This window comes from Myiozetetes cayanensis, unplaced genomic scaffold (assembly GCF_022539395.1).
Source record: "Myiozetetes cayanensis isolate MyiCay16 unplaced genomic scaffold, myiCay2020 scf1, whole genome shotgun sequence".
Taxonomy (NCBI): domain Eukaryota; kingdom Metazoa; phylum Chordata; class Aves; order Passeriformes; family Tyrannidae; genus Myiozetetes; species Myiozetetes cayanensis.
Window position 1 is genome coordinate 54,764,651 of NW_026086604.1, and position 144,179 is coordinate 54,908,829.

At 36.6% G+C, this 144,179-nt stretch overlaps 2 protein-coding genes across 5 annotated transcripts; both read right to left on the reverse strand.

The window, feature by feature from the left end:
• Positions 1-39,615: 39,615 nt before the first annotated feature.
• On the reverse strand, positions 39,616-71,938 carry LOC126644231 (protein-glutamine gamma-glutamyltransferase 5-like). Of its 3 annotated transcripts, none has more exons than XM_050323302.1 (14): positions 71,703-71,938; positions 71,488-71,611; positions 52,200-55,138; positions 51,664-51,906; positions 50,612-50,730; positions 49,972-50,100; positions 49,559-49,736; positions 48,418-48,550; positions 47,487-47,590; positions 47,147-47,389; positions 45,313-45,639; positions 44,311-44,468; positions 43,865-43,998; positions 39,616-42,907 (listed from the first exon to the last, which is right to left on the reverse strand). In XM_050323302.1, exons 3-14 carry the CDS (start codon positions 52,417-52,419, stop codon positions 41,239-41,241), a joined length of 3,657 nt encoding a protein of 1,218 aa, XP_050179259.1. In that variant the 5' UTR covers positions 52,420-55,138; positions 71,488-71,611; positions 71,703-71,938; the 3' UTR covers positions 39,616-41,238. The 3 variants fall into 3 exon arrangements, with proteins under 3 accessions (XP_050179259.1, XP_050179270.1, XP_050179279.1); XM_050323313.1 differs by having other exon boundaries at positions 52,200-52,379; positions 54,668-55,138; positions 71,488-71,938; XM_050323322.1 differs by having other exon boundaries at positions 39,617-42,907; positions 52,200-52,379; positions 71,488-71,937.
• A 2,030-nt stretch (positions 71,939-73,968) lies between these two features.
• On the reverse strand, positions 73,969-103,785 carry TMX3 (thioredoxin related transmembrane protein 3). Of its 2 annotated transcripts, XM_050315101.1 has the most exons (16): positions 103,695-103,785; positions 103,400-103,454; positions 99,270-99,309; positions 97,934-98,057; positions 95,376-95,421; positions 93,770-93,850; positions 92,326-92,425; positions 92,004-92,081; positions 89,742-89,808; positions 89,008-89,106; positions 86,995-87,052; positions 86,261-86,314; positions 86,026-86,082; positions 80,356-80,485; positions 78,140-78,208; positions 73,969-76,994 (listed from the first exon to the last, which is right to left on the reverse strand). In XM_050315101.1, the coding sequence occupies exons 1-16, from the start codon at positions 103,744-103,746 to the stop codon at positions 76,728-76,730; spliced, it is 1,377 nt and encodes a 458-aa protein (XP_050171058.1). In that variant the 5' UTR covers positions 103,747-103,785; the 3' UTR covers positions 73,969-76,727. The 2 variants fall into 2 exon arrangements, with proteins under 2 accessions (XP_050171058.1, XP_050171066.1); XM_050315109.1 differs by lacking the exon at positions 73,969-76,994 and having other exon boundaries at positions 78,156-78,300.
• Between the last annotated feature and the right edge of the window lie 40,394 nt (positions 103,786-144,179).

Below are 144,179 nucleotides of genomic sequence, written 5' to 3' on the forward strand. Positions count from 1 at the left end.
ATTTTACAAAGTTCATAGTGAATTTGGGTTTTATTTTGTACACAGGAACATCAAAGAAATGTATCATTGGAGTCACTTTCTGGGTAGCTATGGCCTTGAGCATCTAATTTAGCTTTGAAGTTAGACAAGTTTGGACTAGATGATCTACTGTGTCTCTTTTCCCTTTTTGAACTATTTTTTTTCTTATGAATATAAGTAGCAGAGGATATAACCAGGGTTGGAAGACAACTTTCAAATTTACAACATCTGAAGCCATTCTAACATTAAAATGTCATTTGTATTGCATAGGTGACTTAATAGAGTAAGATAACTTTTTTACTTTTGTGGGGTTTTTTAAGCACAAAATGCTTAGCATTATTAGTTTACATATATATGGGGATAGGTTTAGGGGTGATTATGGCAGTGTCAGGTTGATGCTGGACTAAATGACCTTAAAGATCCCTTAAAACCTTGATGATTTTGTGATTCTTTGACATTTAAATGCAAATTAGAGTTTTTAAAATGGATAAAAGAATCCTAACTGCCATAGGCTCTAACGCTTTCAGTAATTTCAGTAATTTTTCTACAGGAAATAGTGTTTTTACTGTAAGGAATTTTTGTAAGCATGCAGAGAGAACATACCCAAAGACCCAAGTGAAATTATGTATGTAACTGAGATTTTCATTGTCCTTAAACTTCATATTGTAGCTAAAGAAAAGCCCAAAGTAAATTTATTAATATGAATATTTAATAGAAATGAGAGCTTAATGCAAAATTCTTAGTCTTCTGAAATTACAGTTATTCCAGAGTTTGGAGAGGGCAGAGGTGTTTGCTATTTTTTAAATACATAGGAATTATTTTCATCTATCTCAGGATTACACATATAAACAAACATATTTACAACTGTAGAAAACTCACTGTCAAGTATAGTTTATTCAATTGTATCTAGTTTATTCAATTGTATCACATACTCTCTATTGCTATTCCCAACATACAACATATTTTTCCCTCTTAACACAGGATGACAAGACCTGACTTCTCACAAGACATTAGTATTTCTGATGCTGAGCATATCAAAGTAGCCATGACTTTAAACAAAGCGATGACACCTTATTTATGTGCATGAAATATCAAATATGTTACTTCCTTTAGACTTTGTACATTTTAAAACTTTAGACTTCGCACATTTTAAACCACTTCTGGCTTTTCTTGATTAACATCAATCAGAAAGGAGCATTACCTCATGTGTGATTAGCCCCTTAATTCAGAAACATAAACTTGAGTTGGTCATGTTCATCCTCTGGAATGCCTTTCAAAGGTATTCACATCTGTTAAATATTTAGGATATTTCAGAATTATTTTGGATATAATTTCACTGGATCCTTGAAATTTATAATTACATTTGTTTACTTGAGCTATGTAGACTAGATTATAAATTACTGAAAGGTCTGAAAAGACCTCCTCTTGTTCCATTTGGCATACAGCTGTTGAAGAGAGATTAGCTCTCTAACCTTATTTCCTTAAAGTTTGGCAGTGGGTTTGTTCCTTCATTATGTTCAGAGTGTTTGTAATCATGATCCCAGATTAATGAGGAATAACTAGTACCACATTGCAGATCATCAGTAAGTAGGGCCAGAGTATGGAATCCTTCCTATTCTAAAAATGTAAGCTTTCAAATATCAGGGAAAAATTTCAGCTATACTTTCTGAGACAGACTTGCTGTATCAATGTCTGTAAACAAATACGGAGTTCCAAATAACTACAAGTAAACCTTAATTGAAGAAGTAAACTTCTTGAGATTCAAAACTGTGGTATTTAGTATGTTTTGCAAGCATTGTGTTCTGAACTATACATTCTCATACTATGTCCTTCAATTTTACTCAAAAGGAGTAAAAGCTTCCCTTCTAAATATGTATTTAAAACTGTGAATAAAAACTGAACAGGTGGCAAAATCCTTTGTGCAATATCAGCATAGATGAATAACACATCAGAATGCTTGGTTGTTAATGGTCACCAGATGTCCAGCCCAAAGAAAAAGAGACAAAAAATTATCAGCTCTATGGTACTGCGGTTCTGTAAAAATCTTACTGCTGTAGCTAATAATACTAGCATCAATCTTAAACAAAAACCAAAACAAATGAAGAATAAAAGTAGAAACTAATTTCTAACATGATCATAACAGTTGTTTAGTCTCACAGATTTCTGAATTATAAGTAAACAATTTTCCAAAGCTGTAAGAAATAAGTGAATTATATATTTATATATATATGTATATATACACAGATATATGTTACACTTGTAATCAGAAGCAAATAACTTGAAGTCAGTCTGTTGAGTGAGGAACCATTGAAAGGTATAGAATTCAATTTTATTTACTAGTCTTTCTAAACACCTGAGCCATACATGCAATATTAAACAAATATATAAGTAAAAATTATAAAAAATGTGAATTTTTAAAATATATCAGAGAAATATTCTAACACAGCTGTGGATATTTATATAGAGCAATCCTGATTTCATTATAATAGTCCAAGAAGTTGTGTGTATAGGATACACTGAAATGCTATGACACAGGACATCATTCAGATGAAAGCTTTTCCTTTTTATTTTCCCTCACAGATATAGAAAAAAATAAAATTAAAGTTCACATTTAATATATTCATTTATTTCTAAATGTCTATTTATCTAACTGTTAATAACCTAAATGGTCTGTGAAAACAGTTACCCTGAGAAATTCACTTCACCTACTGTTCTCTATTCCTCCTTTACTCAAGTAAAGTTTTGAAAACCTCTAGAGAAGTACCAAAACCCTGTGTCTTACTCTACTTGCTATAAAACAGTAGTACCTACACTTGCATACAAAGCAGATAGAGGCAGCACTTGAATAGCACTCACTGAGGAGCTCTTCTACTTCAAGCAATTATATGTGTTTGTAACCACTGATGTGAAGCTGAACAGGGTCAGCTGCATGGATTCTGTGTGTTTTCCCCGAAGGACAGAAAGGGAGAACAGTGTCACTCGGCTCTCTGTATCAGTCTGCTAGCTTTTTCTAAAATACAGTATGAAATAATGTCATTGGACACTTTCTCTGAACCCAAATTTAGTTAGAGCATCTTTATCAAAAGATACTTCCAAATTAATTCTTTTTTTTTTTTTTTTCCTTTTTATTTTTTTTAATTTTGGATTTGCTCAGGAATTCAGAATCAAAAAGGAATAAAAAGATTTAAGATTACATGGTTTCTACAATGAGTTCTCTTTCTTCACTCTTCTCTCTTTCTACAGGAAAACAGAAATTGTTTGGAACTTTCATTTTGCCTCAGTAGCTCCCCAAGTTTAACTACAGGAGTCCATGATCTTTACAGGGGGGGGAATAACTCAAAAAATCCATAATTTTAAATACAATTTATTCCATTAATAGATAAATGCTTTTATATTCTGAAACATTACCACAGTTGCAAGCTACAGGGGAGAAATCCACTTTTAAATTACTGTAATCACTTTGTCACAAGGAGCAGCAGAATACAGTTTCCTTCCAAACATTTCAGTTCTCAAGCATCTAGCAAAGTACTTTTATATAAGTCCTTCATACTGATGTAGTAAAGTTACAAGTCTCCTGTGAGTTCAGTAGCATTATTGCGCACTCATTTTCAGTATGTTCATACCACAATATTCATCTAATATACACTAGTAATGCAAAAGTGAATTGTATTTTTAGGTTTTCTAAAAAGCCTAAATTTCTCCTGAATTAGAACGACATGTATAGAAGTGATTTTTGAAAAAGGTATTGCTAGAAAATTGATCAGTTATAAGTTACAATTCTAACTGTAAAAGGCTTGTTTAATATAAATTCAAATAAATATAGAAAGAAAACTATGAGAACAGACATAAAATACAGACCTTGTTTTCATAGCAATGTCACTGAAGCTGTGGTAATAAAGATGTGTTAAACTCTTTGTTTAAAAGAGAATTTAAACAAAAGCTTAGAATTCTCTACAAGTTTATTTCTCTACAAGTATGCAAGTTTATCTGACTATTCAAACTCTACTCTTGAAAGTAAATGGTACATCTTTTGTAGTGGGGAAGTGCTGAAGTACCAAAATGTTACTGTGGCAAAAACTTGCTGTTCTTAAGAAAAACATAATTATATTAAATGTGAATAGAGTAGTTAAATAGCTAGATGAGCAATGAAGATAAATCAGGTTAAAACAGGCACAAAAAACTCTGCCTTCCCTGAGACACTTAGCAGAAACCCAGGAATTTAGCATCCCATGTTTTGGTCTATTCTTTACTGTCTCTGCTGCCTGATGTTAGTGAAAAGAAAGACCTTTCTTTGAAGAGATAATTTAAAAAATACCCAGTGGGAGTAAACAGACTGTCTAGAATGGAAAAATCGCAATGACCGCAACGATATCTCATCTTCAGAAGTAAGATAAAGTATCAACAACAGTGAGAAAGAAGAAAGAGGTGACACACAAAGGTAGCAGGATTTTTGTCTTCTCTGATCCGAGCCCAGTCATGCAAGTGTGGAGGGACAAACTGACAACAGAGAAAATAGGCTCTCTAGAATTAAAAAAAAAAAAAAAAAAAAAAATTCTATCACAGTCAAACTATATGCAACTTTATTGAAAAGAATATTAATTACACACAATAAAGCCATTTTTGCTCTTGCCTTTGGCGATTCACTCGAAGGACAACCTGGACACAGCTAAAGGTACATGACCAACTGCCTAAATTAAAACAAGTTTGAAAAAGAATTGACTTGTCACTCTTCTTTCTCTGTCCTTTCATATCTAATTAAAAATCTTTCACATAAGTAACTTTTCTTTGTGAACACAGTTTGACTTTGACATTACAAGGATTTAATTTTTTTTATTTCAAAGGACTTCACATGATGACTTGTAATGTAAATGCTAGTTTTATCCATAAACTATTAATATATCTCACTGTTTGCCTTCCACTGAACTTTCAGGATTTATACTTCATCTTTTGTTATACAAACAACTGTTTTTGAAATGAAATAGGAGCTGCTTTAGATTAATCTGTGACATTTTCATTAATTGTAAACTAGTTTTAAGGGACTTGAAGTGTCCAGTTCCTCAGCTGCTTAATGCCAGAGAGATTTCAATGGAAATATGTAAATTTAAAGATCTGTGGCTGTACCTATATGTATAATAAAATTTATTTTTAGCAACAGTCTGCTTCCAAAGTCGAGTTAGTTATTATACAAATGTTTTTAAAATAGGACAGAGTTAAAATGAATAAGATTTAAACTCCAAAGATACAATAAATTAGAAAATATTTATCTCAACATTTATGTAGGCTTTTATATTCCAAACTTGAATAGCATTAGTTTGTTCTTAAGTGTGTTTAAGGCTTATGTTAAATATTAGAACAAACTTCATGGTAAATTAAGTTTATGTGAAAATGCTATAAGCAGTAATATATACAGAAATATTTCTTCTAAGTAAAAAAAAAAAAAGTCAAAAAAGTACATTTTGTACTGCTTTATTCTCACTTTCCTTTTCAGAATTTTCAGTGTATATGCTTTCTCACCATTTTCAAAAATGCTGTAAAGGAGTGGGTAACTCAGTAATTAGCATAAATTACCGATTTCTACTTTACAATAAAGTTGCTATATTTTTTCATAAGATATCCTACTATTGAAAAACAAAGGGGTTTATATTCCCTGAAACTGTACAGAATAGTTTACAGAAAACTGTAACTATATTATTTAAGGGCCAAACAAATACAAAAAAAGCCATAAATATTACTTATCTTAAGGATATTGTTTTTCACTGTGAATTTAAGTCTTTTGAAAATTGAAATACATCTTAGATTAGGAGCAGTTCAAATATATTTAAGATTAAACATTTTTCCTGAGGACTGTTGTCATTTTTGCAAAAGATTAAAAAAATTGCAACCAAGGTTTAATTTAATATCAATTTCTATTTTACCTATATAATAAAACAGAAGTGTAAGAAAATACACAGAATAGGGTGAATTGCTTCTAGAAGGATTTAAAGGATAGGTTTACCAGGATTACAGAATACCCTGAGGTGGAAAGGATCCACAAGGATAAGCATGTCCAAATTCGAACTCCACAAATGGCAACCTAAAAGTTAAATTGTGTGTCTAAGAGCATTTCCCAATTGCTTCTTGAACCCTGCCAGGCTTGGGGCCATAAACACTCTCTGGGGAGTGTGTTCCATTGCCTGACCATAAAAGTAAAGGCCCTTTATCTAGTATCTGATCCAAACTTCCAACTGCAACTTTAAACCATTCCTTCATGTCCATAGATCAGATACCAGAGAGAAGAGATCAGCAACCCCACCTCTCTTCCCCATCATGAGGAAGTTGTTGACAACACGGTCACCCCTCAATCTCCTCTAAACTGAGGATATGCGGTATCCTCACATATCCATCCCAAGTCATGTCCTCCACCCCCTTCACCGTCTTTGTTGCCCACCTTGGGTCACCACACTGTATTTTTATATCCTGCTTATATTGTGGAGCCCAAAACTGTACATAGCACAGTTGAGGGCCCACCAGTGCTGAGGTGTAGCAGGACAACCACATCTTTTGACTGGTTATCTGTACTGTGCACTGTAAGGCACCCCAGGATGCAGTTGGTTCTTTTGGCTGCCAGGAAACACTGATGGTTCATGATGAACTTCCCATCAACCAGAACGCCCAGATCACTTTCTTCGGGGCTGCATGCCAGCCTCTTGTCCCCCAGTCTACACTTATATCTAGGCATCCAGAATTACAACGTCCCAGATGCAAAATCCAGCATTTGTCCTTGTTTCATGTGGTTAACTGTGAGGAAAAAGCTAATGTTGCAATTAAGGAAAAACCTGAGAGAAAAGTATTTTCGACTACAGGTCATTCAAAACTATTATTAGAAAGCAATTAAAAGCAAATTCTTTGAGTTATTTCAAGCACATATTAATGGGAACATATTTCTCCACTGAAATCAAAACCAAGGACTACATTATTTTGTCAGCCAGAGGACTTTCTCTCCCAGTGGAAAAATTAGCAGCAGACAAAAAGTAAGTAATAATACAGGATAGACGGCTGCTTAAAATGGGAAGCTTCCAGAGAAGTCCTGAGTCATTCCCCATTTAGTGCAATGAGCATTGTACTCTGCACTAAGCCCTCATTACTCCTGTGGATATGTTAGGAACTTGGGGCATGCTCTGGCTGCATTTAAACATTCTACTTCCTGGTAACAAGACAAAACAAAAAGCCCAAAACAAAACAAATAAAAAAAAATCCACCACCAACAACTAAACAAACATAAGGGGTTTAAAAATTCCTTGTGCTCTTGGCTAATGCTCTTACTTTTACAGTTCTTTTCAGCACCTATGCCTGTAAATGTGGTAAGGTCTCTGTTCAGTGGTATTTGTTTAGTATCTAAAGGCAATAGGGTCTCATTGCAAAAATAATAACAGAAGAAGGAATTAAGTTTTCATGGGTATTAAAAGGGTTTTAGGGTTAACACCTTGCTACAAAATCCAAGTCAGTGAAGTATCAAATGGTAATATTTTGTCTACTGCAAACTGCAATGGCCCTTGGTCCCACAGATGTGGCTTCTGTCACCACTGACATCCGAGAGGAGGTGGGTCAGATACAGGTGAAGATAGCAAGTTACTGCTCACATGTACTGTAGGAAAAGCTCTTTCTAACAATTTATTGTTTAATAAACTGAAATAGAAATGTAAAGCATAATGCAAGGATTTGGAATATATGTCAAATATGACAGACAGACCTCAACAGAACATTATTTTTATTCCTTGTTATTATTTCCTCCCTGTTAAAGACAAAAAAAGTCTCTATTTTACAACTGTAAGATGAAATTCACAATTGTTCATAATGCGTTTCTTATGCTGAGTGTAACTGTTAAGGCTACCTGTAATTTTAGGAAAAAATAAGAATGTCAGAGTAGATTTAACAGGCTTTAGAACTAGATTTTAAAAAAAAAAAAAAAAAGAAAATGAATTGTCTCCCATTTATTCCCTCTTTTTAGGAAGAATGTGAGAGGACTTCATGAACCCCTTTAAGATTCTTAAACAGTCGTTGTTGCCTAAAGTGCCTTTTAGCAGAAGAGATGGGATTATAACTTTATTTTTAAAGAGGTGTTATCATCCTCTGGTGACTGTTCTAGACACTTATTTACAGTTGATTTTGCACTACTCTTCTGTTCAAATTTTGCTGTACTGCAAAAGAAAAAAAGTAATTGTAGAAGAATAATTATTGAATCAGAGTAAAGGAATACAAGGGTTGTCAGTCTCCTGTTACTGTCCAGCCGCATATGCACAGGGTTAAGTAGATTCCAATAGAGCACACTCATATTAGCATGTGCTATTTTATCAGGGTTATGGCTGCTGTGAAGTGAAATCCTCCACTGTCTCCCTTAACATGTAGTTCACATCTTGGTGCCATCCTTGGCATGTGAACCGGGTTCCTTTTGCCTCAAAGATCTACTCCTGTTCTGCTGTGCTGTTTGCTAATGAAGACATAGCCAAATGCAACTCAAAAGCCAGATTAAATATTTATTTGGAGAACAGGTTTAATTCCAGCCTTTTAGGAAGGAAATCCCCTTGGAGATGGAAGCTGTGTGTTTGAACTTCTCAAGGTGAGGCAGTGCTTAATCTGAATTCCTTCACAGCCTTACGCACTCACAGTTTCCTTATGAAGGAAAGCAGCACTTCTTCAAAGGAAAGCAGTGGGGAATATTGTGTTTCAGCAAAATTTAATTCTACTGGTTTGCCCTGGTACCAAACTCCTCCCTGCACAACAGACACAGCAGAACCAAAGCTCTGCCATCATGCTAGGCCACATCAAAGGTCCTCACAGCCCAATATCCTCTCCCCAGCAGAAACCCATAAGAAATGTCTTGGGAAGAGTATCATTATAGGACAGAATACTAGTTCTTTGCTCACTTGAAGTTATTTTGTTCCTTTGATCCTTATTTCTGCCCTTCCCTGACCATGTTGAAGGTGTAATATTTTTGAGGAGATATTAAAAACCAAGAATGGCAGAGCATATAGGCACTACAGATGTTAGTGCCTCATGATTTTAAATAAAGACATAAGGGTATTTTTATCTTGATTCTTTTCCTAATAATATTTAATATCTTATCTGCTTCCAACTCCTAATGGGAATGGAATTCATATAAGTTTTTGAAAAACTATTTGTTATAACTCCAAGATCTCATTCCTGATTCTCTGGTTAAGCAGTAGGTAAATTTAGATTTTGAAGTGGGAGTTGTCTTTACATCATTTCACTCATATCTACATTGACTTTCTTCTGCCAATTTCTCCCTAGCTGTTTTTCACTGTTTCTCACATGCTTTTTTCACTTTGAATACTTTACATTGGTAGGATACCTTTTCACCTTACTTACCATATTATTTCCCAAATAATAATTTAATATTCTGAAAAGCATAGTCTCAGAACAAATCCCTTTTGGAAAACATGAACGTTTCTTCTTATGCTTATTCTGCAGGGTTTTTATGCTATTACTTACCCATGTAACGACTTTTGCTTTTATTCCAAGAAGCTCAGGTTCTTGGCTGTTAGTGGCTCCCTGTGAGACAACATTTAATTGCTTTACCTTCTTTCTTAAGATTAATCCAGTCTTTAGGTTTTTGCACAGAAACAGAATTTTGGGCATTGAAAATACTTTCAGGGCTGCCTGTAGATAGCTGAAGTAGGGAACTATGTTTGTCACTAGAGTCTAACTCATTTTTACTGATGGCAAAGCCCTGGAGGTACAGCAGGTGGCTGCTGCCATTACAGACTGCTGAGGGAGTGAGATGCTGTATTGAGCTAGGAGCAACTGGAGTTGTCTCTCAGTGGCAGTGTCCTTCATGCCAGGGATACAAATGAAAGCCTGATGCTTCTCTGAGCTTCCTCCTGACTCATGGCTCAGAGGTCACACTACTAGCTGGACCAGATGATCATTGTAGCTTCCTTCCAACTGAAATTATTCTAGTCTAGTCTAGTCTAGTCTGGTCTAGTCTATTCTCCCTTACTCATTGCACCACACAATTTCTGTAAATGTAGCAAAGCAATCAGGCCTAATTCTTAGGTAGAGAAATTTAATTTTACTTGCCCTTCCTATGAATTTCAAGATACTTCTGAGTCCTTTTGCTAAAGACTAAAAGTGTCTCTCAGTTCATCTAGACAGCTCAATATTATCACAACAAACTTCATTTCCTACCTATGCTTCTGAAATTTCATTTCCCTTGAAAAGAAATCCTTTTCGGTAAGAGTATACCTCTGAAAATAAAAGACTCAAAAAACCACGCCAGAATCCTTGGAGAATTCAGTTTCGTTCAAATATCAAACAATAAAACATTATTTTAACCAAAATGATTTTTCAATCCTTCATGCAGATAGGGTTTGTTTTATTTCAGAGAAAAATACTGAGTTTCGACATTTAATCTTCTACAGCATCCAGGCTCATCAGTAGTACAGTCCATTAGTATCTAACTTGCCTGTCAGTCTGTATCATAATCATCAACAGCATCTGCTACCAAACTGCAGAGAGAGAGCTACAGATTTAATGAACAGGTGTTTATTCAATACTGAATTTATTTTAAAGATGTTTTGTTATCAATTGATATGCTTCCAGCAACACCAAGATGCTTCAGGAATAAAAATATCAGGCACTTAATGAGAATTCTCTCTATAACAGGTGAAAAGACTATGAAATAGGTCAAATTCACTCCTTGGCAACACTGGTTAAAAATTTTCCTAGCAAATACACAAAACCAAGTCATCAAAAGCTGTATCTGCTAATAGCAGTAACCCTTTGTTACACACTGTCTCAACATAATTGATGTGTAAGGAATGCCAAGGGAAAATCTGAAGTCTTTCAAGGGGTGTAGAAGAAGTACTGAAAGACAAAATTATTATTATTAGCCTTTGTGTAACACTCCTTATGACTGACAGTAGAGAATATGCAAGACAATTAACTCAGCTGTATAATTGGATGAAATTTGCAGGTTAAATGACTCAAAATAAATAGAGAAAACTTATAAATTGAATACAAGACATTTTGAGGCATGTAGTAGCTCCAGGCTTGTCAGAATCCCACATGCTTATAGCCTCATTTTTAAGCCAGAGTTCGCTTTATACCTCTCTTGACCTGGTCAAATAATAATCATAGAATCAACCAGGTTGGAAAAGACCTCCAAGATCATCAAGTCCAACCCTTAATCCAACACCACCGTGGTTACTATAGCATGGTACTAAGTACTGCATTCAGTCTCATCTTAAAAACCTCCAGGGATGGTGAACCCACCACATCCCTGGGCAGGTGGCCATTCAAATTTTTTCCTAATGTTCAATCTTAACCTCCCTGGCACAGCTTAAGATCATGCCCTCCTGTCCTACTGCTGGTTGCCTGGGAGAAGAGATCAAGCCCCACCTGGCTACAACCTCCTCTCAGGTAGTTGTAGAGAGTGATGAGGTCACCCCTGAGCCTTCTCTTCTCCAGACTAAACAACCCCAGCTCCCTCAGTCTCTCCTCACAGGACTTGTGCTCAAGTCCCTTCACCAGCCTGGCTGCTCTTCTCTGGACCTGCTCCAGCACCTCAATATCCTTCCTGAACTGAACTAAACACAATACTCAAGGAGTGGCCTCACCAGCACTGAGTCCAGGGGAAGAATCACTTCCCTGCTCCTGCTGGCCACACTTCCTGATCCAGGCCAGGATGCCATTGGCCTTCTTGGCCACCTGGGCACACTGCTGGCTCGTGTTCAGCCTGCGGTCAATCGAAACCCCCAGTTCCCTTTCTGCCTGGCTGCTCTCCAGCCACTCTGTGCCCAGCCTGTAGCGCTGCAGGGGGTTGTTGTGGCCAAAGTGCAGGACTGGGAACTTGACCTTGTTGAACCTCATCCCGTTGGAATCAGCCCAACTCTCCAGCCTATCCAGGTCCCTTTGCAGAGCCCTCCTGCCTTCCAGCAGATCAACCAGTTCCCCCCCAACTTGGTGTCATGAGCAAATTTGCTGATGATGGACTCAATCCCCTCATCCACATCATCGATAAAGATGTTAAACAGGACTGGGCCCAGCACTGATCCCTGGGGGACACCACTGGTGACCGGCCGCCAGCTGGATGCAGCCCCGTTCACCAGCACTCTTTGGGCCCGGCCCTCCAGCCAGTTCTTAACCCAGCACAGAGTGCCCCTGTCCAAGCCGTGGGCTGCCAGCTTTTCCAGGAGTATATTATGGGAGACAGTGTCAAAGGCTTTGCTGAAGTCCAGATAGACACATCCACAGCCTTCCCCTCATCCACCAGGCGGATCATCTGATCATAAAAGGAGATCAGGTTGGTCAGACAGGACCTGCCCTTCTTAAATCCGTGCTGGCTGGGTCTGATCCCTTGTCCATCCTGTAGCTGTTGTGTAATTGCACTTAGGATGATCTGCTCTTGCCAGGCACTGAGGTCATGCTTACAGACCTGTAGTTTCCCGGGTCCTCCTTGCAGCCTTTTTTCTGAATGGGCATGACATTTGCCAACTTCCAATCATCTGGGACCTCCCCAGTGAGCCAGGACTGTTGGTAAATGATGGAGAGCAGCTTGGAAATTTATGCAATACATCTCATGCAATAGAATTAGAATAAAATGTGTGTTTTCTGCCACGATGATAAGAAAACACTTTTTTTAGCACTGTAGTTCATGTACATATGAATGGCATACGAAAGGAGTGGAATATTATTCCTTCTTTCACATATACTGGAAAGCTCAAACCTGATCTGTAAGAGATCTTCACCTTATATGAATGTGTGCAGAAAGCTGCAATCATAGTGATACACAAAGAACATGAAATAAAGGCAAGAATAATAATTTTCATCTATTTAAATATTCTTTGATATGTAAAAGAATGGCCATTTTTTTCTGGCAAAAGTAAAGACTGATATCAATGTATGTTAATGTCTATGGTAAAGACAAGATCTGAGGTTACTATAGCTGATAGAATCTCATGGAATTATTGAGCATTTTTTTTTGTTAAAATATGTACAAAAAGGTTTGTAGTTAAATATAAGTGTAATGAATATCAATTCCAAAAATTCCTGTTGTGTTCTGAGATTGTATTTGTAACAGAGCAGAAGTTAGGAGGAGAACAAAGACAGAAATAATTTTAATGCATCAATTTTTTTTTGAATCTTCCTCTTTTTCTAACAGTATTTCATATTCAGCTTTTCTTTCCTTCACATTTATTTCCTTATATAAGTTGGATGCCAGTCCAAAAGATAAACAGTAACTAGCTTTCTTGTTACAAGAATATTGTTAATAATTTATAATTCATTGACATGGGAAGAAATGTGAATAAAGGAAGAGGAAGAGAAAAGAGATAGAGAAAGAACAGAAACACAGAAAAGTGAATGGTAGGCTGTAATAAACCAGTCATTCTTCTCAAGCTAAGGGAAAAAATAGATGACCATGAACTAATTATAGTTCTTGTAGCCCATTTATTGACATTTTGAAATAGGACATAGTGAGCATTAGCAGTCTAATTTAAAGTATTAATTGTAAATTGGGGCCTGAAGCAGAGGAGAGGGTGGAGGAGCAAGAGAGGCTCAGGAGTGACTGGTGGTAGTGACAGCTGATATGGGGACAGGGAACTACCCAAGCCACATCAGTGCAGCCAGCTCCGAAATGAAACTCCTGTCAGCTTCACTTCATCTCCACCACTGTCAGCACTGCACTCCCTCCGTTATTACAGTAGCCTCCTATCTCTCTCTTTTCTGATTGTTATCGGAGTTTATACCTCAGGGAATAATGCCACATTATTTTTCACTTTGTGGATAATCACCTGTCTCTTTAAATCAACATCAGGTGTCAGCTCAGGACCTTCACAACAAAAAAAACTCTTCCTGACTTGGTGGAAACTAAGGCTTATATCCCAGTGCCTAATCAGGTATTTTTTTAGCAGCTGCTTTATAAGACCAGTCTCACAGAAGACTCCCCTTTTGCATTGGGTTTTATTGCCCTGACACCATTGTTTTGTGTGTAGAAGTATGGTTCTTTGGCTTAATTTGCTAAAACATGGTGCAGTGGGGCTCCTACAGTTGTTGTTGGTTTGCAAAACAATTTTACTTACAATGACAGCAGGGCCATATTTCTGTGGGGTTTTCTTTCCCCCATTGATGTAAGGGCAATTCTAATAGTGATAATTCCAACATTGTTGAACATGTATAATTAGAAAAAAAAGCAGAGGAAAATCACAGTATTCCATTAAAAAAAAAAAAAAGGTACTTACATGTGTCTAATTCCTTCTAAGAATAAGGGAAGTTCAGGAAGTTGAAATCTGACCATTGAGGAAATAGAAAATTAAACTCTGCAGATGCAGCTAAGTAATTAGTGGAAAGACAGGAACTGGGTTATGCTGGTTGGAGAGTGTTATGGTTTAAGCCAAAACCAGCACAGAGAACATTAGGCTTTATGCACTGCCCCTGCCTGAGGCAACTTAGTGAGTCCCAGGAACTGGTCACAGCAGCAGAAGTTCATCCAAGAAGACACGTATTCAAGCTATGTAACTAATTAAGGTCAAAATGCTTATTTTCTCCTGGCAGACAGTGGAACCTCCTCTGAATCTGTATTGCATGTCCTTTTTCCATCAGATGTTAATGGTTGACAGGTATTTTACATATTAAGACCCTTCTAGTCAACCCCCAGATAAGTAAAAAAGGTGTAAGAATGTGATTTCTGCCTTTTTTTCTTTAGAAATCCCAGAGTAAAAGAAGGAGGAGGGAATAAGGAGAAAGACAAATTAATAAGAGCAGGTTCAGCAATCACTGTATCCCTTTTGAATGGCTTATGATGAGCTGTACCTCTCCTGTTTTCAGCTAAGAACTATTTGAGGTGTCTGAGAAGATGAAAGGACTGATAATGAAGGTAATTTAAAAAGAAAAAAAAGAGTGGTATCATTTCTGCAGATATGAAAATGAGGAATTGATGGTAGAGCTGCGAAGGGAGGGAACAGAAGGGTTATAGCTGGTACAGGTCAAGGGGTAGAAATCTGCAAATAGAGAAGAGGACTGTAGATAAAAAACATGGAAAGTAATAGGAAAATGAGAGGGTCATGGCACAACATTCCTTTGATGGAGAGGAAAACATCTGTTGAGTTAATCAGAGCAGTTGTTGGCCACAGACACCCTGTTCTGTCAAGTGCCAGGCTGGCTCCATAGGGCCTGCAGTGACAAAAAAGAGGCTTGTGAGAGTCAAAGTGCAACAGGTATAAAAAGCACACTAGATTCTGCTTCATGACTAAGGGACCGAATAAAATTAAGTAGACACTCAGCTTTTTGTATGGAGAAACTATTGGCAACTTTTGTGGTCCTCTTTTTTTGTGTCCTATCTTCTCTTTGTTGTCTTTGTTGGTTTGGGGGTTTTTTAGGAGATTAGTGTTGAGGCCAAAACAGTATCAACTCAGGGAATTTTACTTAAATTACTAAACTTATAGTTAGGATAAAGTTTTGATGAATGATTTGAGTATTAAGAAAAAAACAAAACAACCTAAGCAGTTAAACAAACACTTAAGGAAACAACCCTTGTCCACAGCCAGCTTCAGTCCAACATTTTTTCTCCTTTGTCCTTGTTCTTACCTCCCCTTGCTTTTGCTAATGGTACTCTCAGTCCCTCTCAATCCCTTTTGTGAGGCAAGACCCAGAATAGGAGATTAGGACTGGGTATGACATGGTTTGTTTCTGCCACTCTTTGCTTCATTTTTCTTCACTGCTTGGCTTCTTCCTTCTTTCCCTTTCCCCAGTCTTGGGTTGCCTGCAGCTGCAGTCCCTCAGGAGTGTCCCCTCCCTGGTTTGGGTCATCCATAGCTGTGATCCCTCAGCAGACTCTCCTCTGACAAGGAGTACATCCTTCCCAGAATGTGTTTCCAGCCGTGTCGCCAGCAACGTCCCATCCATTTCTGCTCTCCTGTTTCCTCATATGGCCCCTCACCACGAAGGCTGCATCTATTTCTTAAATAGGTCAGGACCGGGACATCAGGCGATCCCTGATGGGCTGCAGGCCTGTCTCAATTGGTGTCAGAACAAGCTGAGTACCTTTAGGAGTAGCACATGCAGATCATGGCCCCCCACGCAGGACACCTGCAGCCCCCTGACCAAACCCTGCCAGCTGTGTCCAGCGCAGGACTGGCTGTGCATAGAATAACAAGGATATTCAGTCACAGACAGACATTTTCTAGCATTAAGGCATGTTCACATATTACTCTACTGATCTCCAACAAAAGCCTATATTTATGAGGAGTTAAATGATTAACTGACCCTTCCCCAAACCAGTAGTCATTACCAAAAAACCCTACTTTTCATAGTCAAATTTGAAATCAAGAAGTCATTTATGTTCCTATACAATTAATTACAGGACTAAAATTGTTATCTATGAAAAGACTCATTCATTCCAATAATAAAGATTAAATTGCATATCTCGCTGTAAAGCACTAAACACATATTGTTGCAGTCCATAACATACCTCTGTTCTATGTTTAACCTGCCAGTTAACTGCAGTAATATGATTGATTTTGACACCCACCTTTCCTCTACAACTAAAATTAATCTTTCTATTATACATTCAGTAGTGAATAACCCAGTATGCTTGAAAATGTTTCCCTCTTTGCTTATTTGTGTCTGCCTTGACAGTAGAGAATTTCTTGTAACATTTTCTAAATGTAAAACCATACTTTTGATCTTACAGGTCAGTTTTGGAGGTGTTGCTTTGGGGGTCTAAGACACCATCATTAAACTCCCTTTGGCACAAACAGCCTCAAAATAGTTTAAACTTCTCACCTCAACATTTATTTTGTAGAGATCTTAGGACCAAAATAATAAGAAACCAGAGGTTTTTCAAAGATATACTGCAAAAACATATACCTGCAAAAGTGTATTCTCTGAGAAGACATAAGGAGATAGTTTTGAAAGCTTACAAAAGCATAAGAGCCTTTAAAGGAACAAAATATTGCTGAAGCAGGTGACACACTGCCTTTAAACCAGCCTCAATCACAGGACAGTAATGCAAGTAGAGGTTCAGCTGCTGTGCTCTCAAAATTTCATATAAAATTTTGCATTTCATTGAATTAGTTCAACTTCTCTCACTTTATTTTCTGAATTTATTTCCATAGGTATTCATGTGCAACAATAGAGGACAGGGGTGAGAGGGTAGAGCATGCACTGCAAAAGTAATTTCTGAGGAAACATTTTTAAATGCTGTGCAATGCAGTTCAGTGTCATATATGCTTGTTTGCTTGTCCAGGAAAATAAAAGACATCTCAATAATAATACAAAGGTAGAAAAACAAACAGAAAAACAAGTAACAAGCCTACTCTCTGCAATTATGAGGCCTTTCTAGGGCTTGCAAGAAACAGATTTCTTTGCAAAAAATGTTGATGAGCTTCCTTGGAAACAGACACCTCAGCCGAGAGGGAAGGGATTATGCATAAACCAGAGCAAAGGAGGTGAAGAAGAAGGATTAGCAGAACTGAGCATAGCTGAAGCAATTTACCCCTCACTGAATTTAGTTTGAGCTACTTAGGAGACAAACCCTATTGTACTAACTTTTAAACCTTAAAGGGACAAGATGTGCTTTTAAGTTAAAGTACAGTATAATAATAATAATGGCCAGTCTTCGCGAGCGAAGATCCGGGGAAGGTCTTTCCACCTTCCAGCCTGCGCATTGGATTTTTTAGGTGAGACACAGTGTGCGTGGAACTGAGCCCACCCTTTAATCCTAAGGTTCATCTGCCGGGGCCAAGCGAGCTTGGACGGTGGCAGCGAGGTCCTTAGGACGTAGGTGGGTTGCCTTTAAGGGCTAACGAGCTCCACCTGCCCGGGAGTGGCCCTGACCGGGAATCGAACCCGGGTCTCCGCGGTGATAGCGCCACGCCTTTGCCACTAGACCACCAGGGCCTGCCGTAAAGTACAGTATAGATGCACTTAAACACCTGTTTGGCAATCAATTGCTGTTTACCCAATTTTTTCACTACATTATACACTGAATGTAAAAGAACTGAATGAAGTACATATGCCATCAGGAGGGCAGCCAGGCATTCTCTGGATATAACCAACATAAAACATAACCTTGGCTATAGGAACATATTAGTATTGTCTTTTGGTACATAGCTTCTACTATTAGTAGTCTTTTCAGCACCTGAGTTATTATTCCTTGATGCTCTGTTTTGAAATGGCATATTTACCCACAGACAGAACATATAGTTAAAAAAAAATGCTTTAAAGGTTTATGATGTCCTGCTGACAAACAGTACAAGTCATCCTTATTTGCTAAATGACCAGGTTAGTTTCCTGAATGACCAAGTGGTGGAATTAGTTATAATTTTGTTTTAAAAGCTGACATGCTACCATTGCCCTTTAATTGTCTTAACACAAATAGCAAATATTATAATTATAAATTTCATAACAGCTGTCCTTCACCTTGGCTGCCCTACACTATAGATTCCTTCTACAAATGTATACTCCATCTCCTGAGAGATATGCCAGTTAACATCACCTTGCTTGAACATCTGCAGCCACTAAGTAGCGAAACTCCTCACAGCCTCCATTGATTCCTTTATTCTTATCATTTGCTCCAGTCCTCCAATTCTCTGTTCCCAGTCGCTTTGACTACCTTAAAATGAGTCCAAGTTCAACATATTCATATGTAACAACATATTTGTAGTGACATGACCCCTTCTGCATGAGTTAAAGCCTTTCATTTCTACTTAGAGCATGATTAACAAAGTTAAACATATACTTTTCAGTGTTGATAAGCAGGACAAAAAGGAGATAAATCAGAAGAGTTTCTTTTGAATATACATAGAGAATATTTTTTTTTTCTGATGGGTATATACATTCTGTGACACGTGTTTATTACCCAAAACCTAATGAACAAAATTGAAAGAAGGTAAAAACAATACACACAAATGTACACATACACATACATACATACATACACATACACAGACAGATTCACACCCAGTTTTAATAACAGCTGCCTCCTGTTCCCACCCATTGCCCCTGGGTTTCTTTTAATACACAACACTGACGGTCCATCTTAAGTCATTATGAAGACGACATAATAGAGCTTCTTTTTATTTGTCAAAGAAAGTCTTGCAAAATGAAAATGGAAAGAGCATTTGAAAGGCTTTCAGAATTTGAAGTGCTGTTTTCAGAGAGCTTTCAAAAGTGTTTTCAGCAACAATCTAGGCTCTGATTCTGCATCCTTTTGGCAGTAGGGAAATTCCTAACTCACTTCTCAGGCTACAAGAGCACCTGCAAGGTAGGCTTTCACAAAGAGTGATATATTTTTGAAATTTCAACCATTAAAAAAAAGGTGACACTACACAAAAGAATATTGTGTTCTATATCTTTTCACTGGGATACCTTTGGTCCACTATGCCCAATTCTGACAAATTTTAAAGTTACTGTATTATGTTCAAAGAGTACTGGAGAACTTTTTAAATATATCATTTTTCAGCCCAGTTTTTCAGCAGAAGCACATTTAATGGTAGGAAGAATGGATGCAATAACACTTGGGATAAACACTGAAATCTAGATTTTCGAGTAACTAATGCCTCTGATTTAAGATTACCAACTTGACAATGAGGGAATTAATTTTCACATTTCTCACTTAAAAATAGTTCCTTAAAGTTGTATAATGGTAGATAGCCAACTATTTGCTGTTCAGGGTATGCTTGCAAAAATAAGGCTCCAAAATTTTTTATGGTATGACACACCGTATTACACTTCAGCTCTACTTTTTCTGCTATAATATGTCTTTATATTTCAAAATGGTGAAATACTGACTGTAATTAGTAATTCTGTAATTTTGCTTAGCATACTGTTTGTTGATTAACTTTTAAAAATAGTCTAAGAGTGAAGCTATTTATGCATTTTATATGACTTGGCTTTTCTGAGGCTTTTCTTATTTAGCCCAGCCAGAATATTTTAATTGTTTCTTAAACTCTGTTTTTCTGTTTTGTTCTATGAATTACATAAAAAGTATAATGAATTTTCTTTACTTCTATTCTATACACATCTGCATGTATTTTATCTTAACAGAGTTCTTTAAGGAATTTTACATATATCTTTCATAGAAACTTATTATGAAAAGACAGAAATTACATAAATCTCCTTCTCGAATTACAAATAATGTATGTAAAATACTTTTATTTTCTATTGGTATTTTATTTTTCCAAAGGCTTGTACCTACCTTCTTTGCATGTGATGCCTTTTGATGAAGCTTGATTGCTGATAATATCATGAGAGTTAAATCAAGCACAAACACATTCATAAAACTCAGTAACTGTCAAAGTTTTGCCTCATTACAAAGGACCATCCAGATGCCAAAGCAACGGAACATAGTCTACTAGAGGCAGCATCTGGCACTTTGGCAAACTAGGCTGGCAGATGGTTTTACATTTGCTTTTCCTGCTAGTCCTTTTGCTGGCATACCCCCTTTTTTTTTTTTTTTTTTTTTTTTTCTTAATAGAACTTCATTCTAGAAAAATTGCCATTGTTTTGATAACTGTTTTGTTCTATACCAATTTTTCATTCCTTTTAAATAAAAACTAAAAATAAAAGAAGAATTGAATAAAAAAAAGGTTTCTGCATCTGTATTGTAATTACAGTGAACTCACCCGTTTAGTATGCATTTGCTTTTGTGTAGACATTGAATCCTGAATTCAGACATCATGTTGATATTTTAAACAGAAGAGATATGTGTGTCTTGTTACGATTCACATTCTACCTCACAATGAGTATATTACTGAGAAGCATGAGGCAAATTCTAGAGTGGGGAAATTTTATAAACCTGTTATAAATAAAAAGATCTACTTTCATCTTGATTTTTAAGAATGAGCTCATTTATAGATATGATGAAAAACTGCACACCAAAGAGCTTACTTTTGTCCATTATTTTAGAGTGAAAATATGACATACTTGGTACTTCTGTTATTGATGTTCTTGAGTAAAAAGCTCAGGCCTTTTGCTATTCACTACCAAAATCAAAAAATATTGAATCTAGATTTCAAATCCAAAGCTTCATAATGAAGTTCTACCTCTTCTAAGGAAGAAATGGCTAAGACAGACAGACTCCAGTGAGGGTGCAAGCATGTGTATAGTTTCCAGGTCTACCTAAATATCCAAAGTAAGTGGCTGAACACTGAGGTTTGCAAATATCTTTAATGTTAGTAATTAACAGTGGTTTGCAAACACAAAGTGATGTAGTATTTGCTGATCTACATTGGTTTATCAAAAGTAATTTCATAATGCCTAAATATGTAACTTTACTACTTAAATAGGAGTTATGTGCAATTCCATCTATGTCATTATATATATATGTGTCTCTACTGCCACCTACTTGTGCTAGCACTAGAAAAGTTTCCTCTTCACCCTCAAAAAGCTGTAAAGAAAATATCATGAATTAGAGGTGGTTTTCTAAATTTTCTATTTAAGTTTAATCTTTTAAAAAATCTTAACAAAACCTACAGAACCAATGAAGGCAGAAATAGAAAAATGCCAGAGGTCTTCTAAAACTGAAAAAAGGCAACGTTTTTCTACTTCCTGCCAGGCAGAAAGGACCTGCACCTGGTAATATGGTTGAATGAAGGTAAACTTTCCTTTATGGCTTACCATAATTTATGGCTTACCATAACTCTTCAGTCAAATATCCAGTCTTTCAACATACTTCTCAGTCTTTCAGCAAAATCATAGAAGTATACATAGAAAAGATAAGTTACTTTTACACAGAGTCACAGGACTGATGTACTTATGCAGATGAGTAAAAGGTGATCTCAAATAGCAATGTAAAACAAAACAAACAAAAAAAATTTAACTCTGCAATGAATGATGAATCCAGTGAAAGGAGTGGGCAATTCTTATTCTTTGTTGAAAACTTTAAAGCTTGAAAAGTTGTTAAAAGTCTCAAAGAACACAGTGAGCTATTATGGCAGGGGCAACACTGAGAATGAAGCAATGTGAGAAGATAAAGTAAAATTCAGGATACAATCTGGCACAAAATGGGGAAGACAAGTGAGGAAGCCCTCAAACCTGAGAGGAGGTATTGCCATGGTAATGGTATGACTTGGATGCCCTACAGGACTGATTCACTTTGACTCATAAAGTCATTGGCAAGAGACTAAGCACTGGAGAAGTGCAATCTGAATTATGTGGTAAGGTCTACAAATACAATGTGGTCATTTGCCAAGGCTGGTGCCAGTACATTATGTTTGCTCACTATATTTGCAGTATGGAATTTTGGTTGCCTTCAGAATTTTAACTTTTTTTGTAAACAGATGAGCTCTGGGTCCTGAAAAGTAGAATATGTGTGAGAGTTTTGCCATCACTGTCCAAACACAATGACTAGTATACTGAGGCTTCTGCTACTGCTTTTCTTGTAAATAGCTGCCAAAAAATGTGCCATTTCAAAACATAGCAAGAACACCAGATACAGTAAACATTTTTTTTCTGTACAATGCTTTTTTTTCAGTGTCTTTTCATTTCAGTGGTGAACTAATTCAATGACTGTACTAAGGAAGAAAGAAAACATGAGAGAGAAACCATAACAGGTCCCAGGAATTTACGACTGGCTGCAGACATTTCTATGTGTCTGTGAGGCCAGATGGTCTTTATGTCGTTGGATGGGAGTCACATTTGAAATAACATTTTTGTATTACTTAATGTATTAAAATAATAACGTAGTCTGTAATTTACTTCTCAATGCACTTGCAATGCAGGTATGAAAGGCTGGGCTCCTGGCAACTGCACATTTTTTTGTGTGTGTGAGCTAAATTTAGTGTGCAAATTTTGCCCGAGAAGATCCTGATGAGGAAGGGGAACCTCTTGGTCTCACATCTGGAATATGCTGGCAGTGAATGTCAGTGACATAGACAGAGCTGTGAGCTTTCATTGTCACAGATTAATGACTGGGGTACAAATGACCTCCACGAGCCAGGAGATTGCCACTGCTTGGCAAGAACCACCACCCTGGCATTGTAAGAGGGCTCCTCTGAGGGCACACCAGCCAACATGGACCTGAAACAGAACCCTTTTGCTCAAAGGTAAAAACCACTGTCAGACAGAGCGTGGCTAGTACCTCTATGGAGCCATGTCTGTCAGATGTTAGGCAGTCAGCAGCTGGGATGGCCTGGATGAAGAGAAATAAATGCCTTTTCAGGAGACATGTTCCCAGAGCAAGGCCAGAGCTGACACACCTCCACAGATGTAATGAGTTGCATGGCAGTGTTGGTAGTGGAGGTGGGGAGGGCTACAGCGAAGGTTTCTGTGGGGAGCTGACAGAAACTTCCCCCATGTTCAATGGAGCCAATGCCAGCCAGCTCTAAGGTGGACCTTCCACTGGTCAAAGCTAATCAGCATCAGAGGTAATATCTCTGAGATAACATGGTTAAGAAAGGGGAAAAAATGCTTTGCAACAGTAATTGGGGCCAGAGAAGAGAGGAGTCAAAATATGTGAAAGAAACAGCCTTACAGACTCCTGGGTGGGTGAAGAAGGAGGGAGAGTAGGAGGTCCAGGTGCTGGAGATGAGATTCACCTACAGCCTGTGGTGCAGACCGTGGTGAGACAGGCTGTGCCCCTGCAGCCCATGGAGGTCCACAGAAGCATGGAAATCTACCTGAAACCTGGGGAGGACCCCAGGCCTGAGCAGTGGATTCCAGGAGGAAGCTGTAATGCTGTGGGAAGCTCGCTGTTGGGAAGTCTCCTGGCAGGTAAAGAGAGGACTCCATGCCAGAGCAGGTTTGCTGCCAGGAATCATGACCCCGTGGGAGATCCACACTGTAGCAGTCTGTTCCTGAAAGACTGCACCTCATGTAAGGTAACCACACCAGAGCAGTTCATAAAGGTAATTCTCCCCTAGGAATGACCGCATGTTGGAGCAGGGGAAGAGTGTGAGGAGTCAGGACTCCCTTAGGAGGAAGGAGTGGCAGATACAACATGTGATGAACTGACCAAAATCCCCATTCCCTTTCCCCATGCACCATTCTGATGCTCCAGGGCTACAGCTGCAGCATCTCTGAGCACAGTTTGCACGCAGGCTGAAAACTCCCTGGGGAGTTGGGGAAGAGGTTGCAGAGGCAGGGATTGCAAAAGAAGAACACTAGAGACCAATTAAAGCCTACCTAATTGCAGGTTCTGGTTGCCTCCAGAACCCTGACACTTTGGATAGTACCTTCTATATTTACGAAAAAGTGTGGGGAGGGAGGTGGAAGTCACAAGGTGTATACAGCATAGTCAAGGTGGGATGAACTGATTTCTGTGAGAGCTTTGGTGACACAAGTAGGTCTCTGTACAGCCAGGTGCCAGATGACACCTATTCTAGTCTGGAAACTCTTAGGGTATTTAGGGTGTTGAATTTTGGACACAAAAGCATTTTCTGGAATGGGCTTCTACTGGCAAAACAATTTGGGAAACACACATGGTGTAACAGGCAAATCAGAACAGCTAATTACACAGAGGTGTAAGGTAAACTAGTTATCTTATTTTCTTCTTCCCGGGGGAAAAAAAAAAAAAAACACACAAAAACCAACCCCAAAGCATAAAAACCGTACACAACTTTGTCACCTTGTTCCTTAGGAGCTCTCATTTGGGTTATGTCCATTCTTCAGGTATATTACTGTAGTTTTTCTTTCTGCAGTCCTGGATGGTCAAATGTGGTCACCTGCAAAAGTCAGACACCGTATTTGTGGTTCTCATTTATAGGTTATACTGTATGGTAATCCCAGCCTTCACAAGCAGCATCCAACATTACCTGAGGAAGCCTCGTGGGGACACCCTGACTCCAGCAGGCCACAGATGTGGCCATCTGTTATAACTGAATGTTAGAATTAATTTCTAAGAGAAAAAGTCAAGTAACCCAACCAACAGTATCCCACAAGTCATATGCAGTGTGATGTGCATCTTTTTTCAGACATTCAGAAACTAAATATTATATGAAGAGAACGTAAGATTTTTAGACCATCTTAACAGGTCTCCATCTTTATTATGCCACTATTAAAGGAACATACTTTTGAATGTTGTATAACTCTAAAAAAAACATTTGAGCATTTTGCAAGGTTTGAAAATCCAGTTAGCTTTGACTTTCAGTTATTCTCCTAGCTTCCTCACCCCACTTAAGCTGTTGATTGAAGTACACAGAAAGACCAGATAGGAAAAGATTAAATATTAAAATTTCAATATTATATATCAAATACAACAGTAGCTTAAACAATAGTATTATTCAGTATAAAATAAAAGCTCTTGCTTAGTTTACTACATTGTATGGTCAACAGATACCAAAGTTCTATGTTGTAGGATCTATTAAGACTCCCACAAAACACAGTATCATAAAAACATATAGGTTAAATCAGTCATTTCAATTCCATTCATAGCTATATTCCATCAAAGCATCCCACTCACATCAAATGTGCAGAAATCTGGGAACAGTGGGGCTATCTTGCTTCGAAAAACTTAACTAAACATTGAATAAACAGCTGAGCAGACGTTCTTTTTTATTCCACAGTATTTTACTGGTCTAAAGCTGCACAGGGCTAGAAATCAGTTGATTAAGGCAGCTGTGAGTGCCTTCAGCAAGCAGGGGAATCTTAACAGATGCAGAATAACCCATCTGACCTCCTCATTACAAAGGATGCATGGGTAATACATGCAAGTGTATCAGGGAATGAAAGCACCAAATTCAGGCTTTCTCTAGCTGATGAAAAATCTTTTGCAGAAGCTGCCAGCTGGCATGAGCTATAGGAATCAGAATCTAAAATGTCCTAAACAACAGTGCAGATCTCCCATCAGAACTAGAGAACCACAGTGGACTCCCTAAAGACCTGCTCAGGGGATTTCTTTCAGTCCTAATTAAATGTTTTCAAAATACAAAACCAAAACTTTCAGCATTTCAGAATCCTTTTTATTTTCCCCATATGCAACAGTGTGTTTGTACATTTATCATGCATTTGGCCAATTGTGAAATTTTTGTGAATGGGATGGCAGCTCTGGCTACAAAGACAAAAAACCTGCACTATTAACCCTGTATGATAGAAAGTATGTGGACATTATAGAGGAAACGGTGATGTCTTATCACCTAACCCACATTAATATAAGCCAATATGCAGCAAAATGCTCCTGCCTAGTGTCAAGAGGAGTGTGTTCTCCCACCTTGTTGAACAGTTAGACATATGAAGATGTTACAGGTGGTAGGCAAGCATCTGTCCTGATGCCTTACCTACTGCTTGTCCCAGCTCAACCTTTCTTTTCCTTTCTGTGCACGTAGCAGCATTTGTCAGCATGCCAAGATAAAGTGCACAGAAGAAAAGGGCTGCAGAAGCAAGTTTGATCTGTTCATTCAACAGAGAAAAAGGAAATTTAAGGAGCAAAATTACAGGAGGGAAGTTTCCACAGTTAAAGCTTCCACAGTTAAAAGCTGTATGTTTTTATACACTGACATTTGGAGGGTTCTGTCGGTTACAGAACTCAGTAAGGCTTTTTGATCTTGACTAACACACCTGGCTTACATTAAAATCAGATCTGCAATTTCTTATTATTGGGTAAGCTGAAAGATTAAGTCCTGTATATTTACTAGGTGGAGTTGCTTTTCAGACTTAGCATATATTCTTAAAATGAAACCAATTTTTAGCACCACAAAAATGGACACGTACAGATTGCATGTGCAATTGTTCACTGTGTGGTGTGTAAGCCCCATTTCTCACGCACTGCAAGAGAGAAGCCAATTCCAGAGGTCCCAGCTGGGTCCCCACTCCCTCAGGTGACCTTGTTAGTAGCCTCCCTGCCGACATCCTACACTCCTCAGTCACTTTCTCTCTGATAAATATCAGGTATCCTAATGAAACACCGATTGCCCATCAGCAGGGAATGTGAAGTATTGCTTGTCTTCATTTTATGCTTTAAACACATCGTTTGTTTTGTTGCTTTCTTTCTGCTTCCCAGTCATTACCTGCTGTCATGTCATCCTGTCTCAGTTCTTCCCTGATGCTTTATGTTTCATTGCTTTTCTCTCACCCTCTCTCTGCGCTCTACTAAGCACCTTTGCTGCAACCAGCTAGAAGAGATACTGTCCCTCCTTTTCTAGCTTAACAACCATTATGCCAAACCCTTCTCAGTTTCCCTGGGTGCATTGGGATTAATAAAAATTTGTTGTCTCCCTGCCTTTTTTTACTCTATCACTGATTCAATGAAGAATTTTTTTTTTTTTACTGGAAGATAAAAACTACAGCAAATTACATGAATTTGGGGTATATCAAATCCACTTTATTCCATTAACTGCAAAATATATTTTCATATAATTTCATGTCTGTGCAAAATGTTTTGTAAACGTGCCTTAAAATCCACATTGTTCTTAGGCTGAAATATCTAGAAAATCAGGGATGAACATGATAAATATAGCAACTGTTTTGAGAGGATAGGAGACAGATGTTGCATATATACATGGAACAGGAGAAAATGAGGAAACAGCTTGTTTATCAATTTTTTTCTTTGCAGTATGCTTCCACCTTAACCTTCTCTCGGCATTACATTACACTCAAAGCAGGACATGCAGCAGGCTCAGTTTTGCTGCAGTTGTAGCTGATCTCCCGTTTGATGACTCAACTCAGTTGCCAGTCTCAGTGATATTTACATTCCAAAATAGAAGACTCTTAATGTATGTCATGTCCATAAAAAGGAAATATTTATGGTGATGCTACACCCTGTACTTCCTGATGCTTATAAACTTGTCTGGGAAAGCCATATTAACTCCACCTGTGCCTTTCTGGTGGAGCAAGAAAGGGACCTTTTTTGGCATGGATAGTTTATATGTTGGTAGGGAGTTCCCAGTGGCTTCGATATCCAATCCTGACCTTAATAGTTTCTTGACCTAATTTTATAGGTTTATGTGGTTAAAAGTATAAGCCATATGGTTTTTTTTTAGCTTTGCAACAAAATGCAGTTAAAGTCAGGAATTAATCCTGATGACAATCATACAGGTTTGTGTGACTCAGGAATTAGTGTGATTGATAGGCCCTTAACTGGAAATGATCTTTTCTTACTGGAGTATGAGTTCAGTGCACAGCATCTGTAGTGTTTCCAGCTGGTGAATAAATAAGTTTGTAGCATTTCTCAGTGACATGCTGACAGGATGCAGCATGACATAGTCTGCTATGTGAGGAATTGATAAGGAAAAATCATGCCTATTCAAGCAATCACAAACAATTGTTTCTGCAATCACAGTCACAGGAAGAACCTAGGAGGTAATAATGTCAAGATACATTTAATTCACCTCATATTTTACCATGACATGAAAGTGATAGTGAAACCAAGTACAGAAAAAACAGTCCCACTGACTACAGGCAGAGTCCTTAGGAAATGTACTGCATGGGAGTAAATACAATGCCCAGAAGTGCAAAATCTCTGTATAATACATAAACATATGTTTACAGTATTTGGGGTGCATTTGCAGTAGAATTATGGGACAGAGATGTGTTCTTAAAGCTAATCTCTCAACTCTCAATTATGAGGTTTGCTTTATATTTCAAAGTCATCTTGTAACACATGAACATTTCTTTGGTATGCACTGACCTCAAATCAGCTCCATCCATTTACACACACTCTTGAAGCACATATTCTTAGGATATTGGATTCTCTGCATCAACTTTTCTGCTTTACAAATTCACTTCTACTCACTTGCAATGCCATGTAGACATACTTTTTAGAGCCAAGTGGAGAGTTAGTGGCACAAACAATAATCTATATATACTGTACTCAGTGAAGCTCCTTCAGTACCAGGGAGGTTAGTGTACATCTTAGAAGGCAGCTCCTATTTCCTGATACTCCACTGCAGGTCTACCTGGAATAGGAAGAATGTAAAGCATCAGTTGCTTCATTTTTTTTTTTTTTTTTAATTCAGAATTGCATGTACATGTTTCAGTAAAAAGTCCATTTTGAGTAATTTTTAACTTACTGTTATATGTGCTCTTCATTTGTCTTAATTAAATAGCATTTTTCCTGTACTAGGTGACTGTAATTTTTACTATCAGAGAAAGGACACTGGAAATGTTCAAAGATGGACACACAGACATCTAGACCAAGTTCTTAATGGCATTGATATTCCCAAAAAATCCTTTCTTAAGAATACTGAGGATTCTAATTTTCTTGTACTGTTGGGTTTTTTTCCTGAATTTGTTTGAGGAAAATGTTTGCAAATGTTATTCGAGTGACTCAGACTCACTTATTCAAATAAACGTTCTCAAATACTTCCTGCTCTCACTTGCCCTATGCATTTTATTAGGGAAAGCATTCCGACTACTTGCCTGCAAACCAAAAATCTAAGTATTTCTGAGGTACATTCTTTGATGTTTTTGTATATTCTACATAGTAAAACAGGCATGTAAGTTTACACAGTTATATTTGCAATGAAATCTCTTGTTCATAATTCCTCAGGGGAGAGTAGGGCTTTGTAGTCTTATTTTTGTAAAAAAGTTTCCTATGCTACTTAGGCAAGAATAATTAGACTCAGAGGAATGTTCAAATAGATATTATGGTTGTAAACATGCTCATTAAACTTTCCAAAGCACCAAGCAGGCGTTACCAACAAAGTGGACTTCCTGAAGAGGGATAGTTACTAACTCCATAGGTACCCTGCTGGAAAAAATTAAAGCTCTAAGTTTGAATGGTAAGTTCTATCAAAGTCACAGAAATAAGAAGAGTACAGTTATTTGCCTGTTGAGTTTCTTTTTGTGGTAATTTCTCATGTACATGTGTCTATTTACCAAAATCCACTCAGAAATGAGTAATAGTAGGAACATTGTAGTAGCAAATATGTTTATCTAACTTTCTTTATCTTACTCTATCTAATCTTCCTCTGTTGTTCCTGGTTTTGCTCATTGTTATTGTATAAATTATAGAACCGACAGAATTCTATAAATTATAGAAACAGATCCTGACTATCATGTTTAAATGAAGTAGCTTTAAACTGCAGTTTCATAACCAATTTAATATGACATAAACCAGCTCAACCATCAGAGTCATCCCACCACCCCCTCATTCCTGGGTGATTATTCCTCCACCCATAACTGCAGGCATATGAAGTCATACAGCATTGCAATGAACTACCTTGGGGAAGTCATCTGACATAATTAACCTGGGAAAAAAACAGAAAACAAGAAAAAAAATAAAACCACATTTGAACCTTCCTCTACCAACTAGGTGTTTTTTCAAAGAAACTTCTTCAGCTGCTTGGTGGTGATTTTTTTCATTTTTATTTTTACAGCACAAGGGACAATGTTTGGGGCAAGAAAATACTGCCAAGATCTCAGGTAGTAGTGCCAACCATATGCAGACTTAAATTAACGTAAAATGATGACATCACCATTCAGTCGATTCTGTACACTCCAAAGAGCTATTAACTAAAATGACTACAATGCTACCCAAAGCGAAATGAAAATAACCTGTCTTAAATTAACCAATGAAATCTGAAGTAAAAAGAGTGTGTCACAAAGTCTGCTTGCCATATATAAATGGTATATATAAATGGTAAAATGCAATGTCAGCATATATATCTATAATTTAAAAAAGAAGTAGGAAAACTGTGAAAATTTCATATATATATAAAAAGGTGAATTAAGAGTGTGATTTTGCAATGCAGCTTCTGTTTCCTTCATAAGAAAGAAAACAGAGACAGGAATCTTCCATCATAGGAATTATCCTTTGCATTGGTTGTTTTTTCATGAAGTAAAGGTGAATTTCACAGTGGGTTAAAGCTCTTAAAGTGAAATATTGACAAATGCAGGCACTTACATGCAGAGTTCTGAGGACTTCAGCTGGGAGGCACTGTAATTCTGCATGTGCCCAGTTTATTTCTTCACATTTGCCAAACTTGGCAGTTTGCACATCCCACTCACGCTCTCTGAGCAGCACGAGCAGCTGGTTTGTACCAAAGCCAGGTCAAGACCTGCAAGCTAAACATTCTTTAGCACACTTGGCTCTGATAGGGTTGATCTTCCTATAAAGTGCAGCTACTGCTTTTCTTTATAGGGGAGGAGATGATGTTAGCTCTTTTTTTCTACTCTGTGTTAGCTCACAGGAAAGAGGGAAATATCCTGAATTAGCAGAATGATATACCACTTTAACACAGGCTATTTTGTGTGACATATTTTTCACTTCTCAGTTTGAAACTCTGCTGCTGAACTGAAAGTGCAAGTGCCATGAAATTTCAGACCTATAAAGCAGCAGTGAGCATGTCTGAGTAGCCAAGGGTTTAGGGTATTAACCTGGGAAGAGAGAAACTCTGTCCACACTCCAAAATTGTCTCCTGGTTTTGCTTTTCTTATATACTTTAGCAGTTACTGGGTAAAACAGGTATGTGGTGCAGAGGAGTAGACACTCCCTCCATCTTAACCTCTACATTCTAAAATCATACTGTATCTCAATCTGAGTCTCCTGTAGTTCTCATAAGTTTTCCTTCTGCTCCATAATTCCTGCTAGATAGTTCCAGAGTCATTTGGCATACTGAGTTTGATGGGATACTTTTCAGAAAAGTAATTTTAATTGTTCATTATTATTATTGGGTGTTTGGTTGCATTTGGGGAATCAGACCACTAAAAAGTCAGCACTGAGACAATCTATCTATCTGAAAAGGGTCTGTCCTTACTCTTGCCAATTTCTGTAAATTATTTGTGCTGTACAACTGGGAGCTCAAACAGCAGGACCATAATAATTAATAATAACATTTACTAAATTATTAATAACAATAATCACTATTATTAAAGACGTGATAATAATGGTAGCAATGGATTCAGGATTTAAAAGCCAAATCTTTATTATAGACTAAAATTATTGGGGAAGAGGAAAAAAGATTTATTTAAGAACTTCTGCCTTTTAAGCAGTTAATTTCTTCAACAGAAAATATTTGTTGATCACTTGACATATAAAATCAACTTTTTCTTTTTTCTCAAGTTTATTCTCACAAAAGTTCTCTTATAGAATTTTTCTCTTTGAGGCAAATTTGCTTTCTCAATAGTGTTATGAGTAATTCTGTGAAATTTATTCTTCACAGGCACACATTGAGGTTGAAAATTTATTGGAGGTAGAGATGCTAACATCTCATTGCCAAAGCTCTACGTTATCCCAATTTTCCAGGGATTTTGTCAGTAATTAGTATATTTCTGTGTCAATAAATCATTTTTATTTTCATTCTGAAACTTAATTTCAGCCCATAGAGAAACTGTAATAAATACTTATTATGCACATGATTTATTGCTAATGAAGAAGATGATAAATTGCTGATGAAAAAATATATTATGAAAACCTTGATGAAATATAAGTAATAAATATTACACTTAGAATACAATTTTCAGGTGCTCAAACATTGTTATTAGATTTCACATGCCCTTCATACACACAGAGTTCATCCCCTACAATTCCATAGGTTTCTTCCTCCTCCACCAAATCCAGTGGGACTTCGAACACTGATTTCTGTAGCAGACATGTCAAGCTGTGAATCAGTCAAGGAAAAAGGACATCCAACATGATTTTATGCATCAGCAGGTTGTCCCACATGATGCCAGGCCTGAAATAAAAAAAAGATTGTCCAAGGAATATTTGGCAAAATCAGTCCTAGGAGAAAATGGGAAGAATCAAAATTCTGAATGGAGGTCAGGGTGCTTGTCAGGGAGCTGTAAAGAGTCAAGATGAGAGCCCATCGTGACAACACTGCCAGCAGTGCAGGGGCCTCACCATCACAGGAGCTACTCCTGTAGCTCATGAGCAAAAACGGCAGGGCAGGGCCTGAGCCAGGATCACAGCAGCAGGATAGCTAGGCAGGGACATGGAGACAGGGATTAACTGAAGCTAGGCTGGGATATCAGCCCATGGGTGGTGGTCAGGGTCAGGAATGGGGAGGTAGGAGGCTCAGTGCCTTGAAATTCTGAATCAACACAAAGTATCTTTTCTAGTTAGAGCAAAATAAAAATACACAAGCGCTTATATTACCATTTTTTCTCTTTAGTTTTTTGCTATTAAAATATCTCAATGCAGGGCATTTTTGTAACATACTATATTGTTTTTAAACAAAGCCAAATAAGTATTTTCTTCCAATCCAATATCATGAATCACCAGTTTTCATTCTTTTAATATCTGACATGTATTGCTTAGCATTAAAATGCTCTTAATTTCACTCTCTGTTTTATCTTTCAGATATAGAATTCGGTTCATTAACTAGGGATTCATTAAGCCATGTGGTGAATAGTGGCTTCACATCATGTAGGACTCAGTCACATAATTAAACAGGTGCTCTATTTTAAATACACTTTTCAGTCCCAATGAGACAGGTGAAGATAATGCTTACTTAAACATTCTCTTACTTAAGTGCACATAACACAGACGCATAAGATGGGTATCCTGAATTGTAGTGGGAACTCAGATCCAAATAGTTATGTGCCCAGTGTCATTATCTTTTAATCAAACACAACATTGTGCCAAATAATAAAGCAGTGCTCAGATCTTCCATTAAGGAAGAGCTCCTTTTCTTTTTCAGAGTAATAATAGGGGTTTATCAGCTGCAATTTACACTTTAATAGTTTCTGACAAAACTGTTGTGCTTGCATAAAAGCCTAGCAAAATCATCTTAAAATTTGCAATCCAAATTAAGTTTGCCCCTTCAATTTTCCTATTAATGCAGAAAAGTCTAGCTGTGTTAAGTATGGGTTGTCAAATTCTGCCTTATTCCTACCTGAGTCCTAAGATAACAAACAATTTGCACTATATCCAATATGTAGTGCTGAAAATTCTCATGTTCTTAGCTCTGAAGTGCTTTAAGATGAAATGATAATAACAAAAAGTACACTTCCCTTTCCATTATCTGTTTTTATATTACAATAAAAAGATTTTATTTTTCTTATTTTTATTTTCAGATATTTGCTGATTCACCAAAAAAAAAAATAATAAAAAAAAACCAAATAGATAATTTAGCAATTTAAAATACTCTTTACAGTTTTAAGAAGAGTTTAACTCTTGGGGAAATAGTGAAGTGTGGCCATGTCAAGTAATTCCATTCCATTACAACAAAGCATATATTCTTTTCACTTTTAAAATTTATATGCAAGAGATTTTAGTTCTAATATACCAATATACATGTGTCTATACTTGTGAAAGGAAGATCAGTGCCTTTAGCCTTATTTTTAAAGTCAAGACCAAATTGAGTAGGCCAAACTTGTTTAACAAAAAAAAACCAGTGAATAAATTATAAGCTTTAAAATTAACAGAAATTTATCATCCACACAATCAGTTGCTGTTTTACCTTACTTTTATTAGTGTTATTAGTATTATTTACTACTACTCTTAGTACTTGTTCTACTGAAATAAAAACAGAAAGGAAATATAAGTTAAAGCTACTTAGCTGTTTTATATAACCAAAATAACATGAATGTAAACTATTTAATACTTCCATCAATTGACCTCGAATACAGTTTTTCAAATAACTTTGAATTTGCTGTTTCTCCAGATATGGATCCTCTCTGTCCAGAATACCTGTATAGGCTAATCCTTTAGCCATGGTAACAGCAGTCCCATGGAGCTGGAGGCATCTGTTAGCCTTCTGTATATGACTGACACTCTGCTGCTGCTGATGTGGGGAAATTTTAAACACAATTAACGTTTTTATACGGAATTTTCCATCTTATGCATATGGAAATATATACATTTTAATATATGTGGTTTTAAACCTAAAAATTATTTAATCCTCAAAGACGTTACCTTACAAAAGTTTTTCACATTTTCTTTTCTCAGCTTTCTAGAGCCCTATTGGCCAAGATACAGAAGCAAAAGATTGTATATAAAAGCAACTCAAATAATTTACATATTTATGAATTGAATCTTCTTGTAGACAGCCTCTTTCTGAAAAACAGCACACAGTCCAAGCTTTGAAAGAAAGAAACTAAGATAAATGTATTTAGGACAGAAGAACATTTACATTTATTTATATTTATTATTTGTATTTGCATGATCACTTCCATTTGCTTGAAAGTCCTTGCTCCTTTCATACTTCATTACCATAAATCCCTTTCAGACATCAAAGTGGTTGCTGTACTCACAGCAACAGAGGTGATAGCTTTGTCACATCAGGGCAGCCATGGTGTATAAGAAGGAAAGAGTTCGGTAGTTAAGCCAATCCACAAGGACAGATCTGGACAACCATTCTCTGTGAATGTCATTTAGTACTACAAAGCTTGGATCAGCAAAAGACTGTCCTCTTTCCTTTTTTGTCACCCCCAAAAAAACAAACAAACAAAAAAAACCCCAAAACACACAGCTTACTTTTTGTCCTTCAGAAGAAGAGTTTCTAGGGATTAAGGACTAAGGTTTCAATTCAATAAGGATGGGAAGAATTACAGAATCACAGGTCACTCTGAGTTGGAAGAAACCCACAGAGATCATGGAGTTGAACCAGAAGCTTCTACTGATCAGGCACTGCCTTTTCTACATAATCTCTGTAACAACTAATGTTCAGGAGCTTTCTCCCTCATGCATTCATTTCCCTCTAAAATAAATCAAGAATATGATTCTATGTAGATGGCAAGAGTGTTAGTGGCCCAGACAAGTAGCCAGGAAATGCTGGAAAGTGATTTGCCTTCAACTCTCTAGAGACATCCAGGAAGAAAACTTTAGCAAACAAGTAGGTGGAAAAAAACCTTTATACTATGGGGATTATGGACATCACTCAAAGCAATAGCTACATCCATCCCTATGGGAATCAGTAGAACAAAGCTAAACCTTTCTTTTCAAGTACAAGCAGCATCAAGTGCCTGGAACATTTATATCAAGAGGTAGTTTCCCACTTGATTCTTTGCTTACTGGAATTGGATATGTCCTTTGCCTCCAGAAATGCTCTCCCCAGACAGACAGAGAAAATTACTGTCTCCTTTGTAATGGGGAAGAGAAAGACAGCACCCTTCTGCTATGGATGGGAAAAAAAAAAATTCTATATCATGGGAGAAACAGAAGGAAACTAAGTCCTTCAGGATACTGATAAGACACTTAACTGTGTATGTATGTCCTGTAGTTTGAGTCTAGCTTAGAACTGCTGCTTAGAGCAGCTTAAATACAAAAGATGAGGGCTATTTATAAAATTAGTGGATATGCTATATGCATTCTGACCATACCAAGGATTACACTACTAAAGGAATTTGGGCTGGAAATACTTAGCTTCTGGACTTTGATTTGTCTTAAGAGTAATGAGAAGCACACCGTGTTCAATGCAGATCTCACTATCTCAAAAATCCGTATGTATTGGGACATAAATATGAACACGTCAAGATTTTAAAAAGGAGCAGTAAGGCTCCTGCAGGGTTTGGATGTCACCAGAATTAAGTATTAGCCATCATAAAATTTTCAGAATCATAATTTTTGGCATTTAGTGCCTAATTTTTGCCTTATGTATGAGATAACCCTTCTATATATTATTTCTGTTTGATCCATGATCTTTGAATAAACTTCATATAGAGTTTTACAGAAGCATATGGAGTTTCCCTGTGAAGTTGTTATAGAACAGATCTCAGTGAATCCTGTTTATCATTCCTTCTGCATTGATACTGTCCTTGGCAAATGGCCTTCAGTCAGCGATGCAGAAAAGCCCACTTTAGTATTCAGTTAATGTGCAGTTGGGACCCCTAATGACTCATGCTATTATAGAATTGACTGAGATCACCTCAAGGAAAGGAACAAGATCATTACAAAAACCTCAGTATTCTCTCAGTCTTATAATGCTTGTGCTCTGAAGACAGAATTCCCTATTAAATACTCTGAAATGTCTGACTTGCAATTTTGATGATAGTTGCAACTAAGAAGCCTCTAGCTATTCTAATTGTTTCACCTGCTTGGAAAAGGGACAAAGGCCAAAGAAAAAAGGTCAAAACGAAATTAAGCGATAAGCAAAAATTAGAGATGAGGATGCTACATTTAGCTCAGTCAGAATTACAGAGTATTTTTAGGTCAGGGTTAATAGCCAGTGTCTGAGCTCTACACCCAGAAATTGCTGCAGATGATGGATTAGGTTTACTGGCATATTTTAATAGATTGGGGCAGCAAGGATTCCTGGTAATATTTATCTCAAACATCAGCATTTCTCTATTTCTAATTAATCTAAAGCTAACTTGATATACTGTCAGAGATTCAGTGAAATTTGATGCCATCTACTGAGCACTACCAATGGCAACTTTACTCGGGACAGAAGAAGAAAAAAACTACAGTTAGTTGAAAAGTTCAGACAGGTGTGGCCAGTTAGAACATCTGAAAGGAAGAGATTTAAAATTGGAAGTAGTGTGGTATAAGATTTAATTATTTCTATAAATAAACAACAGAATAGTAATGAGGGCTCAGCTGGGCACAAACACTGTATTTAATCCTTGGGTTGGGAACAGTGTCTGTTTTCAGTCCTGCACTGGTATCCTGCACTAAACTTTTATTCCAGTGTTAGTCAGAAAGTTACTCAATACAAACGAGTGTACAAGTACATTACATAATATACCTTGCAGTTCAAAGACAAAGAAGAAGGAAGAACATACAAAGACATGGACGAAACTCCTCCCATTTAAGACATCAAAAGGAAGAAAGGTCTGGGATAGCTGTAAAATATTTGAATAGTATTTCCTCGTACAAATAAAGACCTTTCCTTATAAAAACACTTCTGCAAATGCAGTATGAAAAAAACGAATTCTGAATATTCAGATATAATGGAAGAATACAACATATGACATAAAATTGCTGCATAACAAAAAAAGAAATCCTTGACATCTTCTGAATTTTGAATATTTTCATGTTTTCCTGATTAGCATATTTAATTTATTCAATTTTATAAAATTCAACATACATATTCATAAATATTTTGTTTGGTTTTAACAGTAAATAAAATTAATAGTGTTTCCCTAATTTAATCTTCTTGTCTGACACAATATATCAAATTTAATTTATCTCTATAACTAATGCTTGGAAGGGAAGTTTTTCATTGAATTACACCTTTCAATACTTGTCTTGCAGGTAATGGAATATATAAAAATAAATCACATTTCACACAAGCATTTTATGGTATGTCATCACCAAATATCCAAAGCACAAACCTTAAGTATTAAAAGTGAAACAGTTAACTTGCAGATAAATCTTCAAATCTTCTCATCTAAAAAATTATTTTTAAAGGTCTAAAGAACTGTTAGGGATAATAACTGAAAATTACCATATATTAGATTCTTTCTTATCTTTAAGATAAATACAGATTTATTTTAGTTGAACATAAAGTCCTGTACTCTGATTTATTATTTTAAATCATAGAAAGGGTAACTATAATAATGCATGAGGAAGTGCCTTTTTTCACCTTCACTGCCTAGGGAAAATGTGAATATATTTCCTTCACTTAAATAAAATACATGGCTGAAGTGAGATTAAAATTAGAAATGTATTTCTGAACACATGAATATGACAGTACTGACTGTATTTAATAGCTGATGACTATAACTGTCGTGCTTGAGTTGGCCTTCCATTCTCTAAAATAGACTTCTTTATGTATCACACCACATTGCTGAATACTGTTAATCTTCAATATATTTAATATATTAAAAAAAAAATTCTTGTGGGTTTTACTTCAAGAAAGTATATTTGAGACAGTCACTTTGGTCAGACTTTTTCTGGCCAATTTTGGAAAAAAAACCCACAAACAATCCAACCCACCACAAAACAAACCAGAAATTTAGTGCAAATTTAAAATGTTTCCTGTCATGGGAACTACATTATAAGATATAGGCTAGAGCTTGTCATTCATAAACATTTAAGAAGGAGATAATTTAAATTCTCTTGTTTGATGGGCTTTTTGTTGTTACTGGTTTAGGGTCTCTTTTTGTTTACGTGTCCATGTGTTGACGCCCCCCCCCCATCCCCCAAATGAATATGAGACTGTATAATGGATTTTGTTAGGAGTCTTCAAGCTACCTTTCGTTATTCCTAGGCTGTATGTGACAACAATACACTCAATATAATTTCTTTTCTAGTAGAATAATTTTGAACTTACAGGATTTCTGTTAGACCCTATGGCTCTAATTAACTTACTACAATTTTCAAAAGTAATGTATATTCAGCACATACAGCAAGAAGAGTCAGGAATAAAGTTTGCACACATTGTCAACAACTCCTAGTGACCAAATCTTTGGAGTTTCTGAAATATGCAACTAAGCTTGTTCTCAGAAAATAGGAACATTGGAGAAGTCAAGCTACTACTGGAAAAAGAAATCTGAAACTATATTTGATAATTATGTAGCTGCCATGAACTATTAACACTTTCTCAAAAAAAAAATAAAAACAAACACCAACCATATTTTTCTGAAGTAGATACTGTTGGTACCTTTTCTATCCCTTCCTCTGTCACCCAAAGTTTTTTTCATTTTGGCATTTCTGTGGATTTAGAGCTTTACAGACCATGAAAGCAAAGGAAAAACTCATGCAACATCTACAAGTGGAAAGCTTTATTGTGAGCAAAGAAGATAGCTTCATTTTTCTCTGAATACCAAACTGAGTATTTCAGATATAGTAGGAAATCTATAGATTTATTTTGAAGACTTTAGGGAAAGAAGAGTAAATTTAACAGAAATGGAGTGGAGAGGAGACTTCACATACTAGTTCAGATGAAGAGATTTATTCCTTATTTTTCAAGAGGTATTACTGAAAAAAAAGAAATCAAAACAGCAGAGTGACAGGTGTTTTTTAAATTTCCATTTTTATTGTCAATAAGGCAAAGAAATTCTCAGCACATACCTAAAAGAGACTATTGAAACTGTGTAAAAAAACCCAAGTCATTGAATTATGACAACTCTACTACAATATTCAGGTAAATATTTCTTCTACCATACTCAGAATTACTATGCAGTTGATAGTGTTGGCATGTTCATAGCTACAATCTGACACCACACTTTTTCAATATCCTCAGAAGGTTACTCAGTCTCATCACATAGGGGCACGAACTACAGTGATACTACTGAAAAATTATTGCTACATAACTGAAGATTCTGCAGCACCAGCAAAATTATCTTACCACAAAACCCCACAAACACCTGCTAGTAGAAATAATGGAATACTAAAGGAAAATAAGGGAGTGATGGGAGATGTCAGTAAATCCAAAATTCTTGTGAGCAAATCCAAAATTAAGGAACAGTTTCATTATGAGAATATATAATTTCAACTACTAAAACACCTGGAGAAGGTTAGCACTAAAACAGTACCAGTCATCTGAAGAAGATACATTTCCATTCACCTACTTAACCTTTCGAGTTAGGAAGTCCAGGTGTTGGAAACAAAGGATAAAGTCATCTATCCTTCTCTAATTCAGGTCTAGTGACAGAAGTTTCCCAGCTGTACTGAATCAAAAAGGCACAGCTGTGGAATTAAAGCTTTTCCCATAAACCTAAATGCATACAATGTATATGAGAAATTTTTTGGAATATGAAACACATGAAAAACATTCAGTTGTGAAAGCCAATAAATTGGTAATTATTATTCAATAGGTTTTTTGATTCCTGATACTGGAACTGTAACACATCAAGAGTAGTAATACTAAACTTATTATTAAAAAAAAAAAAAAAAAAAAGGAAAAAGAAGCAATTAAACTCTTCAGTTGATTTGTAATGATTTAGTTACTCCACAACCTCCACAGTTTTCATTGCCTCACAAACAGGGAAATATGAGTGCACCCAGAACTGGTCTGAGCTACAACACTGGGGCTCAGGGACACAGTGTCTATTAGGCAGGACTTAAGGTACATCTGCTGCCACTTCTTTGCAACATCCCAAGGACAGTACATTTCATGCAGGGAGAGAGATTTGCTATAAGTGCTGTAGCTTAGGAGGATCTGAGAAATACACATTGCAAGAAATCAAGAGGAGAGAGAGTGGAAAGCACATCATCTATAAAACAGCTTGACTGAGCAAGGAAGTCTGATTACCTGCACTGTGCAGCTATTGTCATGACAGCTCCACGGGGAGCACGTTCATTTGTCACTTCCACCTACCATATCTCAAGACATGCAAGTATCACATGAATGCATCCCTCAGCAGTTGTCTTGCAGCCCATTTTCTGGTACATCTCAAATCCTTAAATAAATACTCAGGACTATGCATGCTGCTCTCCATCACCCTATTTCTAACCTCTTTCAAAGTGTCTGCACACCTGCTTTAACTCACCGGCTTTGCATTTTCCCAGGTTACTCTCCATTACAGGTATTTGCGTTTGAAATAGGTGAGAGTGCTCCTCCCGGGGCTCCAGGGTCTGCGGGACCCTGCTAGGGCCAGGGTGCTGCCAGAGGGGCATGACCCAGAGCGGGTCAGGGTGGCATAAGGAGAGGGAGAGGTGGAGCGAGGTAGGGTGCTGTAGGCAGAGCGGGACAAGGTGTTGTAGGAGGAGCGGGACAAGGAGCTGTACGGAGGGCGTGTGAGGGTGCCATAGGCGGTGCGGGACGAGGAATAGCCTGAGCGCCCCTCGGGGCTCCACAATGATCTGGAGGTGAGACCCCACATGGATTGGGAGCCCGAGCGAGTGGTGGTGTCACAGGAGGGGCCCCACTGAGAACCACACAGCGAGCGAGACCCCTGTGTGCCCACAAACCGGGAGATGGAACGAGAGGTAGGGGCATAGAGGGACTGGGCTGTGACAGCTGACAGGGGGCGTGGGGACGGGGGGCACGGGAGGCAGGCTGCTGACGATGACTCCAAGGGTTGAGCTGCAGGAGAGCTGGCAGGGCGGGACCCCCCAGCCCCCAGAGAGGCAGAATTGGGGGAGCACAGCGAATGGGCTGCAGGGGGCCCTACTGGGCGGGAGGCCGGAGAGCACAGTGAGTGGGCTGCTGGGGGTCCCACGGGACGGGGGGCTGGGGAGCTCCTCATCTGCAGCCCTGTTGGGGTGGTGCTACGGTCAGCAGTGCGGGACACTGGGGAAGCCACTGGGCAGGGGCTTGGGGAGCACACCCCGTGGGCTGCTGGGGCACTCAGGGGTTGAGAGGCCACGGTGGCCATTGGACCACATGGAGGCTGGGTGGTGGGAGAGGGTGCAGAGCCACAGACGACATGCGATATGGAGGCACCAGGCACTGAAAGGGGAGCTGCAGATGGCATGGGACTGCCAATTGTGTGGACTACAGGAGAGCACATAGAGTAGGATGGTGGAGCAGACATATGGGTAGGGACTGCCTGTGTTGCCACAGTGGGGCCAGCCATGAAGTGGGTCAGCAACGCACTCACCGCATTGTTCGCGGGGACAGAGACAGAATAGGACATCGGCCCCCCTCCAGCTCCAGGCAACTGTGTGGGAGCAGAACCTGTCTCAAACACCACATGAGGCATAGGGGTGCACACAGGGTTGGATGTTGGGGCAGGCATGGAGCTATACATGGATTGAGGCACCGGAGTACACGTAGCAGGAGGCACTGTCTCGCATATGACACGGAAGCCAGGATCGCATCCCATCTCAAAACCAGAACTGATGCTTGGATTGAATCCTTGGTTGCAGATGGAGTTGCATAAGGGATGGCCTGCAGGGAGGTACACGAAGTCGTACACAGGCTGGCCCCCTGCACTGCAGTTTGGGTTGCACACTGGGATACATATATATTCACACATGGAGTTGAACGCAGGGTCGGCCACAGGGACAGGCCCAGAGCCATTCACGGGGACAGAGCCATTCTCACACACTGGGAGTGACCCATTCTGGCTGACAGGCAGGACACCATTCTGGCCTGCAGAGCAGCACACTTCAGCCTTGGCACATCCCTTGCAGTAGGCAAACTTATGGCATCCAAAGTTGGCCAGGAGCCGGTGGCTGCCAAGCCTATAAGGTGTGAACTCCACAATGGTCCGTGCCTGTTGGTTGGATGCCAGTGTTCCCAAACTGCAGCAAGAGAAGGAAAAGAATTAGGACCCTAGGTAGCTCAGAGACCCGAAGCGCTACAAGATGAGCACAAAAAGTTGGGTTTGATTTGCTACAACATTCTTAGAAACAAAGTGTTTTGACAACTTTTTATTCTTTACTTCCTCCAAAAAAACCCACATTCTTTGTTTTGAAAAGCATGGTAAAAACTTCTGTCCCAAGAGAAAATTTAGAATAGTCTTGTAGTCAATTCTGTAATTGGAACTGGAAAATAATTTGTGATATTCTCCTGAATTCTTCAAAAATGTTAGTACCCTTCTGCCTCAAAGATGTATATACTGATTCCCATTTCCAGCAGTCTAAGTTTGATCGGGCAGCTTTGTGGAATTGAGTTCATTATTATTCAGTGAGAACAATTCCTAATTGCTTCCCCTCAAAACTAGTCATACTTTTGTCAGTTCTCCTTGTCATGAAGCACAGCAATGCATATTAATGAACAGCTACTTTTCCTAGGAAAACTAACTGGAAGTTTCCAGTTTTCTGTGATTAACATCTTATGACTTTAGAATGCATATTGCTGTTTCTCACTGTCATTCTCTAATTGTTCCTATATGTGGTGCCAGTTCATGAATATTTAGAGGAATTTTATTAAAAGTCGATAGGATTGTAAGGGACTCAATTAGCACTTCTTGTAAAGACAAGAGTGAATTCCCTTTCAGAAAGGAATTTGATACATCTACTTAAATTAAATCTTGAGAAAAATGAAGCAGCAGTGTATCTGCCAGCTTTAAATGATCCATCAGTTTCAAGAGGAGTGAGGTTTTTAATGGAGTCTCAGACTAATAAGAGGCAAAAAGTCCTGTTCAGGTGTTAGACACCAAAAAATCAGAACTAATATTTTCTTCAAAACTTGCTCTGATCTTGCACACCTTAGTCACCCCTCAATATTATCCACATTTAAATAACTGATGAACTTACTCAATGGTCATTGGCTCTTTGAATAAACCACAGCCTTCTAATGTCATGACACAGTTCTTCATATCTTCCTGGAGAGGATTGCAGAAGGAGATCTCTGCAGTACATGGTACCTTCATTCTGGGCTGGCTCAGTAGCTAGTCAGAAAATAAACACATTTTATGTTTTGTAACCCTTAAAAAATTAACAATGAAGTAAATAAATGTAAGGAACAAAATAAAAAAAAAAGTACTCTTCATACATGATTCTTTCTGATTTACTTCTGTGATCTCTATAATTTAAGTCAACTGTTATACTTTAAAAATCACACCAATCTTGCTAAAAGTAAAACTTATAGTAAAAAAAAAGTGAAGTATTTCAAGATCACTGGCCTTGTATCTAGGAGGTAGCCAATAAGAATCCTTAAGTCTGATCCTTAGATCATAAATCCCATAATTAAAGTTCTTTACCTTTACAATAACAGGTGGTCTGTTGATCACAATATCCCTGCTCACCATCAGAACTTCTCCACACTCTGGGTCTGAGACAGCAACTACTTTCATAATGTTGTGATCACACAGGTAAGGTCCATATTGATTATACGATATACACAGTGGAATTTTTTTCACTGTAAAACAAATTTTTTTTTTCCTGAATTATTATTGTTTCCGCTTTCCTTCCTCCTAAAGTTTAACTGAAAGTTATAATGGCTTAAATAAATATCAAGGTATATCACATCATCTTTTAAAACAGATAGGATTTTTCCTGACTTAGGGTGATACATTGCCATCTTCAACAATAAGTTTCACTATTTCCAATTAATATATCAGTGCATTTACAAGGAGATTAGTTGTTTATTATTATTATTATTATTATTACTACTCAGAATTTGGAAACTTTCATTCCAGTTCAATCTTCAAGGAATAATTCAAATGTAGGCAAATTAAAGTTTAGTATTTTAATATCAATATGAAATTTTGTCTTATAATGATGTGGTTTAAGTAAAAGTGTCTTTTTTCTTCCAGGAATAAATATATTAACCATGGAAACAGGTGTTTATGTTCTGCTACACCTTTGCACTTCCCAACATATGGTATGTCTAGGTGCTCTAAGCAAGTCTTTTCCACTGGCTAATATCTTCTGGCCAAAGAAAGCAATGCTTTTCTGATAGACAACTGCAACTTAATCTTTGTATTGAGTCGAGAGACCAGAATTTAAATTTTATGAGACACAATTTTTTAAAGAATCTATAAGTTTTGAGAAATTAAGGAAAGACTACAGTTTACCTGTCACTATACATGTAGTATTGACAATGCGTTGATTTTTGAGTGATTACTCTAAAGGGAATTCAGCTGTCAGTATTTAACACTGTATACATTTCACTTCCCACCTCTATTAGGAAGTCTCCACAAATCCTAAAAAACAGCAATCTCCTGAAAAGAACAGGGTTTTAGACAATTTCACCTTCTTACCTTCTCTTGGACCCAGTGTGACATTCACACTGTCTTTCCAAAACTGATCCATCGGGCAGCCACTGTAGGTTATAATTTGTGCGCACAAATTAAACTTCAGGGTTTTGTTTTCATTACGCAGATTTTCAAGCAGCCAGTGCAGTTGGACATCTTCACCATACATTGGGCAGTTAGCCATCTTTAACCTCATGTTGATACCAGAGTCACTCAAAAATGGGTTTTTCAGAGATGATAACTCTCTGTCAATATGGCAGTTGGAAGCATTGCAGTACCCTGGGTGAATTCTTCTGTATGCCCGGTAAAAGGCTTCTTTGTTTTTCACAGAACCTGTTGAAGAAGACACGATAATGCATCTGCTGGAAGTACAAGAAGCCTATTATTATTCTACTCAAATAATAAAGATAATTAAATTTATTGCTTCTTCTTCCTGGAACCTAAAGTACCCAGCCGGTCTAGCACAAATCCACCAGATAATGAAACACGAGATACAGCAGTCTGAATGCACAGAAGAAAAAAAACGTCTCATGAAAAATAAAATTTAAAAAAGTTCTTTTACTTTTAAGTAGTTAAATATAAAGATGGTCACGTAAATCTCAAAATGTATCGTTAGCAAAACTAAAAATATAACTCTTTATAAGGAAAAGGGTGAATATGGAATGCTACCAGGTCTCTCAAAAAGGCAAAATACACCATTAAAAAAAAACACAAACAACAAACTATCAATTGTTTTCCTTTTTGTTCCTATTAAAAAGAAAGCAAAGTAAAAACATGCAAACAAACAAAAAATACACACAACCCCGTCCAACCCCAACAACTAACCAAAAACAAAGAAAAAAAAGAACCACCCCACAGAGCTTGCAATTGTACAATCAGCTGTGATCCACCCTTCATTCTTCTAGGCAATTTTGCTGGTTGAAATCCTCCCTTCTACTGGAATATGAAAATCAGTAATCTATAGCCCAAAGTAAGAATAGCAGAATATTTTAATAATACGTGAATTTAGTAAGTAGGTATATTTTCTGACAGACCCTGTACAAGAAGTAACAAGTAAGACATTAATCATAGGTTTAGAAGAATTTGTGGTTTTTTTAGATTCTCTCAAGTCTGCTAATATTTTAAACTACTGTACAGATGAGATGAAAATATGTACATACTAATGACATTATTCAAAGGGCTGGAAGGCATGTCCTTAGAGCAGCTAAGGACTTTGGGTTTGTCTGGTTTGGAGAAAAGGAGGCTGAGGGGTGATCTCATTGTTCTCTGCAGCTTCCTGATAAGGAGAAGTGGAAAGGGAGGTGTTGAGCTCTTTATGCCAGTGTCCAGGGACAGGAAGTATGGGAACGGTTCAAAGCCATGCCAGGTAAGGTTTAGACTACACATTAGGAAGCATTTCTTTATTGAGAGGCTGGTCAAACACTAGAACAGGCTTCCTAGAGGTGTGGATTGTGTCCTTTGGTTGCCAGCACCTTACTGGCAAATGCTAAAAGGCATTTGGACAATGCCCTTACTAGTATGTTTTAACTTTTAGTCAGTCCTGAAGTGTGAGGCAGTTGGACGAGATGATCATCGTAGGTCCTTCCAACTGAAACATCCTATCCTATCCTAAATGCATCTAATTACTATGTGCTTTGTTTGAATCACCTAAATATATTTAGAAGTTTAAGAATCAAGGTCTTTGAACAGAAAAGAACCTTCCTCCTTCTCAAAAAAAAAAAAAAAAAAGGACAATTTCAGATTGTTCTACACATTTTAACACAGCAGAGATTACATTAATACTTTTATATGATTAGCATATAAAATTTCCTCTAGCCCATTTAATATGCCTTAGTCATACCTAGTTCATACTTGTAAGCTCCAGTGATATCTTCAAATTGCTCACTGCCAATACTCTTGGTGATTAGACGTTGTCCACATGGCCAAGTGTCACAGAAAAATTTTGTTCTTTTGCCATTGTTTTGGGAAAGCCAGCCAACATAGTTGGAATTTACTCGAGAAAACATATGATGGCCATCATAATCCAAGTCCAGTTCCCCTTCCCTGATGCTTCGAACCCACGTAGGACCACTGCAAGCTGAACCTAAGCCATGGAACAAAAATGTTATAACACATTGTAACCTGAGTAGAGGAAACAACATAACATGAGGAAAATTATTACAATTATAGTAAACAGTTACCTCTGCCAGTTTCCAAAGGTGTTGGATCTAGACACTGCCAATCACCACAGCACTGATTTATGTCTCTGCGAGCCATCCAAGATTCATTCCAGCAGTGGTATCGCCTATAGGATGAAGGAATAGGAATATGGAAGTAAAGATATCTCTTGGATTATAAAGTTTAATGCCTTGCAATGGAGAAGAACCATACCAGAGATAATATTTTAATCAGCAGAACTCTTTCTATGTCTTAACCCTCTTAACAACAGGGACAGGAGTGGTTTTGTTTGCTCAAACTAGAAATTTGCTCCAGAACACCACAAACCCGATTGTAAAATGTGCATATTTTAGTTGATAACATGCCAGCATAGTTCTTTTGTTTAAGTAGTTTCTTTTCCTAACATTTTCCTCCTGATTCTTTAGAGGAAAATCTATGGAGATAGAGATGATAGATATAGATATATATAAATCTATATACATAAAATATACTTAGTCATATTTTTAAGGCTTAAGAAAATATAAGCCCTTAAGTATTTTATGCTAAAATCAGATCCTCATTCCCCTAGTATTTCAGTTTCACCTCTTTTTGGCATATGATATGGCAGAAAATTCATTAAAAGGTCTCACAGATGAGATTTGGACACAAAAAAATTTTCCCATGATCTACTTTATACTTTTACAGCTACTAAGTCTGACAGTCTTATTTTTCACCTGAGGATAAACAGTCAGTATGGATTCTCACGAGAATCCATTGCTTTTTTCTTTTCTGAAAATATACATTAAGTAGACTGCATCTTTAGTAATTTCAAGTTTTTGAAATGCATTATTAGAGAACTGAACAGCCTTACCACACCAGAGAAAGAAATCAAAGAGATACATTGATCTGCTAGATTTATGCCAGTTTTTCTACCATTAAATTTTTTTAAAAGAGCTTTATGTTTTTCTTATTTACCATAGCTTGTCTTTGCCACACAGGTTTTTGCCAGTACAGTCAAAAATCTCACTGACACCAAGGGGATTCTCAATTGAGCATGGAAAACAGAAGTTTGTTACAACACGGCTTGGAATTCCCAAACACCTCATCACTGAAAGAAAAAAAATATGAATGAGTCATTATAAATCACATTTATCAGGCAAATCCTTCACTCATTTTATAAATAATTATTGTATGTCCTACTTTGCAATTATAGAAACAGAATGGATTTGAGGCAGTATTCGGGATGCAGTGATTTTGTCTTCAAAACTTGTTTTTAGTTTTTGCAAAGTAGTCTGAAACAGGCTTAGCAGAAAGAAATAGCTTGTTACTCTTCCAACTTAAAAAAAAAAACACAAAACCCAACCAAACAAAAAAAATACACACACAAAGAAAAAGTAATAAAAAAAAGCCCAAACAAAAACCAAAACCAGATCTGTTTTAAGTTCAGAAATCATTAATGTGGTTCTGCATTAATGAAACACTAATTCTTTCTTATAAACAATGTGGTACAAATCTATGGGATTTCAAATTATCTGTCTTCAATGTATAAGCTAGTTCAGTAAATAAATAGTATAATTTTAGAACCCTTTTTAGAACTTTTGTCTGTAGTGTTTGGTCCACTATTACTCCTTGCAGTAAAAGGAGCAAATAGCCTGATGCTTGTGTGTTTTGGAGGAGATAGTGCTAGAGAACTTCTTACTGTTTGTAACTTAGTGTTTTTCTCATCTTTCAAACCTCATCCAAAGCACAAATTTTGGCTCCATGGTGGTAGTTGGACTAGATGACCTTTAAAGGTCCCTTTCAACTCCAACTATTCTATGATTCAAGATGCTATATTTGCTCTGTGTTTTAATAAAAGTTGCAGTACTGATAACTGCATAGTATGAAGGTCACAGAAAAGACAGAACTGTTTTTCTTGCTCTTCAGCCTGTATAGGAAAGCAATAGGTTTATAATAAACATTATATTAGGAGTATGAGAAAAATATTCAATTTATTTTCCAGTAAAATGCTTAGGAGTAATATTCTTCAAATAGTTCTTAGTATCAGAGATTTTGATCCTCATTTTTTCTACTCTTTTTTGATTAAACTAGATAAGGGCAGACTGAAATATCGTACCTGTGCACATTACTGAAGCAAGAGACCCACAGTACCCATATCTGACCGGCCTGCATCTGCCATTGTACCACTGTTGAAGAATAGGGACACTTCCATTCCAGGAAAAAGGCTTTGTTCCTTTCAGGTAATCATTGTTTTCTGGAATCTTCATGATACTGTTAGTGGTATGGCTGCTTATCTAGAAAGATAAAAGAAAAACAACCTTTTCAAATAGCTGACCACATCTTCACATCCTAAGCATGCCTCAAAATCATCAGAGATTAGTGTTACAAATTTATTTTCCCTGTGAATCTGAGCAAAGTAAGGATTTTACCTTACCACAGTGTTTTAGATTACAGTGCAGTTTGTCCTTCCATAATATAAAGAAGCATGACCTGATCTATTCAGAGGCCTCACACCACTAGAGGTCTTACCATGTGATTTACCACCATGCTGACGTGCACAGGATCATTGCGCCAACAGTGGTCACGATCAGAGCCGTGATGGTAACTTGCACCCATATCTAAGATCTTCAAGCAGATATCCAGTATCCCATCTTCAAACTGAGGAAAGAGAGGTTAACATAGGCATTGTGGTATTCTGGTACTGATAAATTATCTTTCTTGTCAATTATCCAGTCTTTTTTACTTATATGAGCTGTTATCTCTTGCCTTCTGCCCTTTTCTTTCTTTTTTTTTTTTTTTTAAATCAAGCACATCTCCTAGTGGTCTGAATGGTTTTGTCTACCTGTCCAAAGGAAAACCAAAGGGAAAACCATATAATTTTACTTGTATTTGGCCACTTGAATAATTTTCCTACAGAAGAACAATATTTGTTTCACCTATTCCCAGAATATTCTGCAGTTTCCTTAATTTTACTATGGAAAACTTCCTTCCAGTTTTCCAGGGCTGCAATGAGATTCTCAGACATTTTCTTTTGTGTATGCATAGGCTGGACTGATCCCAAAAACCTTTTCACTACAAATAAAGCATACATTTCTGAAAAAATATAGATAATGCTTCACTTATCAGTATATGGATGACATCTATTTCTGAAAAAGTCTTCAAAAAGTACCTGTCCAAAGTGCCATGGTCGAGAAGTAATATGCTTGTGAACTCCTTCATACAGTATTCCATGCTCATTCAGAACATATTCTTCTCTATGGGCCTGATTGTCCATATATACAGGGTCATCTGGAAAAAATGCAGAGCTATAATTCAGACAAAAGATACCTTTCTAGCACTTCTGTATCTTCTGCTTCACTGGATCCCTCTTTCTATTCCTACCAATTTTTGATTTTTACTTTTAAGTATGTACAAGTTTGAGAGCTCTTTAAACGTTCACAGATAATTCATTCCTACTTACAGCTAGATACTACCCTTATGAAGTCTCTCCCTGTTGTAGCACACCTTAATGGAAGAGCTTGCAATTTATCTTCACACTAAGCTGTTCTACAACTTCAACACTGAACAGGTAGAGGTGTGTATCTCATTTTGATAAAATCAGCACAGATAATGGGAATATTTGTCATGTAATGATTTTGACAAGGTCCTACAGAGTCCAGAATTGCTTGCTACCAGAGGAAGACCTACAGAATTTAATTTGTATTTGTGTTATGTTATTTCACAGTGATAACAGAGAATTCACGGAATTACAAAATAGTTGAGGTTGGAAGGGACATCTGGAGGTCATCTGGTCCAACCTCTCACTAGTTTCCCAGGAAAACAGCTTTTAAATATCTCCAAGGATGGAGACTCCACCACCTCTCTGGCCAATCAGTCCTGCTGCTCAGTCACCCTCACAGTAAAAATGTGTTTTCTGATGAACAGAGAAAACGTCCTGTATTTCAGTTTGTCCCCAGTGCTTTCTATCCTGTCAAGATTGTAAAAATTGCAGGAAAACATTCCCCCTCACCCCTAACACCATTAAGAACACAAAACACTGGCCTGAGACAGTCTTGAACTTGGAGGAAAAAATAAAAAATAACAAAACAAAATCCCTCCTTGTTTCTCTTCATTTCTGTGGATCCATCCTTTACTTACCAGCTAAATAATAAATATGTTCAACATTTTTACTCATCACTAGCAATTTTCTTAAAACTATCTGATAATCACTAGAGTCCTTACCTGCACACCAAGGGTTAAAAAGGACATAAAAATCTCCAAGACATCGCTGATATGTGTGACCACAAGATGTGATTTGCATATTGAGAATATAACGGCCAATGCAGACATTGGAGGGAGGAAACACGCTGATACTGATGCATTTTGGCTGATGAATTTTGTAGGAAGCACTCCAGCAGGTTTGATCTAGACATCTGCCCATTGGGAAGGTACATTTTGTCTCATTTGATTCACAGGGTCTGAGGCCTTTTCAGGAAAATAAAAACAACTTCCATCAGACTAAACAAAGCACATGTAAAAGGCTAGTAATTTGCTTAGCCATCATTTGCAAGGCGAAGCTCCCAAGGGTGGATTTCTTTTTCACTTGTCACTTCTGTAGCAGAGTGAGAAAACTTTACATATTAGAAGAACTGCCTGGTTTAGGGGAAGGCAATCTCTTCACATGGAAAATGAATGAGTAGATAATAGTTGTCACTAAAGATTATGGGAAATATTACAAACCAGCAAAGAACTATGAAAGAGTGTTTGGTAATGACTACCTGTCTCCACGGTGAAAATAGCCTGGTCCACGGAGTCATCCCATTCCCGATTTTGGAAATGGGCATAAAAACTGAAGGCTTGCCCTCTCCTTATAATCTGTCTGTCAGTTCCGAAGAAATGAGTATTATGTATTTGACAGTTGGAAGGACAGTTCAAGTCGACATCTCCCAGCTCAATGACTGCAGGACAGAGAAAGGAACACAAAGGAAAAAAACCCATATAATTAAGTTCCCATCTTTGTCTGTAGTTAAGATTAGGTTGAAGAGGAAATAATGATTAAAGACAGAGATAATTCTTTCAGAAAATTCATTCAAGACTTCATTCAAAATTCAGCAACTCTGAAACTGAGACATAAAAGTACTCTTTCCTAGCTTGCAGATGGAAACTTGTCTCTTTGATTTTTAAAGCTGTGCTACAAGTTTCACTTCTTTTATATAGTGCCTGATTGTATTAAAATTCTTGATGCTGAGGGATGATCTTAGCATCTCTATTTGAAAAACTGATTTTATATAGTAATATTCTCTCCACATTACAACACACTGTCTACAGACAGTTACTTTTCAACAACAGTAAGACAGTAAAAGTATTGCACATGTTATCATTTGATCAGGTTTTTTATACAAGCAGTGAAATAATAATATAAATAGAATAATTTAAAGACTTGATATCAAATGTAGGTATTTGAAAGTGGCACTCTAAATGATTTATGACAAAAATAAATACATATAAATATCTACACAGAACTGTAAACAATGTTTAATATCCATGCAAATGTCTCAATCTGTACTCCCAAAGTCATAAAAACTTTGCAGATCTCTTTGAGGAACCTAATGCAGAACGAAACGTTCACAAATTGTGACATTTAAAAAATGCTGATAATCTACCCCAAGTGCTATGATTAGCTTGACAAAAATCTTGACTGATTCCCCCTTAGGCATTCTGCTTGCATATCAGTCATTTCATAGGAGTAATTATGACACTGGTGCCAGAAGGATGGGTGGCAACGTTCATCTTTGCTTATTTGCATACCTCTTTTTATTTTCAAAAGTGTTTCACTGTAATTGAAGACAATGGGAGCCACAGATTCTCAGCAGTTTTGGAAACTTGGCTTACTGAAGTACAAAGTCTTATATATTATTATAATTCTAAAGGGTTAAGTTTGGTCCTGCTATGCCTACAGAAAAATCTAACAATACAACTTCTCTAACTTCATGGTTCCAAGTTGAATACAGAGTTGGCATTTAAGGGAAACTAATTTTTCCCATCTAGAACCAAAGGTGTATCCACATAAAAGGAGATTCATAGTAAAGCCCATGGGACCAGGACACTTTAAACACAAACCCCTGGAGTTTCACAGGATCACAGTCTGAATTAAAAAATAATTAAAAGTAATAGAGAGGGGAGGGTGGGTAGGGAAGGGGAAAAAAAAAAAGAGCAGTTTTTTTTTCTCATTTGTTTCCTTGAATAAAAATATCTCATTTCTCATCTAACCATTTAAATGTGGTAATGAATTGGTCATTCAGCTCTTCAGTAGAGATCAGCAACAAATGCAGGCCTGGGCACTATCCATGTCAAAAACGCGCATATTAGCAACAACAACAAAAAATACAGTAGTGGATTGCATCACTATTGCTCATGAATACATCATATCTGCTGACAAGAAAGAGCAACAGAATTGAACTGAAAATCTCGTATCTTAATGAGAGTTGTCAACCATAACATAAAGTGGTCTGGCAGAACAGAAAGTGCTTATGGCACACACGATGAATTCCTGCAGATAAGAGCCCTGAAAGAACCTGATCCTTGCCTGGCCTCTGGAGGCATTTGTAAACCAAGACAACTACTCTTCATCCACTCATTAATCCAGTTGAACCAGAACATCAGGGAGTGGAGCTATTACATCTTTCCCAAGGAAGCTCTCTAAAGTCAGCCCACAGTTTACTAATCAGATTTAGGTATCACAACTGGATCACAAAGGAGCTAGTGATTGCTTTCTTAAGCAAAAGTAGCACAGAAAAATATATTAAAGGTAATTCAATTTCACATCTCTTACTGGTTTTCTGTTTCTGGAGAAACCCAACTGTCAATATCACTCATTGGGTTTTCTCTAACAATTCACATTTCGCCTTCATTCATTGTGAAATAATTGCTTCTAGCATAAGAATACTGAAAACTAGTACTTTATGTTGGAAATACAATGTATTCGTTTCATGCTATTTCTTATTCTCAAAATTGGCTGTTGTTTCAACAAGTCTACATAGCTCTCTTTTTCCTTTATAATTTTTTCCAAAAGTTTTTTTTTCCTTTCTCACTAACTCCACAAAGAACATTCAAACATACAAGCAGTTCCTAGACTTAATGCCATACACAAAAATATGTGTAAATTTTTGTGTCTGTACACTTGATCATTTAATTATTTCTGCTTTCAGTCCTGACTCAAAGAATAGTAAAGTTTCAAGACACTCACCTTCCATTTTTCTTCTACATGTACTAGTATCTGAGCACAGTACTGGTGGAGGTATCTGGTCCTCAGCAAGGTGCACTGCAAGGTCTGACAGATCTCCTCTGCAAACCAACCTAATTTCCTCTCAGTAACATTTATATTCAGAACTAAGAGGCCGTCACACATGTTGCATCAACAAAATACCAGTTTAAAAAGAAGCCCCACCCATGTGTCTAGTGATGCTCATAAATGATTCATTTTAACTTCCAGCATTATTAGGGAGAGTCCTGTGGCTTGCTGAAGGAAGGGAGAGATTTTGGTACCTCACCTATAGCATAGGACTCTCAGTGTCCTACAACATGCCCTGCCTCAAAAATATTTTAAGACCAGGATGAATCTAAACACGTTTTAGAGTAAGCCATTACTTTTAGCCATCTAAAGTTCCCATAAATCCCAGCACCTACTGCTCCCTTCTGGTTAGACATCTTCAGATACCTAGAGGGAAACAATAAAGAACACCAGAGTTAAGCTGAATTTCTACTCTCATAATATGGTGGATGTTTTTATTATATAATATAATATATATAATATATGTTTTTATTATATAATATAAGCAGAAAGCTCAGCTTTCAGAAAGTCTGCATAGCTCTTCCTCTGAGTGAAGGTTGGAGCAAAAGGACCAGTTACAAACTTTTCCAGCTGAATTTTAAAATATACAGAGGGCATGAATTAAAAGTTTTTGAAGTTGATGGTAAAATTTAAAATAAAAATTAATTAAATTAATTATACTTTCTAGCACACAGTTTTGCAGCTTCTTAGTTTAATCCCCCCCTCTTACCCTGAATTTATGAAAACTGTTTCAAATAATTTCTGTAAGTAAAAAACATTTAAATATTTTGGCACAAAAATTGCATCATTTTATTTAGGTTCCAGGTGTATTTAGTAAAATAAAACCACATAACCACAACACTGCGCTTTCTTTGAACAAGCAGTGAGGAGGACATTGGCCTGCAAATAGGTAACATGGATTGAAATTTCTTCTAGCAAAACCAGAATGAACATGTGCTACAGTTTGTTCCTATCCTTCTTATTCCTTTATACCAAGCTTTACTCCATAAGCTATCCTTTAAATTCCTCACAAGTTATTCTGCTTTGGATTAAAAAAAAAACAAAACCAAAACCCACAACCCAACCTTAAACAAAAAACCAACCAACCAACAAAAAAACTCAAAAAAACCCCACCCAAAAACCAGAGAAACCAAACAAACTTAAGAACAAAAAAATCGGAGAAAGACTCAGACACAATGACTGAAGTTCACAGATTTGCGTAACTGTCTGGATTCTAGACAGTGCTTTAAGAAATCATGAAATGAAACAGTGCAACTAACATTGAAATAACTTAGTAAGCACAACTTAACAACTGAAGTATTGTGAAATAACTTCACAGAAACTAAACCAAAGAAAAAAATCAGCACATCAACTATGAATTTGGAAGAAAGTGGTTAAAAGATTTGTAGGATGCATATGAAAGTGAACGTAATATTCAATGTGCTCATATTTTGAAAATTGAAAACATTTGGCTAGTCAATAGGCAGACATGAAAAAGTATGAATCCTAAGTATTTCATCTCTCATATATCTGAAAGCTTTCTTCTTCTTAGAATTTTTCATTTGACTGTTAAAATTCAACTAATTGAAAAATGAAAATTTAAATCAAATACTTTTTCATAAGAAATAATTTAGTTGCCATACACGCATAATCAGCTTTCAATCAACCTGCACAATGGGAATGGTTGTGGTCAAGTCAGCCGTCAGAGACTTGCCTACAAACAGGTGTGCATACTGGTATCCAGAAACCAGAACAGAAAAGTCCCAAAGTTGGTCCCAGTTTCCAAGAACACATTAAAATCCCCTGAAAGATGTCTAGTTCAATCTTCTGACTGAAATATCTTGGTAAATGAAAGCCTGTGACAAATACAAGAACTCAAATAAGCATCAGTAAGTGGCTGCACCTGTGGGTTCAAAGAGACTTAATTAAGAGTGTAAAATAATAAAGACCTGAATCAGGAGCAGAACACTTTCTGTATATATATGTGAGTCACTGGCTTTAGTAAGTATGCTTGCTTAGATCCTTGAAGCTGCTTTGGTGCCTATCTGTCTCTGGAGGATCATTATATAGATGCCCAGCCCCAAAGCAAAGCCTCCCAGATCCCCACGTTCCTGCCTATCAGTTTTTGCCAAGCAATCCAATTGCTGCTGCCAGCTCACAGCTATCCGACTGGTTGGTCCTCTCACTCAAGCCCAAGTCTCATGTACCTAAAGTAAGAATCTTTAACAAGGTAGAAAATCACAGCATACCAACCAGGTCCCTTGGTGCACTCAGTCTATTCTTACCCCTCTTGTCTACCAAGCCCTGCATCATATCAGTTGGATTCAGGGTGTCCATGCACCAGGGCCACCACTGAAAGAGGCACAGGAGACTGAGCACAAACAGGAAACAGAGATAATTGTTCAAAGGAAGGTTTTGCCTCTCAGCTTATGGCCTCTCTGAACAACTGATGCATCCTAATTGCTGAACTCCAAGGCAGGTTGCTGACCTCCATCCAAAGTGTCTCCTCCTGGATAAAAACAGCTGCCTTGACAGCGAGGTACACCAAACTGAGGTTAATAGTTAGAGCTGAGGCTCTTTTCCTCTCTGCCTCCATGTTTTTCCATAACACTTTACTTATCATTCACTCAAGCTCTTCTCCACGTTAACTACAGTATCTTACACATCCAACATTCCTTGAAATGTACAGAGTAGACAATATGTCTGATGCAGGCCTGAAAATTCTGCAGGATAGCACACTTATGAGGATCTAGGCACTTCCAGAAATTAAGCCATTTAGGATATTAAGATCCTTTAAAAACCTTGAATTTGGACTATATACTGCACACAATAGCACAGGTTACATTTATTTTTTACAGTATGTTTGGTTTTTTTTAAATATTACTTACATTGCAATGGTCTAATGTATGATGAGCATTTATAAAGTCAAGTGGTGTGCCTACTAAGGCTCTGAAATCTCCATAGATTTCAATTGCCCACTGAGCCACCAGGAAAGGGCGAGGATTGAGGAACAGGGCATTGCAATCACAGAAAGAACACCTATGAATGGCACTGATGCAGTTCTACTGCATCACTAATACATTTGGGAACAAAAAGAAGTTGCTGTAATCAAGCATCCAAGCAAGGAATCCTTTCAAGGAAAAGGAACTCAAAATGACAGTTCAACCAGGGGAAAAGGAAGGAATCAGAAAATATGTGAATTGAGATTAAAGTGTTTTGGTGAAAGTGTCATCTACTGGAAAGGTGAGGTAACTGCAGTTCCTAAAAAACATTTTTCAACTTAAACATGTGTCAGTAGGCAGCTCTGAAGTTCACTTTTGCACTTGGTCATATAATTGTATTCCTTTGATCACTGGAGCTGGAGTTGATCTTATAGCAATGAGTGATGGAATAAAAAGATACCTGTCAAGGTAGGATATTAGAAATCATTAAGTGACATCAATAGCCACTCCCAAGAGTTCAGGAATATTATGTCTAACAAGGAAAGGGGATAAAGAAGAAAAAAGTTGGATGCCACAGGTTACTCTAAAATAAACACATTTGTTAGGAATCCACATCTGACCTTTCAAAGCCTCATATTACGAGGGCTACAGGCTGACAAACATGAACTCTGTCACAGAACACACCCAGAGTTTCTTAAAATTCATAAATTAATTTGCAATGAAGGTGCCTTTCATTAAAGAGCCTGAAAGCACTGGCAGCTACTCTGTTAAGTGTAAGCAAGCATTGCAGCACCATATTTACAGGTGAATTAGGACGCAGAAATGCTTCAAATGAAATCGTAGACCAGAAGTCTGTGTGTTTTTAGAAGTACATGGTAGCTTTGTCTTTCTAGAAGCTGGAGGAAATTAGTAGCATTAAATAATGATAGGTGGTTTCTGACACAACGAAACCACCAGTCTTCATACAAAGAAACCAAAAACTCCTTCAAGGAAGCTCCTATCCAAGCTGGACCATAGGACTCTCTTTGAGTTCTGATGGAGCTACTTGCTCTCGTCTCAGTCTTTTTCTGGGTTTCCATTAATTGTGTAAGCCCTTTCTTTTGCTCCATTTAATAAGATGCTTTTTTCAATATCCACAGTACTGATGAGAAACACATACACCTATAATGTTGCAGTATATGCAGGATGCAGAAAGGTCAAACAATTATAGGATATGAACCTCATGACAGCAAGCAACATCATTTGTGCTTAAGGCATATTGGCACCATATAGAATAGAACCTAGACCCGAGTCATACTGTAGGCCTTACTTCTGTACTTCACCTTTGCACTATAGCACTACTTTAGCTTTTTTTTTTTTTAAATTGGTTGTTTTTCTCCTGTACTTTAATAACAGTAGCAACAGTGACCGGGTTAACTTAATAGAATAAAACCGTAAACATTACATAAATTTCAATCAGTGTGTTTCAATAAAAAGAAAAATTTGACTTGTTTACCAAAAAGCCCCAAACAAAACCAAAACCCCAACCCCTTTTCACAAACAGAAGCTAGAATTTATAGCTGAGTAATTTGCCAGGTAACCGACTCCAAGTTCACTTTCCAATGAGCTTGTTTCCAACTATATTTAAAAACGAAAGTGGAATAAGGTAGGGCTACTGTAAATTCAAACCTCAGCTCACTGAGTAGAAACTTTCCCACACAGAGAAACCTATAAATCACCCAGCCTGTGATTATAACCCACCAGTCTAACTGCTCTAGTAATAGAGTAGATACCATGGATCTTTTACCTGTACAGGCAATGCTAATTGGAAAACTCTTAGTCTGAGCAGTGGCAGTTGAAAGAATAAAACTAGGAGGGACATTTACTGCGTTGGATCACAGAAGGTTTGAGACACCCTGGAAGAAAGCAAGTTGGCTCCTATTCTGCTCTTTCATTTAAAGCTTCAATTTTTAATGAAGCTTGTTTGTTGTTTTTAAATATCCATTTTCTCCTCTAGTGCTTTATTGCATTTAGAATTTTGTTATATAGGGGTAGATCTCAACATCTTGAGGCACAGGTCTAAAATACAGATCTCCATCCCAGCAAAAAAGTGTCAGGTACTGTTATTTACAATATAAAGAGCTCTTGATTTCACCTGGAACTATCTAATGTTAAAAGTAAAGATGAGGAAATATTTATTCTCACAAAATAAGTTCAATACCTGAGTGACGTAATTTTTTCAAATTTTCTAAAATTTTGCATTCATTGCTTATTTTGAACTTAAAAATATGCAGTCATGATTTTTTTAATTTTAAACATTTGTGAGCCGATGATATGTAAGTTAAAATTAACAGGGACACATAAAATTCTTGGCCCTTTCATCAGATCTCTGACATATACACAACCTGGTATACAAAGAAGATAGAAATGTGTGAGAGTAAGGAAGGAGTCATGTATCAGAAATGTAAATCCCAGTATTCATTGTTTTTTTTAAACTTATACAGACGCAGTTTCTTCAATGAGAAACAGCCTAGTAACTCACTTGTAGGCTCCAGTACCACTTTTTTTTTCTTTTTTTTTTCTTTTTTTTTTTTTTAAGGAAAGAAACAAATACATTTCAACTCATTTGACTTTTTTTTTTATCATTTTTATTTTTTTTTAGGTTACCAGGCCTGATGGCTGGTGGTTTCTCTGCTCATTCAGGAATAATTAGACAGTAGGTTTGGGCAGACAAACTAACACATTTGCTGGAACACCAATCAATGGCATTGCTCTAATGGTATTTGCCTCAGCTTTCAAAGTCTTCCCAATAACAGGGGATTAGCAATTGATTTTAGTGAAACATGGAGCTCTGTTTTCAGTAGTATAAATACAGCACAAGACACAGAATGAAAAGTGCCAGAGGGGTAGGGAGCTGGAAGTGCTGGTTTAGATGGAGACAGGCAGTAGCAAAAGACAAAGCTGGTGTCCCCCCATGACAGAAGTATTTTTATGTACTTGTTTTAGATGTATTATAGGCTCCGCTCCACTCCACTTCTGATTGCTCATTCAATTCAAACTCTGCTACTGCAACAGATTTTTACTTCTAGTTCATTACTTTGTCATAAGGGACAGGCAGGTCAACTCAACCACTAATGGCAGTGTATGAAAGGAGGTCAAAACATAAGTCAGAACTGGCACAAAAACAGCTGATGTCTCTCAGTATAAAAGCAGTAAACACTTCTAGGTCTTGTACAAGCATGGCATACAAGCATAATCTTAGAATGATGCAGCAAATACTTCTAACTCTTTTACAAACCCAGCCATACAGACACAGGTATTAATGCCAACACATTTCTTTGAAGGCCCTTTTCTCCCTTTACTAGAAGTTCCTGAGTCAGTAGGCTTTCTTTCATTTCAATAAACATTCTTGGCTTGCTTTCAGATCTCTGCCTTTTGGCAAGAAGATCCTTGATGCGTCATTTAACATCTTAACATACAGAGGCCACAATCACATTTTTAACATAATCTTTTCTACAATAGTTTCTGATACACTTCCATTTATATTTTAATAAGTTTTACTAAGCAAAATACCCATTAACATGCTCTATAAAAGCTATATATGTTCTACCATCCTCAAAATGGAAAAAAAAAATCATAAGAAACTACCTTAGCTTAGTTTAGATTCAATATAGATTTTATTCAGTAAGCTGTAGCACACACCAAGCAAGCGTTTTGGTAAAACATTGTGTAGTTATTCTTGATTCAGTATGAGTTTATATCATCAAAAGACATTCGCAGAGGTCAAAAGAAGACTGCTGTTCTGGTTGTTTGTTTCTAGTAGGATGCAGTAGATAATGTTATTATGCCCACCGGACCGAATTTTAAGTTAATGTACTAAGTTACTAACACTTTACAGTTGTTGTAACATCTCACCATGCTTTGTGTTTGTCATGAAAAGTGGCATGGACAACTTGTTTTCGCAACTCTTAATGAAATTCCTTCACACGTGGAAAAATAATTAGCATGGGACTGAATATGCGTCCTTTTATACCAAGATGACCAGTAATTCAGAAATGATTGGCTACGTACTGTTCCCCATTATACATGGGCAACTTCTCCTGATGCATCTGAGTAAAATTTCATGATGATGAATTTTTCAGCTATTGAATTATTTTCAGAAGAAAATCCAGAGTAAGATTCTACTTTCAGTTTTTAGTTGTTTCAATACATTCTTATTGCACAAACTTTCCACATTTTGGCCGATACACAGAAATAAAATCCATGCCACACCTTTCTTCTTGGCACTTCACTATCAGAACTTCATTAATGCAGTAAAAAAAGTAGTGCAATGACAACTTAATTGCATCATGAAAATAAGCAGGGAGACATCTACACACCCAGATATCACATACTTCAAGCAGCACCTTCCAGTTTTTCTAGTCAGCTTTTAAATATGACTGTATTTTAAGGACGTATGAAAATGCTTTGGGCTAGTTTGCTACCTACAAACATGGATTCTCTCCATGGTGAAGTCACAGTAGCCATAACCTTGATTTGCTGCATTTTAAACTAATCCAGCTGCCTTCAGTAATATCTTGGTCTAATCCTATGCTCAATTATGTTTTAAAGCTTTTTTTTAACGTTATGTTTCTCAGTTTCTGCTCAAAGAAACTGAATATTCACAAGATGTTTTGCAAATAATTTTGCTACACTTAGAAATCAATAAGAATATCAAGTCTATTCTTTGCTGGTTTCAAACACCACACATTAGAGAGTGCCATACAATAATCTGAAATGAGTTCTTTTTCATAAGCACACATCCAGCTGAGCAATAATTACAGTGAAATATGCTGTCATCTTTCCAAAGAATAGTAATTAGGGACATGAGCCTGGATGCCTTGTATGCTTATGGAAACATTTTTTCTTTCCAGCTAACGATCATCCAAATAGTAAATCATTAAAAGGAAAATGGCAAAGAGTGTGGGTAGTGATTGTCATCAGCCTTGTACACAGCTCCAAACTCTGTCATCTTCCTTTGAAGAGAAAGGATGATGATGCCAAAGTTCAAATTCTTTGTGCTTCTTTGGTGAAGAAAATAAGTACAGGCAATTTATCTTGTAATTTTTTTATTAGTAACACTTCAAGACAAATCTCCCATGTTTTCCCTCCTTTATTGACCTGGAAAAACATCTTTATATTCGACAGACTATCCCTATTATGTGGGGCAAAGAGTCAAAACCATCTCATACAAAAAGTAGCAGTGTATCTGTGACTACCGTAATAATTTAAAGCAACACCTATAAGCACAGGCATATACCTCTCTGAAACTAGCTTAGAATAATCACCAGCTTCCTTTTTTCTAGTCAGACCAATTTTTACTACTCCCATACTAGTGCAAACGGATTGCCAGGTGGAATGAAAAAGCCCTCCCTCACTGCTCCATTTTGCTGAAACAGGAATCATTACTCTTATGTACTTAGGTAACAAGTATCTAGTGAACAAGAATCTTGAGCTGGTTTTGGTTTGATGTCTCAGCATTTAATAAATATTTAACAAAGTAATTATTACCAACACTTGGTATTGTTTTTATTATTTTTCAATTAACATTACAAAGGGTAACTGGTACCTTCTTTGCAGTTTTTCGAGGGATACACACCAGTCTGTCATATGACCAATGCACCAGTAAACCGTAACATTTTCTTGGGACTTAGGAGAACCAGCTTCCAGAGATACAGGAAAAGCTGCTTCAAACCTAACAGTGTAGGTGTGACTATAACTCTTATCTCCCAAATAATATGTGATCTAATTCTAAAGCCCTTACGGCAAAGTTTTCTCCTCTCCACCATTTAGATGAAAAATCACAGTGTTAACTAAATAAGCACCTCCTTTTCCTTTTCCTCTCTAATCTCAAGTGCAGTAAACTTCTGTGAATTTCCCCCTCAAAGAGTGAGCCCATTCCAATGAATACCATTTTTCTCATCTACTGCTACTTTTCAGGTTGTTGAGAAAAATAATTGTTAGAACATAGGACACAACGACACAGAAAGAAAACTTGATAAAAAAATTGTGAAGATGACAGTAAAGCAGGTCAGAGGGATTATTGTTTAATTAAAAATGCTTCCCTCTTTTACAAATACTCTGACCAATTTTTTTTTTTTTTTTTTTTTTTGCAACTAGTAAATGTCATCGAATCTATTCAAAATTATTCCCCTTCCAAGTATTTGTTTTTCTTCCTCCAAGTAGTAATACATCTCAGGTTTTGCATTTCTTAACCAATATACTGCATACAAACCACAGGCATGTTAAGACACAAAGCAACACTTTACATTTCATCAACCTCACCGTGATGAAGCAGGTTCGTACGTATTCCTGAAGCATGTTATTGCCCACATTGAAGAAATTCCCAAAGTGTGATGGCTGCTATTCATGCTCAGGATATTAAAAAAAAAATTAAAACTGATAACCCTCCACAGTAATATAATTTAAACAAAACCCTGGTAAAATATGATAAAAGATAGGACACAGGATTAGAACAATAATGTGTTTGGACATTATGTAAGATTTACAAACACCTCAGTTACAATCTGCATTAAGCACTACAAGCAAGCTAATAACACACGGCTCATGCTTTAATCCCAACACAATAACCAGAGATATATATTTTTTTCAGATGTTTGACACACAAAACTGTAATTATAGGGATATTACCATTTAGCTGTGCGTAAGTAATGGCAAACACATTATAAAGGCCTCATGTGCAGAAAGAACAGGCCTAGCAGCACCTCAAACAGCATGTCTATCTAACATTTGTCATTTACCACGGTCAACAAATCACACTTGCAGAACAGGTTACACATTTGTACTGAAATTCCACTGCTTTCATTACGACATCAAAGAGCTTCCAATCAAGGAAAACATCAGGGCTGATCTGGATCTCAGAGCTGGTTTGCCATTATGGCAGTATTTTCTGTAACCATTCTTTTAATGGACAAATATGTATCATAAATTGCATATTATATTAGGATATATACACACTTTACTAGTCTTCTCTAATACTGTATGTATGCCATTGCCATTTTTTTCCCTTTTGTGTTAAAAATTCCAACAGATTTTCCACACTGAAAAATAGAGGTTTATTAGATCTTTTAAATAAGTAAATCCAATACATGCTTTAAAGTCTGACTTGGCCCCTGACCAAAATATATTCTTCCCATGACTTTTCCCATAGACATTCAATTAGTATTTATGATTTGGGATAAACTATGACAAAGTTATGAACTGTACTCATTTGTTTATAAGCCATTTATTTTTATATTAAGTCATTTATAATGTTCTGAAAATTAGATCATTCTTTCCTGCACTTCAGTGCTTATTGATACAAATTTATCTTGCTTATATATCAATCCTTGTCTATACAATGAAAAAGAGATATTTAAATCTGTATCCTGCTATTGTACTGACCTTTCGAAAGTATCTGTTCTGACAATCCATCAGGATGATATAAAACTTACAAAAGTTTGGCTACATATATGTTAAACACAACCTTGTGAAACACTCAGCTGACACTCTTTATTTAAAAAAACATATGCAGAAATTTTTGGAGAAAAAAATAGGTAAAAATGACAGAACATAAAAGAAAAATGGCATTATTCCTTATTAGATGTATTATTAACCTGACTTTCCTTTAAGAAAAGAGAAATTTAAATAGATTCCCAGTTAACAAACAAAACAAACAAACAAACAAAAAGCAGGAAAAAAATAGTGTGTTCCTGAATGGCTTACAACAGTAAAAACAAATGCGTAGAGTTTCTAGTCAGATGTTTCAGAAAAAAACTTAGGGTTGATTTCTATTTTTATTAGGAAATAGCATTATCCTTGACATTTTGTAAGCCCACTTGGAACAGCACAGAAGAGTAATTTTCAAGCAAATTCACCATTTTAGGTACATTACCTTTCTACAGAAAGGTATTATTTTGGATTGCTCAAAAGATAACTCAAGAGGGTAATCAAAGCATTTAGGAAAACCTGTTCATAAAAACCACACAACAGTTTGCAGGTGATAATTTAGCTCTACAACTAATATTACAACTTTAACTTGAGCCTAACTTAAACACAGAATCCATGGATCTATTTTTTTAGAGCTGAATCAAACCTGTGATTCATTACAGCAATGCAGTCTCTCTTTTGAGAAACAGGGCTTTTTAACTGACAGTCATCTTTCTCTCAAATGTATATGTTAGAATTTTAAACTATGTTGACCAATTATTTTCAAACTTAAAGCATTAAAATCCTCTTCTGGGTTTTATTGGTCAGTTGTACCTAAGTCACAAAGCACATTCTAAGCTGTGGGGATCGTGAATGAAACATGTTAGAAGACTTGCAAAGAGAAAACATTAAAGGACAAGACTTGAAAACATTATTTTTTGATGTTTTTGTGCTATGCTTTTTTTTTTCCAATTTAATTATTTCTAAATATACAATCATATTTCAGCAGCCTTGCACTAGGAAGACTGGATTAGGCTTTTAATTACTAAGATCCGACATTAACACACAGATTCAGAGACTTGGTATTTACTAATATTACCATATTAACTGAGAGGAACTGCTGGAAGATTAAGACTTGAAATCCCAATTAAATTCCATGGTCTGTTCTCACAAGCAATTGTCCAGAACTGTCCTAATTTGCGTTGAAAAATGCAAAGTGTTAACTACAGAGATGGTCTTTTAATTTTCTGTGGAACAGACTACTCATGGCATTCTAAATCTATTTTTCAGGGAAAAAAAAGAAATCTATATTTTCTCTACCAGCTTTCACAGTAATTGAATCACATGCTGTTAAAAAATTGAATTATACAAATGACTGACAGTTATAATCTTTTTCTCTTTTTATTCATCAGTGTGAACCTTTTCTTCAATCTCAGAAGACTTAAAGAATGAATAATTAAACAATCCTTTAATATTGCCCTCTCGTGAATATATTAAACTAAAAAGACATACATACTAATTTAAATAAGTATACTAACATTTTTACCTGTGTGATCTAGTAACACCTAGGTACCATTTACCTGTGTGATCTAGGTATAAAATTTTTTATTAATGACAAATTTATTTTGAAGTTTTATATTTTGTCTCCTCTCATTAAGATTTTCTGTTTTAGAGAGAGTTCAATTGTTACTATGCTTACATTATCCACATAAAAAGACATCTCATAGCATCTGTGTAGATATATGGAGTCTAAAAAATTATTAATTTATTTACCATTATGCAGCGAGTTACTCTGAAACAGCATTAAGGTGCTGAAGAACCTGATGGTCAGTGGAATGCAAAAGCAATGAAAGCAAAGCAAATTAAAAATCTGTTTCTAACAGCTGTGTTTTAGAGAGTTGAAAGGGGGGGTTATTTGCTTTGAACAATCTGTAGATCGACTTCTGTTTAAGTTACATATTAATTTAGTCATTCATTTTCGGAGACCATGGCTCAAATATTTCAATGAACCACAGTTTAACAGACCTCAACTACAATGCTGCAGGACCAAGCTAATTATTCAATTTTTTCTGAGAGACCTGAGCTGTGGCATAGCCTAAACAGAACCATTTAAAAATGGAACATTTCAGCTCGTTGCAGCAGACACAGATACTAGAAATTACACTACTTAGAAGTCTTAATACTAAGCTTTAATGAATACAGGCAAATTAACTTTTAATTTGTGATGTTTGGGGGTTTTATACTACAAAAGAGAGTTTGCTGGATCATCGTTTTTCCTGTTCCATTTCTGCAGGTTGCATAGAAATTTAGAGCTTGCACAACTAGAAGTTTGTTAACATAATACCATTAGCAAACAAGCAATTCACAAAAAAATTATGTTGCAGAAAGGTAATAAACTGCAGTGGTAGAAAGGTTTGAAAAATCCATAGAGAACTCATAGTTCTACTCGAGTATAAACTATTTGGACTAATTGGGAATTATTCCTGTGAATGTTACAGAAGCACTGGTCATGTCTAAAACAACAAAAATGAGATATTTTCATCATGAGAACTACCCATGTGGCTCATCAGTTTCACGGGGAACCCAGCAGTTTGCTTTCATTTAGTTTGTTTATATTTACATTAACAAAGAAAGGGAAGGAGAAAGAGGTGTCCATCAATACACCTTGGCTAGATGAGAATCAAGAGTGCCATTGTGGCAGTCTGGAAAAACAAAGAACATCAGCTTTATTCAGTTAAAATAGTTTTGCCAAGAGAACAAACATATCAACTTCTCTTCAACAGTAACCACTGTGTTTTCCACAGACATTGTGCCATTGCATTAAAATTACTCACTTCTAGATCACATTACCTGCTTTCTCTAGATTGCACCAAAACTATAAAAACAGGAGATAAGGAGGAAAGAAAAGGACTCTGAAAAAAAAAATCAAATCACTGCTTTTCAATGTGAAAAATATATGTTCTGCATCCATATTCTAATTAACTAGACATCAATTGCTAATCCAAAGATTAACTATATGAACAGCAAGAGCAGCAAATAGGTTTGTATCTACAGTAATCATGGAAATTAATAATTAGCTAGGGGAAAAAACAGAAGTTTGCAAGACCACGTTTATCATCTGAGGTCAAGACAAAACTAATTAGCAAATGGTTGTCTGTATGTTTGTCACTGAAAGAAAGCCTTAAATTCTTCATTAAGTGTAGCAAAAATTCAAAAGGGACAAATCTAAAATTCTCCAATTTTCTAAATATAGGAGTGAAATGAGGTAACTCCCAAAAGGAAGGCTCAAAGAGAAGATGTTTTCTGTACTGCATATAAATCTCAAATCCATAAGTTACCTGGAACAAGTTTTCATGTTATTTTAATAGTAAAATAGCCTATTAATTTCAAGACAGCCAGTCAAAATTAATGAGCAAACCTGTGTAAAATACTAGAATACTGGGCATGTTGGGCCACTAAGGAAACATCATTATGAAACAACTTGAGAGGCCACACAAGTAGCCTGAATGAAGATTTCTAACTACAGATTTTTTCATAATTATCTGGTTTTTTCTGTATGTTTATTGCTGCTAATATGCAGGGAGGGAAAGAAAGGAGAATAAAAAAAAACTTGGAAAGGTGTAGGGGAAACTGGGATGGTAAAAGAGTTAGAGGGCAAAATACAAAAGGAGATAATGAAAATTAGAGAACTAGGAAACAGAAGGTAAACAAACCAGAACAAGTTGTTAGATATAACAAGCAAATGACCAACTGCTTGAGGAAAGTGGACTTTTCAGCCACAGGGAGTGGTCAATGCTGTTGCTAGTTGTCAGCACACATTTGGCCACTGCTGGTTAAAGGTGCCTTTTGCTTTCCTGTCAAGTTACTGGGAACATAATATATCTAAGCATTTGGTACTGCCTTCTCTGTTTCTCCAAGGTTACAACCTTGTTCTCATCTAACTTGGGGAAAGTGCTTAAAAAGTAAGCATTTCAGATGTGAGATTTTCATTTGACCTTCTCTTCAAACAGTTCTTAAATCTATCCACCTCATAAAGCTCTTAGATTCTCATACAGAAAATTACACCAAAAATTTGCAATTGTTAGACACCAGATGGATTAGTCTAAAATTCCTTTAGTTGTTTTCTCTACACATGAAACAATTTTTTCTACTAAAATGCAAATGTCAAAATCCTGTCCCTTTCTATAATGTAGCTCCTGTTTCTCTTAGTTATTTGCATAAGTAGTTATGCACAAATGAAAAGGATCGCTGAGTGTGGACTCAGACTTCAGGCCTTATGTGGGCTTAAACGCACATGTAGAACTCTAAAACAGAATTTATCCACAAATGTATAACCTAGTGAGTCATCCGATCACTATGACAGTGACTCCACACAGTTAACGCTCTGAGGTGTCATCCTTCCCACTCTTACCTAGTTATATTCCATCCTAACCTGATAAGGCTTCTGATCTTTCTTCTTCCATTTTAACTGTCTCCTAGAAAGGAGATGTTAGGAGAATTATAAGCAATATTACTTTACTGTTCAAAGAGGGATCTTGAGATAGCAACCCACTGTTTCTTCACTCTTCAAGTAAGGACTCAGCCAGATCACCTTTGTTTTTTGGAGGGAGAAAGCAAAGGGCAAAATAAATATCTAAGTCAGCACAGCCAGCTTGTCATGAAATACCATAAAAAAGTTTCTCACTCTGCTGCTGCCTCCAAAGCTTTGGTGCTCTCTCATACTCTGGCACAATGTTCTGTCCAAGGAGTTGTATTCACCTGGATCAGTTCATTGTTCCACTCACAGCACTGTTCTTCCAACAGATTGCCTGGCCATAATTTGAAGGACAGCCTAGAAAGGCATGAGGATAGAAACTCCTTAAGCCAGCACTGTCATTAAAGTTGCACTATAATGAAACTATGGCCTAAGTAACTCGCCTAAAACTGCACTCCATGTCAACAGAAGATGGCCAGGAACTGAACTTAATGCTCCATGGTGTGTCTACACTCTAATTTAAACATGACAGGGCAAGTCCACTGCCCAAGGACCAAAAGGCACAGGCCAGCCTACATCTATGATCATGAGCTTGCTGTCCCCAAAATGAAATGGCCTTGTCCCAGCTTCAAACAAGCACACATGGGCCTGAACAGAGGAAATAGCCTACAGGCTTTTGTGTCTGCTCACCTCTGTACTTCATGTATTCTTCCTCACCTTATGATACATCATCACAGCAATGCAATGACGACTTTTTGAAGTGTTTAGGGTGTCCTTTCCCCTGTGCCTTCAGATGGCTGTCCACAGAAGCACACGCCCTGTGTGTCAAAGCTGGGGCTCCTGAAGTCCCTGCTATCACCACTTTTCCAGCTCATGTTCACTGTGGCCAACTTCTAATTCTTTCTGAAAACCACTGTGGGGCTGACCCACATGTGTGTGACACAGGCTTCCAGAGCCACTGCTATATGCAGGAGGGCTCCCGCTTCTGGGAAATGACATGGGAAAAGCAACTAGTGCTGGAGCTCAGCACTGATAGTTCATACCAAGGGTCTGCACTGAGGTGTTTTTTCTTCTCAATGGAACAAGTGAAAAGAAGTGCTATGGAAACCTTCCTTTTTTCTTACCAACAAGGTGCATTGCATCCTGACAAAACCTGAGTCTTTCTAACATTCTTTTAAGATGACTGGTATGATAGAGTAGCATATTATTTGGATGTGAATATTACAAGCTTCACTATTTTATTACACTCTTACTTTAGAACTCTTTCTTAGCCTCCGTTGTAGACTAACATGAGGAACAGTCTTACTTTAAGATCATCATACCTTTAGCCCTCATTGCAAACTTCCTTCCCCTATGAGCCTAGCTGCATGTTGCTAGCCAAGATCACACCTTTTAGACGCAACAGTTAAGGATGTCAGTATGAAAAATTCCTCCCACCTCATAACCACTATTTACGAAACCAAAAGAAGGTTTGCAACTTCTTTTCTCAAGGTTGTTTAAGTCATAGATAATCATTATCCATCAGATAACACACAATGCCTGAGTTGGACTAATTTTCTATACATGGCCTGAGCCTTTACAAAACTAAATGAGCAACTCAAAGTCTTATTTTTAGTATATCTTGGCATTTAGATTTCTGACATCTGAAGCTGATACAGTTACAGCACACTGAAAGAACCCCGTGCTTCTGAATCATGTTTGAATTCCAGTTGCTCTCTGGAAACATAGATTCACATGAATGCATTGAAGGCTTTCCTCTCTAAGACTGCTTAAATTATAAAAAACCATGATGCAACCTGTAAAAACACAAATATACTATGTTCCAGATTCATAGTTGTATTTAAATCCTGTTCTAGAAATCAAATGTTACTTACCCTCGCTCTTCTAGAAATCTTCTATTTTAAATCATAATAATGTGATACAAGAAGTTTGCAGCTGCCTGAAGATCCATTTCAAAGAGTACTTCTCATCTTCTGGGATGTCTGTCTGTCAGAGACACTCAACAGAGAACAATACTTCTATTTACCTTTGAGAAATTACCTCCTCTTCTCCTTCCACCCACTCCAAAAAGACTTTTGATACTTCTTACCTCACAGTAGGATCAGATAAATCTCAAATCAACACCACAATATATTGCACTGTCTCTTGTAACCTGTGGCAGTTCGAGATGGGATAGAAGCATTTTGGGATTTCATCAGTGAGCCATGAAGACTAAAAATATGCATTCCTTCTGCACTTCTCTTAAAAATGTCAGTTCCAAGTAAAAATAACTCAGTGATAAAAGAAAAAATTACTTTGGGAGGAGATTAAAAAACTTAGGTACTGAACTCCCCAAGTTTTTTTGTTTTTAGTATTGAGCCACTTAAAGCTTTCACAATTTATGAACAGTACATTGTCTGCATTGGATTAAGAGTTAACATTTACTATTCCAGTAAAAAGAATGAAATTGCAACAACTGTTGAAATATATGTGGGGTTTTTTTTATTTAAAAAAGCCTCCAAAACACTTTTTAAGATGAAAAGACAAACCCTACATTATCGATAAGATCTTTAATTCCTGAAAGCATTAAGACTACAAATTGCCACCTAAGCAAAAATTTAAGTACACTCCAAATTGTCATTCCTTTAAAGTAGCAGTGTAGCAACCTAAGATGAAAGGGAGTTGGGTTTTGTTTTTGTTTTGAACAAATGATGATCATTAAAGTATGCTACTTGGAATGACTTGGAGTGTACATTTCTGCTGAGAGGCAGCATAAACATGCATAAATAACCTTGATTCGGTAGTAATGCTAGTCACTGTATGCCAGGCAAACTTGTCCAGCCAAAGGCTTCTGTAAATAAATGGAGAAGATAAGATTTCTCTCGGAAGGACAAACTCCCACTCGTATACATGTATGTTAAATGTACCTTATTCATTCAAGGCATAGGACACTGATATGAAAATACATAGCCCTGTTCCATCCCTTTCTCCCATTCCCAGTACTCCTGTCTATGCATTTTCATCCCCTTCATGTGTCAGCCTAAGAGCTTAACAAAGCTTAACTCAAGACAACCTAAAACCACCCACCCATTTGGTCAGGACAGTCATCAACCCAGATGAAGACTATGCCAACCTTGCAGCTGAGCTACAAAACAATACCATTCCTCTCGTTAGTAGTCATCTTCAAAGGACCTTACAGATCTCATTCAGGTTTTCTTGTTGAAAGCCACAATTCTCCATTCAAAAATGCTTTATGTAAAATACTTGTAGCCTATTTATCCTTGCCAAACAACTGCAAACAGTTCTATACTCCTTAGCGTGTAAGCAGAAGAAGTTTGCCAACAACAGGAGAGTTCACATCAGCTGCTAAACTGTGCCTTATGTCAGTAAACTGTGTATGGGATAGTCATGGTAATCCTTTAAAATGGTTAAAATTTCAGAAATCAAAGCCAATTGCTGCAGGAACACGCACACTGCCTAGGTAGTTTACAAAAACCTCCCAAGAGTCCAACAAAGCATTCAGCACAATACTGGCAAAATTGTCTTTGTGGGTTACAGCAATATAAGGTGTAACTGCTTCGTATGATTCGATCTGTTAGTGGTGTGCCCAGTGATGAGAAGAGAACCGCAGAAAACTGTTTTGCTCCCTGAGAAGATCTGAGAGCCAGTCTGTCACAGGATAATAAAACCTGAAACATCTGCAGTCTCATGAGATTTTAACAACTTAAGGGAAATACATTCTGGTTTTGCACCTTCTTCACTGACTTGAGCTTTTGGCTGTCATCAGAACAACTCTCCAGCCTTCCACTCTTCCAAATACAATCACTTCTCCAAACATGCTGACAAAAGAGGAACAGGGTACATTAGTTCTGGACCTAAACAGAGCAAGCTAAGACTTTTACCAAAATATTGCAAGAGAATTAAGCACTTTTGTGCCATCTTCAACACATCAGATGTATGAGAGTGCAGTCCTTCCATCTGTTAAGCAGGGAGCACCACGGTGTGGACAAAAGCTGTTAAAACAGCCCAGGTAAATAACAAAGCAGCATGAGACTGTGCACATCTGAGTGTCAAGTGCTTCCAGAAGGAGATGTAAGCTAGGACAGATGTAAGTCTGCCTCAGCATCCCTTTGCTACAGAAACTCTTTAAAGTGTGGTATTTTAAAATTTCTTTTCTAGAAATGCATTTGTTTTATATTTATATACATTAACTCCTACTTCCAGAGATTAATACTGCAAAATACCAGCTGCATTTCTGCACCGTGTTACTTGAGGCCTAAAGTACACTTTCAACAAGCATCCCAGGAAGCACCCTCCTACTCAACGGGTAGTATCTAAGCTCCTAACACACTGTAAATTAAGCAAAGGAAACAAGCTGTTTTAAATGTCTTTTATTACAGAAAAAGAAAAAGCTTACACTTGACTTAAAAAAGTAGCATTACTTTATGAATCCCAAGTTATTACAGTGAAGTTGCTTTAAGAAACCTTTAGAGACTGAAGAAAAAAAAAAATAAAATGCCCTCCCCTCAGACAGCACTCTAGATTTCTTGTGTGACCACAGCAAATGCCTGAATCTCACATCACTTCTGACACCCACTATATGACTTGGACGCTTTTCTTTTCCCTGTGACTTGCTCAATATAGCTGGGAAATGGATTTGGTGAAAACAGTAGTACATTTCAAGTTTAACTTTCAATAGTTCAGTACCCATCTGATGGATATTAGAGTTCAGAAGTGACCAAGACACTGGTTTTACTCCTAACTCTAGCTACTAAGTGCTACAGTTTTAACAGACCCCAGTGTGATCTGTTTCTTCCACAGTATTTATCCTTACTCAGGTCCACATCTCAGAAAATTTCTCACCAAGTTAACTGGTTACTACTGATTATAAATACAAACAAAAAATAACCACAAAAAAAAGGCTCGTAGTTGAAACAGCTCTTAGCAGTGCAGCAGAACTCAGATATTTTTTCATTTTGATTACACTCTATAGAAGGAACAGCAGTGTTCCAGTGACCACTTCAAGTTTTTTTATTACATCAAAAGCTGCAGGTTTCCAGCCTGAGACAAAATTAAATATATGTAATTGATCTGTCTTGAAATCTTAAAGAGAAGACAAATCAAAAAAACATATTACTGCCTTAATAGTCCTATATTTTGACTATTAGCACTGAGTTATGCTGAAGTCAGAAGAAATTTATAGGTTTTTCAATAGGTGATTTTTTATTTATATTTTTTTTTAAAACTTTTTTAATAAACAACCCAGGACCTCAATACCATGTTAAAAAAACTTGCTAAACACATTTTTAAGCATCTCATTCTTCATATATGTACTAAAACTACACCTCAAAAACTCTGCCAAAAAAATTAAACATCAACAAAAAACAAAACAAAAAACTTAAGTCACTATGTACAATTAGCTATAATGACAAAAATAAAAAAAATTCATAGAAGGAAAATGGAGAAAACAAAAAATGAGGGAAAAAAAGGTATCTGATACATGCTACTCAGTATTCTATGAACTCATTTTTTTTCTCTCCACTCAAAAGGAAAAAAGTTGGATTCAAAACCAGACAGAATTTTTCTGAAAAAAAATCCCTAATCTCTTTACATGTTGTTTATACTGTTTGATAACAACATCTTTCAAGTCAGGGATCTACTCTGCATTGCAACTTGAAGCCAACTGTTACCAAGCTACTTAAACAGAAGAAACAAGTTTCTGTCCTACAGGGAAAAAGAATACAATGTTTTCCCTGGTCACAATTCTATAGCATCATTAGATTTACTCAAATAAAAACCTGTCTATTTAAGCTTATCCATGTTTTTTATTTGAAATTCCTGAATTTAGTGCTATAGCATAGTAATTTCTTATGTGATCACGCTGCCTTATAAGGAAGACATCATAATTTGTATTATAAAGTAATATAGTTTTGAACGAAAGAGGGAAAAAAGAAGAAAAAAACCCAGCAAGGAATAGTTCAAGGAGGAGCAATGTAAGTTCTGTGGTCTTCTCTATGACACTAATGCCAAAGGCTCCTGTATAGCTTACCCGTGGATATTTTAACCCTGGACACAAATTAGTCCTTTTCAGAGTCACAGGGTTATATTAAAAGTAAATTTTATGATGAGAAAGGTAAGAAAAATGCATTATATTGATCAATCTATATAAATGTTAATAATATGCTCTACTAACTCCCTCCTTCAGAGTAAGTAACAGTCTCAAACAAAACCAACTACCTCAAAGATATATAACAATCTCAATTAAACACTGTAAACCAAATTTACATCATTCAAAAAGGTTGTCATTAGAGGGTTATACAAAATCGTCAGAGGGTCTTTATATTTACGTCTTCCTTTATCAAGTTATGCTGTGGATTTAGGAAACTTAATACCTTTCACACTAAGTCCGTGCAAGCATTCATAGAAAACAACAGGCAATCATGTTCTAAAAGGTTTATAACATAGTTTTCCAATATTTTCAACTGCTAGAGCACTAGTAAACACTTAACTTAGAATATAACTCCCACATCCTATATCAAGTAAACATTCTTGACTGCCAATATTTATATTATTACATGGTAGAACAGTCCTCCAATTCATACGAGTTTACATTTAATTTGAGAAAACAGAAAAGCTTCTTGGTTTGTGGGTTTTTTCATAATAATGTGCAACAGGTAGAAGATGTGACTTCTTGGAAAATTCATAACTTGTCTTTAGCTATCAGGTTCTGAAAGACTTCACAGCTCTCTTCATCTTTCTTAGTTTTCAGCCTTAATTTTATATGAATGAGTGCTTAGCTGGGCTATTACAAGTAGCAGTTCATCACATACAGTAAGGCCAAGTAACATTATCTCGCTGTTCTGGAAATGAACAATTCATAACTCTTCCAAAAATGGTATACAACTGTACCTGCAGATTTCTTCAGTTTAAGTTGCTCTTTGTTAATCTAATAAGGACAATTAAGAAAACATCCATTTTTTTTTTCTGTCAATTTCTGAGAAAATTTGAATACATGCAAGTTAAAACTACCATAATGAAGACAAAACGGTCCTCTTTCATGAAGATCATCAATAAATGAAAACCTTCAATAAATAAATCTATTTGGAAATTCTAGAGAATTCTTCTGCTAAACAAGTTAGTCTTTTTTCTTTTCCACTATGTCTTTCTGTTTAAGCTCTCCATCTGAAAGTTCTGTGTATTTTCCATTCTTTTCCTCCTCTTGTTCTTCCTCACTGCCTTCGTCTGTGAGCTCCCGATCGCCACTTTCCTTTTTAGCTCCCTCATGCTCAAATACCTCTCCATCTGTATCAGCTGTGCAGATTCCATAACACATAATGCTGATGACCCCCAGGGGCAACCCAAAGAGAAAGCATCCCAGCAGTGGTGAACTCTTGAACACAGACTGTTGAAACAGAAATTTGAAGTAGAAAACACCTTCAGTGAGTAACATAAAGCTACTGCATTACTTCTCTTATCACTTTGTGTATTTATTCAAAAACATCCAAAATGAGATACAGTGGTTTTCAGGGAGATGAGTAGGTTTTTTGGGGTTTTCTGCTTGCTTGGTTTGGGTTTGGTTTTTGTATTGCTGTTGCTTTGGGGTTTTTTCAGATTTTGTTTTGCTTTCTTCTGCAAAAACAACGAGTCCTCAATTGCAACAATACCTACTATAAGTTTATAAAAAAAATACTTAGAAATTCAAATATTACAATACTGCTGGGATAGTTAATGTTAACATGCCAACGGCATATCCTATTCATTGTTTGAAGCTTCAGAAACAATTGTTTTAACAGTGTTACAAAAACACTTTGAAGGAACCAGATTCAGCTACAATTTGTGCCTCATTCTCAAAAATGTGAGTAATAAGGGATCAGGAGAAACATTCTGTTACTAGACAGCTTCCTGTTGAAGAGCAGTTTAATGGTATGGTAAGAAGTACTTATGGTTGCAGAAATTTATGGTTAAAAGTTGCACTTTCACAGAAGTAGAAGCCACTGATATAGAAACATGTAAGTTTCAACTTAAATTCACAGCATGGGTTTATTTGCTTGTGTAGGACAAGTGAAGAAATAGATTTGTGTACATCCTCAGTTAACAAAACTTCATTAGGCATGATCAGCTTATAAGAAAGATGATACAAATTGTTGCTTTAAACCTACCCAGAGTTGTATTTAATCCCTTTATGCTGCAACTAATTAAATCAATAACACTTCTCAGAACATGAAAGTGCTACCAGTTTCAGGAAAGGATGTCGAAAGGTCAAGGAAAAGATTGTGAATTTTCCCTGTTCTATCCCTTAGAATACTTGTCAGACATATAGAAAGAGAGTGAAAAACTAAGAAACCAACTTATGTTGAATAATTATAAAATATAGTATTAAAATACTTAATCAAGAAGTTAATTTGGCTTAAATCTAATTTACATATACCTATAATATATACACAATACATATAACATAAACCAACTTATATACAAATATTTTTTAACCCTCTGAAAATATCCTGATTGACAAGGGTACCATCTAATTTAATGAAAAATAAAACTTACCATTATAGTAGACTTGGCATCATAGATTATTCTCTTGATTCGTTGCAGAAGTCCATCACCACCCTGTGCCTGAAATTTCAAATGCAACCAAGTCAAAACTGCTGACACTTTTCAGTTATGATTCCAAAAGTTCATTCTTCAGACCTTGCAATGTTAAGTCCCTTTAGAAGGAAATGAAAAGTAATTATTCTTACATCTCATGATGCCCAGACACTCCAACTTGTCAATCTTAGATAACTGTTATTCAGTAGTCTCATGAAAAAGTCTCTCACAGTCGTTTTAAACAATCAGTGCCAACTTGAACAGTGGCCTGGCACTCACTCTCTTATCACAGAGAAACACTAACAAAAATTAGCAACTGTCCTGATGTAACATGAGTAAACTGCAGAGATCTTCTGAACTTTCCTGCACCTGCTGGATATCCATTTAAGGATCTTTGACAGCACAGTTAGAAAAAGCTAAGGAAGCAGCAAAAAGAAGATACGAAGGTGCAACAAATAAAACTTGTGTCAAGCAATGACAGACTACACCTACAATGCCACCTAATTTAGCAAGTGTTCAAAAAGACTACATGAATCTGAGGGCAATCTGTCTGTTGAACAGGACTAGTTTTCACCTGTTGAGTTGCCAGAGGAACAAACTCCATTTTGGAATTCAACTTATCAGCACCTGATCTGAACAAAACCCCTCAAATAGCAAAAAAGTCCACAAAGATCAAACAAGCTCACAAAAGGTTACCTATAGGGGGCCTTACAGAAAATAACAAGAAAGTCAAGGTGAATAATCCAACACTTCCCAAGGATTATTAGCTGTTCATCAGCGTACTTTGAAGACTGTCATTTCTCAACAGCCATACAATTTCTTGGGCAAAGAACATGACCAACGTAGTGCTATTTTATGTCTGCAGACACCTTAGACAGCTTAAATGAAGGCACATCCTATATTTTTGTCTTGTATAGAGATGTGAATTTAGACTGACCTTTAATCATTCTAGCTGGAATACTGCAAACAAAAGATAGAAAGACCTAAGTGACACTATGGTAGCAAACCAAGGCATCCCAAATTAATTTCCTCGAAGTTAAAAACCAGACAGAAATGAATTTCATTTGTTGTTTCAACCAAAAGGATATACTTAAATAGAGTCTGGCACGTTAATAACATAATTCAATGCATTTAAAAAAGTACTAAAAGAAGTGAGAACTGAAGAACAAAGAACTACCAAGTAAGTTATAGTAATACTCTTCACATTGCAACTGGAAGCATGGCCAGTGAAGTCATGAACAACAAGTAAATCCACCTACATTGTGCTGCTACATCAATTTGTCAGATTCAATAAACCAAAGTGCCCCATATGACTGAAATAATCTTCAGCATTACTTGCCATTACCACCCAGTGACCTAAAACTGCTGATGTAATGGAAAGCAGGATTCAGCTAACATAGTAAGCATTCGGCAGCAAGTTGGGGCTTAAACGAACACAGGCTTCTCCTGGGAGGCAGATAAATTATTTGTTAGCATTGCTCCCCTTTATGGCAAATCTTCCACCCCCACAAGCACAAATGAAAGCTCTGATCCATGTTTTTCTCTCATTCACATGACACAGCCCTCTGTCTGACAAGATACACCAAGGGAATAAACACTAAGAAACTATCCAAGCCATCAATTCCAGATGGATTTATTAACTCTGTTGTTTTAACAAAAGATGGTTTGATTTTAGTTTTAGAGCAGACACGGGTAAGTTTGTGTCCATTTCTAACGTGCAAAGTGAGTATACCACTGTTTTTTGAATCAAAACTTATAATTCATCCACCTATTTGATTTATTGATTTACCATCCAAAAGAAAGAGTATGGTTGAATTATGCACTATAATAAAAATTTTAAACAAATGCATTTAATGCAAACCTGATTACTAAAGAGATCTCTATTTACCAGTGCACCAGTACAAGGAACATCAAAACAAGCTAACCAACATTATGCTATAAACAAAATAAACCTTGTTTTCTGCAGGAGGTTCTGCAGTCAGAACAGTAAGCAACAGCACAACTCCAGAATTCACAGTCACTTATTTACTGCCAGCACACAAGACAATAAGACAGATAGGACAGGAAGATAAAACACATGGCACAACAATCAGAGTGACCAAATGTTTTTCCTACTTTAGCATCTAAGGAAATAAACACCAAACAACATGTTCCAAGTCACAATGAAGACTTACTTCTGCTGTACCATCCAAGATATTGTTAATAAACTGAACCATATCTTCTGTGTTCTCAATGTGCCTATCTGGTAGAAAATACTGCTGATTGGAGGTATTCAATACGACAATAGTAGGGATTGTCAAGTCACTGGAAACATAAAACAGACAGTTTATACATTTAAAGAACTACCACGCAAAAAACTGGAATTCAAGTAATCGCTACATCACTTAAAAGGATATCCATTAATCTTCACTGTCTTGTGTGTTCTTTATAGCAGTTCCTTAAAGGCAAGAGGGAAGGGAGAAGAGAATCATCTGAATGGTTATGTTTCTCATTAGTATTTTTTTCCTTCACATCTGTGTCAGTGACACTACTGAAGCTTTTTGTAATTTACGTACCCATAGTGACTGCAAATCAGGTACCTTACAACTTTCCAGTTAGTGAGAGATCACAGATAATAGCCTTGTATACAAAATGTATTAAGTGTTTTAGTGCACAAAGGCAGAAGTATAATTCAAAAACTGAATCCCATACAACCATGGTCTAACTGATCAGCTCCACTGATCAACCTCTGCCTGTCAAGTCAAAAGAATGAGACACACCAACTGAAGTTTTTCAACATCTCTTTTAGATATAACAGATGAGTTATAGAGTTTTAAAAAAATTAATACTCAGCAGTTAACCATGTGCATAAGGACTACCTAGTATCACAGAACTGGAAAGAAGAAAAAAGAAAAAAGTTAGAAACTAACTCTGGACACAGACCAGTTTAATCTTCTGTTCAGTGTAGCACTAACTTCAAGATTATATCAGGTTCAAGAAGTTTTAGCACTGCACAAGTATAGTGTACAACAAGAAAAATTTAAAATACATTAATTAAGGTTAAAAATCTCCTATAGTCTTTGTCAATTTTCTACAATTCTGTCAATAATTAATTCAAACACTATTTGGCTTTCCTTCATAGCAGAAGTAATGCAAACCTTGTTTTTCTACATTTTCACTCTTCTTTAATAGTGTCCCATCCATGTACATTTGCAATCCATGTAATATTGATGATGACTTCAGCTTTAACCATGACTATCAGTCCACAAAAAATTATTTAATTAAAATATTGTTTAGCATTTAGCATTCAAGATTGTTATTTTTCTTTGAAGTAACTGAACTTATCCTAAATTTTCTCTCATATTTTAGGTGGTTTTTGTTTGTTTGTTTGTTTAATTTAAATTAAAATGCAAACCTCAAAGTGAAACCATTTAATACTTATACATGAAAACTTTTTAAACTTCTAGAAAGCTGAAGACCACATTCCCAGTACTCAAGTTGAAAGTATGGAGGCACCTCAGAAAATGTATGGGCAAATACAGAAACAACAAAATAATATCATCATTTAAATGGAACTTTAAAAGACCAACCAAACAAATTTTTTTCCACAGAAACAACTTTCAACATAAGATTCTCTTGGTATAATTTTCCCTTGACATTTTTATTCTATATTTATTAGAAAAACCCAAGAAATATAAGTTGAGGGCACTCAAACCCAGTCAAGTGTTTTTTGCAAGTGCCTAATAACAAGGAACTTCTGCCAAAATACATCGTCCCACCCAAAACACAACAAGTTTCATTACTGGGATGCAGAAAGATTCCTCAGAAAAACCTAACCTCAAAACAAAGCAAATGAACAAACAAAAAAACTACCCAGTGTTTCTATTGCATTTAACAGTCTGGTAACTGATGTTCTTAGAGCAGCTGAAAGACAACTTCTATACACAGATGCTATACGCTACTCATAAAAGCACATTTAATGCATCTCTTCCAAGAACTGAAGGATTAATACTCTACATACACCTATAGTTGACATTCTCAATGACACTATACACCTTAGCTTACACAAAGCTGTATCTTTGCTTTCAGTAAAGTAAGTAATATTGTTTTCTTCTTTTGTGTGTAGTTTTAACTGTACCTTTTCTAACCCAACAAAAGCATGTTCATATACTGCTGAAGAGACAGAAAAATAATAAATATGCTTCTATCAGAGTCTACTAATTTTATCCCTACAAATCATACAATATTTTGTCCTTTGTAAAGAAACAGAATTTGTTCCTACGTCCACCTGGCACAGTAAAAAACTGTTCTGTGATACATTTCTCACTATTCAGGAGGCTTTTTCTATTTCCACTTGCTGCCATCTGGTGACAAACCAGAGCATTTGCAATATGCTTTTACTTGAATTATTCAAGTATCCACAGGAAGAGCAGCTACTTGTGACACTGAACATAATTTGCTGCATTCTTTTGCTGCTTTCCACTTACACTTGAAATGTTTACACTCTGTTTAGAAAACAATTAAAAGCCGGTGAATACTTGAGCAACAACTTCCCATATACTATAAATTACAAAGTCAGGCCTTTTGCAGATTCAGTTAAACAATCCAGCTGAACAGACCTGGCCACCGAATCACTATCACTCTAAGTGGCAGTTCAGTCTTCACTCCCTTCATTTGCTTCCTCCCAGAGATTTCATCTCCCTCCCCCTACCTCCTTTATATCAGTCCAGGAGGAGAAGCAGTCTTTTTCTGTTCTCAGGAATTCCAGCTCTCTCTCTTTCTCTAGCCAACTCTGCAGCACTTTCGTCGCAGTTGGAACTTCATCTCTCTCATTCTGTGTTGGCCTCCAGGGCTGGGCCTACCCCCTCCTGGGTTAAAACCGAAGGCTGAGGGTTACCCAGGTCCTGAAGGGTCTCCTTCCATAGGCTTGCAAGGGGACACTTGCTTACTATGGATCTTCTTCCACAGGGTTACAGGGGATAATGGTTTAAGAGTTCACCCCTGTTTCCCTATGGAGGTCCCTCCCCATGGGAGAACAGTCCTTGATTGACTTCTCGGCATGGGTCTAGTCTGGATCCCTTACTCGGATCCCAATATCCCATCTGAGCCATTTTCTGCTCCAGCGTAGGTTCTCTCTAGCACCAGCAGCACGGATCCCACACATGGATCCCAACATCCCTACCTGAACCGTTTTGTGTTCCAGCGTAGGTTCTAATACCCGTCAGGGTCATAAATCTTCAACAGCAGCAGCATGGATTTCTCACTGAGATCCCAAGCTTATCTGAGCCGTCTCGCTCCAGCATAAGCATCGATCCCTTCGAGGGTCACAAAGTCTTTAACAGGACTCTGCCTCATCTGAGCCGCTTTTACTCCAGCATAAGGCTTTCTCTCTGTTAAAGTCACAAATCTCTGGTGCATCAACAAGCTCCTCTGTGAGCCGCATGGGGGTCTCTTCACCCCAACAAACTTCTACAGGTGGCAGGGTTTTATTTTTCAGTCTTTACCCTGCTGAAGGGAGGGAGAGCGAAAGGGAGAAAAAGCAGTTCTCCCCCCTTCGAACTTTTCTTCTCTTTCCTGTGCTACCAGCTTCGACCTTGGAAATCCTGTTATCTCATGGCTGGAATTCTTCGGTAGCAGTTTCTCATCTAAGCAGTTCGTCTTTTAAACTTTTTTTTCTTCACTCTCTCACAAGAGAGAAGGGAGGTTTCAGTGCTGCACCTGCCCCCCCCCGGCCCAAGCCGGGGAGGAGGGGGCCTTGGCCCTCCTCGGGCCCGTTACCCTTCTACATGGCTGCTGTTCCTAATTTCAACTGCGCAACAACCTTCTCTTCCGTTTTCTTAAAAATGTAATTAGCAAAGGCGTCACTGAACTTTTTGATTGGTTTTTTGTCCGGAAATCACCTGGACAAAACCATCCTCAGCCCCAGAGATGGGCTGGTGGGCAAAACCACGACAATCATCCCACCCAAAACAGAACAAGTTTCATTACTGGGATGCAGAAAGATTCCTCAGGAAAACCTAACCTCAAAACAAAACAAATGAACAAACAAAAAACTACCCAGAGTTTCTATTGCATTTAACAGTCTGGTAACTGATGTTCTTAGAGTAGCTGAAAGACAACCTCTATACACAGATGCTATACGCTACTCATAAAAGCACATTTAATGCATCTCTTCCAAGAACTGAAGGATTAATACTCTACATACACCTATAGTTGACATTCTCAATGACACTATACACCTTAGCTTACACAAAGCTGTATCTTTGTTTTCAGTAAAGTAAGTAATATTGGTTTCTTCTTTTGTGTGTAGTTTTAACTGTACCTTTTCTAACCCAACAAAAGCATGTTCATATACTGCTGAAGAGACAGAAAAATAATAAATATGCTTCTATCAGAGTCTACTAATTTTATCCCTACAAATCATACAATATTTTGTCCTTTGTAAAGAAACAGAATTTGTTCCTATGTCCACCTGGCAGAGTAAAAAACTGTTCTGTGATACATTTCTCACTATTCAGGAGGCTTTTTCTATTTCCACTTGCTGCCATCTGGTGACAAACCAGAGCATTTGCAATATGCTTTTACTTGAATTATTCAAGTATCCACAGGAAGAGCAGCTACTTGTGACACTGAACATAATTTGCTGCATTCTTTTGCTGCTTTCCACTTACACTTGAAATGTTTACACTCTGTTTAGAAAACAATTAAAAGCTGGTGAATACTTGAGCAACAACTTCCCATATACTACAAATTACAAAGTCAGGCCTTTTGCAGATTCAGTTAAACAATCCAGCTGAACAGACCTGGCCACCGAATCACTATCACTCTAAGTGCCAGTTCAGTCTTCACTCCCTTCATTTGCTTCCTCCCAGAGATTTCATCTCCCTCCCCCCTACTTCTCTGCACATCAGTTCTGGTACTCAGCAGAGTAGAAGGAAAGAGGTTTAAGGGTTTTGTTGAATCAGCAAAATAACCTCCCTACGTGGCTAGACAGAAACCATTTTTCTGCCAGATAAACAAGCCGAAACAGCTCAGCAGACAGTCAGACGTAAGAGCCTGCACAAGAGAAGCAATTAACCAAGTGAGGAAGGTCTTACTTTTGGCAACTATGAAGCTCAATCACGTTACTTGACTTCAACTGAGAGACAGCTGTTTTTAAGTTAATTATATTCAGGTCTAAATCTACAGACATCCTACAGAAATACAGGTCTTGTGCCGCCTGGGTCCCCAGCTCCTAGAACCTTTAGGGGCTCAAACACATGCTTTATTAATGCTTCGATACCCCAGAAAGTGGTTTGGAAAACTTACAGAGCTGGCATACAGACCTCTGATTTTAGCTTCTTTCACTCCAAAGGCCAGGGGAGAACAAATAGTCAATGGTAAATGCCAAGAAACTTAATTCTCTAATTATGCATTTTTTTAGAAAAGGATCATAACAAGGGCAACTGTCAAACATCTCGTTAAACCACTTATATATTTCAAAATCTGCCATGTACATATCAAAATCAGACAGCATCTTACATGCATTTTATGCTTCTTCTCTACAGAAGCATACTTGTATGCATGTCTTAAAAACGCATCAAGAATGAAAATCCCACAACTCTAACAGTTATTAACATAACAAAGCAGACCTAAAAGATAAGTTTGTCTATCAGTATTATCAGTAAGCCGAGCTTCTAATATTAAATTATGCAGCTTAATTAATTTAACAAACAACCATTACTATGTTTTATGCTGAATCTGAGAACAGTGATTTTTTTTTTGAGCCATAAAAGCTAGGAATTCTTCATAAGATTATTTTTAATTAAATATATTTGGTAACAAATACAAGAGAAGAAAGAAAATTCAAATAACAATTTACTTACTCCATTAGTAAACTGTTAATGTAATCATTTCCATCCATATGGCCAAACTGGAAATCCCTGTAACAAAAATGGTGAAAAAAAGTAATGATGAAAAAGAAAATAGAATAGTGGATTTCAGCAAAAAATTACCTTTAAATATTTTTCCCATAACTGAAGACACTCAGCAATGTAATTAAAAAAAGTGATGATCTACAAGACAGTTCATTTAAGATACCAGCATATGATGTGTGCCTACCTGTGAAAGTGATCCCGATAATCTCTAGCAACTTCCTGAATAATGGACTTTAGTCTGGAGGCAAAAAAAAATGACACTAATAATCCAAGATATACTTTTTCAAAACACAAATGATAAACACTGAGATTTCCCTAGAAAACAGCAATTTTGACCTCATCAGCAATAAGGATTAACAAAAAACACCTGTTTCATCGTGGTTGGTTCCTAAAGGTTTAAAATCCCACGCACAGTACTTGAACAGTATTTTCTTAGTCTAATTACATATGCAACCAGAAATGGACAGGGGAAGGTCTCGTTCCCCTCAGTCTCAAACTCCAATCCCTTTTTAAATGTTCCACAGACAACTAATATGTAAGCATCAGTACACTAATTTTTAATGCGAGTGAGACTGAGTACAGTCATTTGTTTAAACTTACTAAGTTCATCTCAAAGTCATCTGAACTCAAGTACTCTCATCTAAAGGTGACACAATAGCTTTTAAAAGCTGTGAGATCACCGTTGGCTCCTGTGATCTCATTAACAAAGGGTAGAAGAGTGAGTCAGGAACTCCCATCATCCCATTGAACTCACATGTGCTTCACCTGAGCCATAAACTAAGTCAGAAATTAGAGAACACTTGCAAGTTAAACCCACTTATTTAACCTAGTATTTCTTAATTAAGAAACTTCCAACAAAGTTCCCTTTGCCATACCAGCACATTTCTCCCATAGAGTCACCAATACTCAGTTCTGTACCTGGTATGTTCCACTGAAGAGTTTTTATCATCAATGACTGCAATAGCCACAAGTTTTCCTAAAATAAGGAATAAAATTCTTGAAACCATTGAAAAAGAAACACACATTCTCAGATGGAAAATATGCTAACTTACAAGAGCAGATACTCTCCAGTGACAGGAATTAGTTTTTAAGTATAAACCAATCCCAAAGCAAAAGAACCTCTTCAAGCTGACCAAAATGTGGTTTTCTAAAAGCTACTGAATATAATTGAAGATGTGGCGTAATGCCACACCACTAGCATTCTATGAAAAGCCTATCCTTAGAAAGAAGTTAAAAGGGGGAAAATACAGATAAAAAGTTAGTTACCTACTCAGGCTGCATATTGGCATATACCTAAATACAAGGCTATGGAGACCTTCATCACATAATTGCAGTTACAAGCTGATTCCAAGTCACTGAATCACTACTGTGTGGATTTAGTAATGACTACTTTTCACACTATTAAAACTTTGGAGTATTATGGAAAAAAAAGTTTGGAAAATACTGTCAGAGCTCAGAATTCATTACATCATAAAAACAATTTAGTCCACAGATCTCTGTCAGGGGAGCTTAAAGGCCAACACTAAAATATATTGATTTTTCAGACTTACTTTGTGAAGTTTTTCTGATTAAAAGGAAAAAAACCAAAAACCCAGAAACTCTTATGGTGAGTCAGATTGAAGTATGTTTAGAAAGCTGGCCAAAGGTTCTCCAGATCAAGCACTTCCTATCAGGAAAGCAGATCTGATAACAGTGCAGTCATCAGCCAGAATAACTAAAGCCTACAGAGTGCAGATATGTTAATTCACTTCAGATGCCATGATTCATTCAAAACTCTCCCCACCAACACAACCTATTGCTCTGTTCCTATCATCATGTAAAAGGCAGCATTCTCCTCAAAAATAGAAAGTCGTTTTTTTCCAAGTAATACTGAAGAGTTTTAAGGGCAAGAACTATAATTCATTCCCAGGCTTTCTTGTGAAATAGCAACAGCTTCTCCCTGTGCCACTTCTTCCATACCTCAATTCTCACTTCTTTCCATACCCTAAGGTACTACCTAGTGAATACACTAGGAGTCAACTACCTTTTAGACTGAAAAAGACAATGTAAATAAATTCCAGGTACATCCGTTTCTCCATTGTATTAATAAAGTCAACATTTTTCTTTTTTGTAATTTGAGGAACTGTTACACAAAAATGTAACAGGAACAAATATACATTTAAAAAACTTGTAACAGCACTTCTGTAAATAATGGTTTAAAATGCAGGTGTAACAATATTAGCTCTATATGTGAGAACCTAGATGTTTCACAATCTTTAAAACCTCCAAGAACTCAATGCTGATTGAATAAAAATATTTTGAAAGGGAATGTAGATGATAAGATACCCTGGCCTGGAAAAATCAACATGTACAGCACTTTTTATGATACTTCAGAATATTTATATCTTAAGAGCAGTACAAGCTATTTGCCTATTCCAGAACTCACTTGGCTGTAAAATTTTTTACTGGCCTGCTCTTACTTGTCCCCTTTCTGGGACAAGTCCACTTTGGCACACGCTCTACTCCCTTCATATCTCTTTTAAAGATAATCTAAATCCATTTGATGTAAGACATCTGAACCTGTTGATATCTGATACTTCTAAATCTAGTCATAAAATTCCCTGCAGGTATTCCAAGAGTTCATATACAACTTATGCAAAACCTAAGGTGCTCTTAAATTTAAAAGTTCTACTAATTTTTCTGAATACTACAGGATTAGACATACAAACATTTATGTTGGGAGGAAAGGACTAGCGTAGGACAAGGTTGTAGATGAAACCTCAGTCAACACAACAGGTCTCACCAACACCAACAAAAGACTGGCACTATCAACTCAAACTCTGAGACTGATTAATTTCTAAGATTTAAAGAACACATTCGTAGTACTCTGTTAATTTTTCTTACTGTTTAGTACACAAGATGTAAAAGAGATTAGTGGTAGCAGCATCTCACCTGTATCTCCAAGTTCATACAGCGTAAAGCCATCAACATTAAGGTAGCCTTGAAACCTTTCTCTGTTTATCCAGGATGACAAATCACCATCTTCGTATTCTAAAAATAAAACCACAAAATAAACCACCATAAAAAAAATTAAACGCAATTCAAGGAGGCTAGAGAGTGAGTTTTTATCTGGAGGCAACACACTGAAGAGGAAGACAAGCACATTCCTTCTATGAAGTACAAAGAATATCCTCAGTGGTCAATCTGGAGTATTTTGCTGTGGTATTACTTATTCTCAGAAATGAAAACTGCAGAATAATCTTCTGAGTGATACATTTTCAACTTACAGTAAATCTCATTAACTGTTTGAAACTGTAAATTCATCATGTGTGTGATTCCTCTTCAGTAAGTTTTCTTCTATTTTGTGTATGATGAATTAGGACAGTGAGGGAAGGAGTAACTTTTATAAGTACATTACTGCCAGAAAAACAACAATATTGGAAGCTACATCTTAATGATAACACAAAGCAAACATTGTCACTTCTACTTCAGTATTGCTAAAGCAAATGCCTTGCATTTTGTGGTGTAAGAACTAATAATTTTTTTCTCTTCTTGAAGGAGTTGCTACTTATTCTAAAACTGGAGAATCTCCTAGAACCCCAACATAACCTTCAAAAAAATCTCAACACTTCCAGTTTCTTGATATATAGTTTAAGTATCTTAAGGTAATGTCCACTTTTACTTACCATCATAAACAAAGTAAGTTCCATCTTTGAAGACCATAACAGCAGGCAATTCAGGCAATGTCACATACTGAAAGAGTTGGTTTTCAATTAATCCATGAAAAATTAAAAGACGTTTAAACAGACAAACTAAAAAACCTTAAAACATTGAAATGCAGTCCCTGGGAAAATCCCTATGTACATTTAAATATTTTCTGTCTAAATTTACTAAAATGAATTTATCAGCTGCTGCATATTAAAAGTCACACAACATCAATGTAGTTTTGAGAGGCAGATCTCACAAAGCATAAAGGAAACAAGATTTTTTACTAGTATCTCAGTAGTGTGAAAAATATTTTATGAGTTGCACATGAACTTTAGATAGGAGATCATAAACTTGAGGGTTTTATCAATCATGGCCCCTGTTCCCAATCTGTGCTGTTATACTGTCATACTGTTATTTCTTCTAAATGTACAGTAAAACAGAAATACTGATAACATGTCCCAATAAATCTGGGCTTTCAGACTGATGGGAATATAAAGAAACAGCTTCAGAAGACAAGGCTGCATACAGATCTAATTTAGGCAAAAAGAACAAGGCAAGCCAGCATTATCACGTTCAACATGACATTTAGGATGGTCAGCAACATACTAGAAAAAGAGGAGTAGAAACATTCTCCTTGGAACTTAAAGTATCTCATTTAGCTCACGTTTTCAGCGAACTGCCACGAAGATATTTTGTCATCTACTCCTGACTGTTTGCTACCATTTTAAGTTAAAATTCTAATGGCACTTGTGGTTAAAGAAGGACTGTATCATGAGCATACTTTTGATTATGTTGGCTGAATTGTCTAATTTACTGATACGTTTGGGAAAGGTAAGAACTGCATCATTTCCAGACAACATGCCTTCTGCAATCATTCTGCATGATCTGTCTTGGAAATAAACGTAAAAGCAGTAGGTTTACAATGTAACAGCTGACACAAATGAGCAAGAAGAAAATTCTAAGTGACACTTTTGTTCTCTTATTTTAAACATAGTTTAACATCTTTAAAGGACAAATCAATCTGTGTACAGCTTATGGCTTGCAAATAACACCTGAAGCTTGGAACAACATTACCTAAGGCGACAAAACAAAGCCTGACAGTGAACACTGTTATGCAAAGGTTCATTACAACTGTAGCAGTCAGTAATTTCATAACATTTTTGCTTCTCTCTATAGAATATTACTACTTCAGCTTAATAATAATTGGGAAAGTACCTTCTCTGATAAAAAAAACCTCACTGCTTACATCAGTGAGATCACAGAATCTCAAAGACTTCCAGCCTTTTACACTTGTTTCCACTGCACAACTGAACAGCACTTTTCTTGCTCAGGTGGGGCTGAAGTGCAAATACCAATATTCAAATTAAGGTGGCCTTAGATAAAAGGCTTTTATGGAAATCTAACAATTCACTATTTAAAATGAGTATGTTTTACTTATGATGTTGGAAAATGCAGCTGCCCAAAATAAAAAAAAAGAAAAAAAAAAGCCAACAAATTATGCTAGTTCTAACCCTGCTAATCCCAAACTCATTTCAAAGTCATGTCTTATCATGCATGAAGTAGACTTAGGTCCCACTTGGAGATAACAATAAATGAAAAAGCCTCTTGATTTTGCTTCAACAGATCAGCAACAATGGTAAGACTAACAACAGTAATACCAATTTTTTTCCACCCTCGTGACTAACTTTCAGTATTTTCCTTGTTACAGACTCCTCCAAAGAGCCACATGAAAATTCTGCAGCCAGTAGACTGGATCCATTTATCCCTGGGCAGACTAACGTTTTGATCACCTATATTGTACAAGACAAAAATAACTTACTTCTTCAATTACTAAGGTACCAAAAGTACTCCAGAGAGTACTGGTAGAGACCCCCAAATTAGTTATAAAAGTGGTTGGTGAAAGGACTGTCTGAAGCAACAAAGAGTTGGCTAAAAGTCCAAGTATCTACTTTCTTGAGCAGCTTGTATGGTCCACATCGAGTTCCACATATCTTCTGATTAATTTTATTAATGTAATTGAACAAGTAATTTGGCCAAAACAAAGCACTGACAGTCTGAAATTTGGATTGTATTCTTTCCTCATATAGACTCAAAAATTATACATTTCAGTGTAATTACTTTGAAATCTATCAAAGTCAAATATACTTTAAGAAGCCATTCATGTGCCATTGAAACAGCAAAATTACATATATGAGAACAACACCATTTCTGTGAAAACAGTAGGCATGGAAACAGCTTACCTCAGGCACCACATCTTCTGAGGCAGAAAAAAAGTATGTATAAACTATTAGTTCTGAAGCAACTTCAATGTATTTTTCCTGAAAAAATACAAACAGTGTTTTTTAATTTCTGAACTTTTAGTATGGGGCAAATAAAAGCTTTGTGACATACGTCATCCTAAAAGAACAATTAGAAAATATGGCTTTTGGCACAAGATTGTAAAAACAAATAAATGTAGAAAGATCACATGAATCTGCTACAAGTATACACTTCAGTCTTTTAAAAGATAATTTAAATTACTCTGTGAATAGCCAAAAGAAGTAACTTAATCAAGCTTCAAACCTTTAAAGGAGATTCACCACCAACATACACAAAAAGTACAGGATGTCTCTTTTGCACATGCTCAAACATATGCTGGCTAGGAAGTGGCCTGATAAGTGGTCTGGGAGGGAAATAAAAACAAGAAAGAAAAACCTCAGTTTTGGCAATCTGCAAAACCCAAACAAATAAAAATCCACATGAAAATGTCATACAGTTTTTTGTGGGTTTTTTTAAATTAAATTCCACAATGTGCATTAATTCAATTTTTCAATTTATTATTTTATTTTCAACTAAAAGGAAAAAGAAAAAAAGAAAAATCCCCCCCAAAATAACATGTTACATTCCTCAAATAGTACACTGAAATTTGAAACTCATGTCAAAGTACAAAATGTTGCTACAAAGTAAACATGCATGCCATTTACTGGTCACAGAATCAGAGGTTGAGCTGGACTGGAAGTGACCTTAAAGATCATCTGGTCCCATTCTTCCACCATAGGCAGGGACACCTTCCACTAGACCAGGTTGCTCAAAGCCCCACCCAGCCTGGCCTTGAACACTTACCAGGATGGGACATCCTTACAGTAAAGAATTACCATCTTACTACCCTTACAGTAAAGAATTTCTTCCTGATATTTAATCTAAATCTACCCCTTTTCTGTCAAAAACCATTGCCCCTTATCCTGTCAGTAGAGACCCTGCTAAAAAGTGTCTCTTCTTCTTTCTTATAAGACCTGTTAATGAAAGGCCACAATGAGGTCTCTATCATTCGACAGATAAAATTCTGAATTTAAGCATAGCAGTTATGAAATGTGATCTTAAATCTTAAGAAATTCTGATCACTCCATATTCCTAAACTACAGATTTCTGAATAATAACAAATATTACTGTTCTTATATCAAAGATTCTTCAATTATTTTTAAAAATGGAGGAAAGAAATGTGACTCTTTTTTCTCCACGAAGTTTACTTGTCAATAACATCTTGAGGCCACAGGCCACTGTAGGGAAGAAAGAAAGAGCCAACAGAAATTGTTATGAAGAATCCTGCCAAAGCATTTCCTCATGCTGCCTATGGTATCCTTTTCAGATGCACAACTTCTGAGTATGAAACATCTTCTGCCTTAGTAATGATGCCTGTCAGCCAACATTTAGATTGGCATTGTTTCTGACTTCGCTGAGCTTCATTTGGTCATAGTTTCCAATACTTTGAAAAGCCCTTAGTTCTTGCACTGTAAAGAAGGTATTGTAGCCAGTCTCTTTGTACTCTCTCCATACCGCTCACCACCAGCCTCACACGTAGTCACATGTATAGTGATCAATAGCACATATAGGCATCAATAGCACATATAGTTTTTAACTTTGTGTGAGTATCTTGTTCTTTTTAAAACAGATTTAATTCTTCGCTCACCTCAAAATCCTACTGAAGTTTTAAGGCACCAGAACCAGTTTCACAGAGGAGTATACTTACCCTGCCACTCTATTAGCAAATTCAACTATATCATCTTTGGTTCTAGGTCCTCTATAGTTGTATGCCAAGTCACCTTTTAAGCTAGATAAACAGGAAAGACAAAAAAAGAACAGAACTGAAATGACCTAAACTACATTTGTACATGCAAAATGCAAAATTACTCAATCTTCACAGGTTTATTACAGTTGCCTTTTAGCGAATGAGAAGCAAAAGAAGTGGTCAGCAAAATATAAGACCCAATAATGCAATACAATGCAATTATACAGTAAAAACTTATTTACACAGCATCTGATTTATTGACTCTTTGAAATAATTAGCATTCTTTTATATTTCTTTTTCCAGTGCACAGTAGTCATTTACTTTGTAAGTACACAGATAATTTAGAACATTTGCTTATGACCCTATTAAAAAAACCCACCCCACACCCAAATCAAACCCCAAACACTCAACATTTATACTACTGAGGTATTAGTCTTTATAAAGACAAACATATAGACATCTTTATTTCTTTTTTATAATTGAAAGGTATCAAATAATTTGCAAAACCTTCCGAATTTATGTATTAAATTAAGCTTCCCTGAAGTGTTGGTCAGCTTATGGTACTCTGCTGACATGGCAAGTAGCACTATTAGAGTATTCCACTAAGCTTTACTAATTCTGAATCCATATAGATTTAGGAAACTCCCAGGAAAGAAATAATGATAAACTGAGTTTTCAATGCCTCTATATGCCAATAAAACTTTTCATCCTTAAAGATTAATAAGCTAAATATCTCTTGTTGCCTTCTTGTCACTTTGACAAGATTCATTATTACGTATTATGGGTATTATTTGCTTAAACAATAAACCTGCTAAAACCCCCAGTCTGTTCACAGTAAAAAGTACTAAAAATTATTGAGTGTTTATTTAATATGACATCGACTGGACTATAAACTACATGTGTTATAAGCAAGTAAATAGAATATCATTATGGATTGATATTTTCCTGTAATTTTTGTCCTCCACTGTCTTTTTTTAATGAGGTGAAGAAAAAAATTTACATATACTTCTCTTGTTAAACAACTTTTCTCACCCTTCACAGTAACTACTACTGTCATTTACATAAGATTTTTAAGGTACATGGGAGAGAAGAGAGAGGTAATTGAAAATAGGAAAATGCAATCAGCAGCTTACAAGAAGTTAAGGAAGACTCAGGTATGCACTTACTGCCTGAATCATTCTTAAGATATCAAATCAAATGGAGCAAGAAATTTCTATTTATAATAAATGTGTGTATATGTAGCTGAAAGACATATTTACGTACACACACTTCTACATCACTGCATAGAAAACAGCAGTTAAACGAAGTCCAATTTGTTAACCCATCTATTAAGAAATCTGTTTCTAAATAACATGATGGATATGACTGAATTTCACAGCAAAACAGTCCAGTAGAAATCAAAGAAAGACAATACCACTATGAGATGGTGAAGTGGTTTTTTGGTTTTTCTTGGTTTGCATTTTAGAGTTTTTTTGTGATTGGTTTGAGATTTTTAAATGGGAAGAGCTATTTTTTCTTTACTGTCATGAAATCAGTGCTAAAAATTCAATAGGAAGCATCGACTTACAGTTTAATTGTTGGATAGCCTCGCACTCCAAATTCAGATGCAATACCTGAAAGAAATGTGTTAATGCCAAAGTGAATCAAGACTTTCTTGTTCTCCTACCTTAATCTTTAAACATAGTTTACTATTCAATCCACAATAACAAATGAAAGAACTCCCGCTTAGTTTATTATGAATTATTTTTCTTGCTTTCAAAGAGCTGCTGTTATTAAGCTACTAAATTTTGGACCTCTTTCAGAGGTGCTGAAGGGTCCCAGCAAAGCACTCAAAAAGCACCAAGAGACAACACCTATAACAAACACTCTTAAGCTATCAACCATGTGTCAGAGCAAGCAGATGTGGCAGGACTTGTGTGCAGGCCTCTCAATAACAGTTTAGGAATTGTGACCCTAGGGTTGTTTGCCTGGATCAGTACCTTATTGCACAGCTCTACAAATAACACTAGCAGCTCACCTACAGGTATATTAGGCAAAAATGACTCTTCTAAGAAATATGCGTACTAGGGTAAATTTTATTCTGATCCTTTCCCCTCACAGCTCTCCTACATAGACTAAAAATGCATTAAAATGTGTATTAGAACATTCAATCACAAGAGCTGTCAACAGAGAGTTTATTTCTCCTTGTACAGCTTTCATGCATGGACAGGAGAACTAGAAAATAGACAATTTTAAATACATTATTTTTAAACCTCCCAGCCTTGGAGATTACCAAAATCCTCTCAACATCCTGGAAGTGACATACTATTTACACCATCCCCTCTGCTTCTTGATATGAAGAATGCAGTACAGGCAAACAGCAGCAATTGTGCCAGCCCAAGGTGTGATGTGTTTCTACTCTGATCACGTTCAGCTGACTTTGAGGCAAACCCCCTGAAAATTCAACTGATAACACAACAAGTGACTACTCTGTTGATAAAACTCCTGTATCCTCATAACACAGAGCTACCTGAGGCAACACTTACTGGATGATTTATATGTTCATCTGTGATTTCAGCTCTCTGACAACAAGCTACCCAGAGTTCACATTTTTCACACTACTTGCTATTTCTATTAGGAACACAAACTATGGGGAGCCAATCATTCATGTTCCTTCCTGGTTACATGTCCACGCGTTCCAGTTGCATTTCCTTCTGATATTCTCAAGACTGAATTACTTTTATTTCACAGATTCTTTAGACTGGAAAGACACCAAGCAGAGTTGACTTCAGCTTTTCATATCCAGATGTTGTAAAATTTCCACTTTCAAAATAAAAGTGTAAAACTATTTCAAGAGACTTATTGGACACTCTTCTTTATAAAATCGGTAAAAATCTGAGAAGAAAGACTTTCCAGGGCACCAAGGAACTCTTGCAGCTTTCAGTAATTTTTATATATGTAAAACTGAATTACAGAACTAAAACAATGTGCCAATTCTGTTCTAGGTATAAAATATAATATTTAGCATCAGGATGACAGATGTAAACATTTCAGGACAAAAGTTCATATCATTTACATGACTTAGAATTTTACATATATGACTGGAAAGCTAGAGATCCACAAAATGAACTTGAAACTTCTAATGCTCCAGACTTACTATGGCAAATAAGTATCTTTAGGATGAAACAAAATGTATGTGGTTTTACAGAAAAAGCTACATACAATAAATTGGTGTTTGAGACAAAACCATTTTGATCTCAAAAGACCAAACTCTGCTATATGTATGCACAGAAGAACTGGAATATCACTCAAAAAAGTATTCTGCATATTTTAGGCAAATACAACAAAGCTGAATAATCAGATTTAACAAGGATTAATTAAAAATGTGACATGTATTTACAAAATTTTACTACATATAGATCTCACCTGGGCCCCACTCCTCCCTATGCCTTCCCTCTTAAACATCCTCCTGGTTCAACACAGATTTAAGTTAAATCACAATAAACAACTATATGAAAAAAAGAAAATACTCTTAAGCATTCAACAATCCTCTCACATCTACCCAAACCGTTTCTCTGAATACCTAAAGTTTTGGGTTTTCCGTGAGAAAGTCAATACTTAGGAAAAGCACCAGCAAAAAAGAAAGCATTACAGCTGAATTTGGTTCTTCAAGAAGACATTTACAGAGAAACATGGGAAGAAATTGGCTCAACAGTAAATACAAAGATTTCAGTACGCTTTCTGTAACAGCTTAAGGACCAACTACCTGAAAAGAATAACAGCAAGAACACAAAGCATTCCTTCAACAGTAATACAAGGAACCTGACACTGGATGTTGTCAAGAGACGCAGCACATAAAATGCTTATATAAGTACTCTAAGAGGCATATCAAAAGCAGATCTTTGAAAAGCTTTTACCTTCCATTTGTCAGGAAGAATTCCCTACACAACCAGAAACAAATGTGATAAAAACCACATACTACAGCAAGTTGTCACTTTTAGAAAGAAAAAGAGCAGGAAATTGTTCTCCGATGACTCTTTGCATACTTGTGTTATGATACAGAACAGAAGAATAACTTAATGAAAAAAACTAACAGTCTCAAAACAGAGTCTGCAATGAAATTATCCCTAACCAAACCATACTTACTAGAAAAGGAAGTTGCATCCATCTTCCCAACTTTTACTGGAGAGCCCATGTTTCTCATTTCTATGCCCACTTCATTCCACACAGGTTCTAGTTTCTTGCAGTGGCCACACCAAGGTGCATAAAACTGAGAAGCAAAAACATTTTATTAAAAAAAAATAAGTTAGTAGAAGTTGATTCTACAATTAACCCTCAAATCATTAGCAAGGCTTATTTTCCAGTCATGGTTCTCCTTATGTCTTAAGAAAATTGCAAGCTAATTATAAGGCTAGCAAGACATACAGCATTTATCATTTGGTCCTACTTTTAACATGAAAGCACAAGTTTGAAAAGAATACATTAAACTGTTGCACTATTACAGGATTTCTTATTTAAAAACAGACTGCGTGGTAACATTTTAAAGAATCTTTTGGAATATTTTCCTCTTTTTTTTTGAAAGTTAAAAGATCATGTAAACGATCTATTCAGGAATTTGCCAATATCTGTTAATAGGGGAAGGGCAACAGACACTATGTATACTTTCCCAAGCTGACCCCTGGATTTTGGTTCTTCAGCAACTACTTTTATAGAAGCACAGTGAAAAATTGATCCCATTTTCGCAGGACCAAGCAGAGCTGACTTTATTTCACCTTTCTGCCTATGTCTTGCTGCAACACCTCAGTGAAATTATTATGAAAGCTCTCAATGTCTTGGTATAAGAAGATCAGGTCACAACCAGACAAAGCTGAATTCTGTTTTGTTATACTTCACTGATAACTCTGAATCAGCACATTTAGTTTTTCCCCACTCAAAAACAACAAATCTGAATAATACAATTTTGAGCATTACAGTACATATTTAGGTGAGATAAAAGGAATATTACCTCATCCACAAACAAGCTGATTTTTTTTAGCAATTCCTTGTCCCTGAAATAAGGAGCACTGAAACGTTCCAAATAAGTTAGAAGAGTAAATTAAGGCTCTCATGTATTTGATCTTGCAGTGCTAATAAATGTCTAGAACACAAATTAGCTGGTGTAATTAGAGAATGGAACCAGTACAATTTTGAAAAGAGGTTACCACCTCCTGATAGTAAGTGTTAGGTAACCTGCTTTCTTTTTTTAAGGACTGCAAAATATAGGATGAAAGTTATCTGCATGCAGTATTCAACCTATTCCTGGTTCATCCTGAACAATACAAATTGCTTTTCCATCTTGTCAGAATTACTGTCATGAAATTTTTCTGCATCATGCACAAACAATTTTCCAAATGATGAAGCAGCCTTACTACAAAGCGTAGCATTGTAAATCCTATCTTTTGATTTCCACTAGCAGATCTTCCCATTTTTCTCATATACTCACATCTACAAGCCAAATATCATCTTTACGGTTTTCTTTAAACCTAAAAAGGGAAAAAACAAAATCAACAAATCATGTATCTGAAAATAAAACAGTGAAGTGCATGTGTGAAACAGGCAAAATCCAAAATTAGGATTCTTTCTTTGGGTGTAAAGGAACAGAGAAGATAATATTTTCTAGTACTAACATTGCCCCAGCACTTGCTACTACACACACAGATGTAGGTTCCTATAGTTATTTCCCAGGACAAAAAAACAAACAAGAAAAACAAACAACAAAACTAAAACCACAAACAAACAACAAAAGAAACCAGAAAACCAGCAAGAAATAAGAATGCATACAAAAGATATTTGATTGGCATATGTAATCTAAGGGGAAGAAGTATTTTGCAATTGTCTTAGTGATATCAAATATTGTTGACTGCTGTATTTTTACAGATCAGCTAATACAGACCCTTAGAGCATTGGTTTACACTGTTAATCTTAGCTTTACTGAATGTAAACTAACTAAATTATCTCTAATATTAACACATAAAGCAATTTTAGTTCAACCTCCTTTACCATTCTACTACAGGCGTGTCAGTTTATGACTTTACTGAAGTTACACAAGAAATCAACCTACTGGAATAAAAATGATTGATAAAAACCAGAGATACACAAGTGCTATTGAATATTCTTAATGCTAGACAAATAACATTTAAGTGAACTGACTAGCTTTATTAACTGTAAATCTGTCAATAAATGCTAAAACCTCTAAAATAAAAATAGAACACGATAAATCAAAGTTCTTTGCTACCTCCCAAAATGTTGCTTACACATTTCACTGAACTGTTGTCACTACATGACAATATGAATTATTGCATTAGGTAACGATTTCTATGTAGATAAATAAATAAGCCAGAAATTCAATGTAAGGTTTATTTTTGTAAGGCAGGTTTCATAAAAGTGACTAGAATTGGGATTAACGTCACATGCCATACATGATACAACATTCTTACTGCAACACTTCTGTTGTTAAAGGAGATGAATATTTTTATATAATTATGCAGTGTGTGATCTACACTCTAAAATCCAATTAATAGAAGTTATAGCCCAGCTCACCAGTTCCCAATACACAGCATGCCTATAAATGGCTTATAGGTAGTAAGCAGAATCAGAGAACATTTATTAAATTTCATTTAAAGCTGAATCTGTAATAGTCCATAATGGTCTTGAAGAAATACTAACGCTGACGTTGGCTTACTGTTTGAAAGAAGTAATTCTGAAATCGTGAATGCAATCTAATTACAGTGCTGAGCGTTGGAAACAGAAATGCAGCGTTTCACTGGTAAATTCCAGCCTTTTTTATTGATGGTATAACAAGGTTGCAATGCCTATACAGCAGGAAAGGTATTTGCATCAACTAATACATAACTGCTCTAGGAAAGCAGCATTTTTAAGTCACAAAATTGCTTAGTTGAGCAACTTACTAAAAATTTACTTCACCACCCTAAGTGCTACAGAGCTAATGAAAGAACCAGTTAGAGTCTGGCATCTCTTGAGAACTCTAACGGAGCTGCAGCGAACTTCCAATTACAATGTTAAATAATTGGTTATGATGCAAGAGGCAGAAAGCAGCTACTGAATCATAAGATTCTGGCCATGCTTCAATTTAGAATATCACCTTTGCTTTGAAAAAGAAGAATTTACAATTAATTGTTCTCTTCCCTCTGCCACACTATAACTGTTACAGGAGACTGCAAAGAACATTACAGTACTGAGAAAGGTAGATTGAAATCTTACAAAATCAGCAGACAGCAACGAAAAAAGGAAAAGAAAGGAAACATCTGGAAGCTGAATATTTCAGTGAAATTTAATAACTTTGGCCTAAGGTAATATAAAAAAATACCATAGTTTTTACAATAATAAATTTCATTCACAAGCATCTTTTTAATGAACTTCCACAGAAACTAAAATATGAAGTGTGACAAAAACCCAACTACCGAAACTCACTCTAGTTTTGGTAATGTCAATGATTAATCTACTAGATAATAATAAGAAAGTTCAACATACTGTTGAGCAATTGTAACATTTCAGTGCCTCTTTTTAACTGACTTGTGCAATCCCCTGTCAGCTGATAGACACGATAACACTGATGGAAAGGTGTTGCACATCTTCGAATCAAAATTATTTGTCTCAAATACATCTTACAAACTACATGATCAAATGTTCTCTCAAACCTCCACTTAAAGCAAGCACCCCACTTAATCACGAACAGTTAATTCAACAATTAGAACAATTCCATGGGCCTTCAACCAAGACAGATGCTGCGTTTACTCCTTGCTGTCTTGCTTCTCAATTCCCTTTGCACCATTTCCTATGCTTCTGATCCTGGGTTGAGCCACCAGTGCATCCTCACCAAGAGAAAAATATTTCACTTTTTAGTCAGGTTACTTAACTGCTTCATTATCACACTAGAACAAGTGCACAAACATTGCAAGATGAATACTGATCTGAGCCAGTAGATCAGCAGCACAAGCCAAGAAGTACCACAGCTCTTATTCTGCATTCCTTCCACGGCCCAGCTCGGTGATACTGAGTACCTTGTACCTCTGTTAGTTCTACTCTGCAACCTCTCTTCCCACATCCTGCAAACCTGGGAAAGGGACATGCATCTTGTACTAGTTGGTGTTGTTTAAAACTACCAGATTCCAAATAAAAGCCAAAGTTTTCAGCAACAGCAAAAAGTCCACAATGTTTAGGTATCTATAAAATGGAAAATTTGAAATTTCACCAGTCACTGCTCACAGGCTTGGTTTTTTAATTGTTATCCTGATCTTTTTCACCATTTGCCAATTAGTTAAAAAAACCTAATCACACAACAAAAAACCTGTCCTGAACAACTCATCAATTCTTACTCCCAACAGCAAAGACAAAAGTATCTGTATAGCTTTGTAGTTGAAAAATTCAAGTGTTATAAAATAGAATTTTATTGGCTTTTAAAAAAAGTTATGTGACTGCAGAATTATGCTTTCTCACTCCAAAACAGCAAATACATTTAAATTCACACCTGTAGAAACATGATATGGGAATGTGATGCAGAAGCACAGATACATTCACTTAGCCTATCTTCAATCCTTGAAAATGAGTCACGTAATTTATGTTAGGTAATTTTTGGGGGGCAACAGCACCTACGTAACCAACAAACCACTAAAGCAAGGCAGTACACAACCATCTTAACGGCAGGATTGCCCATTTCAACTCCTACACAGTCTTAGGGCTAATTCTGCTGTAAAGGTACATTTTTATATACTGTAATATAACTGGCACTTCAAGCAGCCATGAACTAGTCCAGCAGGCCTCCTCCTCTTTTCCATTTCTGGCCATGCATGAATGCACTTAGACTCGTTCTCCCAAGCCCTTGGGGCAGCCATGCAGCAAACTAATGAAGAATTTAAGCACAACCAGCTTTTACTTGGGGCAGGCACGAATATACCAGTACATTTACGCTACCAAAAAGCAAGAAAGAACGAGGAACTCCAAAGACATTTTTGGCAATGTTACCTGTAATAACAGCTTTAAAAAAACCTGAAAAATTAAATTGTTCTGCAGGTTCATTAACTTAACCTATTTAATAAGTGAGACTGAGGGAAGGCCTCATCTCGGTCTACAACATTTTCATGAAGGGAAGGACAGAGGCAGACACTGATTTTGTCTATGTGGTGACCAGTGACAGGACCCAAGGGAATGGTCTGAAGTTGTGTCAGGGGAAGTTTAGGTTGGATATTAGAAAAACATTCTTCACCCAGAGGGTGGTCAGGCACTGGAAGAGGCTTCCCAGGGAAGTGGTCACAGCACCAAGCTGGACGCAGTTCAAGAAGCACTTGGACAATGCTCTCAGTCACATGGTGTGATTTTTGGGGCTGTCCTGCACGGGGTCAGGAGACGTACTTCAGAGCCTTGTGGGTTCCCTCTAACACAAGACATTCGACGATAACTCAGACCACTATCTTTCTGCCATTACTGCTAAGAAAAAGACAAACTTTTCCAGCGCAGCTTTCTTAAGAAGCACACTATGCACAAAGTGTGGGGTCATGTTCCCCGCAAGAACACAAGCACTATTTAGGCTATAAGGCAGGACACCCCAGTACTTACGACTCATCCAGGTCCTCCACAAAAGCCGCGCCTGACGCCACCACATGTGCCACCACTGCGAGGCAAGGAGAAGCGCTCCGTGAGTGATGTCCGACACACGCCGGCGCTCTCACCCCCGCCAGCCGACAGGCAGCCGACCCTCCTCCCTCCACCCTGGCCCCTCTCGCCCCCAGCGCTTCCCCACAGCCCAGCCCAGCCCGCTCCGCACCTGCTGCCCGCCTCCCAGCCTCACCGCCTTTACCTCCCTCTACCCCGCAGCCCCAGCCCGGAGGAGCTGTTCCCGCCCGCCCATCACCTGCCGCCCAGAGGAGGCCCCGCGCCCGCGCTCCCGCCGCCGCCGCTGCCATGTTTTCCCGGGAGCCGCGGCACGGCCGGAACGGGAAGCGCCGACCTTTTCCCCACGGCGCACGCGCAGGGGCCGGGGGCGAGGGGCGGGAGGCGGGAGTGGCTTTAGGGTCGCTTCTCGCCGGCTGGTGTGGTGGGAGTGGCTTGGAGCACGGCGACCCTCCCACAGTCCGGGGTCTCCCTTCGCCCCGCCGAAGGGCGCCCTTGGAGGCAGCGAGGGGGGAGGCGAGTGTGACACCGTGACACGGAGACGGGACGCGGGTGGGCATTGTCATCTCCCCGGTGGGGAGACTCGTTCGGTTGCATCAGTGCTCTGGTTCCTTGGAAGAAATAAAGCACGTCCTCCTCCGAGCAGGAACGCGTGTGCCGCCTGTCGTGCTGCCCGCTGTCTGCCGCGGGAAGGGCTCGTCCCGCACCACTCGGCTGCGGTGTCAGCAGCCCTCCTTCAGCTTGTGGGGGGGGAAAAAAAAAAATCACTTCTTTGAATTTAAAGAGACGGCGAAAACTCATCAAACAAACAAAATTATTCAGAGCGCTGAGTCTAATCGCACACCGTACTTCGGGGAGAAAAGACTCCTTGGGATTAAATTTCATGCATTTTATAGCTCATCACAAAAGTCCACCCTTTTTCAGATTAGTTTAATGTATTCATTTTTGCCTAAAAGGGTTTCTTTTCCCCCAAAAAAGGGGCTTTTCTTTCTTTCCGATGGGCTCCTAGGTGTCCTCTGTCAAGAATGATGGATCTTACTTTGTTCTTAACCCAAAGGAAAAACCTGTGTTCAAAATTTTCCAAACGACCCAGAAAGGTTTTAATTTTTATGAACTTCTATATTTCCCTTATCCTGGCCGCAAAAGAACCCTGGTACTTCAGTACCTTGCAACTTTACGAAATGCCTATAATTTTGTTTGTAATAAAAAAACCCGGCGTTTTTTTTGTTTCTCATAAGCTTGCGTGTGAAACACTCGTTTCCTGCTACTCAGTGTCCGTATGTTTCTCTTTAGCTTCCCTAGTACAAACCTATTACGGTATTTCCTATTTTCAACTACCTCGTTTCTCTGTCAATGCAGATCTGCGGGTCCTGAAAGGTCAAAGAACCCTGCTCAGCCTGGAAAAGAGAAGGCTTAGGGGGACCTTATCAATATGTATAAGTAACTGAAGGGAAATGCAAATAGAGCGAAGCCAGGCACTTTCCAGTGGTGCCCACTAACAGGACAAAAGACAATGGGCATAAACTGAAACACGGAGTGTTCTCTCTGAACCTCAGGAAGCGCTTTTTCACTGTGAGGGTGACTGAGCACTGCTTACCAGTCCCCCACCTCAGAGATACTCATAAACCAGCTGGACATGGTCCTAAGCAACCAGCTCTAGATGGTCCCCTTTGAGCAGGGGGTTTGGACCAGAGGTCCCACCTAACCTCAACCATTCTGTGATTCCGTCTTCTCTTCCTTCTTAGTTTTGACTCCTGCAGTCTAAGTTCTTACATTCACCTTTCTCCCTATAGCAGAATTACTTTCTTCAGCTGTACGTGCAAATGTTTGAGATCTTTGTTGGAAAAAGAATTTGCCTTATTTTTGAGCTGCTCCATGTGCATGTGTGTGTGTGTGTGCATACCTGTTTGTGTTTAAATGTATGTGGATACATATTCTCTTCCTGGCTATTCATTACTTTCCTCACTAGGCCATACCTAGTCTGGCAAAGACCTCCCCTTAAATTAATGTTGTGTGGGTAAAGCATGTTGGATTCATCAAATGATTCCCAGAGCTGTCTGCCCATTGGAAAATCTAGCTTCCATATCATAAGTCCATTGGCTGAGAAATAGGTCAAGGCCTGAGAGCATATGCCATAGCTCACATTAGAATTCTAAAGTATCTGACTCTGGCCTATGCTAGACATATTTTTTCTTACCCATATTTCACTGAAGGATTATGCAGCATTAGGTCTTAAAAAGACTATTTCACTTCCCCACCCTTCATCCCCCCACACCCAGCTAATAAATTCCTAACATCTGTAGAGGATAAACCGTGACAATTATTCATTGAATGCAGAGAATTTCTTTTCCATGCATTTCACTTCCTGTATACCCCGGTTAGCTAAGTACTGTCTGTATGCCTGATCAAATGAAAGCTGGCATCTTTTTGATCTTAATCGAGCTGCTGTCTAGACTGAGACAATGAAAACAATTTACTCTGTCAATCCTTTAGTAGAAAATCCATACTAGAGAAAATGGGGATAGCCAAGTAACTGTTAAATTAGTATAATCCTGTTCTCTTCCTCAGACAGTTCATGGTTCGCTTTAAATAACTTTTAAAGTGAAATAAACATTTTGTATAGTTTTGAATGGATTGATTAAATCCCTCTAGGTGCTATTTGTTAGCTTTGAAGTTTATTCTCTTTGCAAATAATGGAGTATAATTGTTAAACTTTTGCATTTAGCAAGCCAGGGTTGTCTTCTACAAGAGTATGAGCCTGTACATTATTCTTGAAATATTTTATCTTGAAATTGAAAGAGTCACTGTATATTTACTTCTTTGTAACTAAATTTATGTATGCCCACATACACAACACTGCACTGTATTTATTTATACATTTTTTGATGAAACTTTACTGCATAAAATGTATATAAAAGATACTTCTTGCACTTCAGCCAAGTAAAAGTATCGTGGGAACAGCATGTAACATGCAAAACAAATAAACTGGATAATGATGGATGAGGTCTAGAGAAATGTCAAGGGGGTTTTGTGGTTTTGTTATTTCTACTATGAACATTTCATTTGAAAAGATACAGGATTAATGTATTACTGTTAATAGATTACTAAATTTACTGGAGAACTTAGTGTAGAAAAGGGATGATTTGGTATATGCGCTGAGCAGAAGATATGAAAACAAACAAACAAACAAACAAAAAGCCATAAAGGATAAGAAACAAAAAGCACAGAGAGTACTATCGAAGCCCTGAGAGGTACTGCAGCAAAAAGTGGGAATTATAGGGAGATCGGCAATCAATGAAACATTGGAAACTGAACATCAGGCGTTAAAAAACTCGCTCCAATCCATATGGTGTAGGAAGATTTAGTGGTCCTCCTGCCCCAAAGAGTTCGTTTTTTTTTGTTTGGTTTTTTTTTAACCTGGTAGACAGAGAAATTCAACAAAGACAAGATCAAGGTTTGCCCCATGGCCTGCTGAAGGTGGTTTTACAGTCCAGTTTTGCTGTTGCAAGATTTTTGATCTGTTTGTGCAGGCTGTCCACTCTTCTTGCCCTGTATGAAGGTCAGGGAAAAGGATGCTTTACCTGTAACTTTAAATCATACAGTGCAGACTTAGTTTTACTGGAATATATGGACTTTTACTTTAAGAGAAATAATCTCTTTCAAATAAATTCCTGTCTAAGATTCATTACATTGTAAACAGAATATCAAGGTTGATTTCAGTACACATTTGCATAAATAAAATACTTAGACTATTGAAATTCTTTTACACATCTTTATTATTATACAGTGGATGATGAATCCATGACACCATACTAAAGGAGACTTCCCAGCACTGCCCAGCCAGGCATGAAAGGTTGTATGGAAGGATCAGATTAAAAATATAGAAAGGGGATGGAAGAGTGGAAAGAAAGAAGAAAGATGTGGGAAAAAGAGGAAAGAAAGCAAAATGAGACCTTGAACAAGAAAAGGAGGCACAGAAGAAGATATAAGAGTGTTCTAATACAGACAAAGTTTTGGAGGTAGGTTTGGTGGCAAGTTAATAATGTGGCCCACATCAAAAGCTAGTAAGAGGGAGGGAAGAAGAGAAGTTAAGAAAAGCCAAGAACCTGAGATGTGGAAAAGACAACAGGTTCTATCTAGTGAAGAAGGCAAACCAAGAAATTCACATGCCTTCTAATTTTGCCACCAGTACTATCTCTCAATGATGCTACTATTTTGGGGTATATAGTACTATTTCTTTTATATAAATTTTACTGTATATTTTTATTTCATTGTATATTATTTACTAAATATATTTGCTATTGTATGAAATTTTTAAACATCAAAATGGTATTTCTGAACATTTACACAAAGATTTTATACAAAAAGTTTCCAGATATTTATGTTTTCCTTTCAGGTGTCTGAAATCTGAGAAAGTGTGGGAAAATATATATTTTAATTTTAGTAGAAGTAGTCCAAGAATTAGCTTAGTAATTTCTAAATTAAAAGAGATTTTGAAAGTATAGAAAATATATATTTCTTATTACTTTATAAGAAACAGGTATTCTGTATTTCAAAAATATTCACCTCCCTAGTATTTACCTTTTATCAAAATTTAAAATTACAGTGCTCACAATTAAGAATTGTTGTCAAGACATATTAAGCAGAACAAAAATCTTAATAAATATTACTCAAATAGCTTTTCACGTGAACCAGATGGACTTCCACAATGAAAGGGGAAGGAGGATATGTACTTTAATTCAAAAGAGATAAGTGCACATTTCTGAACAAACACTTATCGTGTTTTTATATTTTTAGAAAACACATCTATGCACTTGTATAACTGCATGCCAGCAAAAGAAGTGTTTGTTTTCATGTGTAATACCAGTACTATCACAAACAGGATCATCAGTAATTGCATCATTCAGTATTGAATGTTTTAACAGAAAATATGCTGTTATAAATCGTAAATATCAGTGCTGCTTACTCTCTCTCTCTGCAAGAGGAAGCTGAACTGATATGTAGTATCTTCCCATAGTGACTACATCTATGGCAGTGGGTCTGTACCAGCTTATTTGTGTGTCTCTAAGTCAGTGCCATAAAATGAACTAAGCAGCAACACATTTCTCATGAATCATAATTAAATTCAAAGTAGAAATAACCTGGTAGTGAAATAAATTCATATCTAATTAGAAGAACACATGATCTGGTACACTTTGGGGACTTTTTATGTGCTTTGCATGACAATGCTTGCAGGTTCTGCAAGGTGCAACACGAAGTAGAATCTGAATTAAAAAGATAATTTTGATGGTACTAATATTGTTTGGTTTTTTGTTGGTTGGGTTTTTCTGGGGGGGGAGGATACTGTACGTGTAGAAGACTGAATTTTTTTTCTTAAGCATTACATTTTTATTCTTGACTATTTATATGCATTCCTTTTATTACAGAGACACCTGGTGGCCTTTGGGTGTATTTACAGAAACCACATTTTCCTTTTTTTTTTTTGTTGTTGGATTTGCTTTCAAGTTTGCTTTATCATTTATAATATATTACTTATTTAGAATCTCCTACGTTATGGTACTACATAATTTGAAAATCAAATTAAGAATACTTACACATTATCCAGCATGTACTAGGTATTGATTCTCATGATGATAAATATTTTTCTAGAATCTTCCCTATCAGAGCTGTATGGAAGAGAGATTTTAGCATATTATAGACTAAGTTCAGTAAAAACATATTTCTTCCAGAATTTAATGTTTAGAATAATACGTTTTTGGTTTTCATGTTTTCAGCATTCAGTTTATATATGCTGTTTCTGATTCATCTTTTCTGAGACTGACATAATAACCAAAAGGTTATGTCAGAACCAGTTTAATGTTCAGATCAACGTGTTAGTATATGAAGGAAATGCTTTCTACAATAGAAACACTGGCATGAACAGGACTATGCTACCATAGAAAATTTTTAATAATACTTCATGCATACGTCATTTTTTAAATAATAGGCAATTACAAGCAATTACACAGCATAATAGGTAATTACACGGGATACTACTGTTATATCTCTTCTCACACCACTCCCAGACTGTCGGGGAGACAGCATCAATCAGGTCCTGATGCAGTGCCTCTGGTGATACAGCAGCTTCTTCCAGTTTCCATGACTGTAGCTGTCCCACCACAGCACCCACAGCAGCTCCAGCAGATTCCTGACCTTCTTGTAGTGCAACCGGGCATGGCCATAAGCTGCTGCAACTAGGTGGACAGTGCTGTTGTCCAGCCACGACCTTCTGAACCAGCAGCTAGGATTGGGGTTTAGGTAAAAAAAAACCAAAAAAATAATCTCCATCCACTTTTTCCACATAGGTATGTTCTGCTAACTAAATTTTAAATGCTAGTTATCTATATTTTAGTCAGGGTGGGGATGGGTGGGAGTCATACTGAATTTTTGCTCCTAAAATGCATACCATTCACTTCAAGGAATACAAACAACATAAGAACATTCTTATCCAAATTTAGAATGTGGTTTTTCAGCTTTTACCCTAGGGAAACAAAATTGACGTTGCAATTATTTTCATTGGTAATTATCTTTCTGGGTTGGTTTTTGTTCATTCAGCAGTTATCAGACTTGTACCCATGAAGTCATTTAATTAATGCAGTAATTTTTAATTTAATGTAATGTTTGCAGGCACTTTGAAGTAATTTTTTGCAATGCTTACAATTCCACTTCAGTTGAGGAGTGGTTTTTCACATCTGAATTTCTCTTATGCTTAGTGCAGTATGTTGCCATGCTGATTTGATATAGTTTGAAACTCCAAGAGAATAATTAATGCAAAAGAAGTGTATAAAACTGTAGGGACCTGTCCTCTGCAAGATTTTTATTTAGCTTTATTATAGTTTAATTTTCACTCTTATGCTGGCTGCCAGAATACTTGCCCATCACTATGACTATAGGAACCAGAACACATTCATAGTATTTTAGGGAGATCCAGAGGAAATGTAAAGAGTTATTCAACAGAATTTTCTTCCTAACTTGGCCACATCTTTTTATAGAAAAAATATTCTGCATATAGGGGGCAAGAACAAGAAAACAAAAGAAAATATGCTTTAAATTAATGTTAGTTAAAATAGCTTCTGGTGTAATTTAAGTCAAGGCACATTAATAATAATGTGGTCCAATAAATTGAGAGGTATTCTTCATGTGCAGCAGATGTTACCTGGCAAATAAAAACCTTGTAACTCATGGATGAAGTAATTAGTGAATTCTTGAAGACCTGATTCAGAGTAATTTAAACAAAGATTACCTGTACATCCAGACAATTTTTAGACCTAGCCTAGAAAACTAAATGCCTGTATTTGCAAGTGTTGTTTTGCTTTAATAGAAAAATGATTGCAGATAAAGAAACAATGTTTTTGTAATTTACATCAATTTGTTTGGCAAGAAGTTCTTCTTTAACTTGATGGAAGTGTGCTGAATCCAGAATTGGAGAGTAAGCTTCCATTATTGTCACTCACTCAATATGGGAATGTCCCCCCATGGTAAGGAGTGAACAACTTACATGCCTTATACAGTCTGAATCCATACCAGGTGTAAAGTACAATTAGAAGATGCTTTCTTGATAGATTTTATTGGGTTAAAAAAAAAAAAAAGAGAGAGTTATCTTTCCCCTTTCAGACTTTTCAGTTATGTCTGTTTTGACATAATAGTGCTACTAAAGCAATGGTTCCCTGTGGATGAACAATGCTACATAGCTTTTCTCTGTCATACTGATGGCTGTCTGGTTGGGTGGTGTCGTGTAAGTGATGACAATTGCATGTCAAAAAGTTGCAAATCTGAAAGTGGAGCAGGATCCTTCCTCTGAGTGCCAGAAGTAAACAGCTTCCAGCCTCCATCTTCATGGGAGGCTTGATTTTCTTACATCCGATAAGCACAGAGTCTACCTGCAATCCTTTCATTACTGTTGAAGGTTCTTGAAGCTGTAGGGTCTTGGAGATGATCCTGTTGTTGCAGATTGTTATAAGTGACCATCACCTCCATCATTTCCAGCCACTGAGGACCATCCCAGTGTGCCAAGACAGAAAAGGACCTCTGTCCCAGGCTAGTCCTTGGCATTGTCTCTGTTGAGGCTTTTTGTGACAAGGTTTGTGTCTCTATGGGCTCTTGTTTATGCCTTCCCCCTTTAGTCGTTATTGAGTAAAGAATACTCAGTGCATTGAAAAGGTTCTTGATCCAATGATGATCTTAATGAATCAGATGCTTTCCCTTTGCACATGCCCTTACACCAAACTATTTCTCATCATCTCTGATGTTACATAGTCTTGGTGACCTCCTTCTGCAGCCACTCTGTTTGGTCACAATAGCAGGCAGGCAAGGGGGCCAGCTCTCCTTGCCCCAACCTCAGCCAGAGGCCCCAGGCATCCCTGCAGCCACATCCCTGCAGAGCTACACTCCTGCAGAGCTTATGCTGTGTCAAGGCCTCTGTTGTACAGGAACAGTTCCTCCAGCACAGGTTGAGGACTATGCACTGAGGGACGTCACTACCAATACTGAGCACAGGAAGATGCTTCTCAGCAGAGCATCTGTCCCCCTTTTCTGTACACCCTTCTCTGCCAACTGCTGCTGGTGCCTCCCTGGGCAGTGCCCTGTGTCCACCAGCGACCCTCACCAGTCACACCAGAGCAGATCTGTAACAGCTGACCATGAGGTCAGGAAGCAAATAGACTGGATTTGGTGCACTGCACATCACATAAAGATTCCAGTCACGGCCCAGGGACAAATGAGTTTGGTGGAGAGGATTACTGTGACTAGTGCCATCAAAGGTACTAAGATGGACATAAAGGGACTTCAGGGATAAATCCTGTTCTAGTCAGCTGACACATGGTAATGCAGTAACAAGCAGGTAGAGTTGAGATACAGCCTTTACAGAAGAGGGGTTCTCTCCACACAGATGATCTGGACATGCTGAAGGCTGTCTTTGTGTATTTTTAGGACTTCCATATACCATTGTCATTAATCAAAATATACCTGCTCTCCAATGATAAAATAAAGCTTACATGTTTACCCAGTTCCTTAGATGCTGGGAAATATTTCAGATTTTCAAGTTTCTTGCTTCCCTCTCTCTTTTTTCCCATATAATTAACAATATGAAGACTCTGTAAAGCAACATTCTCAGAAAATCTTAAAGCATTTTCCTGTTTTAAAGATTGGGAAACTGAGGCACATAAGAAAAGGAATGTGAGGTGCTTACGCACTGCAGCTTTAAGAGATAACTCAGGGTCTTGAAAAAAAAAACATGTCAAAAGCCCAAACTAGCAAAATCACTAATTATAAGAAGTAACCATTTGGCTAAATGCTTGGGAAATACACTACATTGTTAGTAGGAGCCTGGAGTGTCTTACAGGAAAGATAAAAATCTTTAAATGATGCCAAAAGTTTCTTCTGTGACAACAACACTGCCTTGAAAATTGTCACAGTATATGTTCAGACCTTATCTATATTGTATCTCAAAATTAGCGACAAACACATTTGAAGTATAAAACTACATATTCTTGTCTGAAATACTGCATTTTGCTAGCTACACCTTCATTCTTATTGCACCTACTCTGTACTATGGATGTTTTGCTTGTGCAGAGTCCAGCTAATAATAATAATGATGTTATTTTATATAATTTTCATTTGAAGAAATTACTTATGCCTGCGCAATCAAGCAGACGGCTTTAGCAGATAGTGGCTAATAGATTCTGATTATGCAGTTCTTAAATATTGCATTCACTATAGGGTGAGTAATGAGGTTTTAATAGTTTTCAGTTTTAATACATTTTCTTAAAATATACCTTTAACCATTTTGAATTATTTTATGTGCTCAATTTAATTTTCATAATTATTCTTCGGCAAGCAAATCTACATAAATACCAGAGCTGTTGACATAAAATTTAATAAGCAAGTATTTGTATTAGAACTTGGATTTTAATTTTATTTGATCTTACCAGCTAAAGTAGTCAGTAACCATTCACAATTAACTGTATGTTCAGAATGCAGACTAGAAATTGCATAGATACAATTTTCCAGTTATGTAAAGGGTAAATAGACTGAAATATTTTTAAGGAAACAATTGTAAATAAAAGCAAAGAAAAAAAAAGGTCACATTTATTTAAATATTTTCCTATATGTTATTATCCTTACACTGTGAAAAATCTGATTTTTCCCCTCACTAGGTTGTATTTCATATATGCAGAAAACATTTTCAATGAGACACTACTCAACATCTGCAGGAAGAATTGCTCTGTAGCTTCCTTAGTCTTTTTTTGGCAACTCCATGGTTAAAATTTTCTACAGTTAAAATGGAAAATGATTTTGCAACTTCAGGCTAAGGTGCTATATCAGATTAGATATGTGTAAAATAAATTCTTAATACTGACCACTGTAATTTTAATACCTATAGATCTCATTAACCACACAAACAAAAACCCATTTAGTTCATTCAAGTTTCTGTGTCACTATGCGTGATAACCACCACCCTTCTTGAATCTGAACAGATTAATTTGTTACTGTAGGTGTCTGCATGTGTCCCTATACTACAAAATATCTGTGGGTTTTCTTTCTCCCTCTTCTAATGGAGGGGGTTTATAGACATACTGTAGCATGGGATGTAATATGCTTGCATGGTGAAAAAAAAAAGAGAAATAAATTAATTTTTATTTAGTAAGAACAGTGTTGTGTTGTTTTAGGTGGACATGCAGGCACGTTTTTATTTCTTTACAATCATTCTGACATTTTTGCTTCTTCAAGGGCTGTTTGACAAAGAAGGTGATTAATTCCCAGGGTTTTTCTTTTCTTTGGTGAAATAGTTTCTAAATTGTGGATAATAGCAAACATCTGCAGAGCTCTATTTGTAGAGCCAACAGGATGCAAGTAGATTGTGGGGTGCTAATGTAATAGCTGTGATAAAAACCAGACACTGTATTAATGAAAACCAACCTCTTGCGCTGGTAACTATTATGATTTTCTGTATTGTATCTCTCTGTATACTTTCCACTTAGGAAGAGTTGTCCCCTTTTGAAAGAAAGTCACTGCAGTATGCTGTGCAGAGCTTAAACCGTGCCACATTCACCATGTTACCTGCAGGACATCTTTCCATAGTTGCAGACGGAAAGGAGAGCCAGCAGCCCAGGCATCTAAGATTGTGAAACACCAAAGGAGAGACCCTCGGGCCACTGTAAGGGCTGGTGGCCCCTTGGGCTGTCAGACAGTTCGGGGGTCTCCATTGGGGTCTGTCAGGTCAGGGCAGGGCATGTCAGCCAGTGCCTCTCCCACCTCCCCCCCAGCCAGGGGCACTGGGGCAGACTCAGCCCGGGCACTGGGCAGCTCCCTGGGTGCAGGGGTGGGCTGAGCAGAGCTGTGGGAGCTGGAGAGCAGCCCTGCTGCAGCAAGTGGCATTGTTCTGTTTGAATAGAAGGATACAGCAGAACCCACAGAAATCGTTCCTTGTATTTGAAACATCCAAGGAAACATAACAGTACCGTAGATTTTCTTTCAGTGCCAGACATTTTCTGTCACTAGACAGTCAGTGCTGCACTGTGATGGCCTAGCTTTGTCATCTGTTGTCCTGAGGTTAGAGGCTTAGAATTGTGGTTAATGTTTTTGCACAGTTCAAAAAGTAAGATTTGGTTTCCTTTGCTATAATTTGAAAGTATTAACATATTTTCTGTCCTTTATGGGGTTTGAGACATGATTACACATGCAAAAATTCAGCATTTTCCAGATAAGAGTTTCAATATCAAGTAGAGAGATTTTAAGGATTTCAACCTCATGTAGGTGACAGAAGTATGATTATAGAAGAATTTTCTAAATGCTCCAAAATTTCAAAAGGATGTACTCATCAGGAAAACACCTGTGCAAGGTATAGCATTAGATAGAGCATATACATGAATAAAATATTACTGTTTCACATAACTGGTAGTGCACAAAAACGACACACAGCTGGATGCCAGGCTGAGGCCCCCAACAAAATCTTTCTCAGCCTACTTTTTCACAGCCTGTGCAGAAAGCATTCCTGTTGCCAGATGTTTTGATGAGGTTAGATCTGTGATATCCCCTCTGGAATGATGGCCACCATCTTTGTAACGAACGGCTTAGCTTATGTCTTAGCTTTCCAGCATCCCACTGATTTTCACAGAACTCTGTGTCCTGCTTTCAGGCTTTGAAGCTGCAAAAGAAAGTAATGTTTTGTTGGCTTGTGAACCAGTCTGTCAACATCTTGGAACTGTAAATTACAGCACGCTTACCACAGTTTGCTTGGATTGGCAGAAACTAGTTGTACACATGTCAGCATCCTGTGATTATTAGCAGCAGCAGAAACTAGAAGAGCTAACATAACATGGGACTAAATGAGATATCTGGTAAAAATATTTTTGAGGGTTGCTGTTATCCTGTTATCCTGTTCTGATTCTTCCATTCATGTGAGAAATTATTCTGCTTTTTTTGACCTGAAAACATTATGTTCTGGCAGGCAATCATACAATCTTGATTGAATTTCAAGAGAAAAAAAGACCCTCCCAGCATTTTTACTTATAGTATTTCAAATTTATTTGCTTGTTTTGGCACTCTCTTTTGTCCTATCTAAGAATTGGGTTTCTGCACATTTTTTTTAAAGATTCTAATCTGACAGCGTCTAGGAGTCTGAATTCCATATAATGTGTCATTTACTTCCTGTGTGACATAAATTATACGCATTTACTTCATCTGCAAAGGCACAAAAAATATTATCATGAGGTTGTTGTGGGATCAAATATTTATAAAGCATGCTCTAATCCCTTCCATTGAGAAGTCTCATGAGAGAATATTTATGTTGTTCAAAATGTTTGTTCTGAAGAATATGAACATATAAACCAAACATGTAATTAAAAATCTCTTTATGTGAAGATTTATTTTGGTTTTTAGTTACATAAGTCAGTATTATATATGATTTACAGCTATTCTGTACATTAGACCAATATCGATATCAAAAAAAGGTATTAAAGAGTTTAAGTACTTAGAAAGGGAATGTGGGAGAAGTTAACACATTGTATGAAAAAACGTTTTTTGTGATTCTGTCGTTCCTTTATCCCAGATGCTACATTTCCCCTGATATCATTGCTTATAAAGTGCAGTTTAACTTTTTTGGGGTTTTTTTTTGTATTTGTAATATGGTCTGTCTTATAAGTATAGTTTTATCATTAAACCTCATAATACAATGTGGATGAATTGGAAATATCCATGAGCATCAAGGAAAATGTGACAGTAGGGTGTCTCAGGTAAAGTCTGGAGTAGGATTTAAAGGGCAGACTTTAATAACCTGCTGTGCCAGTGACTTTCTGAGAAGTCACAGTCCCTGTGTTTTCCAGTCGAAGTTTCAAAAAAGGAAAACTGTGCTAACATTAATTTGCAGGAATTTAGATGCTCTCAGAATCTTATGTTTCCAGCTACTTGAAGGAATTTTTTAACAGGATTTCATCAGAATGGTTTGTATCACCTCATGCTGATTTAGATATACTTTTATTAGCTGCTTACATTGAGAATATGGGTGCCAGTAACTGAAAATTAGTTTCTATATGGATTCTTCTGTAGTGTTGCTAGGTGAATACATGGTTTCTAAAAACTTCAGTGTTCAAGGGCTGACATGTCTTAGTCTGCTTTATTTTAATGGAAGACTCACATCAAATTCGAATAGATAGATATGTGTTTTAGCAAAATGTTTATTCGCTAAAAACACATATCAGCAACAAAACTATTGATGCAAAAGTTTTGTCTTCAGTTAATTTTCCATGGGTGTAGAGAAAAGGAGGTTTAAATTCTAAAGATAATACTACTTTGAAAATTATTAAAATATATTTACATTTTCAGTCACCAACTTAGAATTTTGAGATGACTACATAAAGACACAAAGTGCTCTCATTTTCTCCTTTCTAACTTTCCCCTCTATATTTTTACAGTTGATTGTTAGAAATTTCTGGATAATAATTGCTTTTTAGTCTAATTTCTCATAGGACAGGAAAATGCTTCTCTAGCTGTGCAATGGGCACAGCATCGTTTCTTAGATACTGTAAAACTTCCTCTTTCATCCCTTCAGTTGGGCAGCTTTCACCATGAGATGCTAGTGAGATACAACTGAAGGGTATCAAGGGTTTTTTTGTCAGAGAATACGTGTGTCAGCAGGCTAGAAGTGGTAAGCTCCCAGGTTTGGGTGTTAGCAATCACTTTGAGAATGGCTCAGTCCTGCTGGGCCAGACAAGCTGTCACTTGGGGAAGGTCCAGGCTCCTCCAAACAGGCCAACCTGCCATGCTGCTGCTGCTGTTGCTGGATTGTCTTCTAGTTTGATGGAGCTGGCAGGAGAGAAAAGTCTTACGGTTCTAGTCAGTACTTTTGAGTCCTGGAGCTATTAGCTGTTGCTGCTCCAACAGTTGCACTTCCATCTGTTTTCACTTTCCATATCTTGCCTAATTTTAGTTTGCCTGCTTTCTCACACCTCAACAAGAATTTTCTCAGTGAACCAGAGCCAAGGTCAGGCAGAGGGGCTGTACAAACCAGGGACAGCTGAACCCCACAGCAGAGGGTCACACAGCTACTAATGAGAAAAGTTACTGTGAGAAAAGTACTGGTATAGAAGCCAAGAAGGCAGTGAAACAAAAAATGAAAGTCAGAGTGTGGAAAAAAGGGCAACAGAACATAGTATAATTTTTTTAAGACACTGGATTCATCATACAAGTACGATCTATTCAAAGTCTAGCTTTGAATTTCATGTCCCTAAATTCAGCTATGAAGTCACGGCCAAGTAAAAAGGTACACTGATGAAAGAAAACTGTCAAAGATAACAAAGTCCAAGTACATACTTTTAAATTCCTGTATGCAGTTAACTTGATTTCTGTAATACAGTTTTGCTTTATATTGATTTGATTTAAAATATCCAATATTGACTGAATTGGAAAAAAATACATCAGTAGATGTTCTGTGGCCCCAGAGCACCACCCCTACCTGTCCCTGCCCACAGCTCATGACCCTCCCTGTTGTGTCCCCTGACCCAGCAATGCCCCAGCCAGACTGGTCTCCAGTCCCCCACAGCCCTGCCCTGCCTGGCCATGGGTCCCCAGAGTCAGGCCCACATCTCAGCCTCTGTCTGTCCCTAACTCCATCCCCAGGGAGCTGTCCCACACTGCCCAGTTTCCTCCCAGCTGCCTGCTCCTAAAAGAATATGGGGATCCCCCACCACCAACACAGCCCCTGTGGCACTCTGACACCTGCACAAAACTGTATTCAGAGTGTATTAGGAGTAAGAAGACCTATGCACAAGACTTTTCATCAAGGGACATGATGCCCAAAAGAAATGCTACAGTTTTGTAATGAATATGTCAGTATCATAGAATCATAGAATTAACTGGGTTGGAAGAGACCTTCAAGATCATCAAGTCCAACCCTTGATCCAACCCCACTGTGATTACTAGATCATGGCACTCAGTGCCTCATCCAGCCTCATCTTAGAAACCTCCAGGGACGATGAATCCACCACCTCTCTGGGCAGGTCATTCCAATGCCTGATCACTCTCTCTGTAAAGAACTTCTTTCTAATATTCAAACTTATCAATTCAAATGGCAGCTGTAATTTAACCATGAGGGAGGTAACACAGACTGGTTAGTACTACTGCATTGAGGCTCAGGACGTTATTAGCTTTTTTTCATGGTTCTGCTACTCAGGTGCTTGTAAGTACGATAAACTCCAATAACTTTCCACCTAAATTCTCTATGGGAAGATGGGAATTATGATACTTTCGCTTTTGTTGAAACCTGCTTTATAGAGATTTGGTGGGGTTTTTTGCTGAAGTCTGTGGATAAAGAACTGAGATTTACTATTTCATACACATGCATGATATATCTCAGTCAAAGTCTGCTGAAACAGTTTCTATAACTATTGTACTTTGCAATACACAGGTTGAATTGTTATTTAAATACTTCAGTATTGTCCCAGTCTCATGGCAGGTTCAGGCTGGGTGGAACTCAGTGAATAACTTTGTTCATCTTTACACTTCAATGTCTGCTCAAAGTGTTCATTTCTGAAAACAAACTATGCAAGATTTCTGCCTTATGCATTATATGCTATTTGATTTTTAAGCTTATTTTGACAGTACAAATACTTCATATAACCATACCATAATGTTGAATTTGGATACTCTAGTCTGACTCACAGTGCATGAAATACATTCTGTTCCAAAGAACAGAAAAAACATTGTTTGTTATTAATTTTTAAGTCTTGTAAACATCATTATGGCTAAATAATTTACCAAGTAACTTAACTGTTTATCAAAATTTCCTTAGTATCCGTCATTTGAAACAGGTTATTCTTAAGCCCACGTGCCTGTACCTTTGTCTCAGCTTCATTAGTCAGCTCCAATCAGGACTCTCTTAACTAAGCCATAAAAATTGTTAATATAAGTGATATAGAAGCTGATTTAATCTTTTCCTGTGCAGGAGGCACATAGAGTCAAGTTATAACACAGTATGTTTCTAACTACCCGGAAATATCCATGAACGTTCCTCCCAGAATGTAGCCATATAACTAAGCAACAAACATCTGAAAACACCAATATATTTATGTTCAATCTGCAAAAGGTGGAAGAACAGATGTTTCTCACATGATTGGAAATGATAGCACATGTGCTGATTTGTCCCAGAACATTTTTACTGCCAAGTCAGTTTTATTGAAAAGCAAAAAATTTTCCATTCACAGCATTTTTTCTCTTTGTACCTTGTCATGGTGACAGGAGCCACATTTTAACGTAATTATAGCCATGACTTCTTTGTCAGAATCTGAATAAGAGGCTTCATACCTTATTAGATTTATAAAAAATGATATCTGGAACACAGTTATTGCTCCAGAAGCAAGTATTTCCTAGAGAATGTTTGGTCACTATTGGAACAAAAGAAAAAAGGTAAATAAATTGGAAAATAGTTATTTTAAATATCATATAAACAATAAAAAACCCACAACAATATTACCAAAAATTCTAGCTGTTTCCATAACTCAATGCAGTTCAGTTTTGCAAGCTAGCAATTTATTTGTACCATAATATATATGGAAGATTTTATTGAAGCAAACATTGTCTTGATTTCAGCACAATTTCATATAGATAACATAAATACTCTTTTAACTGTTCTATTAGCTATCTCTGTTAAAATTCTCCATTACTCTTATTCTAGAATATAGATATTATTAGCAAAAAATTGAGCTAACTGTGGCTATGTGCTCACAGAAAAAAAAAAAAAAAAAAAGGAGATACCAGAATAGCTTTTAACTTCAATTGTAGTCTACTTCAGGAAACGCATCCAGATTCTAATCTTCTCCTGTTTAATATTAGATTACCTATTCTCTGTTGACTTTTACAAACCTTGATTTGTTTCATGTGTTAGTCAGACAACTGACACACCATACATATGTTAAGAGAATTATAAAATACATAAATGCATAAATTTTGAGTAAGAAAATATTTGCACAGGTAGTTAATATTTTGTGATAGACATTTTTATATTGTTGAAAATAAAAGTAATCTCTTTGGGCAAGCTTTTTGAAGATATCTTTCCCAGAGATCTTCCTTCTTTTGTGTATTTAGATGATCTGCATTTAACAAGGCTTTGATGAAAACTTTAAATAAAATATCTAATCAGGATATCTATTCAAAATGCAGTATCTTCAAACATTTAAAATATTAGGCAAAGTAGGAACAAGCTATCACCACTTCTTTGGTTCTGTACATTTTCCGCTTTCCTCAAATGAGGAGGCGCACATTAAGATGACAGACTGTATTGGTTCTACTTTCCAGGTTGCAGCTGTTGTCACTGGTTGATGGTAATTCTTCTATAGCATAAAGCATCAGCATAATCATAATATTTTTGGCTTTTTAGCCTCAGATAAAAGGTTCCTATCTATGTTCTTTCTGACTTCAGTTAAATCCAGTCTTCTTCTGGCACAGAAAATGTATTCGTTTCAGTCAAACATAACTCCGATGGAAAAATATGCTAGTAAACTGTGCTAGTATAAACTAACAGTGTGCTTAGGCCTTTATAAAAAAAAAACATGGATTGGACTTTAGAAGAGGAAATTTTGTCATGTATTTCCTTAGTTTCATCTAAACATATTGCACAAATCAGAGCAAACTAAGGGGAGGTATTAGGTGACCTGGAGATAATCAGAAGGAAATATTTTTCTGTCCTCATGGAGAAATCTAGGGCTCTAGTGCAAAGCACTCAGGGCAGGCACCTTTGGCATTTCTACCTTCCCTGCCAGAAAGGATCTACAGCTGGCTGAATTTCCTCACAGCTGCCCAGGGAGATCCTCAGCAGGAAATGCAGTAAAAGCTAATACTGTACAGGTGTTCTCACTCAACATGAAAATCAGAAATCCACAGAATTACAATCTGCTGAAAACAGTTTTTTCCAGTTTCTCTATCCTGCTACCTAATTAAATATTGTTAAGCCCTTTCCACCCATTGCTCAGAATTTCAAGCTTTAAAAGTTAATAATCATTTAGATCAGATACACTTGGAATTTATAAGGCTGGAAAAGACCTCTAATTGAGATCAGTTGAGCCCAACCATTAACCTGGCACCACCGTGTTCACCACTAAACCATGTCCCCAAGTGCCACACAGAAGCATAGAATATCTTGAGTTAGAAGGAACCCACAGGGATTATTGACACATTGACACACCCACATGCCTTTTGAACACATCCACGGATGGTGATTCCACCACTCCCCTGGCAGCCTGTTCCAAGGCTTGACCACCCTCTCAGTAAAGAAATTTTTCCTGATACCCAATCTAAACCTTTCCCAGTACAACTTGAGGCTCCTGTCACTTGTTTTCTGGGAGAAGAAACCAACCCCTACCTCACTACAACTTTGTTTCAGGTAGTTGTAGAAGCTGGTAAGGTCTCCCCTGAGCTTCCTTTTGTCCAGCCTAAACAACCCCAGATCCTTCAGCCACCCCTCATTTGACTTACTGTCTAGACCCTTCACCAACTTTGTTCTAATTTTGTGTGATACTGAAACTGAGAAAATTAATAACTGAAGATGATAATATTTGATAATCATTAATAACAATTTCATTTAGATTTCTAAAGCAGAATTCATTATTTGTTAGGCAGATGTCAGATCTTGGGGCACAGTTTAAAGCCAAAAGCATGTGGTTGGTTTTAAATAACCCGATGTCATGTGTCTCTTAGAATTTAGCATTTGCTAAAATCAATAAGGAAAAAAAAATTCATACCAAAAATAAGGTGATTTTATATTTCCTGAGTGTTTTCTTGAGTATGAAAGCCTATTAGTATCTGGCTTTTGAATCTTTTTTTTACTTCTACCTTATATGCTTGTATATTCTCCTCTTATTTATACATACAACTTTAAGGAGTGGAAATCAGCAGGTTTTATCACCTATTTCAATGAATATCAGCTTACCATCTAATTTATATCTTCATATAAATTCAAATACTTTGTAGACAGACTATACATTTAATTTTAACAAAAATATTTCCACAGTCATATATATGGGGTTGGGGGGGGGACTGCATTAGAGAGATATTTGGTCACAAAATACATAGTAAAACAATGCACCTATTTGCAAATAAAGTCAAGGCTGAAACTACACATCAGTAAAACTAGCAAGTTAACTTCTTCAGGCTGACCTAAATTATTCAAATCAGCTGCAGATATAGAAAAATTACATAGAAAATATGTGCATATAGGAAAAAAATGGGAAAAGAAATGGTCTATCTGTCTTTTAAATCTGTTCTTTTAGTCATGGAACTGTTGACAACTAGATCACTCATGTTCAGGGCTGCCAACAGATAGATCTAGCCAAAAGGAAACTTTTACAACTTAGATTCAACAGCAGTCATTCTTATTGCCAGATGAATGAAAGCAATATTTAACAGAAAACAGAATTGTTTCTTTATCTTAAGAAAATGGTTATTATATCTAGTGTTCTGAAAGCTTTTCTGAACACCATACATATAGACAAAATTATCAGTTACATGGAAAGTTTCTTGGTTTGCTTATTTGAAGTCAAAAGACAATTTCCATCTCACTTGGTCCTATCATCCCTTCACAACACTGTCTATATTTCAGTTTTTAGCTTAAAATGATAAACAGTTGCATAGTTTGGATTAGTAATCAATAAGGCATTTCTATTGTCAATAAATCTTTTCATTGTAGTAAACTAAATTGTTACAATCTGTCACATAATATATCAAATTTTTGGTTTTAAAATGCTTGTATTTTCCTTTCTTACCACATTTCTGCATTTAATTGATCTCTTGGAGGGTAGGCAGAGAGAAGAAAAACAAGCAGTTGAGCAGAAAGGTGCAATAGAAGATGTACTTTGAGTATTTCCTAATCTTCAGAGACATATAACCAGGAAACATTTTTACACAGATCCTTTGATCTTTGCAGATAAAATCTCTAGGTGTACAAATGTGATTAAAAAATATCCTTTAATATTTCCATGAGGATTTTTGTAATAAATTTTAATTAATAACATTTTTCAAGGCTGTATTACCTGGAAAATTTCAGGTATAACTTAAATGTCTAATACAAGATGAATTCATACTTGCTTAAGGCAATCAGTCACAATTATGTTGGCCTTAGCAAAACTCTGTCAAGTGAAAAACTGATCACCTGTTGAGGTATAAGCAGGCCTTACCTCTTAGTCCCTGTTTGTAGAACAGTAGAACTCAAGGTGCTAAGAGATTCAATGCTTATATCTCTGTGATAGACTGATGGTAGCCATCACCCAAGTAAAAAAGTTAAATTCATCACTAATCTAAGTATGCTTGAGTTACTGTATTAGTTTATAGATGGTTTCTGTTTCTAATTTAATATCTAAATTTGCCCACATATTTCTTGCCTTTGCAAATTCATATTTTTAGGCATGTTTCTCATTTACAACAACACAGTTTTTAGTGATTACGAAAGCTGATTTTTCACAGCTAAATTATGGGGGATGGAGAACAGAGCTCCATTTGTGTTAGAAAATTATCTCTCTCAACTCTAACACTGTTTTTCTTTAGAGAAGGAATGGAGTGGAGATTCAGCAGAACAAGGAATGGAAAAGTCTCACCATAGAACAATTTTAGAGTGGATGATTGCACTACAAAAAAATATTTTTTTAGAATGCAAGATGCCACTGTACGGGTGAAGGGATCCTTACTTACAGATATTTTCATACATAAATTTGGTTGGCTTGCTTTAGATTCCTCTCTTGCACACACAATTTTCATATATTATTCCCAACTTCATTTAATTATTCCAAATATTAGAATGATGGATTAAGTTACTAATATTTTATATTTTTTAAATGATCCTTGTAGCTGTTCACACTGTCCACCTGAATTGCATTAATGCATGAAGGTTCCACAGAATGGTTTTATTCAGTTTCTCTTTTGCTTTCCTGCCCTTTTCTTCTTGTTCAAAAGAAATGCTAGATATTGACTTAGGTCAAGTTAAACCATACAGAATGTATTTCTTTGGCTAATCTGTGACAGGATCTTGGATACTGGGAAAGTTCATCCTTTCATTTCTTCTGGGCATTCTTGTGCTTAAGTATGATGGAAAGCCACTAAGAATAGAAAGAGAGAATTAGATTAAGCAGAAAACACTGGAGAGAGGATAATCTGAAGCAGTACAAGATTGTCCTGAGCAGTTTGCTATTGAAAAATGTGAAGTTAAACTGTAAAAGAAGAGAGAGTAAATGTTTTGTTAAGGTATAGACATCAGTCTTATTGCTCCTTTAGAAATTACGAAGATAGATAAGTCCCTGACAAAACCAAAATGCGGGTAATAGGCAGCTCTATTCCATTTCAGTAAAAGAGTTGTACAACAACATGACCAAAGCTCTGGTCACATTAATATGGAAAACAAGTTGAAACTGGTTTCAGGTTTCCCATTGGTATGTTCCCATTGAACATAACCATTCAAAATATAATTCAGTCAGCTCAGTAGTAATAATAATTTCCTGTGAAATGGATATACTTTCCAGGATAACCCGTGGCAGTCACTTGCATATATGTTAACTTCAGGGCTCTCAAGGGTACAGTTAGAATGGCTTTGTTTACCAAGGGGCTTCTCATTAATGAGGGATTATGTGGAAGAGTCTTTTTTAGAATAGATGTACTGGAAGAAGTTTGAGTTATTTTAGATACAAGTCATTTGTGATAATCTTAACCCTCAGCTGTGTCATGCTTTCTTCATGGGTCTTCATCTGTTCAGACCACTCCTGACAGGTAAACTCTGAAAAATTGTGCATAGTAATTTTAGTAAGATGATATTTTAAAATCTATAAAAAAGATTGGTGTCTTTAGATTAATGTCAGCTCTCATTTACAGCCACTTCTAGTGCATGGACCATATAGTACTTGCAGACTATTTGTAACATGCAAGTACATCCACAAGTACTCTTCCTGCTGTCATGACTGAGAGTGATTTACACTACAAATTTAATTCAAGACATCTGCCTGACACTCTACCCAGACCAGTGCTTTTGTTGTTTTGTTGTTGTTGTTGTTGTTTCCTCTAATACTTTTTAGTAATATAGTTGGAAGTGGTCTATATCTCTTTGTGGTACTCTCTAATGTTGTATATAATAGTCTTAGGTGATTAATAACATTTGTTTTGATGCTGTGATTAATTTTTCAAATAACAGGTAGGTTAACAAAAAACACAGTAAAATTTTGCAAGAAGAGATTCTTGCAAACCAAACCAACCAAAATTACACTGATCTATCAAAAACAAACAAACAAACAAAAATAAACACACACATGCTTGACTTTCTACATAGAAAAGCACTCTGGGTTCCAATTCTCATTTAATGCTGGGTAAGGACAACTAATGTAATCAAAGTAATCACAGGAGAGGGCACCAAGATCTTAAAGATGTTCTTGCTTTTTAAGACCTCTTTAACTGCTGTTGACCTATAAGTAATACTAAGAGAGTAACTTTCAAAGTCTATATGCTGCTGATGTTCATCCTAGTTTTAGACTATAGGAAAAAAATCAGGGACACATCTTTCTTCGGATGTTATTTATAATCTGATGATTCAAAGACCTAATTATGATAGCTTCCTTTCTGAAATAGATACAGATGAAGTCCGGATATTCAAACCTAAATGAAAACGTTCTTTTCATTAATAACATATAAGCTTCCATCTTGCCAAATATTGTCACTTAAAATGCTGAAGATACAAGATGTTTTCATTATTGAGAATGGCAGTCTTACAGAGAGATAGTGTTGCATGTAAAAGTGAGTAAATCATTGCTTTTTAGATCAGTAACTGTTTTTACAGTGATTAAAGTTTTTGTGGCAATCACTGTTGCTGTTTGAATATTGAGTACGAGCAGTGATGTTATTCCAGCAAAAGAAATAACTACTTTTAGCTCAGAAAAGAAAATTATGAATGTGAAAAACTGGAAATACTTGTTTTTTCAAAATGGGATAGGCAGTGTTTATAGTACAATTTCAGACATCTTCCCTGCTTTAGGTGTGTTCTGATGAAGCACTAGTCACCTCACGTTGCTGTTACAGTCTGCTATTTAGAGATGGGATATTCTTGTGGGAGATACTGTTATTCTTAGGATATGAGGGGGGGACGGGAAAGAAAATGTTGTTTCTAATGTTCTACTTATTAATAGCATCCATATTCTAGGCATACAAAGTAGTGCCTCATTCTGCAGCCTTCTTAAGGGGATATTGAAAGATACACTTCCAGTAAGATACTTCTTGTACACTTCATTGCAATATTTTTCAAGCTTTTCTGAAAAAATACATTTATTTTAGAAATAATATTTGAGCAGAAAAAACGGAGAAATCTGAGCATATGAAAGATTCATCAAGAAATATATTTTCCCTAAAACTGTGAAGCTTCATAATTATTTTAGAGTGGGATCTTTCCCATTTTTTTATCAGAAATATATGTAGAAATTGTTAACATTTATGTGAATGCATTGATTAGTACTGATTCATTCAAAGTCAGACTTTTGTTTGAAGGTGATAAAATGAAAAATCATGCCAAGTCTTTGTTTTCTTTGCAACCACATATGCAAGTCTTTCGAATCACTGCTTTCCTGGACAAATTTTAACATCACAGCAACATCCCACCTATGTGCTTAATGAAAGGCTTGTCAGTGCAAAAAAAAAAAGAAAATGCCTCTTTTATTCTGAATTTGTTTTAATTTAAAATTCCTCTAAATTATATTGCTGCTATATCAACATTACATTATTTCAACACTAAACTGTGATATAAATTATGAAAGTATACTAGTATCTTTTTCCATCAGATGTACCAGAAATTTGTAATTATATTTTTATGGAGACTTTACTTCAAAACTAAGCTGCTGAGTTATTTTAAAGTATGGAAAGGAGAAACATTTATGTAGGCATTCAGTAGAAAATAATATGTATCTCTCAGGAGATCAATTGTTCTTGCTTTTTTACTTTTATTTCTCATCTTAAAACATCTGGAGTGTCAGGCCATCTAGTCCACCCCCCTAATACAGTGAGCCAGGACATGTTCGACTAGGTCACGATGCTCAGAGCCCCATCCAACCTGGCCTTAAATGTTTCGGAAGGGGGGGAGGGGCATCCACCACCTCTCTAGCCAAGCTGTTCCAGTATTTCACCACCCTCCCTGTAAAAAACCCACCTCTTATACCTAATCTAAATCAATCCTCCTTCAGTTTAAAACCATTACCCCTTGTGCTATCACCACATTCCCTTGAAAAATAACCATCAATTGGTCAGGAGACACCTGGAATAAAATCAGGAACAGCTGAACTAACTGAGGTGGCTAGTCTTGATTTTCTTTTTTTTTTCTTGACCATAAAACACTCTAATTCTGGTACCATGTGGAAATAACTTCCCATGTGCAAGAATCTTAAAATTTAGAGCCTGTTTTTGTAACCTACTCTGCCAATATTTTGGACTGTTAGGAATCAGTAGTTCTACCAAGCTGAGGCTTATTGAAGTATACTTAGCTATAATGAGCAATCCATTTTCAGGTGTTACATGTTACTTTTCACTAAAGAGTGTAATGAACAACAGAGTGAAGCTTATATTTACGGAGAATCTTTAAGTATGTAAGTAGGTTTACCACAACTTCGCTTATGACATATTAGTTACTGCAATACAAGATGAAAAGTATTAATAGCTCAACATCAGCCAAATGCAATATGTATTTTTTCCTCTTTCACTTCTAATAAGCAGAGAAGTTCAATCAGCATCATGGATCTGTACAAGATAAATTGTCTACATTAATCTGCTATCCCTGTTTGCACTCACAAATTGATATAATTTGCACAAATGAAGTCAAAACTGAAAACTGACAGGCTGAGCAAACTATTACCTCTGGACAAACTTCTTCCTGTTGGGCTTTATCACTATGCTAGAATAAAAGTAAGAATTTTTTTCAAGACTATGCTTTTAAGTTTTATGATCTACTTTAAAGTTACTTAGCTAGAAGTAAGGTGTTACATGCATAAGTGTTTTTATTAATGATATCCTGTTATGTCTGTGTGTAACCTATTTTGGTGGATTGACCCTGGCTGGACACCAGGTGCCAAAATCGTATCACTCCCCTCTTCAGCTGGACAGGGGAGAGAAAATGCAATGAAAGACTCGTAAATTGGGATAAGGACAGGGAGAGATCTCTCAGCAATTATCATCAGGAGTAAAAGAGACAACTCAGGGAAATTATTTTAACTTCTTACCAATTCAATCAGAGTAAGGTAATGACAAATGAAACTAAATTTTAAAAACACCTTCTCCCCACCCCTCCTTTCTTCTCAGGATTAGCTTCATTCCTGAATTCTTTACCTCCTTCCCCCAAGCAGCACAGGGAGAGAGGAAATGGGAGCTGCAGTCAGTTCATCACATATTATCTCTGCTGCTCCTTCCTCCTCGGGGAAAGGACTCCTCACATTCTTCCCATGCTCCAACATGGGGTACCTCCCTCGGGAGACACGAAGTCTACATGGAGTCCAACATGAACTTCTCCAACTTGAGTCTTTCCCACAGGCAGCAGTTCTTGACTAATTGCTCCACCCTTTCTACTGGGTGCCATCCTTCAGGAGCAGACAGCTCCAGCGTGAGTTCCCATGGCGTCACAAATCTTGTCAGCAAACCACCTCCAGTGTAATCTCCTCTCCAGAGGGCTACATGTCCTGCCAGGAGACTGTTCCAGTGTGGGCTTCCCTGGGAGGTCACAGTCTCCCTCAGGCGTCGTACTTGCTCCAGCATGGGGTCCTCCATGGGCTGGAGGTGGATCTCTGGTCCATCGTGGACCTCAATGGGCTGCAGTGGACAGACACAGACTGCAGGGGAAACTCTTCTCTTCCTGCCCTTCCTTCTAATGACCTTGGTGTCTGCAGGGCTTTTTTTCCTCTCATATTCTCACTCCTCTCTCTGGGTGCAATCACTGTTGTGCAGGGTGCACTTTTTCCTCCTTAACTACATTTATCCCAGAGGGGCTACCAGCATTACTGATGGACTCGGCCTTGGTCAGCTTTGTGTTCATCTTAGAGCTGGCTGGTATTGGCTCTGTCAGACATGGGTGAAGTTTCTGGCAGCTTCCCACAGAAACCATTCCTGTACCCTCCCCCCCACGTCCCCATCTAAACCTTGTGAAAGCAAAGCTTTGCTATGTTTTCTTGTTTAGTATGTGCTAGCATTTGGAAGAAAATGAGAGTAATATGTTATCCTTTTTTTTGCATTTCTAATTTTACAGAGAAATTCTAGAAAATATTTAGTCTGGGTTTTTTTCTGTGTGTGTCCATCAGACAGAACTCTACTGTGTTTTTGTTGACAGACTAGTCTGTGTGAGACTCATGAATTGAGATTTTGGTGGGTTTGTCTAACTGTTTTATCATTTCTGTAACTAACTATATCTTCACAGGTTTACTTTTATGTTATATTTTTGGGCTTCACTTATGCTGCCAGAGAGACAGGATTTAAAATCATGACTTTTTTTTTTTCCCATTTTCTTCTTCTTTGTGTCTTGAAGATACCTTCCATGTCAAATTGTCTTCTATTTGTTTTCATCATCTAAGGAAGCATGTCTGGGTTGAGGTACAGTAAGGGATGACTTCCTATCCTTATACTTTCAAAAGCATTGTGGTGCTTATTGTTTCACTTGTATGAAATTATGTGGAATAATATGAAATAGTAAAATTAAAAATCAGTTTCATCAACAGACAACTGGCATAGATTTCCAATTTTATGTGTTTTTTGAGAGCGCTTGAGGAAGCCCAGTTTCAAAAGGTTATAATTTTTGTGCTTCATACCCTTCTCAATTTTCCAATTCCATTAATAGGAATGTTCCCATTTATTGCCATTTGTACTTCAAGTGCTTTATTGTTTTTGGCTTTAATAGTAATGCAATTTAATTTCTTGTATCTGCTAAGGAAATTGCATCAATACAGTAAATATTCTATGTTTTGAAAAAGACTTGCTCTAACTTTTTCCTCTGAGACTAATTATTTAATCTTCTTCACTGGCTCAGTAATCCTAAAAAGGATCCAGTTTCTTCCTTTGTGACCCCAAAGGGATGAGTCTTGACATTTAAAAATTCAGAATTTGACTTTCATGTTCTCTTAGTGCTTCTCTATGGATCTTGGCAAAAGCAGGTCAGGCATGCTGCCAAAGCTCAAATGTACTCAAAGTGAGGGGACACTTATCCCACCCTAAACAGGGGTGCAACAGCACAGTATACAACTAAAGCCATGTATGAAAACATATGTTCTAGATTTTTGATGCTATCTATAGTCTTTTCTATATTTTCTCAGTACAATTTCCTTACAAAAATGATGACCAGAGTCTCATTCTCTTGATGAATATATGAAGGTTCTTAGTATGAACTAAGAATCGTTTACATACACGGAGACTTCTAGGAAGACAGTTCAGTTCCCTAAGCGGAGGACAAGTGTTAGCAAGCTTGCTTTTGGCAATGTCTGTTCCACAATTATCACAGTGACTGAAAGCAAGGTCAGTGGTCTAATGAGACTGAAAAGGAAGAATATATTTGAAATTCTATTCTACTTATTTTTTTCAATAAACATTTACAATTACCTTTCAAATGTAGCACCAAAGGTGTGACAGGTTTCTACCTACCTTTCCCTAATACATAATTTCCCTTGTAATTTCCTAGATTCATGAAGAGTTGCAATTCAGAAACTTATTTAGTACTAAAAGCTTTTGAATTTGTTAAGTTTTGATTATTTTTTTAAATTTGATTCTCTCATCAAAGTTTATTTTAGTTTTTATCAAAGTTTAGAAAACCCAGTATTGCATGGTTTGGTATATGCAATTTCACATGGTACATTCCCAAACTGACAGTATAATTTTTTAATTAAAAAATCTGAATGCATCTTTTACAATGGCACGAAATCAAGATTCCTCCAAGAATTGGTGATGACTACAGAATGTAACAAAATAGAAGCTGATTTTTGGTTCACAGAATCACAGAATATGCTGAGTTGGAAAGGACCCACAAGGATCATGGAGTCCAGCCCTTAGCCCTGCACAGGACCATCCCCAAGAGTCACACCATGTGCCTGAGAGTATCATCCAGATGCCTCTTGAGCTCTGTCAGGCTTGGTGCTGCGACCACTTCCCTGGGGAGCCTGTTCCAGGCCAACTACCCTCTGCATTCAGAGATTGCAGTAAATGAAAAATGGTGGAAATTGAATGTCGTGAATGGGTTTAAATGTGGATAGTTACAAGGGAATAACATAATGTCTAAGTTATGATGTGTATATGATTTGATTTCTAAAATGTGAAGAGATTTCCTACAGTAGGGATAATGGAATGTAGCCAGATAGTATTCTAGGGGGAGATGAGATCTATGTAGTTGTTAAAGAATCCATGGAAGAGGCATAAAGCATCTGTTGCCTTATTTTAATTTTTGGATTTGGGTTTTTTTGGATTGAAGGCCTTTTTGTTGTTTGTTTCTTTTTAATTTGATACAGACTTGTGGTTTGGTTTTGTTGTGGGGTTTTGGTTGGGTTATTTTTGGTTTAGTTCGAGGTTGTTTTGTGTGGAGTCATTTTTTGCTTTGGCTTTCGGGGTATTTTTGCTTTGGTTTGGCGTTTTTGGGGTATTTTTAATGTATATGTCTAGGTTGGTTTGAGCGTTTGGGGTTAGATTTTTGTTTTGTTTTGTTTTGTTTTACCTATTTTGCTGAATGTCTTTTGTCTCCTGGCAGTGGAATAGGTTTTATGAGTCACGGGAGTCACATACTGCCCATGTAATTGATGAGAGTGGGAGGATTTGCTTATTCATTTCCTGAAAATAAATTAAAAAAAAAAAATCAAAAGTCCTAGTATTAAATAAGAGAGGAGTCCTGTAGCTATAGCTACTATTCATGATGCAAAGACTACCTGCTATATTGCTGCTAAAAGTGTTGGGATGTTAGTACAGAAGTAGAGATATGTCCCTTAAAGCTACAGGAACGGAAATCTGGCTTCTCAATCTGAGATTGTGATATAGGAGTTCTGAGTATTTTGTATACTATGAGGGCTTTTTTTTTAATGAGAAATATTTAGCTTTTCCGAGCTATGGCAAATCATTTCAGCTGAGTCTGTATCAGTTTTATATCTTGAGGACCTGCTGTTTTGGTGGCCTGTGATATCAGTCTTGGGACAGTGGTGTCATATGTTGCCATGTCAGTTACAGAAAATGCTGGAGTTTGTATTCTGGAAAGAAAGATTCCTTCCTTTCTTTTTTAATATGTAGTTGTGCAAAATGAGCTTTTCAATGTCCAAATTTTTTCAAGTTCCCTCCCCATGGTCTTTTCATATCTCTCATAATCTAGAGTTTTTCATAATAATGTCCAACAGACATTATTGGGAATAACACTCTACCTAACACTCAACCCTGGCTAATTGTTGAGTTAATTATTAAAATGCATGTATTTGCAGGACTATATATCATCTAGGTGACTAAAACCTTGGTCTTATTATAAGATATTGAAAACTCAGGAGGTATACTAAGAGCAAGTAGTGGTATAAGAATCCACTCAGTTTGGTTGGGTACTAACACCTCTGCTTAATTACTGTGATTCAAATAACTAATTTCATTTTATACTTAATATTTGGGGGACTGGGGTCACAGTCTTCAGCTTAGAAGGGGGGGCAAATAAAAATGATCTATGTAATGCTTAGTGAAAAACAGTACGTCAAAAAGTTTTATTTTCTATAAATGACTTCTACTTAAAAGAAAAATGTGGTTTTAGTTTTGATAATGCCTGACCAATGAGAATCTTTTTCAAGTTACTGTGGAGTGGCCTTAATGCTGTAAATAATCCAATTGGCCAAGTCCCAGTACAGTGCAGATGAGAAAAGGATGCAGGAAATTCTGTTGTTTACACATGTGTCTGTAACACTGAGAAGCAAGAGGAGCCCAGAAAACTCAGAGGGTAAGGGGTCTTAAGCTTGTGGGTTTAGTGTTTAATTTCTATATTTATCTTCAGGGACAAAGCATCAGTTACTATCATGCTGATGGTAAGGAGGAAAATAATCTGAAATACTCAGCAAAAGTACTGAAGATCAGAAAACAGTATTGGAAGTATGTGGCTTAGTTATATCTAGCTAGATTTTTCTCTTCTGTCTTTTTGGCTACTATTGGGTAGTATTAGTTCTAACACCCCATTAAATATATCTTGTTCTTCAACTTTGGCAGGATCCTTACTTAACCAGGTAAATTGATAAAATTTTCAAAGTTATTTCTTATTTTTTAATTAGAAACTAGTATAAATGCAGAAATTTCAAGGAATATACTGCTTTAATACTAAAACACTTTTTAAAAAATTACTTGGTGAAATGCATCTGCAATAGCATAAACTGGTAAATCTTTGTTACCTTGTAATGAATGTCAGTATTATGGATATAAGTGTAGTGAGAATACTGTTATGAGTTTTCAGAAGTTCAGACTGCATTTTTTATTTAGAAAGCACTATTCACACAGTATTTCTATTTTCTTAAATTGTGCATATATAATCCTAACTTTGTACATATATAATCCTAACTGTGCATTATATAGTCCTAACTTCCTTCACAAAATATCTGAAAATGGGAAAAGAAAAAAAGTGTGTTCTTAGCTATATGATATTATTCTCATGCAATGAAACATGTTTATTCATACTCTGATTTGTTGATGTTGGACAGAGATATTTAGTTTGTCATTATTTCAAAGGCAAGTATCGGGGATGGTATGAGACTATGGATGATCCATCATCAATGAGAACCAAGGGTCAAATTCCAAAAATAACGTTGATGAGTTTAGTAAGTATATATAACAAATAGTACTAATAGGCTTCCTACTGGCTATGCAGTTACTTGCATCTTGTTTGTCATAGTTCTCACTGATTCTTACAATCATTTTATGAAGCAGAATCTGTTATAAATAGTCCTATTGCTAGAATCCTAGCTTTGTTTTAGACTACCTGTGCTAGAAAATCTACTTTTTAATTCCTGAATGCAGTTCTTTGAGTAATAAAATGAAGATAGATGGATTTCCAGAATATGTTAGGCATCATTTATAGAACTAGTCATATCACTTCCAGAGACATCTACAAAAAATTAGTGGTAAATGTGAAATTAGGTGTCTGTCTTTTTTTTATGTATTTGTATGTAGAAATTTTGAATTGAGGCCACTCTTTCACCTTAAATATAAAGGACTAATATTAATCTTAGGTAGATCTGCAAAATAAATTGCATGAAAATGAATATTCTAAAGCAACTGGTAATAAACAGACTTAAACCCCTGTCATTGATTTCAACACCAAGAGGGTTAGATCTTGGTATTGTTTAAAGTGTATCAGTTTGATATTCATGGAATCATAGATTCAAAGAATGGTTTGTGTTGGAAGATCATCTATTTCCAAGCTCCCTGGCCCAGGGAGAGACAATTCCCAGTAGATGGAGCTGCTCAGGGCCCCATCCAATCTGGCCCTGAACATTTCCAGGAATGGGGATCCACAGCTTCTTGGGGCAACTGCTTCCAGTGCCTCATCACCCTCACAATTAAGAATTTTTTCTTAATATATAGTCTACCAGCTGACTCTTCTGTGAGTTGAAGATACAAGCATTAACCACAGTAACAATTCCACATTGATAGCCTTTAGTCCATTAGAACTCTGCTAAATTTAAGAAAATAGAAAGAAAGATAAATTTTTCTTTTCCAAATAGTTTTTTAGAATATCAGGCATATATACTTCCACTTTTATTAAATAAGTTTTATTTTAACCTTTTCCTGTACATACAGTTAACGAGAACATATGGACATTTAAGGTATCATGCTATCAGGAAAAACTTCTAGTGCAAATACAAATTTTTGTTGTCCATAAAATGTTCTTACAATGAAGTATGTATTATTTTTATTTAAATACCACTTTCTTCTTGTATTCCTGTAAACTCTCAGTGTTCATCCTCTTTAATGATTTTCTCTTCACTAGCTTCCTTGTTCTTACTCTTCACTTCTTTCTCCACTTTGAACCTTCCACTTCCCTTAACTCAGTGAGTTGCAGTGCTAATTGAAAGCTGAACATTAATCTCACAATTTTGTAGGGGCTGTTTTAATGTCAAAGATTTTCCTGCATCCCCAAACAAAGAGATATTTATTGCAGTTACAATTATGTTTGCTAAGTTTTCTATATGACTAAAAAATAGGCAAATTAGCTTTAAAATAATACTTTTACTGTTATTAGTAGTCCATTTCATTAGTATATACCCTTATTTGGCTTTTTTTTGCACATAGTTAAAAACCCCATTTTCTTCCCTCTGTGTATTTTAATGAGGTATTAATAGAATTGTACAACAGAGGTTTACTTTTTATTTAATTGGGATAACATACAGGTGTATCTATGTATAGGGACTATATTATCTTGGTATTAATTTCCTATTAAAGCTGCTAGAAACCATATTCACCTTTCCTTTGAAAAAGCAAGTCTCTAAGCAAAGGATGCTTTTGCTCCTATTCCCTTATTAATCCAAACCCAAATTAATCCCAATTAATCTTTAATTGACTGGTTTATTGTGGAAACGATCCTTCCTGAACAGCTTTGTTCTCTACTCATGCTGATTTGAGTAATCTAGGTCTGATTTACTTTGACTTAAATGAGGCCCTGTTTATGCCAAATCCATTCTTATTTAATGTCAATCACATTACTGGAGGAATACCAGGGAGGAAATGCCAGGAAGTTTCTATTGTTTTTATTATTTTTTTAAAATGTATTTTCAGTTGACTTGAAGGTTTCTCCATAATTTCTGTAGGTACCCACGTTGGCAAAATGATGCCAACTACCCTTCTATCTGAAGGACAATATTCAAAAGAATATATGCACAAAGAGTCAGGCTGAGTAACCACCACTTATACAATTAATATCTTCACTTTTGTTGGGACTACTCATTGTCCTGCAGTGAGTGGGCACTAAAAGAAAAAAAATAGAGAGTTCTTCTCTATGCATTTAAGTGACTTCTAGGATATAACAGATGGTACTTTGTGATTTATTTTATATGACCACTCTAATAACTTCAAAATCCTGATGAAGGTGACAATATGAATTATTTCTTAACTTCTTTTACCTCAGAGAAGACTTAGTGAAGTTGGAGTCAACACAGGATGGTATCTTGCAGTATTAAATCTCACAAAGGAGTCCTTGAGCTGTTGAAAGACATAAGATGGTGTTAAAATACTAGAGTGGTTAAGGAAAATCAAGAATAATTACATATAAATGTCCAAGTAGCAATCTGTTTGTAAAGAATATCCTTAAAAGATTTAATTATAGAAGAGATGGCTTCTAAAACTGTTCTGATAAAAATGAGAACATCTCTGCACAACAGAATTGTTAATTCTGATGCAACTATCAGAGTAGTTGAACAAGTCAAAGGGATATGCTCTGACCTGGAGAAAACAAAATATTCATCAGCATTCTTACTTGTCTACTTATGTGGGTGGGAAAATCACTTGTTTCCAGATTGAGTAGTGTTTTGAAGAAAAATTGTTTTGTGTTCTAATAAGCACTGGAATGTTTTATGTCATCGTCTGAGACAAAGTTTCAGATATCTGTGATTAATTTTCCCAGCTCCTAGTGTTATGAAATTTCTTTTTGAAAGTAGGTCATGTTTTGAATAAGAAAATATCATAAATTATTTCAACTCTAATAAGACAATTCCTGATCTTTCATACTATAAAACATATGGTTTTAAGATACTGTCAAGAGTTTTAAAATCCTGAAGAATTTCTCAGGGTATAAGCAGGGATTAGAAACTTTCAGAGATATGCCATTACATCTTCACACACTGAAAAAAAAAATCCGTCTCAGCGTTGTTTTGTTAGTAAACAAAAAAGCACTTCCACTGTAAATGGAAGTGAAGCTATCCAATTCAAGGTATCTTTTCAACTGAGTAACATAGAAGAAGTTGTTAGAAATGTGGTATAAACTCTAGAAAATAAAATTACCTTGATTTTTGTCTAAATAATGAAGCTTCTCTACATTTAAGTGACCTCTACTGTTTGAATTGACAGGTTTTAATATTGCTTTTGAACTTTTACTTGTTCAAAAGTGCTCTTCAGACTGGTTGAAGTCTGTCTTCAGTTGCCTTTTTCAACTTCCTTTCGAGCGTGAAAGAAGCACAGCTGAGTTGATCTGTTGCCCAACCTGAAAATTGTGAGGAAAAAATCTCCACAGATCTGTGAAGTCCTCAGTGCCATTTGGAGGTAGCTGAGCCTCCTCAGCTATACCCAATAGGAACTTACAGTGTTTCTCACAAAGAGATTAATTGCACTTTTAGACATAAATAAATAAAACGGTAAATAGTAGAATGCTAATATTATCAATTACTGGGAAAGGAATTTAACCATTGAGAATGCAACATGGTACAATTGTCTTTGGTCTGAATAGGGTGTTGTAAGCTTATTTATAGCTTACTTGCAAATATTGATGTTTAATATATCTTAAATTGTTTAACAAATACCCTGGATGAAAATGATCAGCTGAATGAGATGTTTTTAGATTCCTTGTCTTCTTTGACTTTTAACTTACAACTTTAATGCCTGCAAATTGTAAAGTCTTCTAAAACCAGTTATGAATTACATGCTCAAAGGCAGGTGCTAACCTTGTGGAGGATGCATGTCTTCAGTATTATTTCTCTACATTTCTGGAGTCTTCCCTCTTTCTGAAAAGCTCAGAGCAAATCTATGAAAGATACTCTTCTATGTCATGTTAAAGGGTTGCCTGTCAGTTTAAGCAAGATCATATCCTAATAAAAGGTTATAAGCAATCTCAAAGGGGAGCTAACCAAGAAAACTGTTGTGTCTTAAAAGCAATAGCAACATAATTAAATCAGATTATACTTGGTTTAGCTTCTGCTTAATACTTAGTTCTGTTTGAGATTGCCTGGGAAAATTGTTCATTTCATACACACTTCTCTCCCTCCCTATATAATCTGATTATACAATATATTTTTTCATGTGTAGTGACTGTAGAGACTGAGGAATGAATCAATTCTACAAACTCAAATGTATAAAAATTACAGTTGATATATTAAGAAGGTTTGTAATCAAATGAAACATTCTTGGGGAAATGAAGTTACTATAAATTATATTTAAATCAGTACTTCAGAGCTTCTTTTGGCTTTGTGGGTAGTAAATGACAACATCTCTATGTATAAATATTTATGTTACTCATATTTAACCCTAAGGATTTGAATACAGCTTCAAAGATGTGAAGAAATATCAGCTTGTCTCTGTAAAAGATTTGAAAGATATTGCAAGGATATGTAATAACTTGTATTAACAAGTAGACCTAAATCAGAATAAGTATATAATACTGGTTCTCATCCTGAAGAAATAGTATCCAAACTGGTTAGAGTTTATTGAAAGTGGCAGCCAAAAAAAGGAAAGAAAGGATAACATCTGTTTACATTTACTGGAATCTGATTACCTTTCAAGTTGTCTTTCATATGAATGTGTATGTTTACAGTATTTATATATAGTATATACAGGATGTATATAGTCTGTATAAAATTATATATTATATTCCTGTGTTTTAAAACTAATTTAAACAGTGAAGAGGATCTTGCTTTAAAGTGAAGAGAGACATGGGGAGAAAACGGTAAAAGGTAAAAGTAAAAAAGTAAAATAGGAAAAACAGTACATAGGACCACAGAGAAGTGGACCACGTTCTTTTCTGATGCATCTGTTTTCAAAGAGAATTACAGCATTTCATTTTGAGCAAGAACCTTTAAGACAACTCACCATTGGTGACAATAATATAAGATATGCTGTGAAAGAATTCTTGTCCTAATTTACTGCTTTTAGTCTTAAAAGCTTTTAGCCATGATAGTTTTACCACTTCTGTGGTCAAGTTCTTCTATTGGCATAGAAAGTTGCCACTATATTTTACAGAAGCAACTCACACATTGAGAGAAATATATAATATCTCATGGTTAGATGAATTATAGTATAGGTATCCGTTTCAATAAAATCATCAGTCCAAAGATAAAATTTTTCATGGAGAAGTAAGTGTTTCCTGCAAGTCACTAACTGTTGCTATTACAGTCATATTTTTTTCTGGATTGTTTCCATCTGTGCACAGAACTGACCTTCAGCCTGGGAATTATCTGGAAATGCTTGATTATCTTGTTCACCCTTTTCTTTTACACACACTGCTCTCATGTTCTCAGTGTCTGTTGGCAGAATAGATTTATGGGGATAAAACCTTCTTTCTTCTTTTTCCATGTGCCTTACAGCTGGTTCTTGACAACATTGCTGCTTCTAAGGCACTTCAGTGTTGCCCCAAAACAGCTTTATTTCTTATGGCCCTTCTCTACTTACACGGTGTTTTGTGAGCCATTTGGTTAAAGGTTTTACATATTCTGAGATTCACAATTTGTGATCCTAATTTCATCTCAGTTCCTGGTTGTTATGGCAACAACTGGGAGTAACAGGCAGAGCTCCTCAGAAATCACACTGCTCAGAGAATCATGGTATGGCTGAGGTTAGGGGGGGACCTCTGAGATCATCTGATCCATCCACCTTGCTCAGAGCATCTTATTCAAGACTTCTACATTGCATGCCTTAGATTCAAAAGAATCTTTGTTACACTAGAGATTTTATTTTCTCTAAAATAAGCAGAACTACTTCCATTTGGAATATTAAATCTTATTTCAAAGGAGTGAGTTATGTGAAAGGCTATCAAGTGAGAATAAATTGTCAATGGGACTGTCATGGGCACACTGAGGGACGCTTTTTTTTTTTTTTTACTTCAAAAAAGGCTACTTCATGTTTCTTTTTGTAAAATTATAAATTATAGATATATACTTTTAACCTACATATCTTCATGTGAATTATTAAAACCTTCAGGAGAAGCAAACTACTGTTAATAATAGTAAGAATTCTTCCTCTAGAGTCAAGAGAATTTTTCTTTATTACAATGAATACTGGAATATAAGGTAGCAGTATACTTAGTACTGTTGTATAGTGTAAAATGCTTATTACAGCATCTTTTCCTTTGATTTCTGGATAGTCTGACTAAATCAGGAAAAAGATTAAGCCATTTCTGAGTCCTTTTTTTTTCACTTATTACTCCCTCTGTGGTTTATTGCCTTTCAATCATATCTTAACTAGCTCATCCTTTACCTCTTCGCCTGGGAATTTAGTTATACATGGGCAGCTAATATAATAATGCACTTTCTGGGGGTACTTCAGAAACATCTTGTCTGTCACAAAGTTTTATATGACAGTAAAATACAATTTTCCCTGCAGAAATACCACTTTCCTGAAGTTACCTTCTGGTATTGAAATTTTTAGGCCTGATACAGTAGTTAACAAATCTTATTTATGGATTTTTCAATAGAGGGACAATGTGGGTCTCTTTTTTTGCCTTGTCTCTCTCTGTTTTTCCCTTTCATCATTTAGTGTTGATCAACTCAAACATGAGGTCTGGCTCTTTACTCTTATTTTTGCATAGATTCTACTATCAAGTGCTTACTTATATATGATCCTACTCTTTTTACTGCCTCTGGTGTTTTTAACCTCTCCTGAGATTTTATTTATTTGTTTATTTTCAAGGTGAAGGTATTTATAACATATGAAACAATGAGAAAAATAGTGACATTCAGTTTTCCCAAGATTATACATTTGGTCAGACCTATAGGAAATGTGAAAGGCTACTCAGCACTTCTCTCTTTACTGCTTCCTCTCAAACAGTCTAAGTATTTTGGGTTTTTTTCTCTTGCAATTCTGTCATTTTTTTGATAAAAATTTGAGTTTTAATCCTGTCCTTTAGGAACTTTGAAAATTAAAGAATTTGGAAATTAAGATTTAGGCCACACATTGTCTCTTACACTTCAAAAAGTCAGGCTAAGGATACTTTACAGAAGTAAGATATGGTTGCATAATTCTAAGCTTGTGTATCAGGGTATTAATGAATTGTGATTTCATTTAATCTCATAAATGCACTTGACAATCCATACTGTCCAAATTGATGTGGTAAGAAAACCATATAAAATTTCATATTTGGACAAAAAAAAGAACCACCCTCCATGAAACAAAACGTCAGAAACCCAAAACATTTATCTTTGGGAAGTTAGAAACATAATTTTATGTTTTATTATTTTCATAGCATAAGTGTTTTTAAAAGGAAACTGGAGATGTATAAATGGGAGGAAAAAATTATCACAGAACTCTCAACAGGAAATAAATAATTTGCATTATTTGTCTCTTCAGGACATTTTTTGTCTTATTTTTAGTTATGACACATGTAAGGAGTACAATGTTTGGAAACAACATAAACAGCTTAAAAATATACCATATGGTTTAATATTTTTATGATTTATAACTGTGGAAAAAAATAGAATCATCTTTGTCTGTGCACTGAAAAGTCTTGAAATAACTATCTTTTCATTTTCATATGGAAGCATGATAATCTGCATATGATATTCTGCATGGTCTGTTTGGATCTCTCAAATTTACAGTACAGTGTATTTTGTGAATTAAAATTTATTTTATGAGTTTATGACCTCATTAGAAAAAACATGAAAAAAAATAAAATACTCTGCTCAGAAAACCCCACCGAATCATTCAAAGACATCAAACAGTGGTGGAATCATCTTTGTACAGACTGGTCCAACACATGAACTCACTAATTCATTTTTTCACTGATTCACAAACTCTCTAACTTACGAGTTCTCTAAATCATATTTTCTCAAATCAGTTACCAAATGGTTGGTGAGAGTGCTCATTTTTCCTTCTCCATCATGATATGAGTGCTCCTAATATCACACTGACAAGCACAAAAGTCTCAGAAGTCTGCCTACTGTTGAATCTACTTCAAAAACTTCAGGGATAAGATTAGGCATTTACACTTTCCAGCTCAGAAGTTTAGTCTAGAGCATTTCCATGAGTTAGAAGATTCTGAAGAAACTGTCAGGTAGTAACTTTTTGAAGATACAGGAGATGATGGCTGCAGGTGATAGCCCTTATCTCTCTCCATCCACTGTATTCTATGTACATGCTGCTCTCACATTGACCTGGTGACACTGCTCTCAGCATATGTCAGACTTCACCATGAGCTGTGTGATCGTTATTACGATTTTTTTACTTTTCTTTCCTTTAAGCATTTTCAAAGTCATTCTGATTAACCTCAGTTTCTCTTAATACCGACAATTTATTTGCTAGGGTTTCAGTAACAAATTAATTCAATTCGTGTACCAATTACAACCAACAGAGTTTGAACAATTTCTTTTTACTTCTATGCCCTATGGGTCAATGACTTTGTAGCCACCACCACAGAGATGGTCACTATGGTAAGTACTAGTTTTCTTCCATGCAGGAGTGTATACATTGGTATGATCATTGTCACTAATTTTGGAACCATAATCATAGGCTCTTGTCCATCATGCAATTGCATTAAGTGAAAGGAACTTTTGTTATCAAGTTGTCTGCATTGTTTTTTAAGATATGCAATCAGGAACAGACGGTAGCCTAATTTTGTCCATTTACATTGACTTGAACAGTGATTATTAAGAGTGTTTATGAAAAAACTGACATGTATTGCTTTCTCATTGTGTACAGTTACTATATTTTTTGTTGTCCACTAGTACATGATTACTTGCCTTACATGCCAGTAGTGCCCATTTCACTCTATTGTTGTCACAGCCACGTGCAGCTTCAAGTCCAGTGTTACTACATATAGTTAAATTCAGGTTAATTTTAGAATTTAGGATTCATGTAAGATTATCACCTACTGTCAATACTTGACCTTGTGTTATTAAAGATGATGTTTATTCTGTAACTGGTTTCAAAGTTGAGTTATGACTGATTTGCGATACCTGAGTTGTGCCATGGACAATGTTAAAAGGCAGGATCTGTTAGAGACAATTTTTGGCTATATATTCCAATTAACAGTGTTGTCATGGTGATGTGGTAAGGACAGTCAGGTCTTGGACATAATCCAAACCTCAGTTGTAGTTAACTTGTTCCCTTTTTCATTGTAAAAGAAGAGGCTTCATAACCCTTGAGGTGGATGTTTAACTGCAATATTATTTTATAGACTTCAAGAGAGTTTTACTTCTGTTTGAACAAGAATTTGAGCAGCTACTGATATAAATCACTTATCCATGGTTCTTCTTGTGGGGGTTTGTCACTTATGTAACCAACTTAAATGTTCTCACAGATAGGATCT

Excerpts from the sequence above, each read along its gene's own strand:
- LOC126644231 (XM_050323302.1), bottom strand. The coding sequence starts at position 52,419 with ATGGGTTTTTTTCCTTTGTGTTCCTTTCTCTGTCCTGCAGTCATTGAG. Across the intron at positions 44,469-45,312 it reads CACACTGGGTCCAAGAGAAG|TGAAAAAAATTCCACTGTGT; the intron begins GTAAGAAGGTGA and ends TTTGTTTTACAG. Across the intron at positions 43,999-44,310 it reads GACCACCTGTTATTGTAAAG|CTACTGAGCCAGCCCAGAAT; the intron begins GTAAAGAACTTT and ends TTTTCTGACTAG.
- TMX3 (XM_050315101.1), bottom strand. The coding sequence starts at position 103,746 with ATGGCAGCGGCGGCGGCGGGAGCGCGGGCGCGGGGCCTCCTCTGGGCG. Across the intron at positions 87,053-89,007 it reads GTATGAACTTGGAGATACAG|GAAAACTTGTGGCTATTGCA; the intron begins GTGAGATGCTGC and ends TCCTTATTTTAG. Across the intron at positions 86,315-86,994 it reads TCTTCAGTGGAACATACCAG|ACTAAAGTCCATTATTCAGG; the intron begins GTACAGAACTGA and ends TTTTGCCTCCAG.